Genomic DNA, 144,179 nt, shown 5'->3' with positions numbered 1-144,179 from the left:
CCACTATAAATGCCGGAGGAAACACCACAGAAGCGCTTCAAAGGAGGCTCCCAAGCACTGAGGATGTCACCTAGACAGGGGACGAAACGTTTGCACAAAAATTTCCAGCTCGGCGAACAGAACCACAACAACGAGCACCCGACTTACAAATCTTCACCCAAACTTTGAATAGGATTCTATCTTTCAGATAATAACCCTCCAGAATATTCTCTGCCTCCTTTTCAGAGTGCTAATCCACATAAAGATTTTTAATCATCTTGTCTTGCTGCTGCAAGTCTCTTAGCCTTTCAGGATTAAACACAGCCTGTTCAGGTTTTTCCTGCACTATTACGTCAAACAGGGTATCTGCTAACTAAACCTCGACTCCTTCATTTTTCTCTTTACTTTTCATTTAGTGCTGTGACTTATGATAGTGGGATCTGGTTACCAAACAGTCTGGGAAAATACCAGGATATTTCTGTTTTAATTCCTCAGTTTCTTGGTCTTCCTTGGTCTTCTCCACAACAAGGGGTATCACTCCCACCTTGGATCCTGCTAAATCATTCCCAAAAACAAACTGAAATCCTGGAACTGACACTCTTTCAATCACTCTCACTGTAACATCGCCAGTCTTAAGTTGCCATTCCAACCTGATCTTACATAGAGTCATAGAGTCATAGAGATGTACAGCATGGAAACAGACCCTTCGGTCCAACCCGTCCATGCCAACCAGATATCCCAACCCAATCTAATCCCACCTGCAAGCACCTGGCCCATATCCCTCCAAACCCTTCCTACCCATCCAAATGCCTTTTAAATGTTGCAATTGTACCAGCCTCCACCACTTCCTCTGGCAGCTCATTTCATACACATACTCCCTCTGTGTGAAAATGTTGCCCCATAGGTCTCTTTTATATCTTTCCCCTCTCACCCTAAACCTATGCCCTCTAGTTCTGGACTCCCAGACCCCAGGGAAAAGACTTTGTCTGTTTATCATATCCATGCCCTTCATAATTTTGTAAACCTCTATAAGGTAACGTCTCAGCATTCAACGTTCCAGGGAAAACAGCCTCAGCCTGTTCAGCCTCTCCCTGTAGCTCAAATCCTCCAACCCTGGCAACATCCTTGTAAATCTTTTCTGAACCCTTTCAAGTTTCACAACATCTTTCTGATAGGAAGGAGACCAGAATTGCACGCAATATTCCAACAGTGGCCTAACCAATGTCCTATACAGCCGCAATATGACCTCCCAACTCCTGTACTCAATACTCTGACCAATAAAAGAAAGCATACCAAACGCCTTCTTCACTATCCTATCTAACTGAGACTTCACTTTCAAGAAGCTATGAACCTGCACTCCAAGGTCTCTTTGTTCAGCAACACTCACTAGGACCTTACCACTAAGTGTATAAGTCCTGCTAAGATTTGCTTTCCCAAAATGCAGCACCTCGCATTTATCTGAATTAAACTCCATCTGCCACTTCTCAGCCCATTGGCCCATCTGGTCCAGATTCTGTTGCAATCTGAGGTAACCTTCTTCGCTGTCCACTACACCTCCAATTTTGATGTCATCTGCAAACTCACTAACTGTACCTTTTATTCTCGCATCCAAATCATTTATGTTAATGACAAAAAGTAGAGGGCTCAGCACCGATCCTTGTGCCACTCCACTGGTCACAGGCCTCCAGTCTGAAAAACAACCCTCCACCATCACCCTCTGTCTTCTACCTTTTGAGCCAGTTCTGTATCCAAATGGCTAGTTCTCCCTGTACCCTGTGAGATCTAACCTTGCTAACCAGTCACCCATGGGGAACCTTGTCGAACACCTTACTGAAGTCCATATAGATCACATCTACCATTCTGCCCTCATCAATCCTCTTTGTTACTTCTTCAAAAAACTGAATCAAGCTTGTGAAACACGATTTCCCATGCACAAAGCCATGTTGACTATCCCTAATCAGTCCTTGCCTTTCCAAATACATGTACATCCTGTCCCTCAGGATTCCCTCCAACAACTTGCCCACCACCAATGTCAGGTTCACTGGTTTATAGTTTCCTGACTTGTCCTTAGCACCCTTCTTAAACAGTGGCACCATGTTAGCCAACCTCCAATCTTCCGGCACCTCATCTGTGACTATCGATGATACAAGTATCTCAGCAAGAGGCCCAGCAATCACTTCTCTAGCTTCCTACAGAGTTCTCAGGTACACCTGATTAGGTCTTAGGGAATGCTAAATTTCTGTCTATCTATCCCACAAGTTACCACACTCTTGGGTAACAGATCGGAAAGAGTGCACATTTGCTCATCCTTTACTATCAGCGACTGGTTAGATCCTGAATCTCTCAAAATTATAACTTCTTGTCCTTCTTCCCCTGTTCTTTCTGAGTAAACTTTACCCACAGAGGCAAATTCTTTGTAGAGATCAGGTACTAACTTCATACCCAGCCCCTGCCCAGGCTGTGCACTCTCCTGCAGCTCCTTGGCTCTTCTTGGGGGTCTCCTTTATGACCTTCACTAATGCCACTGGCTTAGCTTCTTTTACCACATCTTTTCCCACAGTGTATTTCTTTAATGATGAGCACGGTGACTTTACATGTCCCACTTTACCACAGTGGAAACACCTGAGGCCTTTCACCTCCTTTCCACCCTCTTGGGCTTCTTTTTATCCTGTGGTAAATTCTTACCAGTGCACTCTACTCTTGGTTTTGTAGTGCAGGATCTCCCCTTCTCCCAACATCACAAAACGAAATTCTGGCTAGAAGCTTGTCTTACACACCAACATGTACTCATTCGCTAATTCTGCTGCGCTTCTCACTTCCTGAACTTCCTGTTCCTCCACGTGAATTCTTACCATCTCTGGATGTGAGCTTTTAAATTCCTCCAGCAGAATAATCTCTCTTAGAGCCTCAAATGTCCTATCTATTTTCAAAGCACACGGAACTCAACGTAAGTCTGACCCTGGTTCTTCCTTTGTGTTTCTGAACCACTTTCTATATGCTTCTGGTACCAATTCATAAGCACTTAAAATAGCCTGTTGAACCCCTTCATAATGTCGTCACCCCGTCACCTCATCTGACAACGCGGCAAATACTTGACTAGCTCTGCCTACCAGTTAAGTCTGAATTAGTATTTCCTATAAATCCTTTCACCACTCCATCTGCCAAGCCAATTGTTCGAATGAAATAAAGAAGGCTTCAATATCTTTCTCATCAAAATGTGGCAGAGTTTTGACATATTTATATAGATCACTACCTTCCATTTTAAACTCCATTCTGTTTACTTGAGTTTGCTGACTAAATTGCAACTTCTCAAGTTCAAATTCTCTCTCTTTTTCTCTTTCTTCTCTCTCTCTTTCTCTCTCCCTTTCTTCTCTCTTTCTTTCTATTTTTCAAACAGTTTGTTTATATGCTGGGGCTTGTCAGTTCTCCCCTCAACTGTGCAATTTTCCCGGTCTTATACCCCCCAAAGCATCTGGATTGTGTCGATGGCTTTTAAGATTGTCAATATACTCAATTCAAACTTGATTGGAGTTTGATATTTTTTGGGGTACAATTTAAACTGAATGGCTGAATTCAAATTTGTTTTTGTCTCCAGGCAACGAGCTAAGTGAATTATTTGAACAAGTTTTACATTGTTACCTTCTTGAGAACACTCGATGCTGTGTACGGTAGTTCTGCTGTTTTTAACTCTCTTAAAGTACACCCACATCTTATTAACACTATTTTGTATTAACTAGAATTGTAATGTTTTAACTTATGTCTTTATTTTTCTACATTTTATCTAAGATTTTGTACTTAAGTATCTTGTACCTAGGATGGTACTGTATATGATGATATTGTAAACATTTCATTGTCCTCCTTTATCCCTGTACTTGAGTATATGTGACAATAAAATCCATTGCAATTCTCATATCAGGACCAAAATTGCACACAGTGCCTCTGGTGCTTCCTCACCAACACCCTGCACAGTTGTAACAAGACTTCTATATTTTTAAGCTATAAGCCCCTAACAACAAAGGCCAAAATTCAACTTGCCTTCTTAATTAGTTGCTATATCTGTGTATTAACATTTTGAGTTTTATTTACAAGAACACCCATTCCCCCCATGCTGCATTTTTCTCAAGTCTCACTCTCCATTTAAATAAAGTATGCCATTTGATTCTTCCTACTAATATGCATGACCTCACTATTTCCCTATATTAAACCTCTCTGACAAAGTTTTAACCAATTCACTCAACCTATTAATACTCACTTGCAAATTCTTATGAAGGCAAGTGGTTAGGAATACAAAGAACCCCCACAGGAATGTAGACAGATAAATGAGTGGGCAAAAAAAAGAAATTGACAGATATACAGTGGGAAAATGTGAGGTCATGTGCTTTGGCAGGAAGAATAAAGGAATTAGCTTTTTTTTTAAATGGAGAAAGACTGCAGAATGTTGCAGCAGAGAGGGATTTGCGAGTTCATGTTCATAAATTGTTAAAAACATAGCAAACAACTTCAGAAGGCATTGGGAAGGCAAATGGAATGTTGGCCTTTATTTCAAAGACAGTGAATATAAAAATACTGACATTTTGTTAAAACTATATAGAGCACTGGTTAGACCACAGCTGGAATAATGTGAACAGTTTTGGGCCTGTTATCTAAGGAAAGCTAAACTAGAAGCAATCCAGGTAAGGTTCATGAGTTTGATCCTCGGTATGTAGGGACTTTCTGATGAGGAGGTGTTGAGTAGGTTGAGACTGTACTAATTGAAGTTTAGAAAATGACAGGCAAACTTCTTGAAACATATTTGATTCTTAGGGGATTTGACAGGGTAGACATGAAATGATTGTTTCCCCTCCTGGTAGAGTCCAGAACCAGATGGTTTAATCTCAAGATAAGGTGTTGCACATATAAGACAGAGAGGAGGACATATTTTGCCTCGGAGGGTAATGAATTGATGGAATTCTTTACCATAGAGGGCTTTTTAAATATACTCAAGGCTGAGATATATAGATTTTTTAATCAGTAAGGGATTTGAGGATTATTGGGAAAACTTAGGAATGTGGAGTTGAGGATTATTAGATCAGCCATGATATCGTTGAATGGTGGAGTGGACTTGATGTGCTCCTCTGTCTTATGGTTCTTTGTTCACACTCTCCTGGAAGAATGTCTTTCAACTTCTCTATAATATTCTCAACCATGGCATCAGGAAGTTGGCATGCCATCTTTACAACTTAATAAACCTTACAACTATTGATAAACCTTATTATTACAGATACATTTTACTTGTACTGAACACATGCCTGAAACATCGATTTCGAAGCTCCTTGGATACTGCCTGAACTGCTGTGCTCTTCCAGCACCACTAATCCAGAATCTGGTTTCCAGCATCTGCAGTCATTGTTTTTACCACACTAAACACACAGTTAAATTCTTAATATTTCACTTCCTGTTCACTCAGGTCCTAAATATCCCTATGTTATTACTGCAACATCAGCTCATACTTTCAACATCTTGCCATGAAGGAAGTATAAATGCCTCAAGTCGAACTCATGGTAGATGTCATTACTGTAATATAAAGCAGCAGCTGTCAGTAGATCAACATTTATCTAAGTGTAGTTACAACACAGTGTCATCAGTAATAAGAAGCAAGAATCATGCACATCACTGGCACAAAATCTTAAAGTGAAGTTGAACAACTGTAGCAGGATGAGAGTGCAATGCTGCAGTAAGGTTAAACTAGAGAGAAAAATAAACAGGAGGATCAAATAAGGTAAGTGAAGGAGGCCATTGCAATCTTGGGTGAGGACTAATGAACCCAGGAAATAAACCAGTAAGTGTGGACCAGACAGAATACTGCAGTAGGTAAAATGTTGGGTAGCCATATCCAAGCAGTTAGTGTGACTAATAGAGTGCAACACAAGTCAACACAAACCATGCTGTTGACATATTGACAAGAGATGGGATCAGTTAAGATTTAACATCCGGCCAGGTAATGAAGGCTTTGATGAGCGTTGTTATTTGACCATGACCACTCCCTGAAGTGCAGAGACAACATTATGCAATTGAAATGAATGCATCTGGCTAGGCAGTGGGAACTGGGAAAGCAGAATAAACCCTAATTACGGGGGAACAAGATTCATCCACTAAGCTTATGTTGCTGTTTGTTAACCAAAGGGGCTTCAATGTGCTTTCAACTACATATCCTTGACCAGAAGGCAGCATCACTGGCACTCATCTTCCAGATGTAGAGTCAAAAGTACTCACTGATTGGAAGTGTACCTACTGCCATTGTCATGGTTATGGCACAAAAGGCTATTTCAACACAACGTGTCACTGCAAAAAGCTTCCATCTCCAAGGCACAGATCCCCACCAGAGCTACATAAATCTGATAGCACACAGGAAGTAGAAGGTTCCCATCTATTGGAAGAGCCTTTTCTAGGAGAGGTAGCTTAAATCGGAGGATTTCTGGAACACAGGCACTCTTTGTAAATGGACTTGAGACCGGGTTTAGGCTCAATAAGTGAGAAGCTGTCTCCTTCCTTTCAGGTGCAGTATAGAGGCTGAGGCTAATGCCAGAGTTCCTCCAATCTTCCATTGTATGGTTCCATGAGCCCAGGGTCATCTCACTGAGGATTGTAGGCCACATGGCTGCAAAAATCTAACATAGCGGACACAAACGTTAACAGACCCTTGAGGTTCCATCAAGTCAACTGTACTGTTTGTTGAGCAGCAAAGTAAGTACAGCCTTATAGTTTCTGTACTCACTGATAGCAAGGAAACCTCAACTGAATCCAGATCACATCATGACACCTCCTAGTGATGACATTTCACACGTGCAGTCATGGATAAATGTCACAGACTGTATGTTGCCCTTCAGGGAACTGATAGATGAAAATACAGAACTGAGAGCTGCCAACTACAATGAGCAGCCAGAGCCGGATACTCTGAACCTTGCTGTGCTGTTCAAGGAAACAGTGAAGTTCACAACCACCAAGGACCAAAAAGAAACTCTGGATTTTCCACAGCTCTTTGAGAAGGGGATGGACAACTGCCAAGAAGTGCCGCAAGTCAATGCAACAACTGTCTCTTCAGGGAGACCACGAATATCATTTATTCATTAATTCATGGTGGGAGGGCATCACTTGCTAGACCAGCATTTATTGCCCATCCCTATTACCCAGGGTCAGGTAAATGTCAACCACTTTGATGTGGGTCTAGAGTTACATGTGAACTGCACCAAGTAAGGACGACAATTTCCTTCTCTAAAGGTCTTTATTTAACCAAATGGATTCTTTCCTGACCTACGAGCTTACTTTTACAATCAGGACCACCGCCCAAGTTCCAAGGACTCCTTCACCCACCTCTAACACACTGCATCCACCTGGACACCCCGTGCTGGCCTATTACCCGCCCTCGATCGCTTCATTTCCAACTGCCACTGAGACATTAACTGCCTCAACCTGTCTACCCCCCTCCCCCACTCCAACCTCTCACCTTCACAATGCACAGCCCTCCACTCCCTCTGCTTCAATCCCAACCTCACCATCAAACCAGCAGGTAAAGGGGGTACAGGGGTAATTTGGTGCACTGATCTCTACACCGCTGAAGCCAGACTCCAACTCGAAGACACCTCCTCCTACCGCTCCCTCGACCATGACCCCACCCCCCATCACCAAACCATCATCTCCCAGACCATACAGAACCTCATCACCTCAGGAGATCTCCCACCCACAGCTTCCAACCTCGTAGTCTGAGTACCGTACACTGCCCGATTCTACCGCCTTCCCAAGATCCACAAGCCTGACCACCCTGGCCAACCCATTGTCTCAGCATGCTCCTGCCCCACTGAACTCATCTCTACCTACCTGGATACTGTCCTATCCCCCCTAGTCCAGGAACTCCCCACATATGTTTGAGACACCACCCACGCTCTCCACCTCCTCCAAGACTTCCGTTTCCCCAGTTCCCAATGCCTCATTTTCACCATGGACATCCAGTCCCTCTACACCTCCATTCGCCATGACCCAGGGCCTCCAAGTCCTCTGTTTCTTCCTCTCCCGACGTACCCAACAGTACCTTTCCACTGACACTCTCATTTGTTTGGCTGAACTGGTCCTCACCCTTAACAATTTCTCCTTCCAATCCTCCCACTTCTTCCAGTCCAAAGGGGTAGCCATGGGCACCTGTATGGGCCCAGCTATATCTGTCTCTTTGTTGGCTACATAGAACAATCCATCTTCTGTAGTTAAACCCGCACCACTCCCCACCTCTTCCTCCGTTACATTGATGACTGCATTGGCACCACCTCGTGATCCTGCGAGGAGGTTGAACAGTTCATCAACTTCACCAACACATTCCACCCTGACCTTAAATTCACCTGGACCATCTCTGACACCTCCGTCCCCTTCCTGGACCTCTCCATCTCCATTAATGATGACTGACTTGACACTGACATTTTTTCCAAACCCACCGACTCCCACAGCTACCTGGATTACACCTCTTTCCACCCTACCTCCTGCAAAAATGCCATCCCATATTCCCAATTCCTCCATCTCCGCTGTATCTGCTCTCAGGAGGACCAGTTCCACCACAGAACACACCAAATGGCCTCCTTCTTTAAAGACTGCAATTTCCCTTCCCATGTGGTTGAAGATGCCCTCCAATGCATCTTATCCACATTCTGCACATCCGCACTCAAACCCCACCCTTCCAACCGCAACAAGGACAGATTCCCCCTGGTCCTCACCTTCCACCCTACCAACCTTCGCATAAGCCATTTCATCCGCCGACATTTCCGCCACCTCCAAAAAGACCCCACCACCAGGGATATATTTCCCTCCCCACCCCTTTCCACTTTCCACAAAGACCGTTCCCTCCGTGACTACCTGGTCAGGTCCACGCCCCCCAACAACCCACCCTCCCATCCTGACACCTTCGCCTGCCACCGCAGGAACTGTAAAACCTGCACCCACACCTCCTCCTTCACCTCCATCCAAGGTCCCAAAGGAGACTTCCACATCCATCAAAGTTTTACCTGCAAATCCACCAATGTCATTTATTGTATCCGTTGCTCCCGATGCGGTCTCCTTTACACTGTGGAGATTGGGCGCCTTCTCGCAACGCGTTTTAGGGAACATCTCCGGGACACGCGCACCAATCAACCACACCGCCCCGTGGCCCAATATTTCAACTCCCCCTCCCACTCTGTCTAAGACATGCAGGTCCTGGGCCTCCTCCACCACCGCTTCCTCACCACCCGACGCCTGGAGGAAGAACGCCTCATCTTCTGCCTTGGAACACTTCAACCCCAGGGCATCAATGTGGACTTCACCAGTTTCCTCATTTCCCCTCCCCCCCACCTTACCCCAGTTCCAACGTTCCAGCTCAGCATCATCCTCATGATCTGTCCTATCTGCCAATCTTCATACCCACCCATCGGTTCCACCCTCCTCTCTGACCTATCACCTTCATTCCCACCTTCATCCACCTATTGTACTCTTGGCTACCTTCTCCCCAGCCCCACCCCCCTCCCATTTATCTCTCCACCCCGGAGGCTCCCTAATGAAGGGCTTTTGCCCGAAACATCAATTTTCCTGCTCCTTGGATGCTGCCTGACCAGCTGTACTTTTCCAGCACGACTCTAATCTAGATTCTGATCTCCTGCATCTGCAGTCCTCACTTTTGTCTAATTGTTTCATAGTCATCACTAGACTCCTAATTCCAAAGATTTATTGAAAACAAATTTCAGCATCCACTATGGCCGAATTCAAACCCATAAATCAGAAATTACCAGAGTGTCTGGATTAATAGGCTAGTGGTAATCACATTAGGCCATCACTTTCCCCTGCATAATGATCCTGTCCATGTGCCAACAACCAATGAGGAACCTTGAAGGACAGCATTCAACTCCTGTCCAGTTACTGATCCAAACACACAATGTGACATAAAATAACTTGACATAAGTAACAACAGAATTTCTGCAAAACCATTGTAGCAGGCAACAGACTACAAGATAGGAGAATATTTTCAACCAGTTTCAAGCAAGGATATTGATGGGATCATGAGTAGACAAAGCCTCAGCCTGCAAAAGAAACTTGCTCCCAAAAACTATAAACAAATTCACATGGAGCAGAAGGATCTGCTAGATCACCAGCAGACACACACCAGAGAATGTGCCAGGCAGAAACAGCCCCTTCAATCTCCAGAGGTGTTTCAATGATTAATTCCCCTGAGAACTGGGTCACAATACCTTGGTTGTCAGATGGGAAGATGGCCCTCAACCAGCTCTTACCAGACAACTGACCCTATAGCTTTACAAACCCAAGGTGGACTGGAAGAAGCTCACTTAGATTTAGCCAAGCAACATTTGATGGAACATGAGAAAAGTTTCATCCTACCAGCAAGAGTAGTTTGTGACTTTCCATCAAGGAGAATGTCCTCAAAGAAACAAGACTGGCCAATATTCATCTTTTGTGTTTAAGAAGGAAGCATATGTACAGAAAGGATTCTCCTCTCTCTGCCCTTCAGGAGGTCAAGAACACATCAATACAGAAGCCTCACTACAACAAATGTGCTAGGAGGGCGAGTAGGATACAGGTTAACAATGATGAGAAAGATGTAAACAGGTTAACAAATTCAAGTGTAGAAATGTAAATGAGGGCAAAATGTAAATACATTAATAATGGGACTGGGTAAACATTCAGGAACCAGATGGGTACTTGGGAAAAGCTGTAGTATGAAGCTGATATTGATAGGTCAGCTGATTATATCACAGGAAGTAACATGGATCATGTGACAGTATGTACACAGACTTGTTCCAACACAGTCTTCTCTGGAGCTAATATAAATAGTTCAACAAACAGTTCTGGTTACCAAGACCTGCTCCAGCTCCACTTCAAAACATATTTACAACAATTATATGCTCTGTTGCAGCAAATTATTACTCATTAATTATGCTGAGGCACAAAATACAGAACAAAAATCGAAATTTAGTAAGGAAGAAATTAAGAGGCTGTACGCCATCGAAAAAGGGGACCCAGTCACGAGGGTGAAATCACTTAAGGCTAACATAGATACCTGTTCTTGTTAATGGGCAAAAAGCCTTGTTAAAGTTAGTTTATTGTTTGATAAACATATGTGCTGGCAGTGAACTGTGAAACTTTAATCAGGGCTATATTGTCAACATAAAACACTGTTTGTCCCATAATCTTTCACTCCTAACCTGAAAAGTGGTGGTTCCTTTCTGAGGTTTGATTCTGTCTATACCTGTTTCTCATTTGTATCACATCCAAACTGCTATGACTGCCGAATGTATGATCAGCAGCTAATCTATCATTGGTACCATCAGAGTTAAATCTAATCTTATCTTTAGTGAACAATGCCTTCTACATTTTTTATTAACCTATTTTTCTAATCAACCTGTTCATTGACATTGAGGAAAGAACAGGTGGGACTTGAACCAGGGCCTTCTGGTCTAGAGTTAGGGGTACTACCACTACTGCACAAGAGAACAATAATGCTTTCTATTGAAGTATACTGAGAGGATAAAACAATGGCCAATTTTCTTCTCAATTTCCCTGGATGACAATTATTATAGCTTTCCTCCTCTCACTCTACAAATCTCATGACCAGAAAGTGTATTCACTAAGTGAGTTCTGGATTAATACAGCTCATGTATCTCCTTTTGACTTGTAATGTTTCAAGTAAATGCAGATCAGTGATGCTTTTGTTGAAACAGATTAAAAGCTAGTGTATTACTAACTATTACTGAAACTTCCCGAGAGAGAGAGAGAGAAAGATAAAGGAAGAAAGAGAAAAAGAAAGAAAGAAAGAAGGTTGTTTTAAGACTCCTTTTTCTCTTTCTTTTTGTCCTCCTTCCTCACTCTTTCTCCAACTGTAGAGGTGTTTTCATCTGGAATGATTCAAGATGGAATTTCTTCTTGTCAGAACTCCTCACCGAGGGTGATTCTCAAAGAAATCTTGAGGTTCTGCAGATTTGCTGCTCATAGCTAGTTCAAAACCAAAGTTGTATGTTAATTTCAAGTAATTAAGGGTTCCAGTAAGGAAATTAGTTAATTAGGCTGAGTAACTTGGAAGTTCTTTTGCTCATTTGCTGTTTTCTGAAGTTACAATTCTTACATCTCCATTGTCTGTTGGCAAACTCCTGGTATTTGGAGAACCTTTTACATATAAAGTTAAAAATCACACAACACCAGGTTATAGTCCAATAGGTTTCATTGGAAGCACACTAGCTTTTGGAGCGACGCTCCTTCATCAGGTGATTGTGGAGAGCACAATTCTAAAGCACAGAATTTATAGCCAAAATTTACAGTGTGATGTAACTGAAATTATACATTGAAAAATACCTTGATTGTCTGTTGAGTCTTTCATCTGTTCGAATACCATGATGATTTCACTTCTTTCACAAAACATCTTCAAAATATCGTCTAGCTAATACCCATTGTTACAGCTAACCTGAGAATGCAACTTTAAAAAAAAAGGTTTTGTGATTTACACATGAAAGAAGTGAAACTATCACAGTATTCGAACAGATGAAAGACTCAACAGACAATCAAGGTATTTTTCAATGTATAATTTCAGTTACATCACACTGTAAATTTTTGCTATAAATTCTGTGCCTTAGAATTGTGTCCTCCACAACCACCTGATGAAGGAGCGGTGCTCCGAAAGCTAGTGTGCTTCCAATTAAACCTGTTGGACTATAACCTGGTGTCGTGTGATTTTTAACTTTGTATACCCCAGCCCAATACCAGCATCTCTAAATCATTTTACATATAAGAGCACTTCTCTTTGCAATCCAATTAAACTTGTGTCTATTTGATCAGATCACTTGCAGCAGCCTTTCTTTTAGTCTTGTGTGTTTTGTTAGAGTTGGATTCATTTTTTTTACGAAAATAATACTGATAACGATTCTGTTGTTCGTGATGATATGGATTTTAACACCTATCTTGTTACTGTTTCAAGAACTATTATAACCCTTTGTCACAATATTATATTGAAACATAATTTTATATATTAGAAGGATTATTTTTAAAATCATTGGAGCCTTTAAAATTTAATTTACTTTCACTGAACCATCTTGTTTGAGAAATCAGATTCACCTATTGGATATGGCAAAATATTTTTATTTGACCTAGTGAATGTTGACAAGTGTTGGAGAGTCTGAGTTTTGAATCTTTTCAGTCAATTTCAATTAAAATTGGTCATTCCACTTACAAAATAAACATACATCTATGACTAATCAATTACTGTCACAAACTGGTAGCCATGTTTTTGCCTTTGTGAAAACATGCAATTGACACTTATTAAACAGGTTTCTACAGAGCGCAGCGGTAATCTTGATAAATTTGATGCAACAGATGTTAGCATGGATTAATGATTAACACTTTAAGACAGATAACATTTAATTTCTGTGAATCTAATTTCCCACAGAGTCCAATTGATAGCATTGCAACGTTTAAATGTGGCAAAACAAAAGACAGCAGATTGTAAAAACAGAATACTGCGGATGTTGGAAATCTGAATGAGAAACAGAATGTTGGAAATAGGTAGCAGCTGTTGCCCGTCCTGCTGATTATTTCTGGTATCTTCTGAGTTGCCCCACGGCCAAAGGGTTTTTAAAATAAACAACTCGCCATCACAGGTGGCATGGTGGTTCAATGGTCAACACTATTGCCTCACAGCGCTGGGCTTAATCCCAGTCTTGGGTGACTGACTGTGTGGAGTTTGCATGTTCTCCCCCGTGACTGCGTGAGTTTCCTTCGGGTGCTCCAGGTCCCTCTCACAATCCAAAGAATTACAGGTTAGCTGGATTGGCCATGCTAAATTGCCCACAGAGTCCTGGGATGTGCAAGTTAGGTGGATTAGCCATGGGAAATGGAGGGTTGCATGAATAGAGTAAGACGGTGGTCTGGATGGGATGATTTTCAATGGGTTGGTGCAGTCTCGATGGGCCAAATGGCCTCTTTCTGCACAGCAGAGGTTCTCTGATTCATCAGAAATAATTATATTTGATAGCTGGAGTCCAAATAAAATTAAACTTTGTCCATTCTCTTCAGGCAGCTGGATGATACATATCCTAAGTGCTGTGCCTCTCCATGGTAGTCAGCCTGGTATTTGCACCATTTTCATGACAGGTCTTGTAACTTGCCGCCAAAATGCAACCTAATCCTTATCGACAGCAAGAGTAGGAAATCTAGCTGGTTGACTGGTTTCAGCTTGCCTTATCACCCATAAACAGAGCAGAGGAAATATTATGAACAAAAGGGGAAAGAAAAGGCAGGTTGGAGAAGGTGGCAAATTTATCGCAGCAGCCATTGCAACAAGAACAACAACTGTGAAGTTAAAAGGCACACAACACCAGGTTAGAGTCCAACAGGTAAATGCTCCCTCATCAGCTAACGAGTGGAGCAGGATCATAAGACACAGACTTTTAGCAAAAGATCACAGCGTCAAGCAATTAAAAGAATATATTGATCAAACCTAGTTTGCTGTGAAGTCTTTCATCTTTTAGAATGGGTTGCAGGTTTTGGTTCATTAATATGTAAATCCCAGAACTTCTCGAGATAACTTAAGGTTTTATAATATATTAAAAAAGCGACATCCCAACTCAGACAATGTAGTAAAGGTATGAGGTTAGAGTCGATCTGTATCCCAATCTTGAGTCAGACTGGTTCTATTTCCAAAGTAGGAATTTATAAAATCTTATATGGATTGACTGCCCACATTGACTGCCTGCAGCTTGTGTGTTTTTTGAGCAAAAATAGCTTTATCTGTAAATACAATTCAGCAAATGCAAACTCACCACATAGACACCTTAAGGTGCTGTAGGAAGCCCTCATATGAACAGGCTATGATGCTCAACTCATCGATCACCAGCTATAATGTGCCACAGTGAGAAACCGTAATGATCTCCTCAGGAGACAGACACAGAATGCAACCGATAGGGTACCCTTTATCGTCCAGAGAAACTATGCCATGTTCTTCGCAGCCTGCAACATATTATCAATGAGGATAAGCACCTCGCCTAAACCTTTCCCACACCTTCACTTCTCACCTTTAAACAACTGACAAACATTAAACAGACCATTGTTCGCAGCAAACAGCCCAGCCTTCAGGACAACATCAACCACAACACCATACAACCCTGTCATGGAAACCACTACAAGAGCAGAGGCTGATAGCCAAGTTTGGTACCCATGAGGATGGCCTCAACCAGGAGCTTGGGTTCATGTCACACTACAGGTGATCCCACTACACAATATAATTTCATACACACACACTTATACATACTCACACATTCATACAGACCCTCTCTCATACACACACTCTCTCAGACACACACATACATACTCCATACTCATATTCATGCACACACTCTCACAGGTTGATACTCCATCACATTCACGCACACGTTCTATCAAGCATGCACACACGCAAACACACACTCTCTAACATACACTCATATGCACACATTCACATGCACATGCTCATACTCTCTCTCTCTACCTCACATGCACACACACATACACTTCTATGAGTGAATTTGCATTTGCAGAATTGTATTTGCAGATGCATTCTATTTTTGCTCAAAAAGCATAATTTGCCAGGCAGTCAATCCATATAATATTTTATAAATTTCTACTTTGGAAATAGAACCAGTCTGTCTCAAGATTGAGATACAGACAGATTCTAACCTTATACCTTTAATTAATTGTCTGAGCTGAGATGTCACCTTTTGTTATAAAATCTTAAGTTATCTCAAGAATGTGACTTAAATGAAGTTCTGGGATTTACATATCAATGAACCAAAACCATTCTAAAAGATGAAAGACATAACAGCAATCTAGGTTTGTTCAATATATTGTGTTAATTGCATGACACTGTGATCTTTTGCTATAAATTCTGTGTCTTATGATCCTGCTCCACAGCTACCTGATGAAGGAGCAGAGCTCTGAAAGCTAGTGCTTCCAAATAAACCTATTGGATTATAACCTGGTGTTGTGTGATTTTTAATTTTGTTCACCTCAGTCCAACACCAGCAGCTCCATATCATTAACTGTGAAAATCTTAACTTCAAAACCGAACAGCATTAAAAATGTATGTCAATCCTGTATCCAGGTTTTCTTCACTGACAGTGAGGATCTCTTTCAAAAATATTGCTCATTCCTGTCATCAGACTCCAACCCACAGTTGTTTTTTTTAGTTATTTCTAATCAATCTGTTCAGAGATGTTAATTATACACCAGCCTCCTGATTCTGAGATAGGGATATTACCACTGCACCACAAGAGCCATCTGATTCACTTTTTTTCCCCTGATACACAAGTGTTATCACACACAACTGAATGGCTTTCTTAGAGCTTGGATTAGTACCTAGGAGTATGATGTTATTGCTATTATTGAGAGACTTGGTTGAGGGAAGAGCAAGATTGGCAACTAATATCTCAGGATATAAATGGATTGAGAGGGAGGTAAAAAGGGTGTAGAAGTTGCATTACTGGTCAGAGAGGATATCACAGCTGTGCCGAAGAAGGATACTATGGAGGAGTCGAGCAGTGAGGCAATAATGGCAGAGCTCAGAAATAGAAAGAGTGCGGTAACAATGTTGGGGCTATACTAGAGGCCTTCCAACAGCGACTTGAGATAGAGGTACAACTATGTAAACAGATTATGAAAAGATGTAGGAGCAACAGGGTGGTGGTGATAGGAGATTTTAGTTTTCCCAACATTGACTGGGATTCACTTAGTGTTAGAGGTTTAGATGGAGATGTGTTGCTGGAAAAGCGCAGCAGGTCAGGCAGCATCTAGGGAACAGGAGAATCGACGTTTCGGGCATTAGCCCTTCTTCTGCAGCATCTGCAGACCTCACTTTCTCCTCAGAGGTTTAGATGGAGCAGAATTTGAAACAAGCATCCAGGTGGGTTTTATGGAGCAATATGTAAATAGCCCAAATGGGGAAGGGTCCATACTAGACCTGGTATTGGGGAATGAGCCCAGCCAGATGGTTGACATTTCAGTGTGAGATTACTTTGGGAATAGTGATCACAATTCCGTAAGTTTTACAATACTCATAGACAAAGACAAGAGTGGTCCTAAGGAAAGAGTGCTAAATTGGGGGAAGGCCAACTATACCAAAATTTGGCAGGAACTGGGGAATGTGGATTGGGAGCAGTTGTTTTGAGGATAAATCCACATTTGATTACGTGGGAGGCTTTTAAAGAGAGGTTGATTAGAATGCAGGACAGATAAGTTCCTGTGAAAATGAGGGTTATAACCGGCAAGATTAGGGAACAATGGATGACAGGTGAAATTGTGAGACGAGCTAAGAGGAAAACGAAAGCAAGCATAAAGTCTAGGCGACTGAAAACAGACAAAGCTCTGGAAGAATATCGGGAAAGTAGGACCAATCTGAAATGAGGAATTAAGAGGGCCAGAAGGAGTCATGAAATATCTTTAGCAAACAGAGTTAAGGAAAATCCCAAGGCTTTTTATCTATACATAAACAGCAAGAGGGTAACTAGAGAAAGAGTTGACCCACTCAAGGATAAAAGAGGAAAGTTATGTGCGGAGTCAGAGAAAATGAATGAGATTCTTAATGAGTACTTTGTGTCAGTATTCACTGAGGAGAGGGACATGACAGATGTTGAGGTTAGGGATAGACGTTTGATTACTCTAGGTCAAGTCAGCATTAGGAGGGAGGAAGTGTTGGGTGTTCTAAAAGGCATAAATTGCACAAGTCCCCAGGTCTGGATGGAATCTATCCCAGGTTACTGAAGGAAGTGAGAGAGGAAATAGCTGTGGCCTTAAGAGATATCTTGCAGCATCCTTGAACACAGGTGAAGTCCCGGAGGACTGGGGAGTTGCTAATGCTGCCTCTTTGTTTAAGAAGGGTAGAAGGGATAATCCAGGTAATTACAGACCAATGAGCTTGACGTCAGTGGTAGGGAAGCTGCTGGAGAAGATACTGAGGGATAGGATCTATTTACATTTGGAAGAAAATGGACTTATAAGGGACAGGCAGCATGGTTTTGTGCGAGGAAGGTCATGTCTTACCAACTTAATAGAATTATTTGAGAAAGTGACAAAGTTGATTGCTGATGGAAGGGCTATAGATGGACTTCAGTAAGGCGTTTGATAAGGTTCCCTTTGGTAGGCTGAAGAAGAAAGTAAAGTTGCATGGGGTCCAGAGTGTACTAAGTAGATGGATAGAGAACTGGCTGGGAAGCAGGAGACAGACAGTAGTAGTGGAGGGGAGTTTCTCAAAATGGAGAACTGTGACCAGTGGTGTCCCACAGGGATCCATGTTGGGACCACTGTTGTTTGTCATATACATAAATGATCTGGAGGAAGGTATAGGTGGTCTGATTAGCAAGTTTGCAGATGACACTAAGATTGGTGGAGTAGCAGATAATGAAGGGAACTGTCAGAGAATACAGCAGAATATAGATAGATTGGAGAGTTGCACAGAGAAATGGCAGATGGAGTTCAATCCAGGCAAATGTAAGGTGATGCATTTTGGAAGATCCAACTGAAGAGTGAACTGTATGGTGAATGGAAAAGTCCTGGGGAAAATTGGTGCACAGAGAGATCTGTGTGTTCAGGTCCATTGTACCCTGAAGGTGGCAATGCAGGTTGATAGAGTGGTCAAGGAGGCATATGGCATGCTGTCCTTCATCGGACAAGTAGAAGAATTGGCAGGTCATGTTACAGTTGTACAGGACTTTGGTTCGGCCACATTTACAATACTGAGAACAGTTCTGGTCACCACATTACCAAAAGGATGTGGATGCTTTGGAGAGGGTGCAGAGGAGGTTCACCAGGATGTTGCCTGGTATTGAGGGTACTAGCTATGAAGAGAGGTTGAGTAGATTAGGATTATTTTCATTAGAAAGACGGAGGTTGAGGGATGATCTGATTGAGGTCTACAAAATCATGCGAGGTATAGACAGGGTGGAGAGCAAAAAGCTTTTTCCCAATTACTAGGGGTCACGAGTTCAAGGTGGGAGGAGAAAAGTTTAAGATGAGTGGAAAGTTCTTTATGCAGTGGGTGGTGGGTGCTTGGAATGTGTTGCCAGTGAAGGTGGTAGAGGTGGGCATGATAGCTTCATTAAAGATGTATCTAGACAGATCCATGAATGGGCAGATAGCAGAGGGATACAGATCCTTCAAAAATAGGCAACAGGTTTAGATAGAGAATCTGGGTCAGTGCAGGCCTGTTCCTGTGCTGTAATTTTCTTTGTTCTTCCCATCACCAAATCCCCCATTGTCCTTTTCATTTATTATCCACCAGCATCACAATCACCTGTATTTCCAATTATTCAAATTACATGTAATTCGCAGGAAGTGCAATCCACTTTTATTAGTTATTTCTAAACAACCTAGTCTGGGATGTTAAAACATACCTCTGGAGCAGATGAGTCTTGAACCCAGGTCATCTAGCCCAGAGGCAGAGATATTACCACTGTACCACAACGCTCATTGATTGAGCCCCTTTTTGCTCTTTTCTTTTTTGTTCTTTATATCCAGAGGTTCTCTTACACACAATTGATTTCCTTCTCCCCATCACAAAATCACCAGGGTATTTTTCAACTATTCACCATCCCCAGTAAATTATCCATGTCTTCCAATTGATTAATTTACAGTAAGGGTAATGCTGCAATTGTACCAGCTCCCTCCACTTCCTCTGGCAGCTCATTCAGTACACATACCAACAAAAGTGCTTCATCAAAAGTGAAGATGTAGGGGAGCAAGGGGGAGTAAATCAAAATGGAAACGGAAAGATAAAAGTATTTTTATTTATTTTGAATTCATTATTTAGCAACTCATCTTATAGATGTTTTTCATTAATTTGCTCAGAAATGATTTGACACAACTCTGGAGTAGATGAGACTTGAACCCAGGCTTCCTGGCCCAGAGCTAAGGACACTACCGTTGTACCAAAAGGGCCCCAGAGAGTTGTTGGTGAGATGAGTTTTTCTGTGTGCTCAAATGTTTGGACTTAATGTGGACTCATATTCTGCTGCCTCAGAGATGTGACTCCTCCTGAGTCACTGACACTCGACTGATCCACTTTTATACATACTTTAAACCAATCTGTTCAGGCATATTGTAACACACTTGTGGATTAGGTGGGATTTGAACTCAGGTCTTGTTGCAACAAGGTAGAGATGCTATCACTGTACCAGAGGACCCATTGATCAATCCACTTTTGTCTGTATTTTTTAAATCAGTCTGTTTAGAGATGTTATTGTACAAAGCAGGGAACAGCATCCATAGCCCAAAGATAAGGACACTACCACTATGTTACTAGGGCTCTAAAGTTAATTCACAGCTAAATAATGGGATTGAAGCAGGGACCTTAACAGTTTCAGTCTAACACTCTTCTAACGGAACTATTTTCAGTCTATCCTCAATCTTCTTTTATTCATACTGTTGGAATGCTGACCCCCATGGGGATAGTAGCACACTGCAATCAAGCATTCAATCCATGGTTCAATCAGTTCAATGACATCACATTTTGAAAACTAGATGGTCAATAAAATTGGAGGTGTAGTAGACAGCGAAGAAGGTTATCTCAGATTACAACAGGATCTTGACCAGATGGGCCAATGGGCTGAGAAGTGGCAGATGGAGTTTAATTCAGATAAATGTGAGGTTCTGCATTTTGGGAAAGCAAATCTTAGCAGGACTTATACACTTAATGGTGAGGCCCTAGGGAGTGTTGCTGAACAAAGAGACCTTGGAGTGCAGGTTCACAGCTCCTTGAAAGTGGAGTCGCAATTAAATAGGATAGTGAAGAAGGCGTTTGGTATGCTTTCCTCTATTGGTCAAAGAATTGAGTACAGGAGTTGGGAGGTCATATTGCGGCTGTACAAGACATTGGTTAGGCCACTGTTGGACTATAGTGTGCAATTCTGGTCTCCTTCCTATCAGAAAGATGTTGTGAAACTTGAAATAGTTCAGAAAAGATTTACAAGGATGTTGCCAGGGTTGGAGGATTTGAGCTATAGGGAGAAGCCGAACAGGCTGGGGCTGTTTTCCCTGGAGCGTTGGAGGCTGAGGGGTGACCTTATAGAGGTTTACAAAATTATGAGGGGCATGGGTTGGATAAATAGACAAAGCCTTTTCCCTGGGGTCAGGGACTAGAGGTCATAAGTTTAGGGTGAGAGGGGAAAGATAAAAAGAGACCTAAGGGGCAACTTTTACATGTATGTGTACTGAATGAGCTGCCAAAGGAAATGGAGGGGGCTGGTACAATTGCAACATTTAAAAGGCATTTGGATGGGTATATGAATAGGAAGGGTTTGGAGGGATATGGGCCGGGTGCTGGTAGGTGGGACTAGATTGGTTTGGGATATCTGGTTGGCATGGATGGGTTGGACCGAAGGGTCTGTTTCCATGCTGTACATCTCTATGACTCTATGACTCTAAAGCTTATCCACAATTTGTATTCTTGCCCCTATAGTCAAAACAGTCTTATAGGAAAATCCAGTGATTATTGGCTGTCAAGTTGTACATATTACAAAACTTCCACAAGGCACTACTTGCTTATATATAATGTCTTTAATCTAAGACAGCATCCCAAGAGGTTTCACAGAAGTGCAAGCAGACAAAATATTAACATTAAATGAAAGAATAATCTTGAAAGAGGAGACAGACAAAAGATTTATTGAGGGAATTTCAGATCTTAGGGTCTATTCAGCAGATGGCACAGTCACCATTTGTGATGAGATCAGTGTGGGATGGATGAGTAAACTGTCGTAATGGAGTTCTGTTGGGCTGAAGGGGTAATGGAGAATGTGATAGGCAAGCCCTTGGAGAGATGTGAGATGTCATCCACCAATGATACCATTGATGTCATCACCATAATGAGTCCATGCATGGCCAATCTCAGCAATGCAGTTGCCATTGATGCTGCTGAATCCCAAATGGACTCAGACATTAGGCCCACCATGCTGACGCAGCCACCGCTGATGCTGTCAAGTCCCACACAGGCCACTGGGCCCAAACACACCTCCCTCTACCACTACCAGGAAGACAAACTTGTCTCTGACATGCTGGAAACCTCTCCACCAATGTCGTGTTTTCCACAAGAAGGTAAGTAAGAAACAGAAAAAGAAAAGAGAAACAAAGAAAAAGTGGCTGAGCTTCCTGTGCTCAGGAACCCGAACGCTGTGCTACTTACTCCATCTCCATGTTGGAGCTAACCAATGGGATTGGCACCTGGGGAACCAAACTCTTTGTGTGGGCTTCTTTTGGCCATATCCGGGTCCCACTGCCTGTTTCTGTAATAGTAATATAAGGGTGGGTGTAATTGATTGCCAAAGGTGTAAAAATGTTTCTCTGAAATGGCACTGCAGGTCTTCTGCTTGTGTTTCACAACCACAGCTGCAAATAGATCTGTACAAGCACACATGCAACACACAATCAATTATTAACAGGCACATATGGCAGATGAGGTCTCAGCATTAAGAAATTTCCTGTTAAGTCTGCTTTTGGAAAAAATAGCCAAGGAACAAATCAATTGCGCAATTAAACTGCAAAGAAAAGTATAGGTTTGGAAAGTATAATGACAGAAATCTCATTAGGCTAGGTGGCAAACCTAAGTGGGTGCTTGCTGAGAATGCTTGTGCCAAACAGATGTGGAGGCTCTTTTCAACATCTGGTCAGAAGTCTTCAAGGTATCTTGGCATGCACGGCATTGGATGACCTGAAATTGACCTCTGCCAACTAATATAAATATGAACCAAATTTGTTATCACTATGCTAGCTAACCTGTATTGGTTGATAGTTTACTCATGTTGTCACATCCCTCCAAGGGCTTGCCTATCACATTCTCGGGTGGCACAGTGGCAGAGTGGGTAGCACTGCTGACTCACAGCACCAGAGACCCGGGTTCAATTCCAGCTTTAGGTGACTGTCTGTGTGGAGTTTGCACGTTCTCCCCGTGTCTGCGTGGGTTTCCTCCGGGTGCTCCGGTTTCCTCCCAAAGTCCAAAATTGTGCAGGTTAGGTGAATTGGTCATGCTAAATTGTCCGTAGTGTTGGGTGAAGGGGTAAATGTAGGGGAATGGGTCTGGGTGGGTAGCTCTTCGGAGGGTCAGTGTGGACTTGTTGGGCCGAAGGGCCTGTTTCCACACTGTAAGTAATCTAATCTAACCTAATTACCCATATAGAACTCCATTACTACAGTTTTCCTCAGGTCCTGGCCTCTCATTCATTCCACACTGATCTCATCACAAATGGTGCTGAAAAATGGTGACTTAGTTTCGAATCAAAGCGCCTTGAAGTTGGCTGACCGTTTTGTGCTGATGTTGGTCTCAATGTCAGGGTAGAAGAGTTGAGAGTGTGTTGCTGGAAAAGCACAGCGGGTCAGGCAGCATCTGATGAACAGGAAAATTGATGTTTAGGGCCAGAGCCCTTCATCAGGAATGAGTCTGGGAGCCTCGGGTGTGGAGAGATAAATGGGATGGGGTGGGGCGGTAGCTGAGATTGCAATAGGTGGATGGAGGTGGGGGTAAAGGTGATAGGTCAGAGAGGAAGGTGGAGCAGATAGGTGGGAAGGAAGATTTACAGGTGGAACAGGTCATGAACACATTGCTGAGCTGGCAGGTGGAATTGGGGTAAGGTGGGGGGAGGGGAAATGAGGAAAGTGGTGAAGTTCACATTGATGCCCTGGGGTTGAAGGGTCCTGAGGCGGAAGATAAGGCGTTCTTCCTCCAGGCATCAGGTGGTGAATGAGTGGCGATGGAGGAGGCTCAGGACCTGCATGTCCTCGACAAAGTGGGAGGGGAAGTTGAAATGTTCGGTGATGGGGTGGTGGGGTTCATTGGTGATTATGTTCCAGTGATGTACTGTAAAGCGCTCTGCGAGAATGCATCCAGTCTCCCCAAAGCTACTCCCTCCTCTCTCTATATGTTGGTGCAGCTATCAGCTATCTCTAGTAGATCTATCCTGCTGGTGTATCTGGAGATACCCAAGGACTCTGATGCTAATGCATCGGACATTTCCAGTATGGTTTGAAAGTCATGTGCATGACCACGTCAGGATATGCTTGACATATCTATTGAATAGTTGACGAAATGTTTGCACAAGCCCTCAGAAATTAGTAAGAAGGGCTTGGTAGGGTCAACAGGGCTGGATTTGCTATTGTCATTTTTCATGCAGTGATCAATAGTGAATTGTACACCTGATTCTCTTTTGTTTCTCAGACTTGGTAGCAGTTTGATACAATTGAATGACTTGGTAGGCCATATCAGAGGGCATTTAAATCAACCACATGACCTCATGCAAACCACAGATAATTTTTCTCCCCCAGGTGACTCAATATCTTTATTTCCCCATTAAAACTACATGACAGCACTAAATTACATGCACTTTACCAACCTTTTAAATTCCCTTCGGATGAAATGAAACTGCAAGGTTTTTCTTTCGTTCCCAAGGGCAATGACCCAATCCTCTTGGAACTTGCAGCTACCTTCCAAATTGAGAGTCCAGGGAAAGAGCCAAGACTGGAGAAAGGATGGCATGAAAGTCTGCCTGCTATTTTGCATGCAGGTCATATGGAAGGAGTAAGGAGTGGTCAATAGCAATCGTCCATGGGCAGGGGACATGCATTGCAGGATATGGGTGGTGAAACAACAGTTGGCCTATCTGAATCTTTCACTATCATGAACCCAAGGAACTTTGTAGGAGTTCCTGACTGATTTATTACTTGTCCAATATGGGTTGGTTGTGATCTTTATGTATTATGTTATCTCTCTGTGCTGCTGTTTTCTTTTTATCTTAAGTGCACTTTGAAATCCCTATTTTTGTTGAATTAGGAGAAATCATTTAAAAATATGATAGATATTTTCTGAGTATTTTATTTGTTATGATACTGTATGCTGCTTGATCTTGAATGTGTATATCACTGGGAATATAAAACATGTAGTTAAAGCCTATAGCCCGTGAGATGTTCATGCTGATTACAAGGCTGGATTATTCTGAGAGGTATTTCCTGACAATGAGCTGAATGAAAGACACAAAAAAGATAAATATTACATGATTAATGTGTAAAACTATTGAGTAAATATGAGGTACAGTTTTCTGATTACCTGACACAACAAAATCTGTTCCTCGTCTTTGTACCATTGATTCATAACTAGCCATGAAAATAAACTGAATGCGTATGTAACCAATTAATTCATTGTGAACCAGCTTATGCAAATACAAAAATAATATCATCTGTCAAACTAGGCTTGAACAATCCTTAGCACTTCCTAATCCAGCACAAATGGTTCAAATATAAAATCAATAATGGTTTGATTTCTAGTCTTTAAGTTGACGTCAATTGCTGTGGGTTTGAAGCTTCAATTAAGAGCTTGATTAATGCTTGAGATGTGGATAAAATAAGTTACTGTGGAAAATGTTTTCTGGGAGTAACTTAACAGGACAAAACAAATGTTACTTGTACTTCATGGTACTGCAAATAAGAAGAGACGCAAATCCAACAAATTCAGCTAAGTAATACATCGGTGGACTTTTTGGATGTATTTCGCAATCTCCTTCAATGCAGTGATCACAAACAATGAAATTTGAGATTTCAGGATTGGAAAATGATTTTCTAGTGATTAATATGTAAAAAAGAAAACAAATAACTATACCAGTTATTGGAAAGCAGCAATCAAAAGTAGTCAGCAACACTGCAACTGGTACAACAGCAACAATAAAGTGAGGTGAAGAATCTGCAACAGCTGTTCAGATCGACATGTTGGTGCTAACATATAGAAACTTTACCAGTAAGTGTACATTTGATTTTTCATAATACTTTGCTTTATAAACATCATTGTAGTTTGAAGGCAGTATAAAATAGAAATATGCAAGCTATTATATTACTTTATCAAAAATAAGTTAACCTATTAAACAGCAAATTTTAACTTTATTTAAACATCAACTCTTTTCATTTCTATTTTCTCAAGTTCTTCCTTTTCTCAATAAAGATTTTTATTTAATTTTAGTTATTATGTTATTAGTGTGATATTTCTAAAATATTCTTTCCTTAATTATTTTGGCTTTTACTATTGCTTTCACCTTTTAAATGTGGAACATCTTTGCAACAATTAACACTTTATTTGCTGGAAATCAGCTGAAAAAGCATTCATGGAAAAATGTAAACTGTGAATCTAATTATGTTCCAAGAAACATTATTTTCTGTTGTAAGGTGAAGTATTAAAACTTAGTGTTTGCAAATAGAACAAAACCAAAAGATGAACAGAGACTGAAAAGTAAACCATTTGGAGAGTAAAAACAACAAAGGGAAGATGCAGGGTATTGCACAATAGCAAACAAAAATAATATCCATCATCAAGAATGATTGTTGTAATGTGAAGTGGCAGCTATGTTGTTTATTCTTAAGAAACTAGTCTACTTTGATAACTGAACATGCGTTCCAAGTGATTCACTTTACTTCCACTCCAAGTGGATTAATTTAGGATAAGATGCTTTGAGGGAATAATGAATCTTGTTATTGTTAGTGGATAACTAGATAAGTAATAAGTTATCAGACAATTAACCTATTACATAGGATTACTTTACAATATTATTTGCAACAGAGAGATGTCATATTTATCAACAACAATGTGAATCCGGTTTCCTTCATTGAACAAATAATATCTTTGCAGGATATAACCTCCAACTCATTGAAATTTCTTTTCTCTTTGGTTATTGCAGTCACATACAGTATATGTGAGTTTAGATTCATTTAGATATTATTAAAGGTTAAGTGACATAATGAGCATTTATGATATGTATTTGAGGGAATATCAAAATCATCTTGTGTAATAACTTCATAAAATTGAACAATAAATAGTGTGAGATAATCTGCAATGGAGCAAGCTGGTGCAAAGGAATGCGAATAATTTCATGTGAATTGAATAAGTGTGCATGTTGCCAACGGATATGTGCTTACATTGAGTAATTAAAAAGTAGTGGACTCACCAAAGTTTTTGTGGAGTTTCCCAACCTTATATAGAATATTGAAAATTAACAGGTCATTAATCATTAGAATTAAAATAAGTTGGAAGACGTTTTGCTATTTTAAGCATACTGTTGCTTCACAGATCAAAGAAATGAATGAGCTTATGAGACAGGTGGTGAATTTCCACTTGTGTAAGTGAAACTGTAAATGTCCCACTTTACTAGTTACATAATCATATATGATAAGCAATGGCCTTGAAATAAGAATGTAGTACTTCTAAGTGTCCTAATATAAAAGTGATACGGAGTTCATTACAGCACTCCACATGGGAAAAATGAAGACCAACAAACTGAGTGAATTGCATTAATCATTTAAGCTGTTGGCTTTGTTGTAGTGGAGGTTCAGGCTAAAATTTTACAAGAACAAGAACATGGCTGAAATTCTGTCAGTAAACAGAATGGACCTTTAAAAAAAAATCATTCAATAATTGGATGCTACTTTCAGAAATCATACAGCAAGCTTTTGTTTCATTGTTACTGCTAGCTAAACAAATTGGCATGGTGGCTCAGTGGTTAGCACTGCAACCTTGCAATGCCAGCAACCCGGGTTCAATTCTAGCCTTGGGCAGCTGTCTGTGTGGAGTTTGCACATTCTCTCTGTGATTTTCCTCCCACAATCCAAAGATGTACAGATCAGGTGGATTGGCCATGCTAAATTGCCTGGAGTGTTAGGTGCATTAATCAGAGGGTGATGGGTCTGGGTGGGCTGCTCTTCAGAGGGCCAGTGTGGACTTGTTGGGCTGAAGGATCTGTTTCTACACTGTATGGAATCTAATCTTGAAAAGAATCCAATCCCAGTTTCCTTGGCTCAGTGTAAATCGAGAAGTGACAGCTTTATTTGTGCAGCAGTTTATACTGACAACAGGAATGGTGAGATATGTTGGGATTTTTAATGCCCAGCTGAACAGACTTGATTTAATATATCTCAAACAGTGGCACTTCTATATTCTATTCTTACTGAAGTGTATGGCAAGATTTTGTCCCTAATTTTCTGCCTGTATTATGCCAAACCTCCAATATAACTGAATATACAGCAAATCAGAGTTTCCCTATTGAATCCAAACTCTCACTTGTTATTTCAAAATGTTCTTGTTGTGGTTGTAAAAATTGCCTACCCATTTTATGGTCAAACATATGGCACTTGTCAAATGTGTCAAATATAGTTGCCATCATTTATGTCATTATGTCTCTGAGCATGATGGATGTCTATTTATCCCTGATGTCCTGCATGTACAATTATTGGACTGACTTTAATATATTTAAAGTTTAGGATTAATATTTTTTTAAAAAATAAGACTATTTTGTGTAAAGCTTCACCAAGAAAACTGGTCCATTCATCATTGCTAGAGTTCCAGAGATGTGTTACAGCCAATCTTTAATTTGCCTTTGAAGGGAGTCCCTTTAGGTGACTAGGAATCCTGCCTAAAATATATTAATGAACCTGACCACACCGAACTATCATAAGTGTCCCTCCTCTTCCAGGAGCATCGGATCACTGCTAAAAGTGAAATGCTCAGCTGATGAAAGAGAGTTTCAATTATTTCAGGATTTCCACAGTACTTCCAACAAAGTTACTGCAAGAAGATTGGAGGGATATTTAATATGTAGATGATGGGGTATATGTAAAACACATGTTCAAAAACAGAAATTAAAACCTTGCCAACTGAGCAACGTTTGAACAGCAGTGCAAACAAACTGAATATGCAAGTGGAAACTTCATATATCTTTCATAATGAGGTGAAAGGAGACTTTTATTCATGTAGAAGATCATAATACAACACCATAATCACTTTTCATATTATTTCAAAACACTTGAATCACATTTGACAAATCCTTGCAGCTGATAACCAATTGAACTTGATGGTATTCATTGCAACAACTCATTTTATATATTTCAAAGATATAATTGCAAAGCACATTGAGATAAAATAATAAATTATAGAAATGTAAAAAGAAACTATATTAAGAACAGCAGCACCTTCCTTTCTAGCTTCACAAACTTTACACTATTTTGATGTAATTAACTTAAAATAGATTTATTCTTGAGGAATCAGTTGTAAATATTTTAAAGGTTAACATATTTTTTAGGGCTTTTCTGAACCAAGAATAAAAAAATGCATAGATCACTGGGTTAAATGCAGAATTTAAATATCCAAACCAAAAAAAGAGATCAAACATAATGCGTGGGGTTGAGTGTTCAATGAAAGGGTCTATGAAATTAGAAGTGAAATATGGAGACCAGCAAATTAAAAATACACCCATCACTATTCCAAGAGTTTTTGCAGCTTTTCTTTCACTTGTCTGGGAACTTATGTTTTTACTGTCTTTGATAGCTTGGGTTTGCCTTGCAATGTCATTAATGGCTCGAGCTTGTTTTGTAGCTACAAAGTAAATCTTCGTATAAATACACAGCATTATAAATCCTGGGAGGTAAAAAGAAATTAGTGAATAAATCACTGAACAGAATTTCCCCATCAGCAGTATACAGCCACCATAACAATAAATTTGTCGGTAATAGAAATCCCTAATTTCAATTAAATTCAGTTCTAAACATATCATGCCAAAACCGACAAATGCTGAAAGAATCCAACTGGTGAAGATCATCATGAGGACAATTTGAAGTGTGATTCTGGTCTTGTATTTCAGCGGGTCACATACTGCATAATATCGATCAATAGAGATAAAGCACAGGTGGAATATTGATGCTGCACAAAGCATAAAATCAAAGCTTGATTGAAGTTTGCAAAACATTTCCCCTAAGTACCAACAGTTTTCTATAGATCTCACCAAACTGTACGGCATAACCATACATCCAAGCAGAAAATCCGCAACTGCCAACGAAAGAATTAGATAATTAGTGGGTGTGTGGAGTTTTTTGAAATGCGAGATTGAAATGATCACCAACATATTACCAACTACTGTCACCAGAATTGCCACCACACCAAACAGATAAAGGGATACTCGGAGGCCATTTGATCGGTTGGCTTTCATGCAAGACTGCTCCGCAAAACTGTAGCAATATTCAACCGTTTCTGTGCTCCTGAGGCTAGAATTCATTTTAGTTTTCTTTCAAGGTGCTTGGTCTTTGTGTTGTTGTTATAGCTTCAAAAACCAGCAAGTCCTTTCCTAAATGTCTTTTCTAATTCCAGAAGATCACTGATTCATCCTTTTCAACAACCTTCATTTCCATCTGCAAACAGAGAATATCAAAGCTTTCAAAAAGGAACAGTTGTTTCAGATTGCAGTTCACATAATTTGAAGAGCTATCCCAACATTTCACAACGTTGTTTTCTTAAGTGTAGGTGTCATTTAGAAGTGTAGAAATTTGTTCTATTTGCGTTATTTTATAGAACATACATTTTGTATCAGTGGATAGTGTCAAGGAATAATTTTGTGCCACATGTTCCTCATGCAAATCTCAGACACTCACCCCACACCACCCCAGTCACTAGCAAATGCATCTAATCAATCAGAAGCAGGCTATTCAGCCCATTGAGTCCCTACTGATCCTCCAAACAGTATCCCACCCAAACCCAGAACCAGCCCCCACCTATCCCTGTAATCCTGCATTTCCCATTGCTAACCCATCTAGCCCACACATCCTTGGATACTATGGGCAATTTAGCATGGCCAATCCACCTAACCTGCAGCCCTTTGGGCTGTGGGAGGAAACTGGAGCACCGGGAAGAAACCCTCGCACACCCGTAGAAAATGTGCAAACTTCGCACAGCCTGACGCTGGAATTGAACCCAGATTACTGGTACTGTAAGGCAGCAGTGCTAACCACTCAGCCACTGTACCATCCTCAAAGACCTGCTTCCAGCTGACTACTAGGTTGTTTTCATCAGGGGAGTAGAATATGATCAGATAAGTGAAACCCAGTGTTCGCACCTTGCCAAGAGCCATTGTCACCTCCTGGTCTTGTGTTTACCACATTCTCAGTCAAAAAGGGGACATTTTTCAAATTTTATATTCATGACTCTGAACTATCCTTTAGAAAAGTTAATAGAATGATACCATTTATTATGAGTAATTGAATGTAAAAGATGGGAGTAGGTGGTGATTATGGATCAGCTCTGCGAGCATTGATGACACAACATCTGGTATTACCGTGCACAGTATCAGTCTAAGGAAAGGCAAACAATTCAAAGAAAATTTATCAAATGAATGGGTGGCTGTGTTGAGTTGATGTGCTGTTCTTTGTGGAAAGTTTGGACAGGTTATGCTTATTCTAAACTAAGCATAAAAAATAAGTGGTCACCGATTTAAAACGAAGATGAGGGGAATTGCTTTTTTCTCAGTGGGCTATGACTCTTCAGAACTCTCTTTCTCAAAAGGTGGCCGAAACAGAGTTGTTGAATACTTTTATTGTTTAAATATTTTTGATCAACAAGTGGATGAAATGTTATCAAGGATGGGTGAGATTGTGGAATAATCAATTATTGAATGGCAGAGCAAGGTTAAGGAGCCAATTGGCATTCCCCTGCTCCTTATTCATATGTCTGTATGTTCATCTGCACCTGTATTAAATTCAAATAAACTATCCATCAGTTTGGAATCCATTGCCTTCATTATAGTTTTATAAATCTCAATCGTCTCTGCTTTAAAGTCTGCATTTAACCTATTAAAACACCCTAGTTGTTTCAATCTATCCTAGGAGCTCTATCATTTAGCATTGTGTATTAGATATTCTCTGGACCAGATCCAATTCCTTGGCTGTATTTTTTCAATTCTCAACAATAAGTCAATTTTACATCCTTATATGCACATTTTTAAAGGCATTCAGAACGTATTTTGAAAAATATAGATACCACAAAGTGGGGGGGGGGGGGGGGGGAAACGCAGTCATCTGGCTAGTAATAACGTAAAAAATGCATGTCTATTGTCAAACAACCCTGAAGGACATTCCATTGAAATTGATGGGATGAAAATTCAATTAGTTCAAATAGCCACAACAGCTTACTGCTCAAATGTTTTTCAAAGGTGTTCCATGTGGCTCAACAGAAAAGGTAGACATGTACTTTATAGTACACAGGAATGCTGTTAACTACAGGAAAATTTCATCAGTAATTTACCTGAGCAGGCTGAAAAGTAGCAAAATGGAATTCAACTTTGAGAAATGTGCATTTGTATTATGTATTGAGGGCAAACAAAACAAGGGAATACACAATAAACAAGTGGATATTGAGAGAAGTAGAGCACATGAGAAACCCTCAGGAGCATGTCCACAGGCCCCTGATTGTGATAGGACCGGTAGGTAAGTTGCTGAAAATGACATATGGGATGCCTTTCTTCAGGAGGTAATGCATTGAATACCAAATGGTGGCACGGTGGCTCAGTGGTTAGCACTGCTGCCTCACAGTAGCAGGGACCTAGGTTCAATTCCAGTCTCGGGCAACTGCCTGTGTGGAGTTTGCACGTTCTCCCTGTGTCTGCATGGGTTTCCTCCCACAATCCAAAGCTGTGCCAGCCAGGTGAATTGGCCATGCTAAATTGTCCTTATTGTTAGGTGCGTTCGTCAGAGGGGGTGGGTTGCACTTCGGAGGGTCGGTTGGGCCAAAGGGTCTGTTTCCACACTATAGGGAATCTAATCTAATCTAAAAAAAAACAGGAATGTACTTCTGGAACAATATAAGGTGCTGGTCAGGACACAGCTGGAATTTGTGTCCAGCTCTTTGTCACCACATTATGGAAAGATAATAGCTCTAGAGAATATTGCCAGGGTGTGAATTTTTCAGGATGAGGAAAGGTTGAATAGAACAAAATTGTTTTTTCTTAGCAGGGAAGGCTAATGGGTAACTTAATCAAGGTCACTTAACTGGAGGCTTGGACAGAGTGGACAGGGAAGACTAGTTTCCCGTAGTAGAGAGGTTAACTACCAGGAAGGACACCTTTACTGACAGAAGGATTAGAGGGGACATGAGGAAAAACCTTTATCATCCAGAGGATTAGGGATAGTTGGAATTCATTGTCCAATTTGGTGATTGAGGTTAAAATCTTCAACTCATGTAAAATGAACCTTGATCTGTGCCTAAATCACTTTAACCTGCAAGACTATGGACCATGTGCTGGCAAGTGGGATTAGAATGGGTGGCTAATTTATTTAGCCCATTGTGTTTGCACTGGCTGAAAGGCCTCCTCTAAGTACTATAACTTTTCTCCTCTTCATTGGTTTGAACATTGACAATTATCTACCACTATGGGGTCAGCAATTAAATGGAATGCAAAAAATAGATCAGATGTACAGTAGGGGTCAGTTTAGTCTATGCCAAGAGGCCTTGGTTTGAGTTGCATCACCTCCAGAGGTGTACAATAATATCTCTGAATGGGTTGATTTAGAAAAGTCCACCCAGTAAATGGCTGTTGTGCAGGGTAGTGCATAATGATGATAGTGAATTGGCAGACTCCACCTGAAATTATTCCCATTTCTAAACTGTCTGTAGATCTGTCAGTTTGATAGTTCAATGTTTAAACTAAAATGACTTTGTGCGCATATATAAGAGAAAGTGATCCTGTTTTGTGTAATTACCAGAAGGCATTAGGGGCTTGATATCTCCTATCGAGTTAAACTGCATCAATTTAACAATTCAGACTAATTATGGTTAATTGCTAGAATGCATGCATTCAGAGTAACAGATAAAAATGCAGAGACATAAGAAATAAGAACGGGAGTAGGCCAATCTGCTCCTTAAACCTGCCCTGCCATTCACCAAGATCAAGGCTGAATGGACCCCAACCTCAACTAAAACGAAGATCTGCAGATGCTGGAGAACTGAAACAAAAACAGTAATTGCTGGTGAAACTCAAGTGGTCTGGCTGCATTTGCGAGAAGAAAGCAGAGTTAACATTTTGAATCTGGCGACCCTTCATCAGAACTAATAGCAGCTAGTAAAAACTGGTGTTTATGCTGAGGATGAACTTGGCAGCGGAGTGGGGAGGGAGGGGGTTGTTGGATAAATGAGGGGTGGGAGGAGAGCTGAATGAATAGAGGAAGATGGAGGCAAAATGAAAGGCACAGATAAATGAGGGGGTTATAGATGGCAGGCCAGCACAATAGAGAAGCTGAATAACTGATAATGATTCAGAACTTCCAGTCGCCTGCCATATCAACTCACCACCATTTCCCTAGCCAGCATTTCTACCACAGAGCTGCTGTGGTTTTCCAGCAAGTCTCAGCACAAGCTCAAAGAACAACATTTCATTTTCTGCTTGGGGGCCTTGCAACTTCTAGGACTCAACATTACTACAATAACTTTAGATCCTGATTCCATCCTTGTCTGTTTTTCCCCCACCCCCACACCTAGTCTTGTTATGATGTAGTAAAGCCAATGCTTTTTCACCCACTCTCGGACCTATTGTGTGGTCTGCCTTCAGCATGGACTACCCTCAGCTCTCATTATCACCTCACATTATCAGCTTTTCTTCTGTCCTGTCTTGGCCTGCCACACATAACCGCTTGTTTAACCACACCTTTCACAATGCTCTCAGTTCCTGATGAAGGGCTCTTGCCCGAAATGTCGATTTTCCTGCTCCTCAGATGCTGCCTGACCTGTGTGCTTTTCTAGCACCACTCTAATCTTGTCTCTGATCTCCAGCATCTGCAATCCTCACTTTTGTTCAACTCCATCTCCACCCATTCACTCTGAAGTTAGGTGATCAGTCGACATAAAAACAGCTAAGAAAATCCAAATTCATTTTTTTTAAACTCATGAGCCATAGGTGATGCGAATTTTATGGATTATTCAATGGTTTTTAATGATGGTGAATACTTCATGCCTCCATTCCATTAAGATCAAAATTCCTACAAAGTCATTTACCATGGAAAATATACAGCTTAGGTCACATAGTCGTGATCACTTTAATTGTAGGTTTAGAAAAATTGAGTGTTCGAACAATTGTTGCTGGAGTGAGCAGCAGAAAGCAGATTGAAGACTAAGTTGGAAAGGCACATTAGAGACATTGCCCATTATATGCCAGACAATACTGGCACATTCACAGTTATTATCAGTAGATCAGCCAAGTGTGTCAACAGGGCACAACTATCCTATAACTACCAAATATACTCGAGTACAAGTCGTTCTCATGTAAAAACCGCCCACATATTTTTGGCTAAATTTTCTGGAATTTTTCATACATCTTGCGTAATGGTCAACCCTAGTTCTTCACAGATAACAGATCAACATTTGTGAGTCAATGTATTATCCTGTACATAAATGTTTTCATGCTATTATGTGTTTTTATGTACAATACATGCCAACATTAGACTTTCTTAAGTTCATTGTCGAATGAGCACTATAAATAGTGTAAGTGGTGTAATACAAAGTTTATCACACCATCATTTCCTTTATGAAATAGACCTGTATGCATTTACTTCACTATAATTACCATGTAGCTGTTGACGATTTCTCATGATTGTATGAGAGTCAAATGTCTGAATTTTTTTATCAGAAATAAAAGCTTAAAATGTTACTTTGAAAAACTAAAACAATAGTAGACGAGAGAAAATGGAAGGGAATGGAAGAATTTGGCACGAAAATTTAAGATGCATCAGGTCAGAGTCAGGTGATAACCTCTCTTTGTGTGTATTCAGCTGAGTTCAGATTCCATGTTGCACTCATGGAATTATTGTAATTCCTTGTAGTTTGTTTTTCTATATTCATTTAGAGATCAATTAGGCTTCTGCTAATGGTAGGTATTTTGGATTGTAGAATTAATTCAGCCCCCCAAAATTTAGTATCCCTGTAATAGTCAACCCCATAAATTTAACTCTAAAACATAGTCCGAAAAATTAAATTTTACGGGAGTATATATGGTGCACATTATAATTTTATCTATTTAATTATAACATTGACTGTGACAAGAGGCAGCATGGTGGCTTAGTGGTTAGCATTTCTGTCTCATAGGAATCCAGGTTCGATTCCAGCTTTGAGCGACTGTCTGTGTGGAGTTTGCATGTTCTCCTTGTGTCTGCATGGGTTTCCTCCGAGTGCTCCAGTTTCCTTCCACTGTCCAAAAATGTGTGGAGTTGGTGGATTGGCCATGTTAAAACATATTGCCCCGTTGTGTCAAGGGATCTGTAAGTTAGGTGGGTAAAAGCAGAGATGGGAGGCTGTTCAGAGGGTCAGGGCAGACTTCCTAGACCGAATGGCCATTTTCTGCACTGTATAGATTCTATAATTCTGTCTGGTATAATGGAATTAAAATTGAGTATAAAACATTCTGTATCTAACTCAATAATTTAAAACTCCAATTCTCTATAAAAGCTGGAGGTTCTATGACTTGTGCATTTTCTCTCTTTCTGATTCACTGAAGCTATTACTTGGGGAGGAGCTTGCTGGGAAATACACTGAGTAAAAGTATTAACATCTTAGTACCTTTTTGTTAATGTACCAAACCCAAGATGAGAGAAAAAAATCAACATTCGAAAGAAGAAAAGTAGTTTAAAAGATCAGAAGACTTTAAACTGTTCACTGATATTTAGCATTTCTGCTGGGAAAGGTAAATTTACGCAAAACATATTCTTACTTATATTAAAATATATACTTAAATTATCTTCAAATAGAACACTTAATCTTAATTTCTTGGTTACTGCCTTTCATCGTGATTCAAGTGATTATAGCAGTGAAAATAAATCTTTCAATTAATCTGAAGTTTCAGCTAGGAAATCAGACATGCAAAATATAAAACTGTTAGGGTTTCATTGTTGCTTCTGATATTATCAGAACAGAGCACTCACCATCAACACCAGCATTTCTGTCTCACACCTTCACTAACACTAATTGCCTCTTAGTGATTTTCACCAGCTATTTATATAGCAAATTTGAATGGTCTCAACAGTTGACCAATTATTATAACTATGATTCTAGCTCCAAGCACAGCTACAGCAGGGATTAAAGATTATCATCTCTGCACTGGGGACATCACTCAGCATCCTGAACTTGATAATAGACAGCATGTTAGGGCCCACTGCTTGTGCACTCTTACCCAGGGGTGATATTTTTTCAGCCTGGAAAATAAACAGAAAAGGTTATTACCATCCCCTCTGGTTTGTCATAAATAAGAGCCATTGCAACAACATTCAACACTTAATGGCAAACATTTTCCAGTTAAGTCTAACCCAACTGTGTGCAATAATATAGGAATTGAAATTATGATATTAGTATCAGATATAATTGGAAACATCAGGATGAATGGTCATCTCTGAGTGATGAAGGATCAAATCAACATTGCCAGAGCAACATATATTCTAGCCAATAGTTAGTATAACCATTTCTGATACAAGAGCTAACAAGAATAGGTACAATCAAAGTCATATTGTTTAGATCTCTATTAAATATTGCCAAACATAAATATTACCTCAACCACCAAATGTCTCAATCCCTCCTACAACCAAACTTACTAAAATCCAGAATTATTTTCAACTTTACCTTATATAGCCTGCTGCCACCAAATTAAGTGCTCTAAATTAAGTACAATAAATTACTGACAAAGGGCTATTTTCCTTATGTTTGAAGATCAGTTAAATGGGGCACAAAAATTGAGACAGCAAACTGCTAATACAGATGTCAAGGTTGGAAGAACTCCAAGACAACAAAAAAATTCCTTCCAAATGGACGAAATGCATCGGAGCTACTAAACGGGAAACGTGGAGCACAAAGGAATCATAAGGTAAGTGTAGAAAAGTATTTTCCTGGGAGATAAAATCTACGTGAAAGGAATAATGGTGCAAATAAATGTTTATTGCGTTTTGGGTTGGTAAAGGTCGATTCTGTGTTACCCTCTGCTTACGAGGATGTGAAACGCTATAAAGACAGAACACAGTCACGGTGCTTTCTGTTTGTATTTAGCTTTCACACTCAAATCTGTCTGCGATATGAATGCTTTCCAAACAAAGACGAACAATTCGTGCACCGCATCAACGACAAAAAGGGTGATTTGGGCTTTAAAGCCTAACATGTGAACCAGAATCCAAAGAATTTGTTCAACACCGAAATGAAAAAGCAAAAAGAAACTTACGGTGGGAGTTGCTGTTTCCTGGATCGGTTATCGCCCAAAACTAATGACCAGTGTTTTGTGAACAATTTATTGTTTGCCTACGAACCCAGAATATGGTTCAAAAATTAAGCAGCTTTCTCACTAACTATCACAAATCCAAGACATTCCGAAACTGTATAAAGCAGAAATAGTTACTGACATTACTAATTATTCAGGTCTCCTCCAGAGCTGCCATCACCAATAATGACCCAGAATCACAATTCAAATTCAATTTATTCAATGATCCCGCCCAATCCTTAGGACTGGAAAATTAATGGTCTGGAGATAAACATGCAAATAGAAATACACTAGTCAACTTCACCAGGAAGTAATAAAAAAGAATTCAGCAGCCTAACAACTGTTGGGCAGCTCGGTGACAGAAGATTGGTCGCGTTTGGTGTGTGGTGAGGTATTGCTATGAAGGGAGCCTCTGTTAAAATGTTCTAAAATCATCGGTAAGTTAATGATGCACTTAAAAGAGCTTTGTCACAGCTTAATGTAGCGTTCCACAATATATTGTGTTGAATTTGTAGGAAATAGGAGTACAAATAAGTTGTGCAATGTTTTGCATAATTCTTTAAATTTGTGTATATACGAAATGCAATCAGTTTTACTATTCTTTCGAACTGTTTTACGTACTTATTAACAATGCTCACAATAGAAATCGAATCAACTGTCCCAAGTCAAAATGGGAAATTCTTAGGGAACATTTCATTACATTATAACTTGCGTAGCCTTTCTTCAAAACTGGTCTACTTGCAACTTATGCGTTGTTTTCCCAGTACATCAACTTTCGTTTAGTGCTCGAAGTTCATTTTTGTTCCGTGAACTGAAGGGAGAAACAAACTAAACTCGGGCAGCGCGGTGGCTCGGTGGTTAGCACTGCTGCCTCACAGCACCAGGTTCGATTCCAGCCTCGGGTGTCTGCCTGTGTGGAGTTAGCACATTGTCCCTGTAGGTTTCCTCCGGGTGCTCAGGTTTCCTCCCTCAGGTGAATTGGCCATGTTAAATTGCCCATTGTGTTAGGTGCATTAGAGAGAGGGAAATGGGTCTGGGTGGGTTGCTCCTCCCAGGGTCAGTGTGGACTTGCTGGGCCAAAGGGCCTGTAGGGAATCTAATCTCATCATATTCGATATTACTATAACGTTCAAGGTTACGGAGTAAGTTCCGGAAAATGCGATTAGAAGAGATAGATGCTTAATAACAGTCATAGACCTAATGTCTGCTGTGAAAGCTCCATGATCTATCACCACTGTCAAATAAAAATCATGGATTGGTGCTTATGAGAAATGAACGCCCTGTTTGGCGCTTTGTCAACCATACACAATTATGAAGAGATATTAACAGTTAAACAACTTAATCCCTCTGAAGTTTGGATTGACGAACATGATGTCTATATTAAAATATCTAATTTGGAAACTGAATTTACAATGACAAGAAATGAAATAGTGGCAATTTGTCAGTGTATTTTTCATTCACATTTGAAATGAGCAAGACTGTCTTTTACTGATTGTTGTTGGTGAGAAAGTGGAACAGTCATGTTGCACGGAGAGAAAAACAGCAATTTTCTGTGCAACAAAGACAGAAATTTCTGGAAAAGCTCAACAGGTCAGTAGCATCTGTGGAGAGAAATCAGAGTTAACATTTTGGATCCACTGACCCTTCCTCAGAAACATTAACTCTGTTTTCTCTCCACAGATGCTGCCAGACCTGCTGAACTTTTCCAGCAATTTCTGTTTTTGTTTCTAATTTCCAGCATCTGCAGTTATTTTCTGTACATTTTTTTTTACATATTTAGAGTCATAGAATCATCAAGATGTAAAGCACAGAAATAGACCCTTCTGTCAAATTCATCCATGTCGACCAGATATCCTAAATTATTCTAGTCCCATTTGCCTGCATTTGGCCCATATCCCTCTAAACTCTTCCTATTTATATACCCATCCAGATGCCTTTTAAATGTTGTAATTGTACCAGCCTCCACCACTTCCCTTGGCAGCTCATTGCAGACATGCACCAGCCTCTGCATGAAAAAATTGCTCCTTAGATCCCTTTGAAATCCTTCCCCTCTCACCTTAAACCTATGCCCTCTAGTTCTGGAATCCCCCACCCAGGGAAAAGACCTTGCCTATTTACTCTATCCATGCCCGTCATGATTTTATAAACCTCTATAAGGTCAGCCCTCAGCCTCCAACACTCCAGTGAAAACAATCCCAACCTCTCCCTATAACTCAAGCCGTCCAACCCTGGCAAAATCCTAGTAAATCTTTTCTGAACTCTTTCAAGTTTCACAACATCTTTCCTATAGGAGGGAGATCAGAATTGCACACAGTATTTCTGTTCTTGTTTTTAATGTACAAAATGCATCTCAACTCAATTGATTGTTTTAACGCAAAATGTAAGCTACAGCTGTTCTTTTAGCAAGGTTCGATTTTTCTTTGTGGTATTTAATTCCTCAGTCCAGTCCAGTTGAGAGAAATAACTATGCTCCCCCCCCCCTCCCACTATCAGTGTCGGCAGTAATGAGTGTTTATGATAGTTGGAAAATCGTATACGCTATGAGTCCAACACCGTGAAAATACCTAGACTGACAAGGTTCACACCAAAGTGCAAAATCCCAATTTTGCATCTAATATTTCAGTTCTTTTGTACAAGTCACATGATTACTGGTATTGAGTTAGGTTTCTCCTTCCTCTCTCTTTAGACTCAGGCTGATTGAAGCTGCCTTGACCAAGAACAAGTAAGCCCATACAAAGCAAGGAATGAACTGAGAGCCTTCTGACCAAAATGATTCAGTTCATCACTGCACTGCAAGATGATTGACTTTTGTGTGAGCTGCATGGACATATAGTGATTAGTTAATGTGCTGTTAGTTTGTATTCAAAGACATATCAGCACTATCTTCAACTGATGTTACATTTATTTTATTGAATTGAAAGCATTTATGTGGCTCCTTCAGTGTAATATTGTCAATCGTTACAGCACTAGAATCATTCATCTAAAGTTTCCATCAATCCTTTATCAAAGATAAAAGGGGAACTCAGTGAAAATTCTAATGTCTCAGATTGTCCAGGTGTTGGATTCTAAGCATGTGAACTAATATAAAGCAAAACGTCACTTGATTCCCCCTATCTCCTCATGGAACTGTAAGATTTTGTGCACTGTTATTGATTATCTGGAGTTCATTAGTCTGTTACGACTACATGCAGACAAGTTGAGCTAAAATTTTACTATTTTTTAAATTCCATTATTTGACTTCACAAAACCCTTTCTCACTTGTGTTTAAAAATTATTTGTCGGCATTTTATTGATTCAATAAACATTAAACTTTATTGAATGAGTGTATTGCTTCAATTACTACTCGTTCAATCCTTTTTTCGATTTCACCCTATTAATTTGTTAGGTTTGTTGTGTTTCCAGTACTGCTTGAACCCATGAGTTCAAGCAATTCTTGCTCTGCCATTGCTTAACATTGTTAAAAAGTAATTGCCCACTAGAAATGGTTCATTGTATGCTATATTAGGAAAATGGGACACACAGGCTGTAACAATGCTGTGTGTGTGTGTGTGTGTGTTGTCCTGAGTTAGCTAATGCTGGGATTAGATTAGATTACTTACAGTGTGGAAACAGGCCCTTTGGGCCAACAAGCCCACACCAACCCACCCAGACCCATTCCCCTACATCTAATACTGCGGGCAATTTAGCATGGCCATTTCACCTAGCCTGCACATCTTTGGACTGTGGGACGAAACCAGAGTACCTGGAGGAAACCCACACAGACACGGGGAGAATGTGCCAACTCCATACAGACAGTTGCCTGAGGCAGGAATTGAACCCGGGTCTCTGGTGCTGTGAGGCAGCAGTGCTAACCACTGTACCACCCACAACTCACTTCAGTACAGCTCTTCTATAAAAAAGGAAAAGTAAAGAATTGGTCCCCTGGTTATTTTGAGATAGAAATATCACAAAGAATTGAGTCAAAATTTGTAATTTTAGAACTGAACAATGTGCCATTGTATACTTAGTTTACAAAACAATCTGCAATATGAGTGCTTTCACAAAAGCATCTGGAGGTTAAGCATAATTTCCAACAGCACAGTGGGATAAAAATGGATTGGGTTTTCCGAAATGTATGTCTTCTAAACCAGGTTAAATTCAGGCAGTGGATTTGAACAAAATGCCAATCTGTTTATTGAACTGTGTTCATATCTCAGCATTCTATATCATGCTGCATCATTCTTCAGTCCTCTTTTGGTGTTTTGTATTTGCTTGTCATTAGCAAGGTAGTTAACTAGCACTAATTTAGTTTGTTTTATCCATTAATTCATGGGATGTGGCTATCGCTGGTTGGTCCAACATATATTGCCCATCTCTATTTACTCAAGAGAATGAACTACGTTTTTGAACTGCTAAAGTCCATTTAGTGGTGGCACTTCCAAACATTGAGGGGGATTGTGGGAAGTTTTCCAGGACTTCAACCCAGTGATACTGAATGAGTAGTGACGTGTTTCTTCAATCGAACTTTTTGTTTGGAGGTATGGGTCTACCTTTATGAGTGTTGCATAGGGCTGAAGATCACAGGGACTAATAAGAGGCTTTACAATGGGCTGTTATGGGAGTAAAACTACGCTGAGTCATTCGAGTCTGCAAAGAGTCAAAATTGTAGGAAATCAGTAACTGCTGTCTCTACCAAATAAGCATGAAACATTCTGGATTGGTCACGTGCATGGATAATTCCAAATAAGGTATAAAGCAGCCTGAGATATCCTTTGTTCAACAGAACTTTGAAGATTAACACTGCAGGAGGTACCCTATGTCAGGAGGAGTGGTGAAAACATCGAGAAGAGTTCCAGCCTGGCCAGCTACCAACTCTCCCGGGTAATAATGTCTGGGGTTAGTTACAAAAACTAGGGTAGTGTAAGACAGTGATTGAGATTTCCATAGTAGTTAAAAACATATGTTATTCATTTATTTTTGTAGTTTTGTAGAGCTCTAAGTGTCTCTGCTGTATCTTCATCTATGAGACTGGCAACGTGGGATTTATGAGGAGTATGGTGTAATGACCAGAGCACTATTCTGTTGACCTTTAGTTGTTTATGGCTGTAAACCAGTTTAATTCATTTCCACTTTAGTGTTTAGTTTTACTCTATTTTGTAAAGTGATGGTTCAGGAACTTATCCGCAGTTTTATTTTAATTTTTTAAACTGCCTGTAGCTACTGTACCTGCTGACCTCCACTAGTGACATGTGGTCAGAAGAAAATTATCCATTTCAAATAACAATCTTGGACAATCAGCTCTCCAGGAATGCAAATGCCAGGAAGATGTCACCTAGAGTGTAATGGTTGGGGGAAAGGTTGTCCTCAACAGAAAGAATCTTAACTGTATTGTTATAAAAAGGAGCTGGCAAATTCTACAAATATGTTCTGATTTTTGGTGAGCAGGCACCACCACCATCTACATCCACCATTTGACAGGCTCACATAATAGTCTCAGTTGTGTATCATTTCTCTTCCATCAAGTTACCATCAAGGAAATTCCCAGCTTGGTGTCCTTCTTTCTACCCGCCCAGTTAAATGGCATCCATATCTGGGGTCAATAGAAGCTCCCTCCCAATCAAAACTGAGGGGCTGTTGCATTATCAGAGCAGCTACTGTTTCAGATATGATGCTAAACATGTCTGCATGGTCAGGTGGCCAAGGATTCATAGTAACAATTTGAAGAAGGGCAACAGTGTTATCCCTCGAGGGGGTCATTCCTGATGAAGGGCTTTTGCCTGAAACATTGAATTTCCTGCTCCTTGGATGCTGCCGGACCTGCTGTGCTTTTCCAGCACCACTCTAATCTAGACTCTGATCTCCAGTATCTGCAGTCCTCACTTTCGCCTACCTGCAGTTATTGTATACTGGAAGCAGTGTTGATTGTGTAAGGTCAATACTTCCATCCCCACCTGGGGAAGAAATCCCACTTTAAAGAGCTGCTGGTTAATCTGATAGCTGGCAGTTCTGTGGTCAAAGCAACAGAGGTTCAAACAGCTGCCATACCTGGCACTGCACATCATCTCAATCAAGACAAGCCTATGGAGTCCAGACTGACAGCCAAGTCCTAGGTATCAGCAGAGTCTGATTAGCAGGACTCAGTGAGGAGAGTGATGGAGGAATGGCAATTTACCTTTGAGAGACCAAGGAGCCAGGGTGTAAAAGGGGTTTTTTGGAAAGTGCCAATGATTCGTACAGCAGACCCCTCAATGGAGTTTCATTCCCTCTTTGTGCTGTGAAGTTACTAGACTTGGACTATGCCTCCACCCTACACAGGTAAAATAACAAAGGGATGGTAATAAGACACATTCATTGGTCTGTCAGTTGGTCACAAGGGAGAACAACAGTTAACATTTTGCAAAAGTGAGGACTGCAGATGCTGGAAATTAGAGTTGAGAGTGTGGTGCTGGAAAAGCACAGCACATCAGGTAGCATCTGAGGAGCAGGAAAATCGACATTTTGGGCAAAGGCCCTTCATCAGGAATGGCTTAACATTCCTGCGTCAACATTTTGCGTCCAGTAAGCCCTCGTCATTCCGATGAAGGGTCACTAAACTTGAAATAAAACAAGATAACTGGTCAAGATCAAAATGCTATTTGCAGAGTGAGCTTGGGGCACATTGACTGCTGGTTCCTTACATTACAATTCTATTTAGATTTTGAAAGAATTTCATTTGCCTTAAGGTACTGTTGTGAAAATCACTAATAGGTTTTTATCTATTTAATAAGTAGATTTCAATCAGCCTGGATAAGTTTGGAGAAAATCAGTAATAGTCAGTCTTCTTCACATATAATACAAAGGAAGTTCCAAACATTAACTCTGTTTCTTTCGTCACAGTTGCTGCCAGCACGGTGGCTCAGTGGTTAACACTGCTGCCTCACAGCACCAGGGGCCCAGCTTCAATCCCTGCCTCAGGCAACTGTCTGTGTGGAGTTTGCACATTCTCCCCATGTCTGTGTGGGTTTCCTCTGGGTGCTCCGGTTTCCTCCCACAATCCAAAGATGTGCAGGTTAGGTGAATTAGCCATGCTAAATTGCCGCAGTGTTAGATGCATTAGTCAGGGGTAAATGTATGGGAATGGGTCTGAGTGGGTTGCTCTTCAGAGGGTCGGTGTGGACTTGTTGGGCTGAAAGGCCTGTTTCCACACTGTAGGGAAATCTAACCTAATCTGCTGAGTTGCTCCAGCACTTTCTTTTTATCAAATATGCTTTTATTTCAGACCCCGTCTAGCAGCTCCTTGGAGCAACTGGTTCGGTCAGTAGTGATGTCACCAAGATATTCGTGCTGATGGACGTTGAAGTTCTCCATCCACTGTACATTCTGCACTCTCACCAACCTCAGTACTTCCTCCAAATGTGATGTTCACCCTAAAGGAGCACTGATTGATCAGTTGATGAGATGGCTCTATGTAATCATTACAGGAGGTTTTCTAGCCTGCATTTGATGTAATGTCATGAGACTTCACAGTGTCTGGAGTCAATGTTGAAAACTTCGGTGATATCTTCCTCCTGACTGTGTATTATCTTGCTGCCATTTCTACTGGATCTGTCCTGCAGTTGGGATAGGATGTACCCAGGATGGTGATGGTAGTCTCTGGGACCTTGACTGAAAAATAAGATTCTATGAGTCTGACTGTGTCAGACTGTTTTTTGACTCGTCTGTGAGACAGATCTTCCAAATTTGGTACTTAACCCCAGATGTTGGTAAGGAGGACTTTACAGGGTCAAAAGGGCTGTATCTGCCACTGTTATTTAAAGGGCCTAGATCAACCCCCATGTGGTCTCTATGGTTTCAATCTTTTTATGAAGCATTCACAGCAATCTTCAGCCAGAAATGACGTGTGGATGATCCATCCATCCACCCAGTGGTCCCTAACATTACAAACACCTGTCTTTAGTTAATTTGATTCACTCCAGGTGATTTCAAGAGCCATTTTGAGATATTGGATACTGCAAAGGCTATGAGCCTTAACAATATTGCAGCAATGGTGCTGAAGACTGGTTCTCCAGAACTTACCACACCCCAAGCCAAGCTTTTCCTAGTATAGTTACAACACTGGCATCCACCTGACAATGTCTATGTTATGTCCTGTACACACAAAACAGAACAATGTGGTCAACTGACTATGTTGAAATGGTCGACACTCCGTGATATTTCAGTTAGACCACAGTGAGAATGTGTATCGGGTATGGAGAAAGTGAGGTCAAGGACCGCAATTTCCCCCCCGACGTGGTCGACGATGCCCTCCACCGCATCTCTTCCACTTCCCGCTCCTCCGCTCTTGAGCCCCGCCCCTCCAACCGCCACCAGGACAGAACCCCACTGGTCCTCACCTACCACCCCACCAATCTCCATCATCCGCCGTCATTTCCGCTACCTCCAAACGGACCCCACCACCAAGGATATATTTCCCTCCCCTCCCCTATCAGTGTTCCGTAAAGACCACTCCCTCCGTGACTCCCTCGTCAGATCCACACCCCCCACCAACCCAACCTCCACTCCCGGCACCTTCCCCTGCAACCGCAGGAGGTGCAAGACTTGCGCCCACACCTCCCCCCTCACCTCCCTCCAAGGCCCCAAAGGAAATTTCCATATCCGCCACAGATTCACCTGCACCTCCACACACATTATCTATTGCATCCTCTGCACCCGATGTGGCCTCCTCTATATTGGGGAGACATGCCGGCTACTTGCGGAGCGTTTCAGAGAACACCTCTGGGACACCCGGACCAACCAACCCAACCACCCTGTGGCTCAACATTTCAATTCCCCCTCCCACTCCACCAAGGATATGCAGGTCTTTGGACTCCTCCATCGTCAGACCACAACAAAACGACGGTTGAAGGAAGAACGCCTCATCTTCCGCCTAGGAACCCTCCAACCACAAAGGATGAACTCGGATTTCACCAGTTTCCTCATTTCCCCTCCCCCCACCCAGTCTCAGTCAAATCCATCGAATTCAGCACCGCCTTCCTAACCTGCAATCTTCTTCCCGACCTCTCCGCCCCCACCCCAGTCTGACCTATCACCCTCACCTTGACCTCTTTCCACCTATCACATTTCCGACGCCCCTCCCCCAAGTCCCTCCTCCCTACCTTTTATCTTAGCCTGCTGGACAAACTTTCCTCATTCCTGAAGAAGGGCTTATACCCGAAACGTCGATTCTCCTGTTCCCTGGATGCTGCCTGACCTGCTGCGCTTTTCCAGCAACACATTTTCAGCTGTGTATCGGGTATGAGCAGGTAGGAAAAGAGCTAAGTTTTGAGTTTTGTGGAACAAGAGGTTCAGCTGAATATGACTTAGATAAGCTAAGAACATGCAGTTAACAATGGGATGCTGGAGGCAAAGGTAATGGATTAACAAGTTGGAAAGGCATTTATTATACAGAGCCATTTTATAATATTGGAAGCATTCAGTATGTAAGATCAGTTTAACAAGGTGAAAAGTATTCATTATGTGAAGCCACTTATTCATTGTGTATCAGCAGATGGCTTAATCTTTAGTATTGACACTTGCTGATTATAATGGTCACCCAATCAATATGTATGTTGCCTTATCTGGATGTTCCTCTCTGTAAAATGACTATATAATTCATTAAGAAACTGCTCTTCCAGAGAAGACCAGGAACGCATATCTCTGTGCACATGGGCAATTGTTCTCTCTCCCTCCAGGGCCCAAAATAAAGATGAAGGGGTAAAACCATACTGTGTCTCTGAGCATTTTGCTTCAACTGAGGTGGGAACGGGATGATAATACTGGTGTAGTTGACAGGATTCAAACAGATAGTTATGATCAGACACTGTCAGTGGCTGCCCAGAACATCAGTGTTTTGAGATGGACGGGCCAACAAGGCAAGGTTTTAAACCTTGGTCCTTCTCAATATTCCTGTGTGCCAGAAACGGTCCCATTGCTTGATCACTCTCTATTCTACGGATTCCTTGAACAGTAATTGGTTCAATTGAGAGACACAGTTTCGCAAGTGTGTTGGCAGGCAGAGGTTCGAGTCCCCTGCGCTGCATTTGTGGGAAGGGGGTGTGATTGAGGTCCAAATCCTCTGCGTGGTACTGGGGTTCAAGTCTCCTGCAGTGGGGGGGGAGGTGTGTGATTGAGGTTCGAGTCGTCTGCGTGGTGCTGGGGTACGAGTCCCCTGGATGGGTATGATTGGGGTTCGAGTCATCTGTGCGGTGCTGGGGTTTGAGTCCCTTGGACGGGTGTGATTGGGGTTCGAGTCCTCTGTGCGGTGCTGGGGTACGGGTCCCCTGGATGAGTGTGATTGGGGTTTGAGTCCTCTGTGATGGATGTGATTGGGGTTCGAGTCCTCTGTGCGGTGCTGGGGTTCGAGTCCCCTGTGATGGATGTGATTGGGGTTCGAGTCCTCTGTGCGGTGCTGGGGTTCAAGTCCCCTGTGATGGATGTGATTGGGGTTCGAGTCCTCTGTGCGGTGCTGGGGTTCGAGTCCTCTGGATGGGTGTGATTGGAGTTTGAGCCCTCTGTGCAGTGCTGGGGTTCGAGTCCCCTAGATGGGTGTGATTGGGGTTCGAGTCCTCTGCATGGTGCTGGGGTTCGAGTCCCCTGCGGTGGATGTGATTGAGGTTCGAGTCATCTGTGTGGTGCTAGGGCTCGGTTCCCTGGATGGGTGTAATTGAGGTTCAAGACCTCTGTGCGGTACTAGGGTTCGAGTCCCCTAGATGGGTATGATTGGGGTTCAAGTCCTCTGCATGGTGCTGGGGTTCAAGTCCCCTATGGTGGGTGTGATTGAGGTTCGAGATGTCTGCGCGCTGCTGGGGTTCTAGTCCCCTGGATGGATGTAATTGGGGTTCGAGTCCTCTGCATGGTACCAGGGTTCGAGTCCCCTGGTTGGGTGTGATTGGGGTTCGAGTCCTCTGCGCGGTACTAGGGTTCGAGTCCCCTGCGATGGATGTGATTGAGGTTCGAGTCGTCTGCGCGGTGCTAGGGTTTGAGTCCCCTGGATAAATGTGATTGAAGTTCAAGTCCTCTGTGCAGTATTAGAGTTCGAGTCCCCTGCGGTGGATGTAATTGAGGTTCGAGTCATCTGCATGGTATAGGGTTTGAGTCCCCTGAGGCGGATGTGATTGGGGTTCGAGTCGTCTGTGCAGTGCTAGGTTTTGAGTCCCCTGGATGGGTGTAATTGAGGTTCAAGTCCTCTGTGCGGTACTAGGGTTTGAGTCCCCTGGGGTGGATGTGATTGAAGTTCCTATCCTCTGTATGGTACTGGTATTAGCATTCCCTGAGGTGGGTAATTGAGGTTTGTGTCCTCTGCGTGGTACTGGGGTTCGAGTCTCCTCGATGGGTGTGATTGAGGTTTGTGTCCTCTGTACAGTACTGGGGTTCCAGTCCCCAGATGAGTAATTGAGGTTTGTGTCCTCTGCATGGTACTGGAGTTCCAGTCCCCTGGGTTGTAGGTGCGATTGAGGTTCAATTCCTCTGCGCGATACTGGTGTTCAAGTCCTCTGGGGTGGGTGTGATTGGGGTACGAGTTTTTTGTGTTCAAGCGCGGTTCGAGTTCTCTGTGTTTAATTGGGGTTCGAGCCCCTGTGAGGAGTAATATAGGAAAAGAGTTAAAGTCCCCTAGTGGTGAAATTTGAGGCTCTGTGAGTCTTTGTTCTGGGGGAAGAGAGTGGGTTTGATTGCAGTGCCATGTGTCTGCTGTGAGGGCTTTCTCTTGTTCTAAGTGTAGTTTCATCAAGAGGGTGCAAAAAAAAATGAAGGCAAGAAACGCTGAAATTAAGGTTGTAATAATACTTGGGTTGAAAAAGGAAAGTTTCAATATCAATTGTGCCATGCTGAGAGTGTTTGGTGTTTAAAATTTTGCTTTGTTAAAATACTGGTTCAGAAAATCCTTTTTAAGTAACTGTTTTGCCTTGTTTCAAGCTCAATGTATTTTGTGGGCTGTGTAATGGGGCAGATTTTGTTTTTACATTGAAATTGTATAACATTACATCGTTTTTAAAATGATCAAACTTGTAACCTTAAAACAAATTGATTGAGTGCTTTGAGCCCCTGATTTGTTTGAAATTCTACAATGCCTGTTTAAAAAAATCCAGTTGGGTCAGTGGTCATGCTTTAGCCAGATGAGTGTATTGTATTAAAATATCTTTGCTGCTGCTGTGCTCTTAATGCAGTGTTCACAAAGAGTGCATTTTGAGTTTGAAGTTTGATTAAGATTTTAGAGAATATTAGAACTTGAGGCTGAGCTGTTTCAGTTCTGTTAATTATTGTTAAGACTTTATTGGCCCCCTTCAAATTGCAATGTCAAAGAATGTCGATCTCTACCAAAGTTGCCATGGTAATTCCAACTGTTTTATTTGGGAAATTTCATTTGGAGAAAATATTTTAAAATATTCTGCATTTGTTTCCCACGAATATTTGAGATTTAAATCTGAACTGAAACTGCCTCTTCAATTGCTAAAGCTCAGCAAACATGTTGTTGTTGTCTTGCTTTTCCAGACTTTTGAAATATTTTTCCTGACAGCTTTCACATTAGCCAAGTATCAATTTGTAAAAGGAAAACAATTTTTGAATAACCCGAATGAGGTACCTGAGGGTTTGATTTTATGACCATTTATTGTTTTTTATAATTGATTGAATTGTTTAGGCAGTACAATTTAGAAGGTTCTGGATTGTATAAAACTTGATAATCTCATAAATAGAGAACAGAGTAACAAACTTCAGAACGACTGAAAATGTTAAAACAGGCAGACAAAATCTAGTGCAGTTAAATATGTGACTGTCTTCATACTGACACCCACCTTGGCAAGGAAGGAATGAGACAGGAAATGCAAAGGTACTTGTAGTAGTTAACATTGTCTCTGGAGTTTCTCCATCCACAGGTAAAGCACGCCTTTGGACCACTGCCCACCCCTCCACAACCTGATCCAATGGATTCAATCATCCCCTCTGTCATGGGCATGAAAAGTGAAGAAGATAACAACAGTGAAGAGGAGGTCAGTACGCTTTTTGTCAGCGGTCTTCCTATGGATATTAAACCACGTGAGCTTTACCTTGTCTTTCAATCATTTAAGGGATATGAAGGTTCGCTGATCAAGCTAACATCACAACAGCCAGTTGGCTTTGTTACATTTAACAGCTGAGCGGGAGCAGAAGCAGCAAAGAAAGCTGCATTCACCTAGCCTGCTGTTGCAGCTGCTGCACTGCATGCTCAGATGCGCTGGTATCCTCTATCTGAAGCATCTCCAGAAAGATGGAAGGCTTGTCAGTTTTGTTAAGTTTAACTGCCCTTATCCAAGAATTCAGGTTTCTCTGAGGAGTGATACAAGAACAGACTGAATGTTGTTTTCAGGTTGGACTTTACTGAAGGAGATTTTGGAGAACTGGCTCATTTCCACTTGACTTGGAGGGGATGGAGTGGTCACTAAGGACTGTGGATTTAAGAACTTTATTGGTGAATTTTTTTCAACATGGGAGGATTTTTCAAACTCTATTTACTGTAACGGATAAGTAATTGTTGTTGTTATAATCATTGACTGCTGCACGTCAATAACTTGCTTAAATACTGGCTGCCAGAGTCTTATGAAAGCTGGTAGTTCCATTGAAATGGTTATCATGAAATTATAAAAGGAGGGAATAAAAAGGTATATTGGGTATGAGCAGGTAGGGAAAGAGTTAAGTTCTGAATTTTGTGAAACAACAGGATCCGCTGAGCATGACTCAGATCAGATAAGAACTTGTAGTTAACAATGGGGTGCTGGAGGGAAGGGTAAATGGGTTAACAAGGTGGAAACGCATTCATTATGTAAAGCCATTTAACAATATTGGAAGCATTCAGTATGTAAAGTCAGTTAACAAGGTGAAAAGTATTCATTATGTAAAGCCAGTTAATCATCGTGTAACAGCAGATGGCTTAATCTTTACAATTGACACTCACTGATTGTAATGGTCATCCAATCAATATGTATGGTGCCTTATCTGGATGCTCCTTCCTGTAAAATGACTATATAATTCATTAAGAAACTGCTTTTCCAGTGAAGACCGGGAATGCATGTCTGTGTGCACATGGACGATCGTTCTCTCTCCCTCCAGGGCCCAGAATAAAGATGAAGGAGGTAAAACCAAACTGTGTCACTGAGTGTTTTGCTTCGACAGGGGTGGGGGGTGGGGGGAATAGAACAACAACAGGATCATGCACCCTGACTGTTAGCTAGCTGGCTGATGAGATTAGACAAGATAATAGGACAGGAATAGCTGATAAAGTAGATAGCTGATTAAATTAGCAAACTAAAATGACATGCCCTAGGGAGTGACCTAGGGAGTGAGAGGAATGGTGAAAATCTGCTGATGATTGCTAGACAGGTGCTTATGAATTAGAGTGAGTCCGGTATTTTTGTGTGTCTACCCGGAACTCCTCCCCTCTGGTAACTGCTTGCAATAAACTGCTTGATTTACTTTAACAAGCCCTTCTGCCTCCGAGTTGTTACCGACTCCATGAAGGTCCATGAAGATTGGCACTGCGAGCAGGGTGTCCCACTTGAGACGACTGTCATGGGATTTGCTAAGAGGGTGAGAACATTATATTTTACCACCCTGTGGGTAGAGTGAGCCCGTGGCAAGAGTCCCTGTAAGCCAGGGCATCCATTTTATAAAACAACTGAACAAACCAGAGTACAGAGGCGGTGTGAGGAATGAATCAGATGGGGTGCTGACAGACTAGCACTAGAGTGAGCTCGAATAAGACCATAAGACAGAGGAGTGGAAATAAGGTCATTCGACCCATTGAGTCCACTTTGCCAGTTAATCATGGCTGATGGGCATTTCGATTCCATTTACCTGCACTCTCCCTGTAGCCCTTAATTCCTTGCGAGATCAAGAATTTATTAATCTTTGCCTTGAAGACACTTAACGTCCCGGCCTCCATTTATTCCATGGCAATGAATTCCACAGGCCCACCACTCTCTGGCTGAAGAAATGTCGCCTGATTTCCATTCTAAATTGACCCCCTCTAATTCTAAGGCTGTGCCCACATGTCCTAGTCTCCCCTTCTAATGGAAACAACTTCCCAGGGTCCACCTTTTCTAAGCCAGGCATTGTCTTGTAAGTTTCTATTAGACCTCTCCTCAACCTTCTAAACTCTAATGAATACAATCCCAAGATCCTCAGCTGTTCATCGTATGTTAGCCTACCATTCCAGGGATCATTCATGTGAATCTCTGCTGGACACACTCCAGTGCCAGTATGTCCTTCCTGAGGTGTGGGGCCAAAGTTGTATTCTAAATGGGGCCTAACTAGAGCTTTATAAAGTCTCAGTAGCACATCGCTGCATTTATATTCCAACCCTCTTGAGATAAATGACAACATTACATTCGCTTTCTTAATCATGGACTCAATCTGCAAGTTAACCTTTACAGAATCCTGGACTAGCACTCCCAGGTCCCTTTGTACTTTGGCTTCATGAATTTTCTCACCGTTTAGAAAATAATCCATGCCTGTATTCCTTTTTTCCAAAGTGCAAGACCTTGCATTTGCTCACATTGAATATCATCAGCCATTTCCTGGACCGCTCTCCTAAACTGGCAAAATCTTTCTGCAGCCTCCCCACCTCCTCAGTACTACCTGCCTGTCCACCTAACTTAGTATCATTGGCAAACTTTGCCAGAATAGGAAGTAGAAGTGCGCTGACTGACATGCACCAGAGTAAGCCCTAATAAAGACTTCTGACAGATAGGCAGGCAGGCAAGGCATTGTTTAAAGAAGAAAAAGAAAAGAGAAAGAGTAATGTATTTTGTGGAATGGACTCCATGAATAGAGTAAATTAAGGAACTCAGACTGTAGGGGCAAACAAGAATAGTCTGAGAATTGTTAACATTTGATAAAGCATAAGTATTTTAATTAAAAGCATTTCATATTGACATCATTCACACTTACATTGCGTGAGTAAGACGTCAGACCTCAGTTACTCAGAAACAGGCAGGTCGTGCCCAGCAAAGCTGTCAAACACCTACACTGAGCCTGAATTAAGAGCCCTCGTGAGCCATGTGATGCCCAGGTGAAATGGGCGTAGAGACCACTGGTTGGACGGAATGAGGGTTTGAGAAGCTGAGGAATTTTAATACTCAACCAAGTTAAGGGTGCAAGTTAAACAATGGCTGCCTCAGATCCTAAAGCCCTTGAAAACTGGGGACCAGAAGGCTCCATTTTACAGAGAGCATTTGAATCAAACAAGAAACCTATTAACAAAATGACAAGAATTGGTTGGGACGGATGTCAATTTGCCGCCAAGAAAAATGACAAGGACAAAGCTCAGAAAGGACTATTTGTCGTAGCAATGTCATACAAACAAAGCCCTGATGGAGCTCACAATAGCCACAGCCCAGAAGGTGACTGAGGCATGGGGAAGACTGTATCCGTCTCCTGAAGCCCCACATGGTGCTTTCTTTTAGAACCCACCACCTTATAGCCCCTGTCCCTCGGCCTCAACCTTCTGTTGCTAATAGCAACCCCAGGTCAGATGATTCTCGAGAATGTGTGGACCAAGGAAGTAAAATAATGAATGAGGGACCCAATGATTGGGACCTCCATACCTAACAAGTCAAATATGAGCATCATGATGATGATGACCATTGGCCAAATGATGAGGGACACACTGGGGGATCTCAATACCATCTTAGACCCATTCGCACCCAACCAACCCAAAGCTCCCATGGAGGACCTACCGCCACAATGGTAGAAATGGTCCTGTCACCAAGGGAGAAAGTTTTAGACACCCTCCCCAAACCTCGACGGAACTCTAAACATGCAGACTTTTGGGAAAAATTGCAAGAGGCTAAGGAAGGTCATGATTTGACATTAGATGACCTTTGAGTCCTAATAAAGGCTAAAGTTCCGCAAGCCATTTGGGCTCAATCGACCCAGCAGTATCAGACCAGGGGCTGGATAACAAACCAACAGGGAACTAATGCACAGAAATTTCCCAACTTCAGAGAACAAATAGAAGGAGTACGAGGAAATCTTCAAAGTGACTGGACCCGTATTTCCCTCATAGTCCAGAAGCCCCTCAAACCCTTCAAAGGTTATGCAAAAAGAAAGTTTTAAAGCTTATTGTGAGTATGGAGGGGTTGATAGGCCAGGCAGGGACAATAATGTATTCCTACAAATGCTTAAGGACGGAGTAGGCAGCCACCTTACAGGCAATCCAGTTGGGACTCCTGATAGGAAACGCATATAATATTACTAATTGGGGCAATGACAGCGGAGACCAAACAGAACAATAGCAAATCTCACTGAGTCAATGTAACAGGGGCAAAGAGATTGGCCCCCACTGATCAACAATACATGGTCTGTGCCACTGGGGCAATCCTGGAGGACCGAGCCACCCTCACTTGTTTTGCATGAAGGGACAAGGGCCATTTTACTATTCGGTGCCTCAACAGAGCATCTAGATATGTCCACCAGTATAGTGCCCCCACAGTGAATGAGTGGGAAGAAGGGTCACTGTGAACAAGTATGCTGGAGACCAGGAGGTCGAACGGCAGGACAAGGGCCAAATCAGAAGCAGAACATTGTGATAGCTAACACACCCTTTTAGCCAGCGCCTGCCCAAGTAGGGAATCAGGGAACCGTTGACAAATATGACATGGAGGCGTTGCAGAAAATCCTCCATCTGCAATGACGGGTAACAGCCCTCAGAGATGATAACAACAATGACAGGGAAAGAATCTACGTTGAAGCGTTGATATGGGCCCGGCAATGTTCGTAGATACTGGAGCCGCTGTCATGGTTACTAATATGCAAGGACTACCCTTCTCGGATAGAACTTGTGGGATATTGGGAGTAGCAGGAATAACAAGAGGACTTGAAACAGACTCAGTTACTGCTCAAATTAAAGATATAGTTGTCACAGCCAGCATCCGATATGTGCAGACCATCGGAGAATCCATCTTGGGGATGGACCTGATGGAACAATTTGGAACAATTTATCACAGTCTGAAGAAGTTACAGATTAGGCCATTTATCTGTGACTAGAATGACTCTAGAATATCTGGTAGAAAATATTCGGCCAGAATGGGAATGGGTCGGCACAATCCATACCACCAGATAGCCCTAAAATGGTCCGCATTACAGGCTCACAGTAAAATAGTTTGTGGAAAAATAGACATGACCCCACTCACAATACCTAGTGAGTACATCCACCCAAGAAACAGTACCCCATAGGTCCACAAGTGGCTAGAACCACTGACAAAATAGTAAAAGACCTGATGGCACAAGGGGTCTTAAAAGAAACCCATTCCACTGCCAATTCGCCGATTTGGCCAGTCTGAAAACCTGGTGGGTCTTACCACCTTACTATTGACTACACAGAATTAAATAAATATGCTGACAGGATAGCTCCGAAAGCAGCAGACCCAAGATCACTTCTGAACAATTGGGACTGAGCATAGATTGTTCATTGTATTGAACATAGCAAATGAGTTTTGGTCCATTCCTCTTGATGAGGAACATTGATACAAATTTGACTTTACGGTAGGAGACCATGGGTATACATGGACCAGACTGCCTCAAGGGTTCCACAATAGCCCGGCAATATTTCACCAACCAGTGGCAGATATCTTTAAGCTGGTTAAAGAATGGTGCACAACTTGCACCAACCTTCAGTATGTAGATAACATACTAATAGCATCTATGAATAACAAGGATCGTGTGACAACAGTATTGCTAGTATTAAGGGGTAGTGAGACAGCAAGACTGAAAATAAACCCTTGAAAAGCCCAAATGGGCCTTACAGAAATCAAATACCTGGGACAAATGATCTCACAAGGGCACAGGCCAATCCCAACAAAAAGGCAAACAGTGATAGCTGAAATGCCTAGACCAGTTACTGTAAAAGGAGTGAGACAGTTACAGAGTCTCCTAAACTACTGCAGAATATTCATAGAAGTTTACAGTCAGATACTAAAACCCATACAAGATTTTACTGTAGGGGACAAGGCCAGCCACAATAAAATATCCTGGGGATCCCAGCAGGAGGCAACATTTATGAAAATCAAGGACAGGCTGACCATAGCCCCTGCTTTGAGCTTGCCAAATTTGAAGGAACCCTTCCAACTGTTTTGCCATGAGGCCAACTGACATCAATCAGTGATAGCCCTCCAAAAGCATGGAGACAAAGTGAGACCATTAGAATATTACTTGGGAAAACTGGACCCTGCAGTCCTGGGACAACACAGTTGTATCTGAGCCACACAATACACTGCATACTTGCACCCAGGGCTTATGCCAAATGGGGAAAGCTAGCCTATAATCCCCACACAATATTGTCCACTATTTGAGGCTGTAAAGCTGAAAGGCATCACTGATGCTGGAAGGGCCAAGTGGGAAGCAGCATTCCTACCGGGATGGCAACAAATAGAAGTGATGAAGGACACAAGACTGAACCCAGCTGCCTATATGGTAACAGAAGGGGCCCATGAATGCCAGGCAAGAATAGAGATGACCAAAATTGCAAACAGATCCAGGAGGAAGTGACATATATAACTTATATGTAGATGGGGTGCGGAAATATGTTGATGGGGAGTCACCCACTGTATGAGCAGTGGTGGATGGCTAAGGCTGGATATTGGCAGGAAGAAGGATAGATGGGGTACACTGAGCACAAGCATCAGAGTTGACAGCCCACACAAGGTACTGGTGCTAGCAAAAGGAAAAGAAGAATAAACATTTATAGGGAAGTAGATACTCGTTTGGGGTAGTGCATGATTTCATGACAGCATGGGCGTGACGGGGATTTGTGACCTCAGCAGGCAACCCAATCCAGCACCAATACCGTATTCAGTCTGTGGTAAAGGTCACTATATTCCCCAAGCAGGCAGCAGTAATAAAAATAAAGACCTACAGGAAGATAACTATCCCAGAACAACTGGCCAATATGTGGGCAGATCAAGCAGCAAAATCTATGCTACTCCAAAACCAAAGCAGCATAAGTGCAGTTAGAAAGGACAACCCCGAAGCTAGCCCATTATGGGTTATATAACAAATACAGATGGGTTACATAACAAATACAGACAGCAGCCTTGTGGATACAGGCAGATGGTAGGCAGGACTAAGACAAAGTGTGGGAAACAAGTAATTGCCCCACAATGTACACAACAGACCTTACTTGATGTATACCACGGCATGGCACATGTTGGTAAGAACAAAATGACCCATTTGATGTCCAAAATATGGTGATGGAAGGGAATGGGAAGAGATATAGTGAAACATTACCAGCGATGCATCTCCTGTGTTAGGACAAAGTTTGGGAAAATTAAAATGGGACACCAACCCTGACTTAAGGGACCATGGGATTTTATGCAATTGGATTTCATTGAACTCTTACCGCAAAGCCAGAATAAACTATATTGCCTAGTCTTGATTGACCAGTTCACCCAGTGGGTGGAGGCTTTTCCCACTCGCGTGTGTATGGCAGAAACTGGAGCCTGAGTCTTGGCGACTGAAATAATCCCGAGATGGGGAGTCCAACAGCAACTAGATTCAGACCAGGAGACCCAATTGACTGGCAAATGCCTCAAGAAGGCATGCAACTATCAGGGATCTCCCAGTGATTTCACATCCCTTACCATCCTCAGAACTCAGGAATATTGGAAGTGACAAATAGAATTTTGAAACAGGCATTGATGAGGGCAGGTCAGGAGGAAGAGGTCAAATGGAACACCACACTCCCTGCTATATTAATGGCATTGAGGGGTCGCCTCATAGACCAACAGGACTGACACAGTTTAAACTGATGACAGGATGCGCTATGAAACTGCAGCAAGACCTGATCCCTGGGGCAGCAGTGATGATAAATGTAAAAGGGCGTATTTGGGAATATGTGACTCCTATGTGCCCACCTACAACAGCTGAAGGATCAAATGACACAAATACAACAGGTTCATGACTAGGAACAGGAAGGCACTTTCACTTTCTCCCATGTTCCCACTGTTAAGTCAAGAGGTAGGGTTGTAGTACAAGGACAATCACCAAAAGGGAGATTGTCACAGAAATGGTATAGACCTTATGAAGTAATAATAACAGGTAATCGCAGAATGTTAGTTATCAAATCTGGCACAGGGAGAATGGCGCCATCCATCTCAATTGAAAATATCTGAAAACTAACAGCACGGTCAAGAACTTGCACATGTGTGTCCCACATTATGTTTCCACAGGTAGTACCTCTTGACCCAGTGGACTCTTGTCGTCAGCTATAACATTGGAGTGCTGGTGATCACCTGGACTGGTGATCACACTATCATGCCTATAGAAGCTTACTCCATGCTCTCACAGGCCTACCAACATAACCGCTTGTATACAGCAGAATACTGAAATAGCTTATACTAGCAACACTGACACCTGCCAAATCAGTGAATAGTGGATAAGGAGGGAAGAAACTATCCAATTTACCTGTGCACAGGGTATTCCACTGTTAACCAGCACAAATTCGGACAGAAAATCCATTATCAAGACTTTCAGAGTGTAACCTCCTTACCCTTGCAAATCAAAGTAACCAGCAACAATATAAAGAACTACAGATCAGAAAAATCAATGGTACTATCGTATAGTCCCAAACCCAAAATGTGGGAGAAACATGCAGTAAACCACAGTGATAGACTGTTCGTACCAATTGTACCTTGACAGCATGCTCTGAAATCATATACCCTACTGTTTATAATGGGAAATATTGCAAATGAGAAGACAGATACTTCTGTACTGATAGAAAGCGGTACCAGATCCAAGTAGGACAACGACTGAAACCACCCATACCTGAACCAACCCCTGCTTGCCCCACCTGTGATGAAATAAACAACCCTATACATTGTGTAATGGCCTTGTCTTAGAAGAAACAGAAACCCAAGTACTTTTAACCCACCAGATAAAGAAGATTCACTTCTTGATCCAGGTCAATGTGATGCTGCCCGCTACTTGGCCAAAAGGACAAATAACTTTTTTTTTTCCTTCTCTGTTAACAGATATTCTCCAACAAAGACCCTTAGTTCAGTTGGACCAAAAAAAGGAGAACTTGCTGAAATGGTAGAAGCTGGTTCACAGTTCATTAACAGAAATGACCATTATGGTGTGAAGAATTTAAGGAAACCATATTCTTTATGTTTAAAATGTAAATGGTATAAACCTAATAAGGTTTCCACACTCACAATGACCTCATATCCTGTACAGCTGCTTCTAATTGGGTAAACAGTGCTCACCATTTCCATTGTCACAGGTCTCACTTACAAAGATACCATTCAAATCATGTGAACTGTGCGGGAATTGCCATTTGGAAGTAAAACAGCTATTTGTATATAATTGAAACAAGATAGTTTGTGATTGGCTCTGAATTTACGACTGACACAAAGCCCAACTATGAGGGCTGTTGTAGAGCAAAGATTATGTACTTAACTCTGGGCCAGAAGAGCAGGGTTCAAATTCTAGCTTCACTAGAAGTGTGTGAAACAACCTGTGGTGAGGTAGGGGAAACCCTAGAATTTGAATCATCACAATCTGGTTACCAATCAGGAATTAACTTTCCAAAAGCAACAGTTGCACTTAGCAGTCTAATGATTTTTCAGAAAATCGCTGCTTTGACACAATAATTGGCCATTAAACCAATCATAGAGAGTTCTCTTACTTAATAGCACAAGTATTCTACCAACAATGTGATCAGGATTGAATATGGTGATCAACCTCTTTGGTCAAGAAAGTGAACTATTAATTATGTGGAGTCTCATCCATAAGTATATGAATTGTTGGCATTCAAAAGAATGGGAAAATTGAAGTATTGACATTTTTATTTTCCCTTTGCAACTCCCCCCCCCCAAGCAGACTTATGTTTTTCTCTTTCAGTCAAATTTTACTCTTTCAATTCAACCTTTCTCTTTAGGTACTTAAATTGCTTCTCATTCATAAAAGTTCCAGTTTCTTCTTACTTCACTGAGCTGTCATCAATTCAAAACTCCTTTTGGAAGTCTAACAGACATTACACACTGGGTCTGGAAAATGCCAACTTCTAGAAAGTTCTGGTACATGTATCCCTTTCAGGTAGCCCCATCACCTTCTGTTGAGGCACATAATTATTAATCAAAGCAAAATACTGCTTATGCTGGAAATCTGAAACACAACAGAAAATAGCACAAATGTTCAACAACTTATCATAATCTCTGCATAAGGAGAAACACTTAATGTTTTAGGTCTGGGAACTTACCTTTTGGCAAAGTTATTCAATGATTCTATATTGTTTTATATTAAACTCTGCATAATGCAACATTTTAAACAGCTAACTGAATTCTGAAATACAGTTGCAATTTTAAATTGTTACATTGATTTAACTGAATATAATATTTATTTGAATAATAATACTGACCCACCTAGAGAGACTCAGTTAAACAATATCATAGCCGACAGATGTACCAGAACTTTTGGACTTTAAGCAGATGTTTCTAGACTCATACACTTTGAAACAAATAGGGGACTATTATCTATATAAATAAATTACAGAACACAACCATTAGTAGCTTTAACACAGAATTGATTGTTAATTTCCTGGTTACGTCAATGAATATGTTTAGTGGGTGTATCATATTTTCATGAACAGGGCCCAAGATAGAATGGGGACTGTACCAGGAAGAATAACAAGAATTTGAGTAAACACATAAGCCAAATACTGTACATGCTAGAAAACTGAAATAAAAATAGAATATGCTATATCTATGGAAGCAGAGATGGATTTTATGGGCTGAAGCAGGGAATATACATTAATATATAGGAATATACAGTACCAAAGTGAGTCCCAAACCCTCATGGGACAATGGCAGGACCATCCAGGCAACTTTGCTGATAGCAGGCAATCAGGAAATTAGCCTAATTTAAAGATGGTGGCCTGCCTTTCAGAAATGGCAATCCAATCAAAAGACAAAATAACACTTTGTAATGTTACATTAATATAAAATCTTCGGGCAGGGTAGTTTATCTTCAAATCTGATAAATTATAAAACCTCAAGCAGAGTCATTGTAAAAACAAAGAATCACAGAATCACTGTGGTTAGAGCACAAAAAAGATTTCATTGATCCAATGGGTTTATGTGAAGTGGAGCTAGCGAAGAACCATATATTTATATTTTTCCATTTCAGGTACTTATAAAATTATAATCTAAATTATGTTATAACCTCCACCTCAATAGTCATCTGCAAAAAACTCTTCATTGTACTGTACAAATTCAAGGTCAGTGTTATACTTTTACATTCAAATATTTATTCTGCTCTTCTAAATAATCACTACATTTGAATTTTCCTCTCATTTGTTTTCCAAACCATCCTCAGGCTTACTGTAACACATTAGAAACGTACCATTTCATATTGGTTTCGTCACATTTAATAATGGATAAAGTGAAACTTATTACTTCATGTTGTCAATTAAAACATCACACCCAGAATACAATAATCATAGAAATAAGAAGTGTATACTAATACAGAAGTATCTATAAATTTATATAGTATGTAACCATTTAATTCAAATTGCGTACAAAAATTGATGAGCATTACATTGAAATACCAGCCATTATATTTATAGCACTAAACACAGTTTTTGTTTATTCACTTACGCCACTTTCTCCTTAATCAACAAATTGTGTTCACAAATGTCACAAAGGGCTGTCTTGCAACCACAATTTTCATAAAATATGCAAAGCAAAAATACTACATGATAAAAATTAAACCATAGATATAAACAAAACACATTCATAAGTGCCCTTTGATCATTTCTAAATATTAATGATATAAAAAGAAACAATGTACATTCTATCTACCATAAAATATTTCCAGTCTTGGAACCAAAACAAATTTACAAAAATCCATTATTTTCCTAATGTTTGAGGTATTATCTAATAGAGGACTAAAAATTACAAATCACGAAAAGACGTTTTTACATTACTTCAAACGATATTTTATTAGAAACATTCACTAATCTTATCATATTAATAATTTCTTACATTGGAACACCTGTAGTTCGAGTATTTAACATAACAATTTCTTTAAAATTAGTTAAATAAACTATTACCAAAGGTGTTTCTTTTTATAAATATTGACCCATATTCCACCCAGCTTGAGTCAGACATTATTTATCCTTTCCCAGGTCAGAGGTTAGGGTTCTTGTAATGAGTAACTTACCTCTTGACTCCCCATAGTCTGTTCACCTTCTACAAGGCACAAGTCAGGAGTGTGATGGAATACTCCCCACTTACCTGGAAGAATGTTCCTCCAACAACAGTCAAGAAACTTGACACCATTGAGGACAAAGTATCCCACTTAATTGATATCACAATCACAAATATTCAGTCCCTGCACCGACACTCAGTTGCAGCAATACGTACCACCTACAAGATGCACTACAGAAATTCATCAATGATTCTTAGACCGCACCTTTTAAAGCTATGACTTACCAGCTAGAAGGATAAGAGCAGCAAATACACAGGAACACCACCTACAAATGCCCCCGCATGATATACATCATCCTGACTTGGAAATATATTGCTATTCCTTCACTGTCAGAACACCAAAATCCGGGAACTCCCTCCCAAATGGCAATGTCAGTGTACCTAAACCAAATGTTCTGCAGCAGTTGAAGAAGGCAGTAAACGCTGGTCTAGCCAGAGGCACTCATCCCGAATGTGAATTAAATAAAATCTATCTTTGGCAATAGAACATATTGATCTCTGTCCTGGGACAGAAGTACTGCTGCAAAGAGTACTGATTTAGTGTGAATCTAGACAGTTCTGTAATCATTGGGATCATAGAAATGGTGTGTGTGTGCAGGGGCTAAGGGTGGGGGGAGGGGGAATGGTGAGTAGGGGAAGTGGTGTGAAAGGGGGAGAATAATTACCTATATTCTGACAAGCGTCTTTTGCAGCAGAAATCAGTACATGGTGACAAAATCTGGCATTTTTTCCCCTTTCCCTCCAAGGTATACCATGATTTATTCTTATTATCAAACCTACTTAGAAGGACTCTGTTCCATGTAAACAGTGTGAACAAGTACAGTCCAGTGCATTGTTTTACTAAGGAAAGCTGCTCTATATTTTTAAGAGAAAATCAAGCAAAATTTCAATAACTGATTACAATCTTATATTGTGGTGAACATTAGATTTGTTATACCCTCAGTAAATATAAATATGAATTGGAAATATATCTGGTATTATGGCAGGGTGGGGTGGGGAAATGGGGGGGGGGGGGAATCACCTGATGAAGGAGCGTCGCTCCGAAAGCTAGTGTGCTTCCAATTAAACCTGTTGGACTATAACCTGGTGTTGTGTGATTTTTAACTTTGTACACCCCAGTCCAACACCGGCATCTCCGAATCATAAATCAAATACTGTCTGTTCATATTCATTGTCACAAGGTTTTACGTATTTTTAACAGCAAAAACAATTTCTTCTTGTATAAATTCTGAAGTTTGTCTCTTATGGTGCAAATGTTTTTTTTCTTCAAATATCTTCATTATCTAAAGAGATGCAGAATCTATGTATAGAGTTCCGGCAGTTAATTCAGAATAGAGAGCTTGGAGATGGTGTATTGTTAATGAAGTGCAGTTGATCACTTATATTGTAGTTTTCTGAAATTGTGAAGCAGAAAACAAGATCAATAAAGTTGAGATCGCAGAGCATCACCGTATTACCCTACATTTACATAATGGTTCAGGTTTTCTAATTACAGCATATGGTTGGGCATCTACAGAAACAACAATTTGTACTTAAGCAACAGCTTTAGATGTAACAATGTTTGAGGACAGGACATTAGCAGTGATGGAAGAAAAGCAAAGAAAGTTGATTGAAGAAGTGCTGGGCCCTCAACTCTTCACAATTCTTATACATGATTTGGATGAAGGGACTGTAGGTTTGGTAGCTAAATTTTATGACAATGTAAAGAAAGACAGTTGTGACATGGCCATAAGCAGCTCACAAAGACATAGGTGAAGTAAATAGGCAAAGATCTGGCAAATGAACTACAATGTGGGAAGATGTGAAATTGTCCATTTTGGCACAAAGAATGAAAAATACTATCTAAATGGTAAGAGGTTGCAGAGGTCTGTGATACAGAGAGATTTGGGTGTCCTAGTGCATGAACTGGAGAAAGTTAGTATGCAGCTACAGCAAGTAATCAGGAAAGCTTATTAAATATACATAATGAATGGCAGGTAATGAGGGAGTACTGAGGAACCTTGGTGTACAAATCCATAGGTTACTGAAGATATCAGCACAGGTAGACAGAGTGGTGAAAGTGACATATGGGATGCTTGCCTTCAATAGCTGGGGCATAAAATATAGGAGCAAGGAAGTATTGTTACAACTTTACACAACATTGATTAGGCCACAAATGGAATCCTGTGGGCAGTTCTGGATGCCACACTATTGAACTACATAATTGCACTGGAGAGGATACAGAGGAGATTCACCAGGATGTTGCCTGGAATGAAAAGTTTTAATTATGAGGAGAGTCTGGATAGGCTGGGTTTGTTTTCCTTGGAACAGAGGAGGTTGATGGAGGGATCTGATTGAGATATACAAACTTATGACTGGCATAGACAAAGTAGTTTCTGAGAATTTCTTCTCAAACCAAATATGTTTAAGACCAGAGGGCATAAATATAAAGTGAATTGCAAGTGGTTTAGAGGCGATCTGAGTAAAATCAATTTTTACCCAGAGGGTGGTAGAAAAATGGAATGTGATGCCTTAGAGGATGGTGGAGATAGGTACTCGGGTAGTTTTAAAGAAGCATTACAATGAGCAGCTAAAATGCCAGGGTATGGATCAAGTGCAGGTGAATGAGATTAAAGTAGTCTGGTGTTTATTGGTCAGTACAGACACGGCAGGTTGAAAGACCTGTTTTTATGCTGTGTGGCTCTATACATGTTTAGTTTTATCATGAGCGGCAATGAATGCAAGAGTAAGGAGGTTATCCTTCAGTTAGACACGCCCTTGATGAGACTGTACCTGGAGTACTGTATACATACAGTACTGATCACAGAATGATGACAATGCCTTTCAGGCAGTTCAGAAATGATTTACTGGACTTTTACCTGGAACAGGTGAATTACCTTTTGAGGAAAAGCTAGACAGGCTAGACCTGTACATTCTGGAGTTTAGAAAAGTTAGCATTGCCTTAAAGTATATAAGATCCTGAGGGGTCTTGACCAGCTGGATGTGGAAAGGATGTGTTCTTTTGTGGAAAAATCTAGAGCTACGGATCATAGATTAAACATATGGAAGAGTCCATTTAAGGCAAGTTGAGGAAACATTTTTGTTTTTTAGTGAGTTGAGGATATTTGAAAATCTCTTCCTCAAAAGGCAGAGGATGCAGAATTTTAAAATATGTTTAAAGCCGAGGTAATAATATTCTTGATTACCAGGAGGATGAAAGACTACTGGGGGTATTGAAGGATGTAAAGTTGAGGTTAAAATCAGATCAGCCACAATCTCCTTGAATGGTGGAGCAGGCTCGAAGGGCTGAGTGGCCTATCTGTTCATATGTTCATGTAAGACATCTTACTTTTCACCCCAAGATCATTCACTTTTTAAGTCTAATTCTTAGGAGCTCAGACCTATCCTCGGCACCAGAAACCGCCTCACTTCCCTCATTTAAACCCTTTTGTTAAGCCCTGTCATACTTTGGATGTACTTTGATCCATTTTCCAGAATGTCCTATGCTTCGGATTCTGGCTGTGGTACCCACAGTGGCTACTGCTCAAACCAGACACTGTTGGAACTGTACTGCAGCGAGCACGCTGTTTGCCTGGGAGCTCTCTAAAGGAGCTTTCTTTTCCAATGGGGAATAAAACTCCCCCTTATCCATTTCATGGCTTCCTTGCATTAAACTGCTAATATGCAGCCAGCACTAAAGAAGATGTGTATCACACCACCTTCTTGAATAGCAGTGCAGGAAACGCTGTCATCTGAAAAATCCAGCCTTTGCTGTCTTCAGGATTCTTTTATCTTAATATTATCTTAAGACCTTCATCATTAGAATATAATTTTGCATTTACTTGACTCAAGTCCTTAACGTTTAAAATTGTATTTTATTTTACATGTCCGACGATGTCATGCTGACTGGTAGTTTCAGCATATTACCAGCATTTTTAAAATGTATGGATGCAGCAACATTTTCTGATTCATTCAATAAATATGTAAGGTGCACCATCTGTTCATCTCTTTTCCCCAGTTTGACCCAGCAGCTAGAAAGGAGTAGGTTATTTACTCACTCAGATCTTCATCATTTCTGATTTTGCAAACAAACTGGCTGAAATGAGGCAGAAGCCCTACTTAATCGCTGCAAAGTGATTTACTGTCACATCCATAATACTGATGGCCGACTGTGTTTGGCAAGTGAAACAAGGATGTGAAAGCAGCTCTTCAACTATGGGCAGAAACACTTATGAAGACAGAGACACTCCTGAAAGCCAGGAGTCTGAATTTTCCTTTGCAATGGTCAGAAGAAGTAGGTGTGCAACAGACTTGTGATCATTACCCTCTAATCCTTCTTGATCATAGGAACTCCCAGAAGACAGCTCTGATAACCAAGCTTGCATCTACTTAACATCAAGGGCAGCTTCTAGCAGACACTCATTCAGGAAATAAGTGAGTGTTTTAAATAAGGCTTGGCCATTCAAATCTACCAGGCTTTCCTCTGGTGCATGGGGGCAGAGAATGAACTCAAATGCAGTTTCCCACTAGAAATGCTGTGGCAATTAAAATTCAGGTCCAATTTGATCACAGAACAAAACTCTTCCCTTCAGTCATAGCCAATAAATTACAGTTAATATGATAAAATATTTTTGGAATAACTTTTATCATGGAACTGGGTCTACTTTTGTTTAATTTCATTGCTATACTCACTCTTTCTAGAACGAAATGAATGATGAGGTGTTGAGGAAGGCTTTGCACCAGACGAACTTGATGGTAACTGAAAAATAAAAAATTATCAGTATGAATATATGCAGCAGTCTTTGCTTAATCACTTCTAATTTTTATTCCTGTTCTCCCATTTCTCTGTAGTGTTCTGATCAAGATCAGTGCTCACTGGGAGCATATCTCACAAAATAACCAGTATGCAGCCTGGGGGTGGCACTGTGAGTCAAGAGTGTGGGCTGGAAAAGCACAGCAGGTCGGGAAGCACCTGAGGAGCAAGAGAATCAATGTTTTGGGCATAAGCCCTTCATCAGGAATGAGGCTTGTGGGTCGGGGCCTAGAGATAAATAGGATGGGGAGGGTGGGGTTGTGGGGAGGTAGCTGGGAAAGCGGTAGGTGAATGAAGGAAGGGAAAAGGTGATAGATCAGAGGGGGGAGTGAAGGACAGGTCCGTAGGGCAGTGCCAGATTGGAGGCTTGGGGCTGGGATAATTTTGGGTGGGAAATGAGGAAGCTAGTGAATTCCACATTTATCCCGTGTGGTTGCAGGGTCCCAAGGCGGAATATAAGGCGTTCCTCCTCCATGCATCAGGTTATAACAGCTTGGTGGTGGAGGAGACCCAGGAGCGGCATGTCCTTGACGGAGTGGGAGGGGGAGTTGAAGTGTTCAGCCACGGGGCGGTTGGGTTGGTGGGTGTGGGTGTCCCAGAGATGTTCTCTGAAATGATCCACAAGAAGACGTTCTGTCTCGCGAATGTAGAGGAGACCACACCGGATGCAATGGATGCAGTAGATGACATTGGGAGAGGTACAGGTGACAGATGTGGAAGGATCGTTGACGGAAGTGGGGGGAGTGGTGTGGGTGGCAGGGAAAGGTTCCAGGAGTGGGGTGTGGGCTGGTGGGGTATGTGGACCTGACAAGGGAGTCGGTCTTTTTGGAACTCTGATAGGGGTGGGGAGGGAAGTATATCTATGGTGATGGGATCCATTTGGAGGTGGCGGAAGTGGCGGAGGATGATGCCTTGTATGTGGAGGTTCGGGGGTGGAAGGTGAGGACTAGGGGGTTCTGTCCTTCTTGCATTGGGAGGGGTGGTGTTCAAGGGCGGTGGTATGTGAAGTGGCGGAGATGCGCTGGAGGACATTGTCAACCATGTGGGAAGGGCAGTTGTGATTGTGGAAGAACGAGGCCATCTGGGATTTTCTGAGGTGGAATTGGTCTGAGGCGGAGACAGAGGAATTGGGAATAAGGGATGGTGCTTTTAAAGGAGGTAGGGTGGGAGGAGGTGTAGTCTAGGAGGTGGCACTGTAACTCAGGGGTTAGCACTGCTGCCTCATAGTGCCAGTGATCACGTTTAATTCCAACCTCTGGTGACTCTATGATATCCACAAATGTGGAACAGTGAGTGGACGGACAGGATAATTTATTGTGGAGAACAAAGAAATTATAGGGAAACTAAGCAGTTACTTTAAAAAGCACAGAGTGATCGGTATCTCACTGGTTAGCACTGCTGCCTCACTGCCCCAGGGACCTGGGTTCGATTCCAGCCTTGGGCAACTGTTTGTGTGGAGTTTGCACATTCTCCCTGTGTCTGCGTGGGTTTCCTCCCACAATCCAAAGATGTGCAGGTTAGGTGAATTGGCCATGCTAAATTGCCAAGTCAGGGGTAAATATAGGGTAGGGGAATGGGTCTGGGTGGGTTACTCTTCAGAGGGTTGGTGTGGACTTGTTGGGCCAAAGGGCCTGATTCTATAAAGTAGGGAATCTAAACTAATCTTTTCTCTTTCTGATGCTAATGCGAGATGTCATTCTTATTTTTCATAACCTCACCTTAGCTATGGAAGAAAATCCTCCCATTGAAATCTTCTTCAGCATGGCTTCTCGTACCTAAGTTAACAGCAAAGGAAGGCATACCATGAGGTGAAGTGAAAACAGAAATATCACAAAACTGGTGGAAATGGCATCTGTGGCTCACCTTATTATCCATGAATGTCCCGAAGACCAAAATGAAGAATCCCTAAAAAAAGATAATTCTGAAGCAGTTAACCAATAGATATTTTAATTAATTGCAAACACTTTTTTGTAATAATTACATTAACAATTATTATTTGTCAACAGTTTATTCAGATTAAAATAGAAGCTAAAAGCAGAGGTTTCTTTTAAACAATATGCTTATCAGAGCAAATTTCTGGTCTGAAGAACAATGTTAAATGTGTTGCGTGGCTGCTTTTAAACCAACATACTGATGAATCCAATTCTGTTACCTTTAACTGCAGAAGGTTGTTAAGATGCTTTTCTTTTCTTTTTGTGATTTCAGACTTTTTGTGGCCTTATCCCATTCTGTAACTTGCACTGCAATCTTTCTATACCTTCTATTCTGCCCTGTTACGTATTAGTAATTATAATCACTGATGCCGAAAGAATTATCTCCTGAAAGCTTTCCTAGCAACATTTCCTTGATTTAGCAGGAGGTGGGTATGGAGAATGGATAAGGTGTGAAATTTGTAATGTGGTCTGAAATCAAAGGGAAGAGAGTGAAAACTGCATGAAAGGAATCCAGAAATGGCAAGAGGAGAATTAGGTTCTGGAAGATGTGGGAAGGGTCTCTTGAGATTGCATAGAGAAGAGCAACAAAGATCAACAATGGAGAGCAGGCACCAGTGTCACAGTGTGTTGGGGGAGGGGGTTGCAGATATCATGCAGTGGTGTCAAGGGGAAAGGGGACTGGAGTTGGGTGGAGAAAACTGCAGAGATCACAAGGGAAAGGATCAAACAGACTGAGGTTTGAAAATCACACAGAGGAAGCAGGAGATTGAATGGAGGAAGGTCCAGAGGATACAAGAAAGATGGGAGCTGTATATCACAGGGAGTGAGATTCTGAATATGAAGGGACAGCATTCAAAGGGGAGTCCAGAATTAGTGAAAAGAGAACTGGATTTGGGGAGGTGGAGAGTCTCTAAAGATCACAAGGAAAAGGGATGGATTGGAGAATGTAGTATTGGTGTTGTCACTGGACTAGCAACCCAGATTTTGCTCTTAGCATTCATCTTAAAATCCCGGAGATGAAATCTTAATTGAAGTCTCATTCTGACCATGAAACCATTGTTGATTATTGTATAAACGCACCTGGTTCACTAATTTCTGATAGGGAAGGGGTAACTGTCGTCCATTCCTGGTCTGGCCTACAGCAATGTGGTTGACCTCTGAAAGCCACTCAGTTGTACCAAACTCATGAATATACTTAAAAGGAATGAAACCAAACAGATCACTTGCCATCAACTGTGGAAATGACAGTGACAGATTCAGCCCTATTAGCCCTACGTGTTTCTTCTTACCAACATATGTAGTTTGTGCTAAAACTTGAAAAGCCATTTCACAGATTAGTCAATCAATCGCCTGACATCATCATACTCACAGATTCATATAATGCCCCAAAAACCATCACCACTATCCCTAGCTATGTCCTGTCCCATTGGCAGGAGAGACCAATCAGCAGTGGTAACATAGTGGTACAACAGGAAGTATGGATTTGCCATGGGAGTTCTGAACTTTGATCTTTGAACCTATGAAGTCACATGGCATCAGGTCAAAGAAGGGCAAGGAAACCTCCAGTTGATCACCATATACCATCAGCCATCAGCTGATGAATCTATACAGTTTTATCTTGAACACCACTCTACGGGTGGTAATGGTGCAGAATATACTCTGGTAAGGGGACCTCAATATCGATCAGCAATAATGACTTGGCAACACCATTACTGACCGAGCTGGTTAAGTGTTAAAATATATAGCTGCTGGACTGGGGTTGTGGCAGAGAATTAACACGAGGGAAAAAATATACTTGCCCTCATCATCACCAATCTGTCTACTACAGCTGCATCTGTCCATCACAGTGTCAGTAAGACTGACCACCATACAGCCCTTGTGGAGACAAGGTTTTGCCTACACATTGAAGATACTCTCCATCATGTTATTAGACATTATCAACTTGCCAAATCGAACAGATTTAGAACAGCTCAAGAATGGGCATTTGTGAGGAGCCATGGGCCATTGGCAGTCACAAAACTGCACTCCATTACAATGTGTAACCTCATGGCCTGGCATATCCCGATTTTACTACTGCCAGCAAGCTAATCAGTAAAGGGTGCAGGCAATCATACCAGGAGCAGCTTACCTAGAAATGAGGTGTTAACCTGGTGAAGCTACACTACAGGAAGCTGTGCATGTCAAGCAGCATGAATAGCAGATCATTGACCGGAATAAATAATTCATCAATCAATAGATCAGACCCAAGCTCTGCAGTCTGCCATATTTAGTCGTGAACGGCGGTGGACAATTAAACAATTCAAGGATGAAGAAGGTTCTATAATTTTCCCCACTGTCAAAACTGGGATAGCTCAATACGTCAGGGCAAAAGATAAGGCTGAAGCATTTGCAACAATTTTCAGCAAGAACTACCAAGTGGATGATCCATCCTGGCCTCCTTCAGATATTTCCAGTGTCACAGTTGTCAGTCTTCAGTCTATCCAATTTATTTCACATGATATTAAGTAATAGCTGAAGGCACTGGATACAGCAAAGGCTACAGGTCCTGACAACATTCTAGACGTAGTACTGAACATGCATGCTCCAGAACCTGCTCCAACACTAGCTAAGCTTTTCTAGTACAGCTACTACACTAACCTCTATTGAATGATATGTACAATTGCCCAGGTTTGTCCCATACAAAAAAATGCAAAATTAGAATAAATCCAGACCAGCCAATTACTGCCCCATGAGGCCACTCTTGACCAATGGGAAGAGGTAGAAAGTTTCATCAACAATGCTATCAAACAACACTTCTATAGCAATGACCTGTTCACTGATGCTCATTTTTGGTTCTTCCAAGGCTACTCAGCTTCTGACCTCATTACTAACTTAGTTCAAACATGGACAGTGAGGTAAATTCCAGAAATAAAGTGAGAGCCACATTTCTTGATATTAAGTCCACATTTGACCAAGTGTAGCTTCAAGGACTCATGGCAACACTGGATCAATGACAGTCAGGAGGAAATCTCTGTATTTTGAGACACATTTCATACAAAGGAAGATGGTTGCAGTGTTGGAGGTCAGTCACCTCAGCTCCAGGACTGCAGGAATTCCTCAGGGTAGTATCATAAGCCCAACCATATTCAGTTACCTTATTCATGACCTTCCCTTCATCATAAGGTTAGAAGTGAGGACAGTCGCTGATGATTGCTAAATATTCAGTATTATCCATGACTCCTCAATATTGAACCAGTCCATGTCAAAATGCAACAAGATCTGATCACATCCAGTTTAGGGCTGACAGGTGACAAGTGCAAGACATTGACCATCTCCAATAAAAGAAAATCGAACAATTGCCTCTTCACATTTATTGGCATAGTCATTCCCCCACTATCAACATCTTGGTGGTTACTAATGACTAGAAGCAACTGGACTAATCATGTAAATACATTTGAGCAAGTCAAAGACTTGAAATCTTGCAGCGAAATCTCCCCATCAAACAGAGTAACATAGTGTCATGATACAGTATGATTAATAAGGGGTTAATTCTTGACAAAGCAAGTTAAAATATGTTATTACACCTGATGAGAAGCTCTACTATTCACACAGATCTGGTACAACGTTTTGGAAGGAAGTCAGTGTTCAAATGCCAAACAAATTAACTTCAATGATCCAAGAAGGCAGGCCACTCACCATCAGTTTCTCACGAGCCACTAGGGATAGGTAACAAACGGCTTAGTCAATGATACCCACTTCCAAATGCATGAATAAAAAATAGTGAGACACTGGGGATAAGAGTGGGATGGGGTAACCTGAAGATAGTAAGGAGTAGGCAGTCTGGGTATAGTCAGTTGTGGGTCTGGAGATAATAAGAAGGAGGGACTCTGCAGATACTTAGGAGGAAAGATGCTAAGGACAGTGAGAAGGATGAAGTCTGGAGATGCAAAAACACCTTTGTGATCCTTCATACTCCAAGAATGGAAGGTGACAGTTAATCAAACATGCCTGTTACCTAAGATACAAGGCAAGTTTCCATGTATTTTACCTATGGGAAAGCTCCACATTGATCACATGTTGAAGTGATTACTGAGATCTCATCAGATCTATGAGTGCATGTAAATCTGATAAGTGAGGGAACTTGGTACCTCAGAACAGTGGGAGGCTGAAACCGAATGAGGAAAAGCTGCTGGTGGGTATTTTTACAATTATAAGCAGTTATAAAATATTGGGTCTGATGGATGGTTGACTCCTTGAGAGCTCCTGAGTGCAGATCTAGGTTTCCTATTTCTTATAATCGTTCTACACTCTTTAACTTAATAGCATGCTTTTAAAAATTACTATAGCCAAGGACCAATACCGATCCAAACTAGAGACCCAGACAGATACCAAGCGACTATGGCAAGGACTGAATGACATCACAGGTTCATAAAAAGAAACATTTCAAGATAGCAGATGATGACATATCTCTCCCAGATCATCTCAACACCTTCTATGCTCACATTGAGCAGAATTTCAGTGGAGAGGTAACACCTATTCCGACAAGTCCTAACGAATCTATCCAACAGTCACTGCGTCAGAGGTCAGATCAGTTTTCCTTCATGTGAATCCAAGGAAAGCAATAGGATCAGATGGAGTACCAGGCCATGCACTCAGAGCATGTGCAGATCACCTGGTAGAGGTCTTCTCAGACATCTTCAACCTTTCCCTGCAGCATGCCACTGTCCTTGTCTGTTTCAAGAGGGCCAACATCATCCCTGCGCCTAACAAGACTCATGCAGCATGTCTCGATGACTACCGGCCAGTGGGCCTAACTTCAGTGGTCATGAAGTGCTTTGAAAGGCTGGTCATGGCATTAATCAACTCCAGCATCCTCACTACTCTTGACCCACTCTAATTTGCCTATCGGATCACGTTAGATGTTATATCACTTGCCCTTCACTCCTCCCTAGAACATCTTGACACCAAGAACAGCTACATAAGAATCCTACTCATTGACTACAGTTCAGCCTTCAACATTATTATCCCCTCGAGACTGATTACTAAACTTAGTGATCTTGGACTAAGCCCCACTCTCTGCAACTGGATCCTCAGTTTCCTGACCCACAGGCTACAATCAGTGAAGATTGGGGGCAATATTTCATCCTCACTAACACTCAACACTGGAGCCCCCACAGGAGTGCGAACTCAGCCCCCTACTGTACTCACTGTATACCCATGACTGCATTGCCATATACCAGTCTGTTGCCATTTACAAGTTCGCTGATGACATCTCAGATGGCAATGAAAAAGACTACAGGAGGTGGAAGACCTGGAAAAATGGTGCACTGAGAACAACATAGCTCTCAAATCCAGCAAAACCAAGGAACTCATTGTTGACTTTCGGTGGGATGTTACTCATGCCCCTCTACACATTAACAGCACAGAGGTGGAAGGAGTGGAGAGTGTCAAGCTCCTGGGAGTGGTCATCCACAACAAGCTTTCTTGAACTCTTCATGTGGACGCACTGGTTACAAAGGCCCAACAACGTCTCTTCTTTCTCAGGCAGCTGAGGAAATTTGGCATGATGGCGAATGCCCTTGCCAACTTTTATAGGTGCGCCATCGAGGGCATTCTGTCTGGATGTATCACTACCCGGTATGGCAACTGTACCATTCAAGATGGGAGACGGTTCCAGAGAGTGGTGAACTTGGCCCGGACAATCACAAAGGTCAACCTCCCATCTACAGAATCCATCTACAAGGCCCGCTGTCAAGCAAAGGCCGTCAGTATTCTTAAAGACCCATCCCACCCTGGCAATGTTTTGCTACAACCCCTACCATTGGGGAGAAGTACAGAAGCCTGAACACACGCACCAGCTGGTTTCGTAACAGTTTCTACCCTACTGCTGTTAGAATACTGAATGGACTCACAAACTCTTAACATTCGCCTGTACCTGTGTTTTTGTTTTTGCCGCTGTTTACCTATTATTTACATATCTTTGCTATTTAACTCTGTGGTCTGTCTGCATTGCTCACAACACAAAGCATTTCACTGTGCCTCGGTACACGTGACAATGAATTAAATTCAATTCAATACAATTCTCTTGCACTGCAGTAGTAGTGACCCTGTCTTGCACCAGAAGGTCTGGATTCAAGTTTTATCTACTCCAGAGGGGTGTATTAACATCTCTCTACAGGTTGATTTGAAATATCTTAAAAGAGGGTCTGATGGGGAACAATTTCTGAGACATGAGAGGTTTAGATTAGATTAGATTACTTACAGTGTGGAAACAGGCCCTTCGGCCCAACAAGTCCACATCGCCCCGCCGAAGCGCAATCCACCCATACCCCTACATTTACCCCTTACCTAACACTACAGGCAATTTAACATGGCCAATTTACCTGACCTGCACATCTTTGGACTGTGGGAGGAAACCGGAGCACCCAGAGGAAACCCATGCAGACACGGGGAGAACGTGCAAACTCCACACAGTCAGTCGCCTGAGGCAGGAATTGAACCCGGGTCTCTGGCGCTGCGAGGCAGCAGTGCTAACCACTATGCCACCGTGCCGCCCACTTAGTATCCCAGAATTTCAGAATACTGGTCAGTAGAGTGCAAGATAATAAACATTTTGCTGTGGTGGTAAGTTTATTAGGAAATAATGAGGAGGAGAGGATCTGAAGGTGACAGGCAGGAGGGGTTCAAAGGAAGCACTTTGTTTCTCCTTTCCCACAAGTCGTGCTGATGACTATCCCATCCTCTGTATCTGTTTTTAGCAGTTGATTTCCTGAGCCCAAAATTCCCAAAAGCTACTCAAATCCAAGATAGCACATTCACCATTATATTATAATTATTGAACCAGTTGTCTGCAGCAACTTAGTTGTTTGACTCTTAGCCCCATTTGGTTAAATCAGACATAGGTGCATTCATCAATGTCCTTTATGCAGCATGGAAGTTTTACTCAGTAAACAAAGACTTCCTCTGATCTAACTGTGATAAAATTATGCACACCAAAAGATCAAGATTTTATCACCCATAACACACAAACCAAATCTTCCCAGGTTTTATAAATGCAGTCTCGTATTAAAAGTTTAAAAAATGCAGCCTCAAAAGAGATCTATGGAAGATTAGAATAAAGCTTTTGCCCATTTTGCAATAATTACACTTTAAACATTAATTTATAAGCACTTAGAGTTGTTCTCACAATGCGAAAGATGCTGTACAGTTAAATCTCATATCAAATAGTGATACTCCAGCTCATCTATTGATCATCGAGAATAATTGTCAAGAAAACTAACATTTCTGCTATGCTCGCTGAATTGGGCTGAGTTGATGCTAGACTTTTCTTATTTCCAGATTTGTATGTTAAGTGGTAACACAAGAATTTATAAACCTATGTAAGTTTCTTTTGTTGATTAATGCTTTATATGATATTATGGGCTGATCTTATACTGGACTTTGCTTTCATTCAGTTAGCTATAAAATTACATCTTAAGGAATGACACAGAAAGTAATGAACCTATGGAGCATGTTTAGTTGTTGAATGTTGCTTAATCTGAATTCCTGTGCACAAATGAGTTAACCAAACAGCTGGAAGTCAAAAGTTATAAAACATAATTGACACATACCTGAAAAGCATTGAGAATTGTAAATATATAATGGAAAGCAACAGGGGAACCTTGTTGAAAGGTTGGTATTCCAAATGCCCAGGTGAGTCCAAGGATTGGGGTTAGCACAGCAACACTTCTCACGATCCGTTTGAACATTTCTCTCTCCTGATTATTGGCTCTGGATCTATCCCCAATTGTTGGTCGCAGCAACTTAAAAATGACTATAAACAAAATGATGACATTGATTGCGATTATAACCAATGCAGGTATAACAAATGCAAGCAGAGGGTATTCGGTCTCCCAGCCGAGCCAGCAGGCACCTTCTCTGGTGTAACTGTTTCTTGGAAAGGTAACTCCGATTGTGATGATCGAGATTATCAATGGAGGCAGGTAACCAACGGCAAATGATATTCCCATCATAACTGATCTGCTGAGATCATGGAAAGGGAATAGTAAACGATAGGCAAGCAGCAGGCCCAGGGTTAACATCCAGAAGAATAAGGCAAGATAGAAAAAATGAATGAAGAAAGTAGCAGCTGTGCAAGCCCGTGTTCCTGGTTCTACAGCTGAAGCCACAATGAACCATACGTCAGCGACCAGCAGATTTACTGCAATATTCAGAATTCCAACATGGCGAATGTATGAGGTTTTATTTTTGGTCACATGCTTCCACACTATGGCTTCTATAATAATAGTGATTAGTAAACTTCCGATTGAGATGGCAACTCCGATACTGGTGATATAATTCAAAGCAGGGCTGTCTTTGGTATCAGGGGACATTAAAATTGAAAAGGATGTGAAATGGTCACAGTGACATGTTATATTTTCTTCGTTGATTTCAGACTTACAGCCAGTATCATTCCATGCACCCCTGCCTGTAAAATCCCAAAAGCCACACACTGCAGTGTTGAAATCTAGTGTGCGATTTCTTGGTGAGAAGGTCATCTTGACGTTAATAGGTTTACTAATGTTTAATGTCAGGACGAGACTATTAATCAAAAAATTTCCATCAAAAGTTGTGGTATTGGGTAAAATATCAATCCATACTGGATACGCAACAATAATGACTGTGGCATTTGGCTTATCTTTAAACTCGTCTGAGGAAATGAATACATTCGCACTTAAATTGGAATATTCTGCAGAGATATTATGAAAGGTTTCATCAATAAACCGTCTGCGATTTCTATAGGCTTTGAAGACAAGGTTTATTTCTGTCTTGATAAATGTGTCATTCTGCATTCTGAAGTGTATATTAAAATTTTCCACTGACTTTAATAATTGGGAACTAGCGCTGTGGCCATTTACAGCTGTAATATTCCTCCAAGCTTCTATTGATTGAGAAGAGAGAACTTCGCTTACTGTTTTCAAGAAATGCTGAAAATTCAAAAAAAGTGTTATTAATTAAATATCCAATTTCACAATCACAGAAAATCAATTTATTTTTGGCCTCAGAAAATGGATGAAAGGTTCACACTTGAACCTATGAACAGACAAAACTGGCGTGCAGAGAAGGAGCAGTTGTTCCATGCAATTTTATGCCTCTCAAATAAAGCCAAAAAAACCCAACAGAACCAATAAAGTCAAAACTGGACAGCTTCGCTTTGAACCTTCCATGCTTCATCTTCTTCAACTCCACTTTCCTACATCATCCCTGTATTCTGTAATTTCCTTAACACCCAAAATGGTATGAAATTCTACCTTGAACATACTCAATGACTAAGCCTCCATAGCTGTGTGGGATGGAGAATCTTTCTTTATGTGGTGAAGCATAAGCTGTATTGAGTTTTCGAAAGGGCTTCTCCCCACAAGATCTATTACTGCATCTTACCCCGTTAATGACTGACTCTGCCCCTGTGGAGCTCCTCACATCTGATTTCAGTCCCACATGTTGTTCCAGGATCAACTCACTACTTTCCAGGTATCTGCTGGAAGACCAGCATCCCTACTATCCACACCACAGTAAACGGACTACTATACAATTGAACAAGCAATGGCACTCCAAAGCCTCCTTAATGGCAATGGCAATGAAACCAAAACTATGGGCATGGTGACACCATGATTCTCCAATAGAGACATGGAGGTCCTAGTGGACAGGTCTCCTCTTTCCTGGAATTGGCAGAGGAGGCCATGTCATCGCATCCTGGCAGTGGTTTCTGAGGTAATCACCTGGATCAGTCCCATCTCCCCAACATGGGGAAACAGCCAGTGGTGAGACAAAAAGGTCAATGATCTTCCACACTCCGTCAGGGTAAATGCCACAATCTTTTCTCTGCTACCTCATGTTCACTCTCTCCGTTACCTTTTTATTCCACTCCATCTTGTTCCTAACTCAATCTCTTGCCCTTGTGCCCTACTCAACCATTCCGGCCATCTCACGAACCTTCCTCCACCTGCATTAGGACTAACAGATATGCCATCCATTTTTACTTCATTCAACCCTTCCTTTTCTCTTATTTCAGGAGAAGAGAGCTCACAAGAGAGCACAAAGAGCAAGGACAGATGGTGGAGGGCCTGACATCAGGTTCTTCACCTCCTATGAGGAGAAAATCTTGCCCCTTGCAGGAGAGGGCGGAGATCAATCCTGCGGGGATGCTGAGACATCCACGACTTGTCATCAGCGTGATTTGGACAAATTGAGTTTGTGGACAAATATATGGCAGATGAAGCATAATGTGGATAAATGTAAGGTTATCCAGTTTGTGAGTAAAAGCAAGAAGGTGGATTATCTGAGAAAGGAGCAGGGATGACTTGTAGCAATTGCACAGGCCTTTGGCAGGACTACGCCTGGAATATTGTGTGCAGTTTTGGTCTCATTATCTTAAGAAGGACATTCTGGCTCTGGGGGAACAAAGATTCACCAGACTGATTGCTGGGATGGCAGGATTGACAGCTGAAGAGAAACTGGACTGGTTAGTACTTTATTCACTAGAGCTTACACGAACAAGTGGAGTTGGAGGTGAGGAATCTCACAGAAACTTATAAAATTCTAACAGAACTAGACATGGTATGCTCAGGAAGGATATTCCCATTGAGTGAAGAATCCAGGCCAGGAATCTAAGGATGCATGGTGAGCAATTTACGGCTGAGAGGAGGAGAAATGTCTTCACCCAAAGAGTGAAAAGTGAAGCTGTGGAATTATTGACTATAGCAAGTTATGGTTGAAGCCATAACATAGAATGTTTTTAGAAGGAGTTAGATATAATCCTCAGGTTTAAAGGGATCAAAGGGTAGGGGTCGAAAGCAGGAGCAGGGTGCCAAGTTTATCACCAGTTATGATCATACCGAATGGCACAGCAGGCCCAAATAGTGAAATAGCCCACTCCTAATCCTAGTCTCGATGGCTCTATGTAACTGAGTAAGCAGCATTCATTATTCCACAGTAACTCTCATATTATCCCATTGACAGTGTCATTCAATGCTCACTATATCTAACCGAAAACTACAATGTCTTTTTTCACTTTATGTCTTGCAGATACCAGCAGGATGTCCACGGTGGGAAAATGATGACCTATATGCATGTTGCCCTTCAGCTCTGAGTTGAATACATTATTTCAACTTGGTTAGGATATCAATGTTAAAAGAGATTATAGCACAGAAGCCTTTAGTCTGTGGTGAATATTTTATTTCTGCCTGTTGTCCTTAACTGAGTAATATCGCAATGTGCTTTTCGTTTTCTGTTTCATGTCATATACATTGGGACATTTGAGATATGCAGGAACTTGAAGAGATTTTAAGAGATATAAAAGCTTTTCTCGGGAGTTCAGTGTTCTTCATTTTTCCAGTGGCAGTTGGTGTGGGAGGAGCAACAGCAAAGACCAGAGGACTGACAGGAAGGTAAATTTTAAAAGATACAAAAGCGGAGTGTACACTGAGCAGGAGCGGACATGGGACTGCTAAGTAAGTGAGGCTTTATATTTGGGTAGGGGGTGGAAAGGGAACCGGCAGGCAGTGCAGGGAACCCCATGGCCATTCCCCTCAACAACAAGTGTACTGTTTAGGATATTATTGGGGAGGGTGATGACTTACCAGGGGTAAGCAATGGGGCACAGGTCTCTGGAGCAGATTCTGTCCCTGTTGCTCATAATTGGAAGAGGAGCAGAGCATTAGTCATTGGGGACTCCATAGTTAGAGGGACAGACAGGAGGTTCTGTGGAAACGAGAGAGACTCACGGTTGGTGTGTTGCCTCCCAGGTGCCAGGGTTCGTGGTGTCTCAGATCATGTTTTTGGGATCATTGAGGGGAAGGGGGAGGAGCACCAAGTTGTATTCCACATAGGCACAATGACATAGGTAGGAAAAGAGATGGGGATTTAAAGCAGAAATTCAGGGAGCTCGGGTGGAAGCTTCAAGCTAGAATGAACAGAGTTGTTGTCTCTGGTTTGTTGCCCGTGCCAGGTGCTAACGAGGTGAGGAATAGGGAGAGAGAGGAGTTGAACACATGGCTGCAGGGATGTTGCAGGAGGGAGAGTTTTGGATTCCTGGATAATTGGGGCTCTTTCTGGGGTAGGTGGGACCTCTACAAACAGGATGGTCTTCATCTGAACCAGCGGGGTACCAATATCCTGGGGGGAAATTTGCTAATGCTGTTTGGGTGGGTTTAAACTAATTCAGCAGGGGGATGGGAACTAAATTATAGTTCAAGCATACGGGAGATTGAGAGTAATGAAGTCGGAACTAAGATTTCAAGATCGTAAAAAAGCACCAGCAAGCAAGAGGTTGATTTGAAGTGTGTCTACTTCAATGCCAAGAGCATCCAGAATAAGGTGGGTGAACTTGCAGCATGGGTTGATACCTGGGATTTCGATCTTGTGGCCATTTCAGAGACATGGGTAGAGCAGGGACAGAAATGGTTATTGCAGGTTCAACGATTTAGATGTTTCAGGAATAACAGAGATAATGGTAAAAGATGGGGTGGTATGGCACTGTTAGTCAGGGACAGTATTACGTTTGCAGAAAGAACATTTGAGAACTCATCTACTGAGGTAATATGGGCTGAGTTTAGAAACAGGAAAGGAGAGGTTACCCTGTTGTGAGTTTTCTGTAGGCCACCAAATAGATCCAGAAATGTGGAGGATAGGAGAGCAAAGATGATCCTTGATAGAAGCGAGAGTGACAGGGTAGTTATTATGGGGGATTTTAACTTTCCAAATATTGACTGGGAATACTATAGTTCAACTATTTTATATGGGTCAGTTTTTGTCAAATGCGTGCAGGAGGGTTTCCTGACACAGTATGTAGACAGGCCAACAAGGGAGGAGGTCACATTAGATTTGGTACTGGGTAATGAACTCAGTCAGGTGTTATATTTGGAGGTAGGTGAGCACTTTGGTGATAGTGACCATAATCTCGTAATGTTTACTTTTGCGATTGAAAGGAATAGGTATATACCACAGGGCAAAAGATATAGCTGGGGGAAAGGCAATTATGATGTGATTAGGCAAGATTTAGGATACATAGGATGGGGAACGAAACTGCAGGGGATGAACACACTTGAAATGTGGAGCTTATTCAAGGATCAGCTACTGCATTTCCTTATACGTATGTACCTGTCAGGTAGGGAGGAAGTTATCAAGAGCAGGAACCATGGTTTACTAAGGAAGCTGAATTTCTTGTTAAGAGGAAGAAGGCGGCTTATGTTAGGATGAGATGTGATGGCTCAGTCAGGGTGCTTGAGAGTTACCAGTTAGCCAGGAAAGAGTTAGAGAGAGAGCTAGGAATAGCCAGGAGAGGATATGAGAAGTTGTTGGTGGATAGGATCAAGGAAAACCCTCAGGCTTTCTCTAGATATATCAGAAATAAAAGAATGACTTGAGTAAGCGTAGGCCCAATCAGGCATTGTAGTAGGACGTTGTGTGTAGAGTCAGAGTCAGAGTGGAAGTGCTAAATGAATATTTTTCATTCGTATTCACAAAGACAATGTAGTCGAGGAGAATACTGGGATACAGGCTGCTAGACTAGATGGGATTGAGTTGCATTAGAAGGAGGTATTAGCAATTCTGGAAAGTAAAAATAGATAAGTCCCCTTGGCCGGATGGGATTTCTCCTAGGATTCTCTGGGAAGCCCTGGAGGAGATTGCAGAGCCTTTGGCTTTGATCTTTATGTCCTCATTGTCAACAGGAATAGTGCCAGAGGACTGGAGATTAGCAAATGTTACTCCCTTGTTCAAGAAGGGGAGTAGGAACAATCTTGAAAATTATAGATCTTGGAGTTTTACTGCAGTTGTGGATAAAGTGTTAGAAAGGGTTATAAGAGATAGGATTTATAATTATCTAGAAAGGAAAAAGTTGATTGGGATAGTCAGCACAATTTTGTGAAGGGTAGGTCATGCCTCACAAACCTTATTGAGTTGTTTGAGAAGGTGTCCAAACTGGTGAATTAGGGTAAAGCAGTTGATGTGGTGTATATGAATTTCAGTAAGGTGTTTGATAAGGTGCCCCACGCTAGGCTATTGCACAAAATACGGAGGCGTGGGATTGAGGGTGATTTAGCGGTTTGGGCCAGAAATTGGCTCACTGGAAGAAGACAGAGGGTAATGGTTAATGGGAAATATTCATCCTGGAGTTCAGTTACTAGTGAGATACTGCAAGGATCTGTTTTGGGTCCACTGTTGCTTGTCATTTTTATAAATGACCTGGATGAGGGCATAAAAGGTTGGGTTAGTAAATTTGCAGATGACACTAAGGTTGGTAGAGTTGTGGGTAGTGAGAAGGATGTTGTAGGTTACAGAGAGACATAGACAAGCTGCAGAGCTGGGCTGAGAGGTGGCAAATGGAGTTTAATGCGGAAACATGTGAGGTGATTCACTTTGGAAACAACTGGGCTAATGGTAAGATTTTTGGTAGTCTAGATGAGCAGAGAGATCTCAGTGTCCAGGTACATAGATCCTTGAAAGTTGTCACCCAGGTTGATAGGCATACGGTGTGTTAGCTTTTATTGGTAGAGGGGTTGTGTTTCAGAACTATGAGATTATGTTGCAGCTGTACAAAACTCTGGTGCAGCCATATTTGGAGTACTGCATACAGTTCTGTTCACCGCATTATAGGAATGATGTGAAAGCTTTTGAAAGGGTTCAGAGGAGATTTACTAGGATGTTGCCTGGCATGGAGGGAGGTCTTATGAGGAGAGCCTAAGGGATTTGAGGCTGTTTTCATTAGAGAGAAGGTTGAGAGGTGACTTAATTGAAACATATAAGATAATCAGAGGGTTAGATAGGGCGGACAGTGAGAGCCTTTTTCCTCAGATGGCAATGGCTAGCATGAGGGGACATAGCTTTAAATTCAGGGGTGATAGATATAGGACAGATGTCAGAGGTAGTTTATTTACTCAGAGAGTAGCAGACGCGTGGAACCCACTGCCTGCAACAGTAGTAGACTCACCAACTCTAAGGGCATTTATATGGTCATTGGATAGGCGTGTGGATGAGAATGGTTAGATGGGCTTTAGATTGGTTCCACAGGTCAGCACAACATCAAGGGCTGAAGGGTCTGTACTGTGCTGTAATGTTCTATGTTCTATGAACTCATGCACAAGTTAGGTGCACTGCAGCAACTCATCACCAACTCCTTGAATTGCAGGCCAGCAACTGCCGCACTTGGAAATGCTAGTTTTCCCAGATAGGCTTCAATTCTTACATGATAATCCTTGGAGTATAGAAAGGCCTCACAAGAATAGCTGTGAGGTATTTCATGTGCGAGTGTTTGGGCAGCCTGCAATTCATATACAATAATCTTACAACTAAAGGAAGACCTTGAAAGACAATGTTGTGAAGGGTCCAGCTAGCGAAGAAGTCTCATGAAACAGTGTATCCTCACCATCGCAACCAGGAGGAAGTCTATCCCCCATAGACAAATGCCTCATATACATGGCCAGGTTTGTGTAGATGAATTTTTCTTGCTTTTGACTGATAAGATTGTACTTATGAATTTAAAGCCACAGCAAGCTATGGTTAATGAGTATTTATGTCATACTCATCAATACAAAACAATTGCAAAAATCACATTTGGATAAGGCTGACCTGGCTAAAACTTCCATCTAGTTTAATAGATAAACTTGAACCAACTAACAAGATTATGAATTTTAGCTTTCCTTTAAGTTCCTCCTCCCCTCCTGGCAGATCTGGAAGATTCCACTCAATTATTTCATGGACAACATAGCTCATCAATTTAGCTGAAAACTAAGCTTCAATTAACTGTTTGTTGATTTTGTTACTGATACTGAGCCCAACATGATCAATTAAAGCTCAAATCATTTAATTATTATCTTATATGATTACCCAATTTTTGATCTCCCCAACAGGTTCTCTATATTTACAGTATATTTTGTTATTTGAAATAGCTTAATGAGGTCAGCTCTCAGCCTACTCTAAAGAAAGAAGTACCAATTGGGTCAATTTTTCCTGTCATCATGCAATGTACGAATATTGCAGCCCAATTCTCTGCTAGCTACTTTCTGTATCAGGTCCAAAGTCTTTTCCCTGGTTCTACATTGTATAATAGATTAGATTAGATTGCTTACAGTGTGGAAACAGGCCCTTCGGCCCAACAAGTCCACACCGACTCGCCGAAGCGTAACCCACCCATTCCCCTACATTTACCCCTTTACCTAACACTACGGGCAATTTAGCGTGGCCAATTCACCTGACCTGCACATCTTTGGACTGTGGGAGGAAACCAGAGCACCCGGAGGAAACCCACGCAGACAATGTGCAAACTCCACACAGTCAGTCGCCTGAGTCGGGAATTGAACCCAGGCCTCTGGCGCTGTGAGGCAGCAGTGCTAACCACTGTGCCACCGTGCCGCCTATAGAATACATGACAACTTGAGAACCTGCCATCATGGTTTAGGAAGATGCTTCAAATTTGCCAGGATTAACGTTGCTGAGATTGAAATGTTCCTGACTGAACTGGATCTTACGTACTCAGATGTTCTTAGTTTAATCATTCTGGAGAACAAAATTCCGTTACAGCAATATAGATCATTTTTAGATCTTATAGTTAATTTTCAAACAAACTGTGTGAAGGTTTTGAAGAGAAGCTCGAATCTGCAGTGATGGATGTTGGCAAGCCAAAGAAAACTCATTTTCAATCAAAGTTGCACATTGAAAATTGAAACTCCATTGCATTACTAAAATGTGTCTTCACAGCCTCTCTTCATTGTGAATCAAAAGGAAAAGACATTCCTCTCACTCTATGTATTACAAGTCAAAATATGTAACAATTACATTTTCATACAAAAAAGGGCACAATGACTAAAAGTGCTACATTAAGTCCAAGATCTTTTTTGGAAGATTCTGATTCTTACCGTCATGTCTGTTTCCGTAACATTGACACCTAGATTTGAAATACTTGTCAATATGTCAACCACAGCTTGGATATTTCCAGCAGTGTTTACGTTGACCTCAGTAACAGCAATGGATAAATTCCGAAGAAGACTGGAAAAAATGTCTTCTAAATTTGAGCCTTTTGTCACCTAAGAAGTAAAAGTAAAAGTAAATGTGAGCACACAGCAACTTGACAGACTGGAAAAAACAAACAGGTAAATATTTCACATAGTCATTGTGTAACATGATGTTACCTGTTCACCCTCCATTCCCATTCTACCAATCATCAAATAAATTATTAGATTGGCAAAAAGAGAAAAACCTTTTGAACACCCCAAGTCAATTTCGAGGAAAATGTCAGGGAAATTCCTTTCTGACCTGCAAATGCCATTGAAAAAGTGAGGGGAACTCAGTGACTTTGTATCATCCAGTATTCAGTTTCTCTTTTATGTGCTGTAATATCAGGCAAAGGAAAGAGTTCAGCCTTCAAATACCACAATAAATCTACATTCACGCTACATGCAGACAACTTGCTCCAAAGACCGAAACCTTTTGCAAAAGGAAAGAAAAGCCCTGAGATTTGATTTCATTTTACTTTGATTTGAGGATGTGCCTGGATTTGAACAGTCATAGACTAGTAACTCATTATTCTAATTATTCCATTCAATCTCCCTGAAATATATACTTCTTGTATAAAGACAACAGTATAAAAGTCAAAAAACAAAGTAAACACTTTAGCTAAACTGTGAAGTAGAAATATTTGTAATGTTCAAGAAAATTCCATTACTATCACATATCATAATATAAATCTGGACATAATATTGTTGACAAGACCATGATAAAAGCATTGTATAAGGGCTAGTTTACTGATCTTTAGTTTTCATCAGATCATTCAATTTCAATACTCTATTTGTTCGTTTTAAGGATTTGCTGCATCATGCTCACTTATGACAATGCATATTCTTATCATACTTAGAACACACAATATACATCTGCTTTGTATTAGTGTCATATAATGCAAACATTGTATTTATTGGAACTTAGTATCACCTGTCAAATACTATTCACTTCACTATTGCATCTGATCTGATTACGTTGTTCTTTTCTTAACATTCATGCTGTTAACGTTTACATATGTCTTTGTCCCGTTCTCAAAATGGTGACAAGTTTCCCAAAGCCTTTACCCTAATTACTAAATTAGTTTAAAATTAACAGGAATAACACCAATCCTTGCAGTAGTCAACTTGTAACAAGTCTTCACCTGGATCAATTAAAGTCTTCACCATTAATAAGAAACTTCTGCAAAAAAAACGTAACCAAATGTTTAATCAACCCAAATCAACCCACATGTCAATTCCACAGGATGTTGTCTCTGTTTTTCAGTTTTACCTTCTCTTTCATTTTGTATTACTCTCTCTCTTCCAATTTTTGTTCCCTCCCTCTCTTTCTGTCTTGTCTCTGCTATCCTTCCCTATGTGTATATAGAACATAGAACATAGAACATTACAGTGCAGTACAGGCCCTTCGGCCCTCGATGTTGCGCCAACCTGTCATACCAATCTGAAGCCCATCTGACCTACACTATTCCATGTACGTCCATATGGTTGTCCAATGACGACTTAAATATACTTAAAGTTGGCGAATCTACTAATGTTGCAGGCAAAACATTCGATACCCTTACTACTCTTTGAGTAAAGAAACTACCTCTGACATCTGTCCTATATCTATCTCCCCTCAATTTAAAGATATGCCCCCTTGTGCTCTCCGTCACCATTCTTGGAAAAAGGCTCTCCCTGCCCCGTGGCTGAACACTTTAACTCCCCCTCTCACTCTGCCAAGGACATGCAGGTCCTTGGCCTCCTCCATCGCCAGACCATGGCAACACGACGCCTGGAGGAAGAGCGCCTCATCTTCTGCCTATGAACCCTCCAACCACAAGGGATGAATGCAGATTTCTCCAGCTTCCTCATTTCCCCTCCCCCCACCTTATCTCAGTCCCAACCCTCGGACTGAGCACCGCCTTCTTGACCTGCAATCTTCTTCCTGACCTCTCCGCCCCCACCCCCTCTCTGGCCTATCACCCTCACCTTAACCTCCTTCAACCTATTGCATTCCCACGCCCCTCCCCCAATTCCCTCCTCCCTACCTTTTATCTTAGCCTGCTTGGCACACCTTTCTCATTCCTGAAGAAGGGCTTATGCCCGAAACGTCGATTCTCCTGCTCCTTGGATGCTGCCTGACCTGCTGCGCTTTTCCAGCAACACATTTTTCAGCTCTCCCTGTCCACCCTATCTAACCGTCTGATTATCTTATATGTCTCTATTAAGTCACCTCTCAACCTTCTTCTCTCTAACGAAAATAGCCTCAAGTCCCTCAGCTTTTCCTAGTAAGACCTTCCCTCCATACCAGGCAACATCCTAGTAAATCTCCTCTGCACCCTTTCCAAAGCTTCCACATCCTTCTTAGAATGACTAGGGTAGGAATAGGTCCAGTCAAGGATAGTAGTGGGAAGTTGCGTGTGGAGGCTGAAGAGATTGGGGAGGCACTGAATGAATACTTTTCGTCAGTATTCAATCAGGAACAGGATATTGTTGTCAATGTGAGTACTGAGTCACAATTAAGTAGAATGGATGGCTTTGAGGTATGTAGAGAAGAGGTGTTGGAAATTCTGGAAAGGGTGAAAATAGATAAGTCCCCTGGGCCTGATGGCATTTATCCTAGGATTCTCTGGGAAGCAAGGGAGGAGATTGCAGAGCCATTGGCCTTGATTTTTATGTCATCATTGTCTACAGGAGTAGTGCCAGAAGATTGGAGGCTAGCAAATGTGGTTCCCTTGTTCAAGAAGGGGAGTAGGGATAACCCTAGTAACTATAGGCCGGTGAGTCTCACTTCTGTTGTGGGCAAAATCTTAGAGAGAATTGTAAGGGATAGGATTTATGAACATCTGGATAGGAATAATGTGATCAAGGATAGTCAGCATGGTTTTGTGAAGGGCAGGTCGTGCCTCACAAACCTTATTGAATTCTTTGAGAAGGTGACTAAGGAGGTGGACGAGGGGAAAGCAGTAGATGTGGTGTATATGGATTTTAGTAAGGCGTTTGATAAGGTTCCCCATGGTAGACTACTGCAAAAAATATGGAGGTATGGCATTGAGGGTGAGTTGGAGGTTTGGATTAGGAGTTGGCTGGAAGAAGACAGAAGGTAGTAGTTGATGGCAAAGGTTCATCTTGGAGTGCCATCACTAGCGGTGTTCCGCAAGGATCTGTTTTGGGACCATTGCTGTTTGTCATTTTTATAAATGACCTGGAGGAGGGGTTAGAAGGTTGGGTGAGCAAGTTTGCAGATGATACAAAAGTCGGAGGAGTTGTAGACAGTGAGGAAGGATGTGGCAGGTTACAGCGAGATATAGATAAGCTGCAGAACTGGGCAGAAAGGTGGCAAATGGAGTTCAATGTAGCTAAGTGTGAGGTGATTCACTTTGGTAAGAGTAATAAAAAGATGGGGTACTGGGCTAACGGTCGGATACTTGGTAGTGTGGATGAGCAGAGGGATCTTGGTGTCCATGTACACAAATCTTTGAAAGTTGCCACCCAGGTAAATAGTGCGGTGAAGAAGGCATATGGCGTACTGGCTTTTATTGGTAGAGGAATTGAGTTCCGGAGTTCTGAGGTCATGTTGCAGTTGTATAAGACTCTGGTGCGGCCGCATCTGGAGTATTGTGTGCAGTTTTGGTCGCCATACTATAGGAAGGATGTGGAGGCACTGGAACGGGTGCAGAGGAGGTTTACCAGGATGTTGCCTGGTATGGTAGAAAGATCGTATGAGGAAAGGCTGAGGCACTTGGGGTTGTTTTCATTGGAGAAAAGAAGGTTTAGGCGTGACTTGATAGAGGTGTATAAGATGATTAGGGGTTTAGATAGGGTCGACAGTGAGAATCTTTTTCCACGTATGGAGTCAGCTATTACATGGGGGCATAGCTTTAAATTAAGGGGGGGTAGGTATAGGACAGATGTTAGGGGTAGGTTCTTTACTCAGCGAATCGTGAGTTCATGGAATGCCCTGCCAATAGCAGTGGTGGACTCTCCCTCATTATGGGCATTTAAGCGGGCATTGGATAGGCATATGGAGGATAATGGGCTAGTGTAGGTTAGGTGGGCTTGGATCGGCGCAACATCGAGGGCCGAAGGGCCTGTACTGCGCTGTACTCTTCTATGTTCTATGTTCTATGTTCTAATGTGGTGACCAGAACTGTACACAATACCCCAAGTGCGGCCACACTAGAGTTTTGTACAGCTGTAGCTTAACCTCATGTTCCGGAACTCGATCCCTCTATTAATAAAAGCTAAAACACTGTATGCCTTCTAAACAACCCTGTCAACCTGGGTGGCAACTTTCAAGGATCTGTGTACCGAGATCTCTCTGCTCATCTACAGTACCAAGAGTCTTACCATTAGCCTAGTACTTTGCATTCCGGTTACTCCGACCAAAATGAATTACCTCACACTTGTCTGCATTAAACTCCATTTGCCACCTCTCAGTCCAGCTCTGCAGCTTATCTATGTCTCTCTGTAACCTACAAAATCCTTCGTCACTATCCACAACTCCACCAACCTTAGTGTCGTCTGCAAATTTACTAACCCACCCTTCTACGCCCTCATCCAGGTCGTTTATAAAATGACGAACAGCAGTGGACCCAAGTCTGACCCCTGCGGTACACCACTGGTAACTGGACTCCAGGATGAACATTTCCCATCAACCACCACCCTCTGTCTTCTTTCAGCAAGCCAATTACTGATCCAAACTGCTATATCTCCCACAATCCCATTACTCCGCATTTTGTATAATAGCCTATCGAATGCCTTGCTGAAATCCATATACACCACATCAACCACATCAACCTGTTTGGTCACCTTCTCAAAAAACTCAATAAGGTTTGTGAGGCACGACCTACCCTTCACAAAACCGTGCTGACTATCCCTAATCAAATTATTCTTTTCTAGATGATTATAAATCCTACCTCTTATAACCTTTTCCAACATTTTACCAACAATTGAAGTAAGGCTCACTGGTCTATAATTACCAGGATTGTCTCTACTCCCCTTCATGAACAGGGGAAACCACATTTGCTATCCTCCAGTCTTCTGGCACTATTCCTGTAGACAATGACGATTTAAAGATCAATGCCAAAGGCTCGGCAATCTCCTCCCTGGCTTCCCAGAGGATCCTAGGATAAATCCCATCTGGCCCAGGGGACTTATCTATTTTCACACTCTGCAGGATTTCTAATACCTCTTCCTTGTGAACTTCAATCCCACCTAGTCTAGTAGGCTGTATCTCAGTAATCTCCTCGACAACATTGTCGTTTTCTAGAGTGAATACTGTTGAAAATATTCATTTAGTGTTTCCCCTATCTCCTCTGACTCCACACACAACTTCCCACTACTATCCTTGATTGGTCCTAATCTTACTCTCGTCATTCTTTTATTCCTTAAATACCTATAGAAAGCCTTAGGGTTTACCCTGCTCCTATCTGCCAACAACTTCTCATGTCTCCTCCTGGCTCTTCTGAGCTCTCTCTTTAGGTCTTTCCTGGCTACCTGTAACCCTCAAGCACCCTAACTGAGCCTTCACATCTCATCCTAACATAAGCCTTCTTCTTCCTCTTGACCAGAGATTCCACTTCCTTCATAAACCACGGCTCCCGCGCTCTACAGCTTCCTCCCTGCCTGACAGGTACATACTTATCTAGGACACATAGTAGCTTTTCCTTGAATAAGCTCCACATTTCTAATGTGCCTATCCCCTGCAGTTTCCTTCCCCATCCTATGCATCCTAAATCTTGCCTAATCGCATCGTAATTGCCTTTCCCCCAGCTGTAACTCTTGCCCAGTGGTATACACCTATCCCTTTCTATCAATAAAGTAAACATAACAGAATTGTGATCGCTATCACCAAAGTGCTCACCTACTTCCAAGTCTAACACCTGGCCAGGCTCATTACCCAGTACCAAATCTAATGTGGCTTCGCCCCTTGTTGGCCTGTCTACATACTGTGTCAGGCAGCCCTCCTGCACACACTGGACAAAAACTGACCCATCTACAGTATTCGTAGTATAGTGTTCCCAGTCAATATTTGGAAAGTTGAAGTCCCCCATGGCAACTATCCTGTCTCTCTCACTCCTATCGAGAATCATCTTTGCTCTCCTTTCTTCTACACCTCTGGAACTATTCGGAGGCCTATAGAAAACTCCCAACAGGGTGACCTCTCCTTTCCTGTTTCTAACCTCAGCCCATACTACCTCAGTTGACGAGTTCCCAAACATCCTTTCCGCAACTATAATACTGTCCTTAACCAACAATGCCACACCTCCCCCTCTTTTACCATCTTCTCTGTTCTTACTGAAACATCTAAATCCTGGAACCTGCAATAACCATTCCTGTCTATCCATATCTCCGAAATGGCCACAGTATCGAAGTCCCAGGTACCAACCCAGGCTGCAAGTTCACCCACCTTATTCTGGATGCTCCTGGCATTGAAGTAGACACACTTCAAACCAACTTCTTGCTTGCTGGTGCCATCTTGCATCCCTGAAACTTGATTTTGGACCTCCCTACTCTCAACCTTTTCTATACTCAAACTACAAGTTTGGTTCCCATCCCCCTGCTGGATTAGTTTAAACCCACCCCAATAGCCTTAACGAATCTCCCCCCCAGGGTATTGGTACCCCTTGGGTTTAGATAAAGACCATCCTGCTTGTAGAGGTCCCAGAAAGAGTCCCAATTATCCAAGAATCCAAAACCCTCCATCCTGCACCATCCCTGTAGCCACATGTTGAATTCCTCTCTCTTCCTATTCCTTGCCTCACTAGCACGTGGCAAGGTCAACAAACCAGAGACAACAACTCTGTTCATCCTAGCTCTAAGCTTCCATCCTAGCTCCCTGAATTTCTGCCTTAAATCCCCATCTCTTTTCCTACCTATGTCGTTGGTGCCTATGTGGACCACGACTTGGGGCTGCTCCGCCTTCCCCTTAAGGATCCCAAAAACATGATCAGAGACATCACGAACCCTGGCACCAGGGAGGTAACACACAACCGTGAGTCTCTCCCGTCCCCACAGAACCTCCTATCTGTTCCCCTAACTATGGAGTCCCCAATGACTACTGCTCTGCTCCTCTTCCCCTTTCCCTTCTGAGCAGCAGGGACAGACTCTGTGCCAGAGTCCTGTGCCCCACTGCTTTCCCATGGTAAGTCCCCCCCCCCCCCCCTCCACCCCCCTAACAGTATCCAAAACGGTATACTTATTGTTGAGGGGGGTGGCCACAGGGGATCCCTGCACTGCCTGCCGGTTCCCTTTCCGTCCCCTGACTGGAACCGATTTGCCTTTTTCTTGTACCTTAGGAGTGACTACCTCCCTGTAACTCCTCTCAATAACCCCCTCTGCCTCCCGAATGATCAGAAGTTCATCCAGCTCCAGCTCCAGTTCCCTAACACGGTTTCGAGGAGCTGGATGAATATCATATTCTTCTCTGTTCAGTTTGTGTTTCTAACCTCCTCCACTGATTTATATTTTTAGTTTCTTCACTCCCTAGTCTGTGTTCCTATTTCTTTCCCTCTCAAGTTTATGATCTTCTCTCTCTCCTCACTTCCTAGTTGTGCTGATTTCTATCTACCCTAGTGCAAGTTTCTCGCTTTCTCCCTTTAATTGGTGGTTCACTCTCTCCCCTACCATTTGCTTTTTCTCTCTTCCTCCCTCATTGCTCTTTCAGGACACAGGATATCAAAATTTTTTCATTATCCCCAGTGCAATGATGAAGCTGCATTCCAAATAATGGCAGGAACAGCAAGACTTGGATGATGTGGGTTAGTTCCAAGCCATGAGCTGTTGGACTGTGTATGAGTGAATCAGAAATACAAGGACCATTTTGGTCCAGTCATTAGCACCAGCATGTAAAGAGGCCATCACTGTGGGCTTCACTCAAAGTGGGACTGTTGGTAACCCTGTCTAAACAGGATGGTATACATAACATAGTGTTCTTCTTTCACTTGGTGAAACAGCTTTCAGGGCAAGAAAGTGTTGTGGTGCAGTTTGTAGACAGTACAGAGTTTTTCAGTGGGGGAGGGTTACAGGTACTGAAATCAATGACTGGCATGCAAGGAAACTATTGTTTTACTAGACAGAGTTGAGCTTCTTCATCTATTTCTTGACTTGTGTCTTTCAGATGCTTTGATAGCTCAGGTGATGAATCTGGTATCACAAAGGACCGTTCACTTTGATGATCAGGTGGACACAATATTAATTCAGCTGAAGCAGTTAAACCTGAGATTAATCTAGGGAATTTTCATAGCATTGTAATTGTCCTGGTCTTAAAGATCAAAGGAATTTATTTGACCTCTATTTTTTGTCAATAATTATGGTCTAATCTTGACCAAGTCTGAATGTTTAATTTTCTTCTTGCTGGAAGTCCCTTGGGATCAAAGATAACTTGCTTTCAATCTAGTTTAATGGATTCTGAGATGAATGATACATTGAAAAGACAATCTTCAGAATCTGCATTGTGGGTTGCAGCTAGTGCTTGGAGGATTGAATAGCTGTATTGTTGGGGGATTTGTGTGCTCTCTCTGATGTCTTGACTTACCTTATGAGTGTGTCTGATGAAGTCTCTCTATTTGGTGCTTTCACCATAAATTCTCTCCATTTTGGTCTGTCACAAACCTAGGATTCTCATAAGTCAATGGGAATCTTTGGCTTCTTCAGGGATGTGTTGAAGTAATCTCTGAAAGATTTCCATTTTCCCCCATGCTTTAAATGAATGCCAATTATACCAATTGCATTTGCAGCCTGGTGATGGTCAAAGAAACAACATGTCTGGCCAAGCACAGCAGGTATTGAGTTAATTATTATCTCAATGCTAGGCATGTTAGATTGGGAAAGGATCAACTTTCTTGTCACTAGATTTGGAAAAGATTGTCCAAAGGCACTGCTAATGGTACTTCGCCAATGGTTTGAGATGCTAAGTATTAGATACTTTAACTTCAGTGTCTGTGTGAATTCAGGTCTACCAAACAAGTATAAATTCTCATCTGTAGGTTTAAACTAGCTAGAAGCATTCTTAAACTAAAACATATTTTATCATAACAGCACTTACTTTAATTTCTACCCTGTAATTCATACCTCAAGAATTTTGTAGATTTCTTCAGATATACAAAAATCTAGTTTATACATTCCATTCTTTCCACATCTAATTTTCATGATTCCTGTCTTATTTTCACAGGGGACTTCCACGCAGGTATTGTAATTTGTTATGCCATAAGTTTCGTGAAAGCACGGTATTTCATCATCTGTTTAAACAAAGCAATATTCAGTTTTTTTTCCAAAAGCTACACAATTTAGTTCTTACTGTTCCTTTAAACTATTCTGTACTCATCTATTCTGCACATACTTGATTATTGAGCTACAAATATATGACACAGCATAAAATATGTTCGGAAGTAATGGCGAAATGACATTTATTTCTGTCAATGGGTATTATATAAACATCAAATTGTTTAATTGTAACAGGGATGTATTGAAATGAATGAAGGATAAAAAAGTGAGAAAATGAAAGCAATTCCATCTTACAATAATCAGTAGATGAATCCAGTAATTAACACAAACAGGGATTGTTTTTAAAAACTGGAAGTACTGCAGATGCTGCAAATCAAAAACAAAAACAAAAATTGCTGGAAAAGATCAGCAGGTCTTGCAGTAGCTGTGGAGAGAAATCAGAGTTAATGTTTTGGTTCCAGTGACTCTTCCTCAGAACCCCCACAGGGACAATGTTTAAGACTGGGACTGATTTTAATATAAGGAACATAAATCAGTGGTGCATGTAGTTATCAAGCTTCCTAACAATAGCTACACATTAGGACAAGGTATAAATGACAAGGTAATGGGGGCTTCTAAAAAAGGCATTGAAATAACTTAAGGCAATTTTAAACTTCATTTAGATTGGGGATGAATTAAAATTGGTTAATTGAGTCTTGAGCTATATTATATTTGGGTGAATTTGTTTAAATACTATGTTCTTGGACCGATCAAACTATTTTAGATCCAGTAATGTGCAATGTAGGAATAGGATTAATTAGGACCACAGCATAAGAGAACTTTACATTCACTTTGAAAGTGAAAATTTAGGTCTGAAACCAGTTTGTTACACATAAAAATAAAGCTATTAAAACAACTGGCTAAAGTCAGCTGGAAATAGAAAAAGATATTATGGCAGACAAGCAGTGCTTGACATTTGAAGAGGTGCTTCATAACTCTCAAGAAAGCTATTGTTTAGTGAGAAAGAAAAACTTCAAGACAAGGATGTACCATTCCTAGGTAAGCACAGAAGTTAATTTTTGGGAGCATTCTAGAAACCAATGACAAATGGCTTCAAAATAGGGAGAAATTAAATTAAACAGGCAAGAAATATAAAAACTGACAACAAGTGCTGATATAACGATAGAAAAAGACAGTAGATCAGATGTCCTGCATCATACAGCCTTAAAAGAAGTGGCTGCAGAATTAATAGTATGTCAGTTATAATCTTGCAAAGCTTCATCGATCCTGGAAAGGATGCAGCAGATTAGAAAACAGCACAAAAGAGAAAATCAGAAAGCAGAAATGATAGACAAGTTAGCCAACATCAATCATTGGGAAAATGCTTGAATCCATCATTGTAGAAATGGTAGTAGGGTATGAATTTTGGTTTCATGAAAGGAAAATCATCTTTCATTAATTCATTAGTTTTTTTAAGGATATAAAAATCATCACAGATAGAGAGGAGGCAGTAGCACTAATGTATTTGGCGTGGTATATAAAATGTTTCCACACAAAACAAAAGTGAATGATGTTGGAGGTTATGCAGAGAGGATTGACTAACTGGAAAAGAGAGTTAGAATAAGAGTTATTTTTCGGCTGATAAACCAGCATGGATTGATTGCCACTAAAATCGATGCTGGGGCCTTAACTATTTACAATCTGTATTAATGACTTTGATGAAGGGACAGAGTGCACAGTAATGGATTAACTGCTGATACAAAATAGCTGGGAAATCAAGTTGACAGGAGGATTCAAAGGGCTGGATTTACAAATGTGAACTTGAGTAGCATGGTGTGAATATGATTTAAAAATCACAATCTTGATGTTGCCTCAGGATTCCAACATCTCCAGGAATTTAGAGAGGCAAAAATTGATTAGTGATAGTCAGGAAAATTGTGTCTCACAAACTTGGCTGGGTATTTTGAGGAAGTTACCAAGATTGAGAGCAGAGCAGTAGACGGTGTTTAGATTAGATTCCATTCAGTGTGAAAATAGGCCCATCGGCCCAACAAGTCCACACCAACCCTCCAAAGAACAACCCACCCAGAACCATTCCCCTAACTAATGCACCTAACACTACTGGCAATTTAGCATGGCCAATTCACCTAACTTGCACATCTTTGGACTGTGGGAGGAAACCCACGCAGACACGGGGAGAATGTGCAAACTCCACACAGACAGTTGCCTGAGGCAGAGAATTGAACCCAGGTCCCTGGCGCTATGAGGCAGCAGTGCTAACCACTGAGCCACCGTGCTGTACTCAGACTTTAGTAAAGCCTTCAAGAAGGTTCCGCAATATCTAAACACTGAACAACAATACTGTTTTATTTTCTTCATTATGTATGTTCATAAACTGCGCAATATAGCAATATAACATTATATTTCTTATTTTAAAACACTACATTTAGTATTAATGTAGTATTGCTGTTTTCTTTCAAATATAGTTTTAAAGTTAGTTAAATGACATTGCTTCTCTACACTGCTTACTGGGGGTCTTCTCATCTTTTTGTGGTCAATAAAGTGGTTTCTCACCTTCAATAGTTAAAATTGAGACTTTCCCACATTCTATGACAATACAAAATTTCTTACTTTTTATTGTGGACAAATTTAAGGACTTCCTGCCATTCACAACCCAATACATAATATACATAACCCTCCACAACTTTCCAAATTCAGCTTTGTAGCTGCTGGCTTAATTTCAATTATGATTTTGATGGGACAATTAAACAATAATGTTTCCATCTGCTTATAGACTCAGAAGTCTTGCAACTATCTTCTTCTGTAAGATTGTCTTCTTCATCTTTAAGTTGCCCTTTTGTCACATTAGATCTGCCCCTTGATGTTCTGATACTGTAGAATCTGTATAAACTATGACCCTGGATGTTACTATTATGGCTATACTTCATGGTGTACACTCACTAGGACAGTGATGCTCATAAATGGCAAGTATTCTTTTCTTAATGTCTACCTTTTCAAACCTGGCCCTTTGCACCACTGATTTAAAATTTCTTTCCCCTTATCTAACAAGGATGTTTCAACATTACTCCTTAAGCTCCAAAACATTTGCTTTCCAGCTGAACCTCAAATTGGAACTGTCCCTACAGATCTGTCTTCTCTAAGGACACACAATGACTGTGTTACAAGTTATGAAATTATTACAGAGGATACACATGCTTTTGATGTTTTAACAACGTCTGACAATTAATTGTAATTTGTAACTTATTTGACTTAATTTTCTCGATCATTATTCTCCTAACATTTCTAGATAGCAGGAGTTTGATTTATAAATTCAACATGCAATGAAACCCAATGACTCAAACTACACTGCATCCTAAATAATTGAATTACTTAAAAATATTTATGACTACATAAATTGCCAAAAGTGCTTTAATACCCAACAATACAAATACAAACACCTTATTTAGTTAAGCAGTAAGTACTCCATTTTGACACATATATAACTTTCAACTTTCAATGGCAAAATTATTTTACTATTCAAGAGACTACTTACCCTGTAACCACTCTATTGTGTAATTTGGAGAAAAAGCATTTCTCACATTTTCTCTAACTTTCTCGATATTTTTAGTTAAAGGCTCTTCAGAGATGACTTGATGGAGTACAATTACACTTCCATTGCTAAATTATTGGAGACAAGAAAAGGGAATTAAGTAATCAACTGAAGATGTAATGAAGGCACATATTAATAGAAAGTGGTTCCTATATCTTGTACAGTTTGAAATCGCTCAAAAATAAAGGCTGTATTCTCCTCCATAATCTTCAAATGTGAAATTGGAGACTGACCAGACTGAATCTTCTACCAAAGTGTCAATGGCTAGGATATCAGACCACGGAGTGAAGTTATGGGCCCTGGTACTTCTTTTTCTGGGCCTTTTACATTGCCCTTCCCCCTTCTCAATCCTTAACATAACTTTGAAAGGCAAGCAAACGATATGTCCACAAGGTCTACATGAAGACAGATTAGACAGGATTGCATGGGTTCAGAAAAAAAATGAGATTGGCACATTAATCTGTCCATTGGCATGGCATTAATAATGGCAACAATCATATTGACCAACGTATATGACACATGAACCTCATCAACCTAAACAATGAGATAACTTCTCCTTTCCATTTCTCTCTGGGTCATGGTATAAGATTAAGATGGATATTTTCCATGTTCAACACATGGGGTCATTATTGATTAGAAACTGAACTGTAACAGTCATATAAATATTGTGGTCATTGGCTGGGAAATTTTACAATGAGTAATACATCTCCAGACTCCCCAAAGCCTATCCACTATCTACAAGGCACGAGTCAGGAGTGTGATTGAATACTGTCCACTTACTTCAATGTGTGCAATTCTAACAACACTTCAATGTGTGCAATTCTAACAAGTTTGATGCCATCAGGACACAGTAACCTGTTTGATTGGCATCCCATCCACTATGTACTCCCTCCACATGTGTACACAAATAGCACAACACCTTCCAAGTATCTGACCTTGAAAAACAAGACTAGCAGATGGATGTGCAAGTTTGCCTCCATGATACACATTAACCTAATTTGGAACTATATTGCTGTTCCTTCATTGTCACTGGATCAAAGTCCAGGAATTATCTTCCCGAAAGCACTCCTGCCGTGCCTTCCCCACACGGACTATAATGGCAAGTAATGCTGCCCTAACCAGCATTGTTCATATCCAAGGAAATTTCTTTTTAAAAAAACACCCTCTACTGAGAACTGCTAAATTAGAATCTAATACTACCTGTTTCCATGTTGATTTCCAGTAAACTATACTTTACCACAAGTGACAGAATGCAGCCATCTCAGGCATCGGTCACTGACCCTCCCTGTGATTGACAGAGTTTTTTGACTTGCACATTCATGAATTGAGAAGCCAAAAACATTGTCAAAAGTTTGAGCCCTTGATATTTTACAAAATTGGCAACTTCAAAATTGTCATATTTCTCAAATTGCAGAGCAGACATTTGGGATCTTAACAATAGCAATAAAAACATATCATCAAGAATCAAAAATAAAATACAAATGTTTTTATTCATTCATGTGTGCAGCTTCCAGACTCTACTCTATAACTTTGATGTTATATCTTAAAATAAAATGTATCTTATTAAAATTTATTACTTACGTGAATCCTAGAATGTTCACTGTTGCATCACGTTGTACATTTCTGTAGGCTGTTTGCAGCTGCAGAAATGCATAGAAGTTGATTTGAAAAATAACATCAAAAAATACATAAAATGTACATGGGAATTTGGTTATATTACAAAGGAATGCATATAAAAAACACTTTCATATCTATACTCAACAATATGATGACATATTTTGCTATGGCAAGCTGTCTAATATCTGCAATTCAATAGGTTTATCTTTGCATGTTTATTATTTTAAATATTTTACATGCCAAGTTGCAGACAGTTAATTTGATTTACTAACCCTTCAAACAAGGAAACCAAGCATCTGCAATTGAAAAGGAAATAAAAGTTCATGTTCTTAAAATCTTCACCAACAACTAATATCTGACATAATAAGACTCCACTTTTTTTTATTTATTCATGCGATGAGGACATCACTGACTATGGCCTGTCCCACGTGCCCAGGGGGCAGCTAAGGGTCATCCACATTCCTGTGACAGATCAGGTATGGACAGCAGTTTCCCTCCCTAAAGACATGAATGAAACAGGACTTTTTTTCCCTGACAATTGACAATGGATTCATAGACATCATTAGGCTCCTAATTCCACATGTTTATTGAATTCAAATTCCACCATTTGCCACAGAAGGATTTGAACCTGGGTCCCCAGAACATTAATTGGGTTACTGGATTAACATTCTAGCAATAACACTATTAGGTCATCACCTCCCCTTTGTAACACTTCATTTTCATTGCCAGAGAGGTTGATTATTCATAATTAACATGTATCATATTGTTAAAATAGTAATTAGGCTTAAGTAGACAATTCTTAATTGTCTGTGATGTGATTAGTTGGCATTTCAATTGGACCTTCACTCTACTCAATGAATATCAATATTCAAATGGTGAAATGCCGTATTTTGAAAAGCAACAGAAGAACTCAGATAGCCACCTTTGGACATTTGAGCTTAAACACCCACTGTTCCTATGTGAAGAAGTTATTTAAATGTCACTAGCATTGCTTCTATTGCGATAGTAAATTATGATTCAGTAATTCACTATTAATAGCACCCACGCTTTTCATGATTCAATGACATCACAGTTTTGTTGCATTTCAATAAGATTTAGCATTTTAAATCTGCCTATCATATTCAATGAAATTTCATAAAGTTTATAACTTCTCTGATCTTGAAATACAGTATCATTACTGGGCTCTTGAGAATCAACCAATGAACACACCTTGAACTGATTTCAGACTTAGGTCAGTTTGGTTGATAAACACATGTCATCCTCAGGAAAGTATTGGCCAAGAAGAGCTGCTGAGATATTGCCTAAAGCCTAGGAGAAGCTTACCAAATACAGGTTGTTCTGCTATAAAGAGTGTTTATTGATGTGAAACTGCTGTGACACAATTGACGAATTGGAGGCACTGTTTCTAAAACATGAACTTTTAAAACGTGTGTTACATCACTGACATTTTAAGCACTGTTTCTAAAGTGCAAGTTTTGTGTAATGCGGGGTTATAGAAGAACTAACTGTATTTCTTTTGAAATTACATTGACATCAAAATTGTTAAATGGCAATTTGTTTTGTATACACAGGACATTTGTATCATTGACAAAGCCAGTATCTATTACCTAATTGTTGCTGAGAAGTTATTTTTGAAAACAATTTGGTGGTTGACTGAGCAACTTTGCAAGGCAGTTAAGAGTCAACAATGTCAATGGCGGATAAGTTGTTGGAGGAATTCTGAGAGACAAGATTTCGATGCATTTGGAAAGACAAGGATTAATTAGGAGGATAGTCAGCATGGCTTTGTATGTAAGAAATTTGATTGAGTTTTTTGAAGAGGTAACCAAGAAGACAGATGAAGGCAGTGCAGTAAATGTTGTCTACATGAGCTTTAGCTAAGCTTTCAACAAGGTTCTGCATTGTAGACTTGTTAGTAAGGTTAAATCACATGTGATTGAGGGAGAGCTAGGCAACCGAATATAGATGAGGCAATGGCCTAGTGGTATTATCACTTGACTAGCAATTTACAGAGCAAAGTAATGGGGCATCTGGGTTCAAATCCCATCATGGCGGAAGTTGAATTAAATTTTGGGGTGGCATGGTGGCTCAGTGGTTAGCACTGCAGCCTCACAGCACCAGGGATGCAGGTTTGTTTCCAGCCTCGGATGACTGTGTGGAGTTTGCTCATTCTCTCCGTGTCTGCATGGGTTTCCTCCGGGTGCTCCGGTTTCCTCCCACAGTCCAAAGATATGCAGGTCAGGTGGATTGGTCATGTTAAATTGCTCACAGTGTTAGGTGCATTAGTCAGAAGGAAATGGGTCTGGGTGGGTTACTCTTCGGAGGGTCGGTATGGACTTGTTGGGCCGAAGGGCCTGTTTCCACACTGTAGGGAATCTAATCTAATCTAAAAGTTAGCTTGATCATAGGAGCCAGAGGATGGTGGTAGAGGGTTGTTGTTCAGACAGGAGGCCTATGACCAGCAGTGTGCCATAAGGATCACGTTCTTCATTTATGTATATGATTTGTATCAGAACATAGGAGGCATGGTTAGTAAGTTTGCAAATTACAGCCAAATTAGTGATATAGTAGAATGCTACCTAAGAGTACAACACGACCTTGATCAACTGGGCCAAGGAATGGCAGATGGAGTTTAATTCCATTAAATGCAAGTTAATACATTTTGCTAAGACAAACAAGGGAAGGATTGACATAGTTAATGGTAGGGCCTTGGAGAATGCTGTCAAACAGAGAGATCAAGGAGTGCAGGTACAGAGTTCTTTGGCGTCACCGGTAGACAACATGGTGAAGAAGCTGTTTGGTACACTTGCCTTTATTGGTCAAAACACTGAGAATAGTTGGAATGTCGTGTTGTGGGTGTACAAGACATTGGTGAGGCCCCATTTGGAGTACCGCATACAGTTCTGGTTGCACTCCTATAGGAAGGATATTGTTAAACTGGAAAAGGTGCAGAAAAGATTCAGAGGGCTGTTACTATGACTGGAAGGTTTGAGTTATAAGCAGAGGCTTGGTAGGCTGGAGAGTAGGAGATTGAGGAGTGACCTTATAGAGGTTTATGAAATCATAACAGGCATTGTTAAGGTTAATAGCCAAGGTCTTTTCCCAAGGTAGGGAAGTCCAAAATTAGACAACATAGATTTAAAGTGAGAGAGGAAAGATTTAAAAGGAATCTGTGGGCAATATTTTAAAAACTGAGTGTGGTTTGTTTATGGAACAAGCTACCAGAAGAAGTGACAGAGGCTGGGACAATTGTAACATTTCTAAAAAACATTTGGGCAGGTAGGAAAGTTTTAGAGGGACATAGGTTTGGAGTCAAATGTCAACTGGTTGAGTGAGTGCATTGATTTTCAACATTAAAGCATATTAGAGAACCAGAATTTTTCAGATTATATTCCCTACAGTGTGGAAACAGGCCCTTCGGCCCAACTAAACCACTCCGACCTTCCGAAGAGTAACCCACCCCCCTCTGATTAATGTACCTAACAACTATGGACAATTTAGCATAGCCAATTCTAAGACCTGCACATCTTTGGAATGTGGGAGGAAACCAGAGCACCCAGAGGAGACCCATGCAGACACAGGGAGAATGTGCAAACTCTACACAGACAGTTGCCCAAGGCTAGAATCAAACCTACGACACTGGCGCTGTGCCCATGCCACCCAAGATGGCACCTCATTGTTTCATGGTTACCCTTGTTGATACAATTGTTTTATTCCAGATTCTTATTTAATTAATTGAATTTAAATTTTCCAACTGTCGCAGTGCAGTTTACTTGTTCTGTAAAAAAAGAACTTTGGTAATGCACCCCAATGAGCCAATGAAAACTTTCACTAAATAATCAAAAGAGCACAGCCACAGGAGGAATCATTGCAAGAAAACTTCACTACCAATTATGAAGAAAATTAGCTCTGGATTGTAACATATTCTCTCTTATGATTCAATTATCCATTATATTCATAACCTAATCAAAACAGGAAAGATATGATGGGTAAATAAAACAACAAAGACTTGGGTGGTTTGTATGCTTAAACCAAAAGATGCAGAACATTTAATGTGAACCTTCCAAAGTAGCACGTCAGGCTCACTGGTATTGTTAAAATACACAGTACATTCTTTTATTTAAATATTATTTTAAAATCACTGTAAGTCTATATTAAGTTGCCATATACTAGAAATTTGTGGTAACATTTTTCCTGGTAATATTTAAAATGGGAGCCACATTGAAAATGTTACAATGGGAAAATAATATAAAAGTTGTTACTGGCACAATTAGTGAATTAATGATCTGATTACCTCAAAATACACTGTTGCAAAACGTTCCAGTTACCCTAGTGTTCAAGATTAGATACTAAACCAAACTTTACTTCTCTCAGAAAGATGAGATAGTGTACCACGACAGGACTACATTTTTTCCTATTTGATAAGCTTTTGAATTTGTTTTAAGATCGACATTAATAATATCATTTCAAGATACCAGCAGTGTCTTCAACTAGATTTTCTGTTATTCATTCCTGAAAGGTAATGTTACCCATCTTTATAGAATTGTTGAAAAAAATACTTTTTAAATTTGTAATGTGATTCATTCAGTTACATACCAACCCCTGGAATGTTCTTGAGTGACTTTTAAACAAGGTTGAGGAGGCCTGGCTTAGTTCATCTGTGAAGGTCAGGTTGAAGATTCTGAACGCAAAGTTTTTTCCTTACACAAAAATACAAGTGTTAATTATAAATAAATGCTATTGCTTGCTTTAAGGCACTTTGTTTTACTAACATATTATAGTCACACTATAATCCAATATCTCTCAAATAATTGAGAAAATTGTTTTCAGAAGAATTAAACATAAGACTGAGACTTTCATAGATGAACAAATATTTAATAATATGTATATGAAACAAAAAGAATCAGGCTAATTTCTAATAACTGCTTAGTGTGAAATCAGGGTAATTTGCACCCAGCTATTGGGAATGCCCATAGATTTCCAAGCAGATGACTGTTGTACTTTTGCAAATCTGGTTGAGCAATATTGGAATGTCATATTGATTCAATTATTGGGTGATTACAGAACACTGAATGTCAAAGGGATTTAGGTGTACTGTACATGAATCACAAATATCAATATTCAGTCACTGCAAGTGATCAGAAAGGAAAATGGAATGTAATCTTATATTGAAAGGAGAATGGAATATAATAATAATAGGGGTGTTTTGTTACTTTGCCAAATAGATGCCACTATGTTTAGACTACTAAGTACTATTTTGATTGCCTCATTTAAGGATTTAAAAATAGTTCAGAGAAGATTCACTCAACAAGGTTACTATTCTACAAGAAGCTGAACTGGATTAACTATGTAAATACTGTAGCTACAAAAGAAGGTAAGAGGCCAGCATTTCTATGCTGAACAACGTCCTCCTGTAATTCTGTGGCAAGTAACAGATTGTGATAATTCTGTCACAATCAACAAGTGTAATTTATTGTTAGTAAAAGGAAAAACATTGTTTAACATACTTAAGTTACTTTGCAAGGTCGTTGTTGCTGCTGCTGTTGTTGCTGCTGCTGTTGGTGTTGTAGATGTGGACACAGTGCTTGGTGTGGGGGTTGTCACCACGTACGTGGGCTCGCAGTATGTCTCTTCTATTGGTTCACCTCTGATGCAGTCACACCTCTGACCCTCTGTGACATTCTCACAGCAGGACTTGTATTTACTACAAAATGTTGAGTTCCAAGTAAATCCATTCTCACACATGCACTGAGTTTCATTGTTCATAATCTGACAAACTGGTGAAGAGCAAAATGTAATTAAAGCATTTCCAATAATCTGTGATAGAGTTATGAGTTTATGTAGTGCCACTTCAAATGTGCTACAACAGATTATATTGATTCCATGGTCACAGAAAGTAGTTCCCCTCAAGAACATTGAAGAAACCATGACGATAGCATTGTGCGGTGCTCCTTTGCCCCAAAGAAATGGCGTTGTTTCAACATATTTCTGCTCCATGGTTTACATGTATAGAGGAAACTATTTTCCTCTACTTGATAATGGAACATACATTTAATAAAGCTAACAAATTAATGATCAACTTTACGTAAGTTCTATCTAACTCAAAATTCATGGAAAAATAAACTTAGTTTTACTAAATATTATATGTCTAACAAAATGGAAATAGAATAATTATTTGCCCAAATTTATGCTTAAAATTAGTTGTTTCATTATTGCTTTCACTGCATGGAGTGAACAAGCAAAAATATGTATTAATTTACTAACTTTTATTTATAGTGCTGCTTTATATAATAGAAATGGATATACAGGATTCCCATTTAATGCAGATAATGAACATTGACCTAGATTCTGTGGTTGTAATGACCTTAAAACGTTTAGCTTTTACCATTGTTACACAACCAGAAATTAGGAATAGGCAATTTAGCTCATCAATTTTGTTCCATCATTCAGCTACATAGCTGATTTGTAGATAAATTCTTTGTAGCACCATTGCTAAGGATATTTAATATTTTCAGAGACCAAAGTTCAATTAATCTCTAATTTACAATTAACAATTAATCAATTGTCATTTGCAGAACAGTATTCTAACCTCTAGTTCTAATTTTTCAAATGTGCCTTCTTGTCTAGTTTTCAACACTGAAAACAGCTACCATCTATCCATTCAATGATTGTTCTTTTCTCAATTTGCTGAGAACTTCAATCAATTTACTCCTTAACATTCTAAATTCCACAAACATGGACATTAGTTTGTGCAAACTCTCTTGTTAAAATAGTTTTTAGAATAGCAGTGGGCAGTCTGGTAAATCCATACTGTAGTCTCTCATTTAATAAATGCAGTGCCCCAAACTGCACACAGCGTAGTCTAAACAGAGTTTTGTATACATGAAAGATGACTTGATCTGTATTCTTGTCACTACTTGTAAAGGCCAGAATTGTGTTAGCCTTCTCACAATAGCTTGATGAGCTGTGTATCAGGATCTCTGCAGCTCTTTCAGTGTGCACTAGTTTTACCTTTTCATCATTTAGAAAATACCTTGTTTAATGCATTTTACTGTCAGCCATGACTCAGCTGGTCACTGTTGTGCCTCTGAATCAGGGAATATAGACTTATGTTTCACACTAGGAAACGAGCCTCCCAAAAAAAAATCAAGATTTCTATTTGAGTGGAGAGTAGAGGGGGTTCTGTGCTGCATTTTGCATGACCAATTATCACAAGGCTCCTTTTACTCTCTGAGGTGGAAGTGAAAAACAAAACACTATTATGAAGAAAAGCAGGGGAGTTATTCCCACTACCCTAGTCAATATTTACTTTTCAATCAACATGCAAACCAATTATTGATTCAGGCACGGACAAAACAGTTGAATTCCAGATGTGGTGTGGGAGTGACTGCCCTTGATACCGTGGCACAATTTGACTGAGTGTGGCTCTTGCAAAGTCAATGTCTATACACAGAGGAACCTCGATTATCCGAATGACATGGGCGATAATATTTTGTTGGATAATCGAATGCTTGGATAATCGAATACCGGATAACACCATTTAGCCAAGCATTGGGACCTTGTGATCATCCGGATAATCTGAAATTCAGATAATCGAATGCTGAATAATCAAGGTTGTTCTGTAATAGCCTATATGCCTTAGGAGGAGGAGGAAGTGATTTAAACCCTTGAATCTTCTCCATCCTTTGATCATAATTGTTCTGATTTTGACTTCTACTTTGCAGTCTACTTTGACTTTGTTGAAAATCAAGAGTGTATCCAACTCAGCCTTAAAAATATTTATTGACCCTGCACCTATGCAGCATCATAAGGATTTCTTTTTCTTTTCGCCATTACACCCGTTGGAAGATTAATGAGAGTGATCAAAGGTGCCCTGGCTCCTACATTTGTACCAGAGCTCAAGTCCTTCATTGTGCTGGTGAATTATTGAGGATAATTCATACATAACCTGGCCTCCATCCTGACGCACTTACATTTGCCATTGAAAAAGTGTCAACCTTAGAACTGGTCTTGTAGTCAAGACATAGCCTTTAGGGAAGTAAAGAGGTGGGTAGCATCATCTAAGGTGTTGGCACACTCCATCCCAAGCGAGATGTTGTGCTGACGAATAAATTTGATGCTTCCCTGTATGGTATCAGGGTATGGTGGCTCACTGATGGTCCAACAGAGAGGAGCATCTGATAGCTTATGCTTCCTGGACTTTGGCAGATGACGAATGAAGATACACTCAGGTAGAGAAGGAAGATTTGGCTGTCATGTCTGGTTTGAGGATGTTCCAGCAATACCTTTATGTATGTAAATTTGTAATAGTAATGGACCACAAACATCCGTCAGGTCTTTTTAAAGTGGACAGGGCATTGCCACCCATAGCTTCAGGTTGAAGTCAGCAGTGACTCTTTTCCTGAATGTGTACAAGTACAAATTGGAACAATGTCCAAGAGGCCAAGTGGTAAATGTGGATGCCTTAATCCAGATCCCACTGGCAGATACACCATTAGGGGTGGGGTCCCACTGGAAGACTCTGTTCTAGGTTTAAACTGTCTGGATACCCTTCCGGTCACTGCTGACAATATCAGACTGTGGACACAAAAAGATGCCATCATAGCAAAACTAAAGCACCTGATGCTGATGGGGGAAACAAAATGGCCATCACAACCAAAAGGCCTATCACAGACTTGAAACCTTTCTGGAGCTGGTTAGACTAGATCACTATAGAGGATGACATTTTATTATGGGGAGCAAGATTGATTGTCCAAAGTAGAGTTTCCTGCCAGATACTGGCTGAACTCTACCAGGGTCATCTTAGGGTTTCCAAAATGAAGATGCTGGTGAGAAGTTATGTCCGGTAGTAAGTACTGGATGCTGATAGCCACATTGTTGGGGCAGTGCCCAAAGTGCCAATTACCGCCATCAGCTCCCCCAACATTTATGGGAATGGTCAAGTAAACACTGGACTCGGTTATACATCAACTATTCCAGTCCTTTCATAGGCTGCATGTTTTTAGTGATTGTGGACGCCCATTCAAAGTAGTTGGATGTGCGTAGAATTTATTTGTCAAACACAAGGATTATGATTGATAAGTTGCGAGCATCTTTTGCAATACATCGACTCGTGGAGGTGCTGGTCACAGACAACAGGCCATCATTTGAGTTATTTCCGGAAGTCAAATGGTAATCAACATGTAGGGACAGCTCCGTACCATCCATCATCCATTGGTCTGGCAGAAACAGCAGTCTAAATTTTGAAGGCAGTCTTAAAGAAACACCCTACAGCTTCATTTGATATCAAACTGTCCTGTTTGATTGTCGGATCACTCCTCACTCAACTAAAGGAACAGCTCCAGCAGAGTTGTTGATGGGGAGAAGACTCTACGCCAAGTTAAATGTTCCCCTACTTTGAGGACTGGGGGTTTGAGGGTAGGGGCGTGGTCAACATGAGGTACATGACGTACACAGATTGAGTGAATGAGGTGGTCCTGAACATGTATGTGGACCACATGAAAGCTGCTACCTCGCAAACAAGGCAGGAGCAAAACATACCCAGCTCCTCATAACATCCAGCAAGACTATCAGAACCCATGAATTTTTCCCATCTACCTAGCATCAAAGAGGACGAGATGGATACGGCAGATGTCGCAGTCTGAAGAAGATGAATTTTGGCCAATATGCTCCAGGTGCGAGAGGCAGACTACAGACCAGCGTGAGAGGAGCTAGATCTGATGTGAAACTGCCCCAGGAGAAGCTACAGGAAAAACAACGGTCCTATGTCCCAGGACCTAGAGGGCGAGGGATATAGTGATCGGACCAATGTCAGCCAGGTAGATCTCACTGACTATGAGTTCCCTGATTTAGGCTGTTAATCTGGTCCAGTTAGGGAGCTGTGGCTGACAAATATAAACAGGAGTGTCAAAGGTCCTGCTCACTCTAGGAACTAGCTGGGTCAGTGTCATGTACTATAAATAAAGTTTGACTTGGTGACGGGATGCCGGCCTATGTAATTTATAAAATCTCAAGTTTGCATAAATATTAATCTGAAAATGTGTTGCTGGAAAAGCGCAGCAGGTCAGGTAGCATCCAAGGAACAGGAGAATCGACGTTTCGGGCATAAGCCCTTCTTCAGGCCTGAAGAAGGGCTTATGCCCGAAACGTCGATTCTCCTGTTCCTTGGATGCTGCCTGACCTGCTGCGCTTTTCCAGCAACACATTTTCAGCTCTGATCTCCAGCATCTGCAGCCCTCACTTTCTCCCCATAAATATTAATCTGTTTGGGTCACTGTGTAGACCAGATCGTAAAATAATGTCTGATTTCATATTATGTCCATATATCATGCATTGTGTGAACAGCTTGCTGCAGCCTGTGGAAGCACGGGGAACAAGGCAATGCATTCTGCTGACATCATTCTCCTTCATGGTTAAACATCCCTTTTATTTCCCTGGCCTCTGTGTCCAAAATGATAATGCAAATGAAGTGGTCAGTGATGTCTGGGCCAGTAAGGTATACAGCACAGAGGAAGCCAATATATTAGGATCGCAAGGAATGAGGGAGCCCGTAAGTCTGTGTATATAGTACTGGTCATCATACTTATAGAGGTATGTTAATACTCTGGAAGTGGTTCAGAGAGGGTTTAGCAGACTGATCCTGAAATGAGCCGATTGCCACATGAGGAGAGGCAGGACAGATTTAAACTGCTTCCTTTGGAGTTCAGGAAGACAGAAGTGACTTAGATGGAACATATAAGATCCTGAGGGGATTTGACAAGGTAGGTGCAGAAAGGATGGTTCCACTTATTGGAGAATGTAAAACTAGGGGTCATAGTTTAAAAATAAGTGGCTTCCCATTTTAGGCAGATGAGGAAAATCAATTTTCAGTGTTGAGTGTCTTTGGAATGCCCTTCCTCAAAAGGCAGTGGATACAGAATCTTTAAATATTTTTACGACAGAGGTTAGATTCTTGATTACCAAGGGGATAAAAGATTATCAAGGATAAACAGGCATATAGAGTTGGGGTGAAAATCTGATCAGTCATGATCTTATTGAATAGTGGAACAGGCTCAAAGGGCTAAGTGGCCTATTCTTTGTCCCTGTTCATATGAAAACTAATGAAATCAAAGAATTATGAAGGTAGTTGGGAAATAACGTTAAGGTAGATGACAGCGATTATCTAACTGAATCGTGGAGCAGGCTCAAGGGCCTATTCCTAAACTTATGTTCATGCATTTCTCCTTTAAGCGGTGAACCAGCTCTAAGATCTACAAGCCCCAAGCTACAAGCTAAATCACTTGGCACTCAAAAACATGTTTATTACTATTTGTACATTACCACATTGTAATGAGTTGACAGCACAAAGTTCATGCCATCTTTACGTCAGAAGGAATGGATGAGGTTTAATTATATATCAAAACCTCTACATGCTTTCTGAGCACAAAATTTGATTGCCTGAAAGTATTATGTGATTCCACTTTATGGGAATTGTCAGGAGCAAGGGACTCCTATGTCATGAGTATCTGCTAATAGTACCTCTTCATCTGAATGAGGAGAACATGAGGTCAGGTAGATCATTAGTTGCTGTTGCCCAAAAGAGTGTTTGGAGGAACAGACTGACAAGATGACCCATTTTCTTCTGTGTGTATAGGAGGAAGTGGTTCAGAGAGGGTTTAGCAGACTAATCCTTTGGAGGCTTCACTCAGTCCCTGAGCCATGCTGAAACCTGTTACCACATATCAGCTGTGGCACTCCATATCTTCAATGGAAGTGGGCAAAGAAGCCCAGTCTTTGAGGAAAATTGAATCTAATCAGCACTTGAGTGCTCAGCTTATCTTGTCTGGTTCTGCAGAATGCTCAGTAGTGGCACAGATGCAATTTATCAGTGGCTTCTGATATACAGGCAGACAACAATCAGTGGGACTAAATGTCAGTTGCTGTGTACAATGTGCTGCCTTTTTCAACCAATACCAAGATGATCTTCCACCCTACCTGTCTGGCCCCAGCACATTAAATGTATTATAATCAGACAAAACTGTGTGGAAAAGCCAGGCTTTCACATGGACATTTCTTAAGCGCTCCATCATTGAATGCTCCTTCTCACCTTTTGGTCAATATAGTCTTCATAATCTTTAAATGTAACATCACAGATTAAAAACATAAATGCTAAAAATACTCAGCATGTCTGGCAGCAACTGTAGTGAGAGAAACAGTTAATATTTCCAGTCTCTGAACCTTGATCAGAACAAAATAACTTTGAAAATATGACAGTAACTATTACTTTACCCACTAACCATTGCCTGCATTAGGTTTGAGCCAGTGAAAGGGGGACAATGGGGAAAAATTGCAAAAGGGATGGTCTGTGATAGTAGGAAGACAATGAGGTTAAATGATCATGGGCTTTGTGGCTAAGTTCAAAGGGCGTGATAACGGACAAGAAAGGAGAGACGTGTTAGATAAAGTGTGAATGACAGGATCCCAAATCACTGTCTCCTGCAAGCAAAGGAAGTGAGAGAACCCAACCAGCAACTAAGGGGAAGCAAAATGGTTATGATCAAAAATGTGAAACTCCATACTGAGTCCAAACTGCTGTAAATTGCTTGTTAAAAAGATAATCTGCTGTTCCTGATGCTTCAGTTGAGGTTTTTTGGAAAACTGTAGCAGGCCAAGGACTGAGGTCAGACTTGAGCAAAGGTAGAGAGTTGAAATGATAGATAGCATACGTAAATTTCTGTTTAAACTTGAATAGTTTGGAGCCTTGGGTAGTCAGATGGGAGAGATAAAGGAGCAGTTGTTGCATCTTCTGCTTTTGCATAGTAAAGTACTGAAAGAAATGAAGGAACAATTTGAGGTGATTGAGGAGTGGACGAAGATATTATGGGAGGAACACCTTGGAACCATCTCTACAACTTAAGACTCCACTTGCCAACCAATCAGCAATCTACTCTCATGCAGTGCAAATGTTAGTTTTCCCCTTCAGTTGGTATGCTTGCAAAAAAAAATGGCATAATGTATTTTTTGATAATTCTCAGATTCTGTGTATCAGTTAGCTCAGTTGCTGAACAGTTGGTTTGCCATGCAGAATGATGCCAAGAGCAAGGGTTCAATTCCTGCATCAGCTTTGTTTTCCCTGAAGAATCCTCTCTCTGATGGGAGAGCAGCCCTATGATCCTCTGGGACTATAACAACTTGGCATTTACTACCAGACAACTTTCTGCAACAATAAAAATGTCATGTGAGAAACAGCAACTTTTTGTACTAAATAAAATTTTGCCATATTGCAGTTAACTAGAGGTATATTTTAACATTACATAACATACGCTATTTTTACAATTGCCTTATATTGTATAAGAGTTTTGATAGATTCCAAGTACTCACCTGTTGTTGGGATGATGTTGTGAATATTAATTGTGCTGAATTCAAATTGCAAATTAATGGGATACACTGTATGTTCCAATAAATATTTCAGATCACTATCACTAATTTCAGCTTCTGTTTTCTCTAGTACAATGTCCAGCTTGTATCCCAATTGTTGATAAACTGTGAAATACAACAAACAGATATAATTAGTTTGATGCCAAAAAAAACCTAATAGCTCGATTTACCCATAAACAGCTAAATTTGATTAATAATTTTGAATCATCATGCCCAAAATGTCAGTTGGAACGAAGTTGATAACACCCATGAAAACTGGATATATTTAAACAGGGAACAAACAAAAAGATCATAAACGAGTCAAGCAGACTCATGAAAGGGAATTTGTATCTGACTAATTTTTTTATGAGTTTTTTGAGCAAGTTGCAACCAGAGTGGATGGAGGGGAACAGTAGATCTGTTGTATTTGGAATTCTAGAAGGTATTCATCAAGGTACCAATAAAAGGTTAAGTTATAAGAGCCCATGGTGTTGGAGGTAACATATTGGCATGGGCAGAGAATTGGCTAATGAGCAGGAAGCAGCAAGAGGGTATAAAGGGGATCTTTTTCAGGTTGGCGACCTATGACCAGTGGTGCTCCACAGGGATCAGTGCTGAAAGCACAACTGTTTACAACCTATATTAATGACTTGGAGAAAGGAAGCCAACGTACTCTCGCTACATTAGGTAGAAACGTAGGTTGCAAGGATACAAACAACTTACAGAGAGATACTAGTTAAGTCTGTGGGCAAAACATTGGCAAATGGGGTTTAATGTGGTAAAGCACAAAGCTGTTCATTTTGGACAGGAGAAAAAAGAACAGAATATATTTTAAATGGGAATAAAACTGTAGAAAGTTGCATTGCAAAGGAACTTGGACTCAGCAAGTCTGGTTGCAGCTGTGGAGAGAAAGCAAAGTTAATGTTTCAGGTCCGGCGATCCTTCTTCAGAACATTTGTATGCTAGCTGTGTACTAGCTTTCTGTATTTCATGCACAAATATTCTCAAGTCCTTTCTTACTTATGCATCACACAGAAAGGTAGCACACAGGTGCAGCAAGTAACCAGCAAGTGTCATGGAATGTTGGCCCTTATTTCAAGGGGTTTGGAGAAGAAGAGGAGGGAAGTTTTACTGCAACTGTACAAGATGCTGGTGAGACTATATCTGGAGTTCTGTGAGAAGTTTTGAAGAAAAAATGTTATTTCAGTGGAGGCAGTTCAGTGAAGTTTCACAGGGTGATCACCAATATTGTCTTAAGAACAAAATTAAACAGGTTGGGAAACTACTAATTAGATTTTAGGAAAATGAGAGTGATCTCATTTAAACATGTAGGATTCTTGAAAGGTTTGACAGGGTAAATATTGAGAGGCTATTTCATCTCATGGGAGAGTCTAGGATTAGAGGGCATAGTCTCAGAAGAGAGAAAGTGAGGACTGCAGATGCTGAACATCAGAGTTGAAAAGTGTGGCACTGGAAAAGCACAGCAGGTCAGGCAGCATTCGAGGAGCAGGAGAGTCGACGTTTCATGCATTCGCCCTTCATCAGGAATGTGGGGAGGCGTGGGTGGGGTGGTGCTGAGAGATAAATAGGGTGGGGGAAAGGTAGCTGGGAAGGCAATAGGTACATGCAGGTTGAGGGGTGATGGTGATAGGTCGGAGGGGAGGGTGGAGGGGATAGGTGGGTCAGAAGAATGGACAGGTAGGAGAGTTCAAGAGGGTGGTGCTTAGTTGGAGGGCTGGAACTGGAATGAGGTGGGAGGAGGAGACATTGATGCCATGTGGTTGGAGGGTCCCAAGGCAGAAGATGAGGTGTTCTTTCTCCAGGCGTCGGATGGCTTGGATTTGTCGGTGGAGGAGGACCAGGACTTGCATGTCCTTGGCAGAGTGGGAGGGGGAGTAGAAGTGGCCGGCCACAGAGTGGTGGGGTTGTTTGGTGTGTGTGTCCCAGAGATGTTCCCTGAAATGTTCGAGAGTTGTGTCCTGGATCCTGAATGCAGAGGAGACCACATCGAGAGCAACGGACACAGTAGATGAGGTGTTTGAATGTGGAGGAAAATTTCTGCTGAATGTGAAAGGATCCTTTAGGGCCTGGAGCAGAGGTGACAGGGGGAGGTGTGGGCACAGGTTTTACAACTGTTGCAGTGGCAAGGGATGGTGCTGGGAGTGGAGGGTAGTTTTGTGGGGGTGTGGGCCTAATGAGGGAGTCGCAGAGGGAATGGTCTCTGTGGAGTGCTGAGAAATACATCTTTGGTGGTGGGGTCTGATTGAAGGTGGGGGAAATGGTGGAGAATAATGCCCTGTATCTGGAGATGAATGGGGTGAAAGGTGAGGACCGGGGTGGGGGGGGGGGGGGGGGGGGAGGTTCTATCCTTGTTGCGTTTGGAGGGGTGGGGTTCAAAGGTGAAAGTGTGGGAAGTGGAGGAGATGCACTGGAGCCTCCTCTCTGACCTATACCTTCATCTACCTATTACATTCCCAGCCATGTTTCCAAGAGTCCCACACCCTCCCATTTATTTCTCAGCTCCCTTAGGCCTCCCTCCACATTCCTGAAGAAGAACTTATGATCGAAATGTTAACTCTCTTGCTCCTCGGATACTGCCTGACTGGCTGTGCTTATCCAGCACCACACGTTTTGACCCCATCTACTGTGCCCGTTGCTCTCGATGTGATCTCCACTACATTGGGAAGAGAGGGTGCCAACTCATAGAATGTTTCAGGGAACATCTCTGGGACACACACAACAAACAACCCCATCGCCCAGTGGCCAACTACTTCAACTCCGCTTCCCACTCTACCAAGGACATGCAAGTCCTGGGCCTCCTCCACTACCAAATCCAAGCTACCTGACACCTGGAGGAAGAACGCCTCATCTTCTGCCTTGGGATCCTCCAACCACACGGCATCAACGTCGACTTCACCAGTTTCCTCACCTCTCCTTCCCCACCTCATCCCAGATCCAACCCTCCAATTTAGCACTGCCTTCTTGACCTGTCCAGCTTCCTTCCTATCTATCCGCTCCACCCTCCCCTTCGACCTGTCACCATCACCCCACACCTGTATGTACCCATCGCTTTCCCAGCGAACTTCCTCCCCCCTCCCCCCCAATTCCTGATGAAGGGCTTATACCCGAAACATTGACTCTCCTGCTCCTCAGATGCTGCCTGACCTGCTGTGCTTTTCCAACACCACACTTTTCGACCACAATCTTAGAAGAACCAGTTTTAGAGTGAGATGAGGAATTTCTTCTCTCAGAGAGGGTTCAGAAGGAATTTCTTTAGAACTCCTTGCCACAGAGAGCAGTCAGGGTAGAGTCCTTGTGTATACTTCAGACTCAGATAGATAAATACTTGGTCAGTAGAGGAATCTAGGGTTTTGGAGAAGGGACAGAAAAGTGAGTGTGAGAATTGTTGGATCAGCCATCATCTAATTTTTTGGCGGAGCAGGTTTGAGGGGCTGAACTGTCTACTCCTGTTCCTACTTCTTATGGTATCATTGGTCCTTCTTGCTGAAAACTCACTGTGCTCTTTAACACTTTCTCAAAGTTGGCCATATCGACACTGATCTCTCATGTAAATAATTTCACCAGTTTAAATCCTGATGTAAAGCACAGGTTTAAAGGTAAAGCATAGACAAGTATGCAGGAGACTGCTTCCTGCTGAGAGAGGGTGGGTAGTCAGCCTCTCGTCATCTCTTCCTTTTAAGTTTCTATTTGAAGTTTCCCTGACACTAAGCAGGCATGACATCCATTGGTCAACACAGGACTCTATGAAACAGTCACTGAATGTACACCAACAGTCATCTTTTGGCTGTCTCAGACCTCTTTAACAAAAAACGTTAGCATTAAACCTTCAATTTGTCCATAAGGAATTGTGATTTTGATCTGTCATCATATCATAGGAGAAATGAAAGTAGGAAAATCAGCTGTAACTCACTCACTTTATTCATGCAGCTACGTGATGTTTGTTACCTTGGAAGTAGAATACAAGGAGTCACATTCCATTGTGCAAAACTGAGTGTGAGAATTGTTGGATCAGCCATCATCTAATTTTTTGGCGGAGCAGGTTTGAGGGGCTGAACTGTCTACTCCTGTTCCTACTTCTTATGGTATCATTGGTCCTTCTTGCTGAAAACTCACTGTGCTCTTTAACACTTTCTCAAAGTTGGCCATATCGACACTGATCTCTCATGTAAATAATTTCACCAGTTTAACTCTGAGTCTTAAACCATAATGGGAGACTTTGTTCCTCCAACTAATAATGGGATGCAGCATTGCATTTCACCCTTCCATTAATTTAACCTAACACTGGGATAATGTCATTCAAAGAGCTGGCTAGTTTTACGCCAGTTTTGCACAATGGAATGTGACTCCTTGTATTCTACTTCCAAGGTAACAAACATCACGTAGCTGCATGAATAAAGTGAGTGAGTTACAGCTGATTTTCCTACTTTCATTTCTCCTATGATATGATGACAGATCAAAATCACAATTCCTTATGGACAAATTGAAGGTTTAATGCTAACGTTTTTTGTTAAAGAGGTCTGAGACAGCCAAAAGATGACTGTTGGTGTACATTCAGTGACTGTTTCATAGAGTCCTGTGTTGACCAATGGATGTCATGCCTGCTTAGTGTCAGGGAAACTTCAAATAGAAACTTAAAAGGAAGAGATGACGAGAGGCTGACTACCCACCCTCTCTCAGCAGGAAGCAGTCTCCTGCATACTTGTCTATGCTTTACCTTTAAACCTGTGCTTTACATCAGGATTTTTAAAAAAGCTACAACCCCTGAACTGTGTGCTTAGTTGTCTAATAAACTAGTGTGCTGTGAAGTGTGTGCTGGACTGGTATATGAAAATAGGCTGGATCAGTCGGGGCTATATTCATTGGAATTTAGAAGAATGGGTTGGCGGGGAGGGGAGGAATTTTCTATAAAATTCTAACAGGATTGGAGGAGTTAAACACAGAAAGGATGTTCCAAATGACCAGGGATCCACAGCCAGGGTCACAGTCTAAATTAACCACTTAGGAATGAGACAAGGGGAAATTTCTTCAGAGAATTGATTCTGTGGAATTCTCTGCCACTAAAATCAGTCGAGGCCAAAGAATTGAATGTTTTCAAAAACAAGACAGATATAGTTTTTAGGGCTAAGAGGATCAAAGGGGGTGGAGAGGGGGAGTGGGAACACGATACTGAGTAGGATGATTGGCCATGATCATATTGATTAGTGGAGCAGGATTAAAGGGCCTACTCCTGCTCTTACTTTTTATACTTCTTTTTTACTGCACTTATCCATATTCACTATAAATCTTTATGAATTCTAGTCACTATCAACAAAATCCTCCTCGTTTCCTAAAATTAAATTCAGCATGCTCCCTCTCTTGTAGTGCTTTCTCATTGCTGGTTTACAAAGCTCTCCTAAGTATATTTTAAGAAGGTTGCCTCCTCTATGACTTTCGCACTTTATTTATCCCAGTTAATATTGGGATGTTGAAATCCCCAATTATAACACTGTCATTTTTATACCTCTGAAACTTGCCGACATATCTATCGTTCTATCTCTCTCTGACTGGCTGGGGGTCTATCGAACAACCCAGCAAAATGATTCCCCCTTTTTGTTTTTTTAAGTTCTATCCATATGGCCTCAGTTGAGGATGTGCTTAAGAGACCATTTCTCTTTACTGCAATAAGTGACTCCCCGATCAAGTTGTGTTACACCCTCTCCTCTTTTACACCTCTCTATCTCGCTATATTCTACACTTCAGAATATAGAGTTGTCAATCCTGCCCTTCCCTCATTCATATCTTCATTATAGCAATGTCATCACATCCTCAAGTGTTAATCAAAACTCCCAACTCATCTGCCTTACTCACAAGACTCTTTGCAGTAAAAGAAATGCCACCCAGCCTTGCCATGCTCCCTTGTCCTTCTAGAGTCCCACTCCCGACTGTGACTCCACTTCTGTCTCATCCCCCTAATTAATTAGTTTAAACACCTACCAACTACATTGACAACCCCTCCTTTCCAATAATGATATTGGTCCCATCCTGGTCATTTGCAATCCTTCAGACTTGTACAAGTCCTATCATCCCAAGAAATGAATCCTTTTGATCTAGGAATTGAAAGCCCTCCCTCATGCATCAACTCTTCTGCATTGCATTTATCTGTCCTATCCAGCTAACCAATGGCACCAGAACTAATGCAGAAATTACATCATTTGAAGTCCTGCTGCTTAACCTGCTTGCCTAGCTCTGCATGCATAGCTCTGGAAGCTTGTGGATGTGCAGTCAATTGGAGTGCCTGGTATCAGCAGGTACTGTGTTCAATAATAAGCACAGATGCAGCCTCATTGCTCTCATACAGCAGTACTGCTTCCCAAATATTTCGTGACATGCACTGGTTGAAAAACCACAGTCCGAGAGAAGCCACTCACCATCCTGGAGTCATGTCTGAAGCCATAGGAATGTCTGTCTGCACCCCTCACTACTGAATCTCTGACCAATCTGGCTGTCCCTCTCTTTCTGTTCAGCAAACCAGGCTTTGGCTGCATTCCCTGCAGGAACTGTGACACTCTCACCATTTTCCAACATTGCATCTCACTCAAGAGGAGATATTCCCTCTGGGGCATTCTAGACTACCTGGTTTCCACCCTTCTTCTGACTGACAGTCACCAATTTCCTCTCTGCCTTTCTGTTAAATTGACTATTTCTAAAACATAAAATCATTTGTTCTGGGAGTATGTTTCCACTGAAAAGGGATCCTCTTTAAATTAATGTTGCTATGCCTAACTGAGGGTGTGGGGATCCAGTTCATCTTTTCTCACCTGGAACTTAATCATTTGTACGATCTAGTCTGGAACCATAAATTGGGGAATCAGAACAGGTAACAATTGTGTCCTGTGGGATTTATATTCAGCCCTATTACATAAGTCACAACTTACTACTTGAATAACATGGACTCTTGTTTTCCATCTATCACGTATCCACTTGATTCTTGACAAAGAATTGATATTTGATTATAACCCAGAGCATTACGATTTCCTTTATATTTGCATGTCACTTTGACTGGAAGTGGAGATATTTAGATGGTTGGTGGCACCATGGTAATGCTAACTTCTTAACGTCTGACTCTGACCCTGACTGCAGCTGCTAGGATCTGCACCTTGCTGAAATTGAGTGGTCTTTCCCTAAAGACTCATGAAAAGAACTTCCTGGCAATTTGTGGCACCTATTTATTATTTCAATAGCCTCATTGCAGGCCCATTTCTGGAACAACTTATTGCCTTATTCAAAAACTTGGTCTGGATTTAATTGGTGTTTTTGTAGGACACCTACAAAAATGAATCTAGGATTGATTTCTAATATGAAGGTTTTTTGCATAATTTCTGGGGCTAAATTCCTCAATTTTCCCCAAACTTGTCTTTTGTGCAAATGTTCGTCATTCAAACAGTGACAACTTACTAAGCTGTTCACAAGCATGACTTGAAATCATCTTTAAAAGTGATTCACAATGTTCTCTGATCCTTAATTAAAAGGTAAAGAAAAACATCAGCTTAGCCTCACCTTCTGTATTACGTATTCAATTGGAAAGGAAAAAAAATGCAAACTACCCTGTTGAAGGACATGCGATCGATAATCCAAAAGAAGGAGCAATACCACAGTAACCATCAATCCTTACAATATATCATTCAGTCAACTCAAGGAATTCCTTCTCAAAAGTACTTTCCCCTCATCAGCTCTTTGCTAAGACATTCATAAAACCCACTAATCTTTAATTACCTAACTGATTTTTGGTTTCCCTACAATATGTCTCTTAAGTTCTTTGGATCTCATTTTTTACATTAAAGATGCTAAACAGCAGCAGGTTGTTGCAGAGTGGTTAGCTGCAATATGTTCAATAACTATTGACTATATAAGCAAAGTACTGAGTAAAATCATCAAGTAGAATCCCTACAGTGCAGAAAGAGCCCATTTGGCCCTTTGAGCCTGCATCATGTTCCGAAGAGCATCCCTCCTCAAAGCCAGTCCCCTATCCTCTCCCCATAGCTCCATATTTAACATGGTCAATCCACTTAAACTGTACTGTGGGGAGAAACCAGAGCGCCCAGAGAAACCCACTCAGCTGGAGAGAACATACAAAAATCACACAGACAGTTACTGAAGGCTGGAAGTAAACCAGGGTCCTTAGCCCTATGAGGCAGTGGTGCTAACCGCTGAGATACTATGCAACTCTAATGATCGATTAAAATTATTATTATTAATAATATTACTATTCCATTATTATTTTTGTTGGAATCTCCCATTTTAAGTGGAGTCACTATATTGCTGTTTGATCACCCCATTATATCGGCTCCTGTTAGACACCCATTCTTCTTCCACTTCCACTGTGTTTAGGTTTCTCGTTTCTCACCAGGTCATTTCAATGCCTTCTTGATTACTTCCCTTGAAACTCCCACAAATTTCACTGACCCCCTGACATGCTAGTTCCTGATTTTAGCTTTTCATATTCCTCTACACGTTCATCTCACTATTTACATATCATTAGTATTCAGACACTGGTCCTCTTTTCTTGGCATTGCACAAGTTTCGGCATGACACAGTAAGACCCTGTGGTTTCAACAATATCACTTCCAGTTACTCTGATCAGAGCTTATACCTTACTTAATTTCCATCTCCAAACTTCTATCTTTTGCCACCACTTTCTCCAAGTACTCAAAACTAATCACTTTCTCCAACTCTTCACACATAATCTATACATCATCTCTCTGATCCTCTTCATAAGCTCAAACTGACAGTCCATTATTGTGGGTTTCTATACTACTGAACTTCATATCCATGTTGTCCATGTGAGTTTTTCTCCAGATATTGTTCTTGTCCTTCCATAGTCTCATCATCACCATTATATAGTTCAATGTCAACTATAAATCTCATTAATCATGGCACTTCCATTTCACTTGTCCATGAGAACATGTATAACCATCAGGAAAGGTCTCAGTGCTGATCCTTAAAGTTATCCAGTTGTTTTAGTATGATTAACAGATAAGCCAACAGAGGTGCAGCTGAACAGGACTTCTACCTTCTCTAGTCACTGAGCTCATCCCAAATTATTTCTAGCAACTGTGAAAATACAACATAGGCACCTGCCCTGGTGAGATGAAAAGAATAACCTTCCTACAGCAGTGATATATAAGGCACAAGAAAATTGCTTTCTATTTTGCATATATCATATTTCCAGCAATATTGGAATCATCTGAAGTTTAACAAGCTGTAACAGAGAAATGCTCAACTTATTACTGCCTCTATAGTTTCTCAGAATGAATGCTATGTGCTGTAATGTCAAGACTTTTGTCCAGACTCCATGAAGTGATTTGCATGATCTGCTCCTGAATGATACTGCAGTCTGACTGAGTGCAATACACATTCTTTATAAATGACGGCATTTTAACAATAATTTCTCCAAATTAAAAGATTTCTGTGCAAGATTAACAACAAATGTGTGTCAGTCTTCCTAATACATTGAAATCCAATATTCAGAACCATAGAATCCCCACAGTGCAGGAGCAGGCCATTTGGCCCACACTGACCTTCCAAAGAACATCTCACCCAAATACAGCCTCCTTCCCCTCCCCATCCCCACCATTTGCCACAGCTAATCTACCTAGCCTGCATATCCCTGGATACTATGGACAATTTATCATGGCCAATCCACCTAACCTGCACATTTTGTGGGCTCTGGTAGGATACCTGAGCACTCAGAGGAAACTCACACAGACACGGGGAGAGTGTGCAAAACTCAACACAGACAATCACCCTCAGATAGAATTGCACCTGAGTCGCTGGCGCTGTGAGGCAGCAGTGCTAACCACTGAGCCATCATGCCATTATCCCCAATCATGTGAAACTTTCCTCTTGAGTAGTAAAATTGTAAAAATGTTGCTATTTAAAGCAAATGTATCAATTTTAAAACAAATAATTTAATCAATAAAGTAAACCTTTAGGATATAATTTCTCTCACCATTCTCTTTAGGAACCCTCCAAAGGGAATTGTAAAATAATAACAAGTGCTAATCTCTATCAATTCAAACCACTTCATGAGATGCCAAGAAATAACACTGGACACTTCAAAAGGTATGAGGCCCGACAACATTCTAGAAATAATGCTGAGGGCTTGAGCTCCAGAACTAGCTATGGCCCTAGCTGAGCTGTTCTGAAACAACTGAGGTAATGGCATCTGCCTGGCAATGTCCACTAAAAGCTGGACAAATCTAACCCAGTCACCTTCAGCCACATCAGTTTAACTCGTGACCATAATCAAATTGAAGGAAAGGGTTCATATGTCATTTAATCAGCCATAACCTGCTCAGCTTGGGTTCTGCAAGGGCTTCTCAGTTCATGACCTCATTGCAGCTTTGTTCCGATTATGGACAAAACTGTAGAGATTTGAGGGTGACTGTTCTTGACATCAAGCCAGCACTTGACTAAGTTTAGTATCAATGTGCCCTTGCTAAACCAAAGTCAACAAGAGACTCTCTACTGGCTGAAGTCATGCCTAGCACAAAGAAGGACAATGTGGATATTAGAGGCCAATCATCTCAGTTTCTGGACACCACTGCAGGCATTTCTCAGGGTAATGTCCTAGGCCCAACCATCGTCAGCTGCTTCATCAATGAACTTCCTCCCATCCTAAGTTCAGAAGTGGAAAAGTTTGATGATTATACAATATCCAGCACCAATCACAACTTCATACATACTCAAGAAGTCCATGACCATTTGCAGCAAGATCTTGGATGCAGTTAGGCTTGAGTTCATAAATAGCAATTAACCATTGTGCCACAAAAATGCCTGGCAATGACCAAGTCTAAGACAGATGCCCTCGACCCTCAGTGTTATTACCATTATTGAACCCTCATAATCAACATCCTGCAGGACTGAATTGATCAAAACTGAACTGGACTAGTCACATAAATAGCTAGAAGATCAGGTAAAAGGCTAGGAAGTTTGGACATGAATGACTTCCCTTGTGACTCACAATAGTTAGCTCTGATGGTTGGATGGTTGTTTTCCAACAACGTGGCACCACCAGTGAGGCTTTAATATCTGTACCAGCTTAGGTAACCATGAATATCCCACTTTCCCAGAGTGTCCTCTTGTCTAATGCGTGTTGATTATTGGATTAGACTCATAAGTCATCTCTCTCTCATGAGAGAGCATCCCTATGGTCTTTTAGGACTATGGTAACATTATCTTCACCACAGTCTTCAAGACACAAGTTGCCACTCCAAAAACACTCAAGAAGCTCAAAACTGTCTAAGATAATGCAAATCGCTTGATTAGCACCCACCTTACTATCTTTAACACTCACTCTTTCTTTGGTCAAGGCATAACAGCAGCTGGGTGTACCAAGTCCTAGATTCAGTGCAGCAACTCATCAGGCTCCTTCCACAGCACCTTTTAAATTTGTGGCCTCTCCCACACAGAATGACAACAGCAACAGATATATGATAACACCATCACTTGCAAGTGACCCTCCTGGGACAACAACCTAAGTGGGACTATACTGCCAATGTCTCACTGTCACTGGGTCAAAATTCTGGTACTCCCTTTCCGGTAGCATTGTGATCATCTTTTCCACATAGGGTCATAGCGCCATACAGCATGTAAAATGGTTCTTCAGCCCAACTTGTCCATGCCAACCAGGTTTCCTGAACTGAACTAGTCCCATTTCCTGCGTTTGGCCCATATCCTTCTAAACTTTTCCTATCCATGTATCTGTCCAAAAGCACTTTTAATTTTGTAATTGTACACGCCTTTACCACTTCCTCTGGCAGCTCGTTCTCTACATGCACCACCTTCTGGGAGAAAACGTTTCCCTCAGGTCCCTTCTAAATGTTTCTTCTCGCACCTTAAACCTACGTCCGCTAGTTCTTGTCTACCCTTCCCTAGGGAGGTCTGCACTGGTTCAAAAACGTGGCTTACCATTTTCTCAAGCACAATTAGGTACGGGCAATAAATGTTTCTCTAATTAATGGTGCCCACATTCAACATATTAAAAAAGATGAATGAAGGAACAGATAAAGAAACAAATAAATTAATAATTAATTTCTTACCATTGCGAAGAAAATTATTATTACTATCTTCTTTTAAGGAAGGATCGTCTGCCTAAATTAAAACATGAGGTTATTTTATTGCACAGTTCAATATAAATTCACAAATTCACAAGAAGTCCCTTCAAGGAGGTGGCGAAGTAGTGGTGGTGCCAATGGATCAGTAATTCAGAAGGCCACTGATGGAATGGCAATTTATTTCCAAGTCAGAGTGTTGAGTGACTTGGAGGGGAACGTGTAGCTGAGAGTGTTCCCAGGTATCTGCTGCCCTTGTCCTTCGAGCTGGAAGTGGTCATGGATTTGGGACTGTACTATCTAAGGAATCTATTTCAGGAACACTAAGCAATCACTGCTGTTACAGCAGCTTCCCTAACCATAAGATATGGGAGCAGAAGTAGGCCATTTAGCTAAATTTTTTCTCAACCCCATTCTCCTGTCTTCTCCATGTAACTTTTGATCCCCTTGCTAATCAAGAACCATCCTTAATGTTTTGTCAATGCATATGACAAATTTCAACAAATAATCAAAGGCGCATTTCACTTAATAAAAACATATCACACTTAGCAATGATTAGTTTTGGTTGGAAGAAGTTCAGTCATGTCTGTGTAAGAGCAAAGTTTAAAATATGTCACAAAGCTAGGAATTTATTCGTTTTTTTTTCTCAGTTATAAGAGTTTGTTGAAGCGAGCTACTCACCAGAAAGGAAGAATTTGAACTATGTGACCTACAATCAAATTCTGCCCGTTGACTGATGAGCAACAGCAGCAGGCTGGGTAATACAATCTGATATTGAAGCATCACTGCTAATGTCTACAACCATAGAAATATGGATCAAACTGGAAAAAAAAAGAAGAAATGTGATTAGAAAACAGTAGTATTGTCACCAAAGCAAAGTATGGCAGCTGCTGGAAATATTCAAGATATCACCTTCTCCACAGTTTTGAAGAAAGGTCGTGAAACAGAAAGGTTTACTCTTTTCTTTGCCTCAAAGATCACAGAATCCTTGTAGAAGGGAAAGTGGCAATTGGATCCATTGAGACTAGACCGACCCTCCGAAGGGCATCCCATCCAGACCTATGTCTCAATTCTTCTGCACAGTTTCTGATCTCCTTCCTCGTGTACTTTTCAATTTCTACCCGTTTATATTTTGTCTTAATTAATGTGAAAAAAATTCTTAAACACAAGATGGTTGATCCTTCTAGAGCTCCTCAGTGCTGACATAGAAATGAACTATGGTCGTTTTCCAAAATCAGGTACAAAAATACAAGACTTCATTTTTATGCCTCCAGAGGGCAGCATTGTTGAAAACTTTAACCCAAAGCTCCTACTGTACTGCCACCTAGTGAGCAATCATACTGTGAGTGGAAATCCAAATACAGTATATCACTGCTCAGCTTCAGCTCTTTGTCATATTCACACACTTATACAAAAGCTAAACGCTGCTGAATTTCTAATAAAGGCAGAAAGGTTTGGCAATATTCAGCAGATCAGTCAACATCAAACCTCTGAGCATTTTCTCTCTTTCCCTTCCCGCTTTTATTGGCCTTAATTCTGAACTGTTAAATCTTTGGTTCTTCATCTGAACTGGAAGTCAATGTGAAATATGAATGCTGTTTCCCTTTCCACAAATGCTGCCTGACAGCACCATTGTTAATTGGTGTTCTTCAATGAGATGCCATCACAGAAACATGGGTCTGTCTGATCATTTTGGCACTTAAAAGTATAATATAGACACAATGAAAGAAATGGCAGCCATGATGTCGAGATACCAGTGTTGGACTGGAATAGACTAAGTCACACGACACCAGGTTTATTTGAAATTACAAGCTTTCGAAGTGCTGCTCCTTTGTTGGGTGAAAATTTAGGCAACATTCAGCAAGTCAGTCAACATTGATCCTCCTACCATTTTCATGGATTAGGGAGGATGCTATCTAAATATAGCCAATTAACAGCAATGTGTTATCATGTTGCACATCACTGTCTCAAACCTTCCAATAGGAAGATGGTCATTGCTGAACTATAACTATTGGGATCACAAAGAAGTTTCGATCTAGCTAACTTTGTGGGAATTCCACCTGATGTTGAAACTTCGGAGACATTGAACTGTTACCCAGGAAAAATTAGAGGAATTAAAGCATTCTCGAACTCATTGGTGGCTATTAAACTGAATCCTTGGCCCACCAAGACCTTCCCTTCAACAACCCACAGACAATTAACTCTAACCCTTCTTCCTTTGGTCCTGACCCTCATCCCCATCCATCCCATATACCAGTCACACCCCTAGACCCAGCAATCCCAGACCCCTAGACCCAGTACTTCCTCCAATCCCTATCTGAACCAGGCACGCTACCTTTGCAGGACTCAATCTGTGCCTCCTGAATTTCCACCAATGAACTCCAAACAACAGCCATTCAATGAATAACTTTGGTTCATTTATAAGAAGAAGTATCAAAAATCAGTCAAAACTAAAAGAGAGAGTACAACAGGGGACATTCATGATATCACAGATTGTAGTTTGAACAGAAAAAGAGTAAAAGGGTTTTAGCTAAAAAGCAAGCAGCCACTATGAACAGAGAGTGGGTTAAGTATCCCATATCAGCAACAGTGCAAAGCAGCAGAGCTCTGAGCAGGCATCAATCAAGAGAATGGAATCTGTTTTGCCACTTCCAAATTATTCCTGCAGCAGGTACACATGTGAGTTGACTGGAGAAGACACTTTGCCAGGTGTCATGTTCAGGTTATAACTTTGCTTTTTTTCAGTCAATACCTATATGGATGATATGTTGACCAGAGAAGGTGGTTGTTATTTCATCTTCCTTTGACAGAAGACCTGGAAATCTTTGTCATAAATGCCATTGCCTGAAAAACTCTATTCATTGAATCTTATATAAAATAACTCTATATAGGCTGGGATCCCACCACCAAGTCACCTTTTATTTACGTGTGCATAATCCTTGACACTGGGACAGCTTCCTCAGAGCCAGCTCTCAGAGTGAACAGGATGTCTGACACTTCTATTTGCATCTGTCAGCCAGGGCTCCATGATTGGAACAGGTTAACAGGCTCATGATAGATGGTATGGAGCTATCCTTATATGTTGAATGCTATTGGATGTTAGGAAATACTTGAATTCCCTGCTGGTAAATGATGGCTCATTATCTGTGACCAACACTTCTGGAAGCCTGTGTATTGTCTAAATACTCACAGCTTTTCTATTGCCATCCCTGTGTTTGTGAATTTAATTTAAACACATCCAACCATTTAGTCATCCACAATGACTAAGAACATTGAGCCCATGAAAGGACCGACATAGCTGACATGTAACCGAGTCCAAGGTGTACCCAGGTGTTCCCATGAATGTACATTTTGTACTTGTTGGTGCTCTGGGCACTGCCCCACCAATGCAGATGTCTGCATCCAGTCCTGGCCACCAGACATAACTTGCTGCTAACATCTTCATTTTGGACACCCCTGGTGGAGTTCAGCGAGTGTCTGCAGTGACCTTTGTTCAGGACAATCATTCTTGTCCCCCATAATATGCCGTTCTCTATCTACTGATGTGGTCTTACGAGGTCCAGAAAGATTTCAATTCTGGTTGTGATGGCCCTCCTGTTTCTCCCATCACCACCAGCTGTTTTAGTTTTGCTAGGACTGGACTTTTGCGTGTCCACAGTCTGATATTGTCAGTGGTGACCAGAAGGATGCCCAGCAAGTTTAAATGCAGAATGGAGTCTTCTCGTGGCAGAACCAAAGTAATGTATCTGCCAGGGGGAGGCAGCTCAAGGCATCCATGCTTGTTACTTGGCCTCCCTGACGGTGTTCCAATTTGTAATGGTTTCCACTTAGAATGAGGGCCCACTGCTGAATTCAAACTGAAGCTAAGGGTGGCCTTTGTTCTCTTTGAGTAGACCTAGCAGGGGTCCCTGGTCTGTTACTATTACAAATTTATATCTATAAAGGAAGTAGTGGAACTTTCTCACACCAAAGATGATCACCAAATCTTCCTTCTCCATCTGGGTGTATGTGTGCTCTGCATCAGAGAAAGTCCAAGAAGCATATGCAATCAGGCATTCCTCTCCATTGGGCCATCTGTGTGCAACATTGCCCCGATACCAAATGTGGAAGTATCACTTGTTAGCACTAGATCTCATTTGGGATCATAGTGTGACAGCACCTTAGAGGATGATAGCTGCTCCCTCACTTCCCTAAAAGCCATGCCTTAGGGAAGACGAGTCATCTTAACCTCGTCAAAAATCCCAACACGAATTCCCCTGGTTCTCAAATTGCCGAGTAAAACTGACAGCATCTCAGAATTAGAGTCTTGCATTCATAAAATTCCTTAAGAAAATCCATCAATGTTTGAAAGGTTTTAGCATCTGGTGACTCAGGAAACATTAGGGTCCTAATAACCAAAAAGCTGACGGACCACAAGCTGCCAGGAGAATTATTTGTTGCCTCCTGTCTGTCCCAATATGACTTGCCCAGAAAAGATAGTGCATTCTTTCCACATATTGGGCCCAGTCTTCGATGGCAAGATTGAACAAGTCAAGCTTCCCAAACAATGCATGATGCCAGAAATGCTTACGTCAATTCAAAGACGACTATTGCAAATGAATTTCTTCAGGCGGGATTTTTTTTCTCTCATTGCCATTGAAATAATTGCACAGAGGCCGGTCTCCTGCCACCAAGTCACCCTTTATTTACATATGGAGAGTCCGTGGCACTGTTCCAGCTTCTTCAAAGCCAGCATTCAGAGTGAACAGAACCTCTGACAGTCCTGCTCAAACGTGCCAGCCAGATCTCCCTGAAAGGGGCTGTTAACCTGTTCCAATCAGAAAACTTATATTCTATGAGGTCCACCTGGCTGACCTCATTACAGACGCTACATTATATTTTTCAAATTAACCAATGACCAGGGAACTCCCTTCATTCATGCTTCAGTTACATTGTGGATTGGGAGACAATTGTGGATGCAGCAATGAATTAACTCAGTCCACACAGTCCTCAGATGAGACATTGTCAAATATTGTATGCTTGTTACAAACCCTCCTGTTTAATTTAAACCAGTAACACAGCAAATATACTAAATTAAAACTTGATTGAAGCTTGGTATTTTTTGCTTTATAATTTAAACTGGTTGGCGTAATTCAGATTTGTTTCTGTCTCCAGGCAACCAGCTTCATTAGCTGCTGGACTAAAAGGTTACATTGTATCTTGTTCAGAACAGTTGGTGCTGTCAGGTAGTTCTACTAGCTTTTAACTTTCTTAAAGGTATAGTACACCCACATCTTCAGAACATCTTCCCCCTTAAAAGAAAACGAACCAACATAATGAAAAGATGGTTTCTTTTTTTTCGATTATTTAAATACATTACATTAACATACCAATAACTTTAATCTAAAGTTCACCCTAACTTCTTCCCATAAAACATTAAATAAATACAAATCTCATCTAAACTTTATCAGTTGAATCCGCGATAACACATCTGCGATTACATTCTTAAAAGACTGTAACATAAGACTCCAACAAAACAGTCTCATTCTTGCCTTTAAAGCATCCTACGAATGTAAGTGGGTTGTGATCCATGCACACAACCGTCTCCAACACATTGTTCGTGACATACATGTTAAAATGTTGCAAGGCCAGTACCAAACTCAATAGTTCCTTTTCGACTGTGGAGTATTTCCTCTGGTGGATGTTGAGCTTCTTCGAAAAATAACCAACTTCAATCCCTTCCTCATCTTCCTGTAGGAGTACTGCTCTATCTCCTATGTCTCTAGCAACACTGGCGACTTTAAAAGGTTTTGAAAATATTGGTGTCGCTAAAATTGGTGTGGTGGTTCACATTGATTTCAAATGGTCAAATGCCTCCTGGCATGGTTCTGTCCACCGAAATCTTGTGTTCTTCTTCAGCAATTTGGTTAACGGTGCCACTACACTACAAAGAATCGAAGCACCTCTTTCTTCGAGATTGGCCGTGGAAATTCCTCGATGGCCTTCGTCTTTCCATTCCGTGGGGTCAACCTTACATGATCGATGTTATGTCCCAAGAATGTCACCTCCGCTTTCTCAAATTCAGTTTCATTTAAGTTTATTACCAGTTTTGCGTCTCGTAGTCAAAGAGATCTGCAACTGTACCATGCGATCTTTCCAGGACTTATTAAAGATTACTACATCGTCCAAAAAGACTGCACAGTTTGTTAGCCCAGCCACAATTCTGTTTGCGAATCTTTGGAATGTGGCCGGTGCATTCTTCATTCCAAAGGGCATCACTTAAATCTAATATAGCCCATTTGGAGTTACAAACGCAGAAATTTTTTTCACCGACTCTGATAAAGGTATCTGCCAGTAACTACGCATTAAGTCCAACTTGGTGATGTAACTGGCTTGTCCAACTTTCGCGATACAGTCCTCCAATGTAGGAATTGGGTATGAGTCCGGTTTTGTAACGGCGTTGACCTTCTGATAATCCATGCAGAATCGTTGAGTCCCAGCCAGTTTGGGAACTAAGACGATCGGCGAACTCCACTCACTCTGGCTTGAGTCGATGATGTCCTCGTCGAGCATGGCCTCCACATCCATCTGGACCTGTTGGCTTTGAAAGGATTAAGCCAATAGGGGTGTTGTTTTATTGGAACAGTACTTCCCTACGTCTACTTGATGTACAATAGCATTAGTCCTCCCCATCTGATTCTTGCATATGTGCTTATTCTGCAGTAACAAATCTTTCAACTGCGTTCTATGCTCCTGAGACAGATGGCTTACTAACCTATCCCATTCCTCAAGAACTTCATTTTTTAATCTGTTTTGAGGCACCTCAAAATCCAAATCATTTGGATTTGATTCCTCAATCTGCAAGGCAGTAACTAACACCTGTTTCTCCAGTTCTTTCCCTCTAGTATAATATGGTTTCAATATGTTCACATGACATGTCCAATATCTTTTATTTCTATCTGGCATCTTTACTAGATAATTCATCTGACTCAACTTTTCTCAATTTGATAGGGACCACTAAACCTGGCCATCCCCTCTGGAAAGTCCGAGTCTCAAAGTTTTTATCTGCTGCCTGCTTAATTCTATACTGGGCCTCTTTAGGTACTGTTTAGCTATTTCACCTATTCAATTTAATCTCGCCCTCACCTCCAATACATAATCTAAGTGTGAGCTCTCCGACACTGGTCCTGTCAATTTTTCTTCAATTAATTTCAAAGGACCTCTCACTTCATGCCTGAATAGTAACTCGAAGGGAGTGAACTGAGTAGATTTGTTTGGGAAATTTCTAATGGCAAACAATACGAATGGGATACCTTTATCCGAATCATTTGGGCAATCCTGACAGTATGTTCTCAACATGCCACCTTTCTAAAGCTTCATGGGATTTACGATGGTACACACTGGAATAAAAGTGCTGTATACCTAAGCTATCCATAACCTCCTTAAACTGCCTAGCAGTAAAATCTGACCCTTGGGCCAACTGAATCTCTCTTACTTTGTGAAGAAATCTACTAATTCCTCTATTACCCTTTTTTGCCTTGATATTCTGCAATGGAATTGCATCCGGAAATCTGGTAGACACATCTATTATGGTTAACAAGTACCGGTTCCCACTTTTAATTCTCGGGAGGGGACCTACACAATCAATTATAACCCGTGTAAAAGGTTCTTCAAATGCGGGAATTGGCAACAAAGGTGCTGGTTTTATTACCGCCTGTGGCCTACCTACCATTTGGCATGTATGACATGTTTGGCAAAAGTTAACCACATCCTTGTGCATTCCAGGCCAATGAAAATGTTTTTGTACCTTAGCCTGTGTCTTTCATACCCTGAGGTGGCTTCCTACAGATAGTTCATGTGTAACCCATAACACCTTCTGTCTGTATGCTACGGGCAACTTTGGCCCATTTCTCCTCTGCATTAACCTGCCATGGTCTCCATTTCCATCTTAGAATTCTACCTTTAAGATAATAACCCTCCAGAATATTCTCTGCCTCCTTTTCGGAGTACGCAACCACATATATATATTTTATCATATTGTCTTGCTGTTGCATCACCCTTAGCCTTTCAGGACTAAACACTTCTGTCTGACCCTCTCCTGTTCAGGCTTTTCCTGCACCATTATGTCAAACAGGGTATCTGCTAATTGAACTTCAATTCCTTCATCTTTTTCTTTCCTTTTCACTTTGTGCTGTGACTTATGATAGTGGGATCTGGTTACCACACAGTCTGGGAAAGTACCAGGACATTTCTGTTTTAACTCCTCAGTTTCTTGGTCTTCCTTGAGCTTCTCCACAAAAAGGGATGTCACTCCCACAACAAGGGGTATCACTCCCACCTTGGATCCTGCCAAATCATTCCCAAGAACAAACTGAATTCCTGGAACTGACACTCTATCAATCACTCCCATTGTAACATCCCCAGTCTTTAGTTGGCACTCCACCCTAACCTTACATAGGGGATTGCTAAATTTCTGTCCATCAATCTCCCAAATTACCATACTCTCAGGTAACAGATCGGAAAGAGTGCTTATTCGCTCATCTCTTACTATCAGCGACTGGTTAGTTCCTGTATCTCTCAAAATTATAACTTCTTATCCTTCTCCCCCTGTTCTTTCTGAGTAACCTTTACCCACAGAGGAGAATTCTTTGTAGAGATCAGGTACTAACTCCATACCCAGCCCCTGCCTAGGCTGTGCACTCTCCTGCAGCTCCACAGCTCTTCTTGGGGTCTTCTGTACTACTTTCACTAATGCCACAGCTTAGTTTCTTTTACCACATCTTTTCCCACAGTGTCTTTATTTAATGACCAGCACTATGACTTTACATGTCCCACTTTACTACAGTGGAAACACCTGAGGCCTTTCACCTCCTTCCCACCCTCTTGGGCTTCTTTTTTATCCTGTGATAAATTCTTACCAGCGGTCTCTACTCTTGGTTTCATAGTGTAGGATCTCCCCTTCTCCCAACTTCTATCCCTCTCAAATTCTGGTTGGAAGCTTGTCTTATGCACAAACATATTACATTACAGTGTGGAAACAGGCCCTTCGGCCCAACAAGTCCACACCGACCCGCCGAAGCGAAACCCACCCATACCCCTACATTTACCCCTTGCCTAACACTACGGGCAATTTAGTATGGCCAATTCACCTGACCCTGCACATCTTTGGACTGTGGGAGGAAACCGGAGCACCCGGAGGAAACCCACGCAGACACGGGGAGAACATGCAAACTCCACACAGTCAGTCGCCTGAGGCGGGAATTGAACCCGGGTCTCTGGCGCTGTGAGGCAGCAGTGCTAACCACTGTGCCACCGTGCCGCCCACCAATGGGTTCAATTCCCGCCTCAGGCGACTGACTGTGTGGAGTTTGCACATTCTCCCCGTGTCTGCGTGGGTTTCCTCCGGGTGCTCCGGTTTCCTCCCACAATCCAAAAAATGTGCAGGTTAGGTGAATTGGCCATGCCAAGTTGCCGGTAGTGTTAGGTGAAGGGATAAATGTAGGGGAATGGGTCTGGGTGGGTTACGCTTCGGCGGGTCGGTGTGGACTTGTTGGGCCGAAGGGCCTGTTTCCACACTGTAAGTAATCTAAACATATCTTCATCTGCTAATTTTGCTGCCCTTCTCACTTCTTGAACTTTCTGTTCTCCACGTGAATTCTTACCATCTCTGGAAATGAGTTTTTAAACTTCTTCAGCAGAATAATCTCTCATAGAGCCTCAAATGTCCTATCGATTTTCAAAGCATACATCCATCTATCAAAATGACTACATTTAAATCTTTCGAACTCAACATAAGTTTGACCCTGGTTTCTGACCTGTTGTCTATGTGCTTCTGGTACCAATTCATAAGTACTTAAAATAGCCTGTTTAACCTCATCACAATCTCTTGACCCCTCATCTGACAGTGCGGCAAGTACCTCACCAGCTCTGCCTACCAGTTTAGTCTGAATTAGCATTACCCAAAAATCCTCAGATCACTCCATCTGCCTAGCCATTTTTTCAAATGAAATAAACAAAGCTTCAACATCTTTCTCATCAAAATGTGACAGAGTTTTGACATATTTATGTATGTCACCAATTTCTCTTTTCATTTCCCTCTTACTAACTTGACCGCTGATTAAGTCACAACTTCTCAAGTTCAAATTCTCTCTCTCTTCTCTCTCTCTTTCTCTGTCCCTTTCTTCTCTCTCTTTGCTCAGCTAAGAACCTCCTCTCTCTCTTTTTCCTCTCTCTCTTCTCTATTTCTTTCTCTTTCTCTCTCCCTCTCTTCTCTCTCTTTCTCTCCCCCCTTTCCTCTCTTTCACTCTTTGTTTATCTTCTAACTCCATTTTCCTTAATTGTAATTTAAGTTTTTCTACCTCTACTGCACTTGTCTGTTTCTTTGATGTGCCTGAGTGTTTGAGTAACTCCCTTACAATTTCAGCTTTACTTTTGTCCTTGTTTAAACTCAAATCTAACTTTGTGGCTAATTCTAAAAGTATGGCCTTTTTCTTTCCTTTTAAACATTCCTGGCAAATTTGAGAATCATCTTCAAATCCCAGAACTTCTTTAGCAGTTTTAAGAGCCATTTCTCTCACTTTTAATTTAATCAACCACAGGTCAACAAAATTAAACAAATTGCCTCACCTATGTTTTATTTAAAGAAAAGTATATTCCTGTCAGGGTGAAAGGGAAGGCTGGATGACTAAAGAAATTGAGGGTTTGGTTAAGAAAAAGAAGGAAGCATATGTCAGGTACAGACAGGATAGATTGAGTGAATCCTTAGAAGAGTATAAAGAAAGTAGGAGTATACTTAAGAGGGAAATCAGGAGGGTAAAACAGGGACATGACATAGCTTTGGCAAATAGAATTAAGGAGAATCCAAAGGGGTTTTACAAATATATTAAGAACAAAAGGGTAACTAGGGAGAGAATAGGGCCCCTCAAAGATCAGCAAGGCGGCCTTTGTGTGGAGCCACAGAAAATGGGGGAGATACTAAATGATTATTTTGCATCAGTATTTACTGTGGAAAAGGATATGGAAGATATAGATTGTAGGGAAATGGTGACATCTTGCAAAATGTCCAGATTACAGAAGAGGAAGTGCTGGATGTCTTGAAACGGTTAAAGGTGGATAAATCCCCAGGACCTGATCAGGTGTACCCGAGCACTCTGTGGGAAGCTAGAGAAGTGATTGCTGAGCCTTTGGTGAGGTATTTGTAACATTGATAGTCACAGGAGAAGTGCCAGAAGACTGGAGGTTGGCAAACGTGATGCTACTGTTTAAGAAAGGTGGTAAGGACAAGCCAGGGAACTATAGACCAGTGAGCCTGACTTCGGTGGTGGGCAAGTTGTTGGAGGGAATCCTGAGGGACAGGATGTACATGTATTTGGAAAGGCAAGGACTGATTTGGGATAGTCAACATGGCATTGTGCATGGGAAATCATGTCTCACAAACTTGATTGAGCTTTTTGATGAAGTAACAAAGAAGATTGATGAGGGCAGAGCAGTAGATGTGATCTATATGGACTTCAGTAAGGCGTTCGACAAGGTTCCCCATGGGAGACTGATGGCTCAAAGGTAGAAGACAGAGGGTGGTGGTGGAGGGTTGTTTTTCAGACTGGAGGCCTGTGACCAGTGGAGTACCACAAGGATCGGTGCTGAGCCCTCTATCTTTTGTCATTTACATAAATGATTTGGATGCGAGCATAAGAGGTACAGTTAGTAAGTTTGCAGATGACATCAAAATTGGATGTGTAGTGGACAGCAAAGAAGGTTACCTTAGATTACAACAGGATCTTGACCAGATGGGCCATTGGGTTGAGATGTGGCAGATGGAGTTTAATTCAGATAAATGCGAGGTGCTGCATTTTGGGAAAGTAAATCTTAGCAGGACTTATACACTTAATGGTAAGGTCCTGGAGAGTGTTGCTGAACAAAGAGACCTTGGAGTGCAGGTTCATAGCTCCTTGAAAGTGGAGTCACAGGCAGATAGGATAGTGAAGAAGGCATTTGTTATGCTTTCTTTTATTGGTCAGAGTATTGAGTACAGGAATTGGGAGGTCATGTTGTAGCTATACAGGACATTGGTTAGGCCACTGTTGGAATATTGCGTGCAATTCTGGTCTCCTTCCTATCGGAAAGATGTTGTGAAACTTGAAAGGGTTCAGAAAAGATTTAAAAGGATGTTACCAGGGTTGGAGGATCTGAGCTACAGGGAGAGGTTGAACAGGCTGGGGCTGTTTTCCCTGGAGCGTCGGAGGCTGAGGGGTGACCTTATAGAGGTTTACAAAATTATGAGGGGCATGGATAGGATAAATAGGCAAAGTCTTTTCCCTGGGGTCGGGGAGTTCAGAACTAGAGGGCATAGGTTTAGGGTGAGAGGGGAAAGATATAAAAGAGACCTAAGGGGCAACCTTTTCACGCAGAGGGTGGTACATGTATGGAATGAGCTGCTAGAGGATGTGGTGGAGGCTGGTACAATTGCAACATTTAAGAGGCATTTGGATGGGTATATGAATAGGAAGGGTTTGGAGGGATATGGGCCGGGTGCTGGCAGGTGGGACTAGATTAGGTTGGGATATCTGGTCGGCATGGACAGGTTGGACCGAAGGGTCTGTTTCCATGCTGTACATCTCTATGACTCTATGACTCTAATCTGAGTGGTTTGTGTGTGGAATGAACTTCCTGATGTGGGCACAATGATAATGTTTAAAAGACATTTGGGTAAGTCCATGAATAGGATATCTTTCCGATAGGAAGGAGAGTGGAATTGCACGCAATATTCCAACAGTGGCCTAACCAATGTCCTGTACAGCCGCAACATGACCTCCCAAATCCTGTACTCAATACTCTAACCAATAAAGGAAAGCATACCAAACGCCTTCTTCACTATCCTATCTACCTTCGACTCCACTTTCAAGGAGCTATGAACCTGCACTCCAAGGTCTCTTTGTTCAGCAACACTCCCTAGGACCTTACCATTAAGCATATAAGTCCTGCTAAAATTTGCTTTCCCAAAATGCAGCACTTTGCATTTATCTGAATTAAACTCCATCTGCCACTTCTCAGCCCATTGGCCCATCTGGTCCGGATCCTGTTGTAATCTAAGGTAACCTTCTTTGCTGTTCACTACACCTCCAATTTTGGTGTCATCTGCAAACTTACTAACTGTACCTCTTATGATTAAAGCTCATCGTTTAAGTAGAGTAAATTGTTCCTGAAGACAGCAACGCAGAATTTAGAGAAGCATTTCCTAAATTATTTTCAGGATGAGTAAGCTGAAAAATCATTAACATATTACAGTAAAGTCAAATGTATTGCCTATTTGCCTTTTTACTCCAAGGGAGATATATACCTACTCGTGCGAAAAGTGAAATAATGCAGTAAAAGGGGTAATTTCATCAATTACAGTCTTACTAACAAGTGCTCAGATGTGGGCACTGTTTCTAAACAAACTGAAATATCAGGATTTGTGTGTACCTAATGCAATTTAACTCTGTTACACAAGGGAAATATATCCAATGTCATTAGTTGATAATAGCTTAGCAAAATTGGCAAATAGAACACTGCTCTCTTAATTAGATGCGAACAGTGGATTTTGGCAAGTATTCTTAGACAAGGAGTCAAGATTATTAACTCATTTTATGATATATTTTTAATTGACTCATTTGGAATAGCATCGACAACTCAAAACATTCTCGAGAACAATATCCAACAAAGAAAGGGTAGTATGCATATGGATAAGCCCGGAATACATGATTCAAAGAAAGAGAATGATGGTCGTAGAATTCAATACATTCCGAAAACACCACAGTAATGCCCGAGCTTCAATGTTCTGATCCATTGGACTCTAGCTTCATAGCTATTTAGGTAAAACTCCTGCAAAATCAGTTACGATGGATTGAACACTGCCCTCAGGATTCATATGTGTCTTCTCCACCAGTCCCGGCTTTCTCTAATCTATAATGGCAAGTATTCCAGGGGACGATATTTAAAATGCTACCAAAACACACTGAAGTTTTTCTTGAAGTACTGTAACATTGTCATTCTTCTCTGAGAAGAGATTGCTATAAGCCATTCAAAATGTTCAAAACTACATCATACTCTAAGTCCAGATGGCTTAATAATGATACAAGGCAGTGGCAGAGAAGGAAAGAAAAGGAAAAAATCTTGGTCATTGGAGCCCACTGCTTCAAGCAATATATTTCCCCATGTGCTCCAAGATCTATGGGTCAAAAATTAGTCTGTTCAGTCACATAAGAATCCAAGGCAGAAACTCACAACCCTGAGTGGGTGACATCTGTAACTCAAGGCAACAATGGTGATTTGCTGTGTTTGTGACTAGTTTTCAAATAGCATGCAGCAATTAGCTGGGTATCACAGAGACCAGTGCTAAGACCCCAGTTATTCACAATATATATTAATCATTTACATCAGGGAGCTAAGATAATATTTAATGCTAATATAAATAATTTAATATCTCCAAGTTTACAAATGACACAAAGTCAGGTGGGGAAGTGAGTTGGGAGAATGTAGAGATTCATTCAGTATGATTGCAACAAGCTGAGTGAGTGGGCAAATGCATGGCAGATGCAGTTTAATGTGGATCAATATAAGGTTATTCACTTTGGGAGCAAAAACAGAAAGGTGGATTATTATCTGAATAGTTATAAATTGAGGGAGGAGAATGTGCACTGAGACTTGGGTGTACTTGTACACCAGCAACTGAGGGTAAGCATGGGTTTCTGTTCATTTGAAAGAGAGTAATGACTGTTTAATATTTTAAATAAGCATATTTCAAAACTTTAATGATGGTTTGCAGCTAAATAATTCAGCTCTTTAAATGCTGACTGACCTGCTGGACATTTAGCAGGACTAATGTGACAGTTCTACCTTTTGATTTTTCCTCCAGCATTTCAACTATTTCCAGCTATTTTTATCAATGCTGTACATTTGTATAACCTTTAATTACTAAAAAGGCTCAAGGAAATTTAGAGAATGTCATCGGGCAAGCACATTTGTTCTGAGACTCTTGGTTAATAAGAACCTCAGATCCTGACTCTGTTGATGCACAATTTTACAGGAAAATCTGCAATATGCAAAGGGGAACTGTCAAGACCTGAGTCACATTGCAGATTTTAGCTGGCTATGACTCAGACTAATCACTAAATCTGCCATCTTTACCTGGTCTGGCCCACATGTGACTCCAGACCAACAGCAATGTACTTGACTCTTTACTTCTCTCTCAACCAGCCATTCAGTTCATGGGTGATTAGGTATGGGCAACAAATCCAGGACCTTACCCATAATCCACATTCAATGAACATTATTTTAAACTCCAAAACAGTTTACAGCTCCATACATTCCTACTCCTACAGATACAAAAACTCAATTTTCCAAAGTTTTGGCACACAAAGTGCCAACTATTTCTTTGTAACATTAAAACACCGAATTTCAAGTATTCCATCAATGTCAGTCAATTTAGCCGTTTTCAACATAATGACAAATTGGAGTTGTACTGCAAATCCTGTGAAACCCCAGCACTTTTGTCACAGAGCATCAGTACCAATCTAAATTTACGCCGCTACCTTTAGATCCATACACTCCTGAATTCGCTCAACAGCAATATAAAAGTCAGAATCGAACTGCAATAATAGTTAGGGGACTTTAGAGTCATAGAAATGTACAGCACGGAAACAGAGCCTTCGGTCCAACACGTCCATGTCGACCAGATATCCCAACCTAATCTAGGGACTTTAACATTGATATCATTGTCACAAATTCTTCTAATATTTCCTGATATAAAGAGCTTGACTATTTCGAAGAGGGAGAACGACCTCTTGTTGGGTGAGTGGTAAACTTGTTTATAAACAACCAGGTTACGATCTCATTGACTATCACGCACAAAGGAGATCTTCCACCTCTCACAATGTCAATCTGGAAATGTATTTAAGTTCTAATGTATGTTTTCTTCAAAGACTGATGTTTACCAACACTTCTCATTCCGAAACGAACAGTCTTTCTTACCTTTGATTTTCCTCCGAGAGAAAGGCTGATTCGGTTTATATCAAAGCTGTTCTTGCCCAGTGTGAGGATCGCTGGCAAGTTTTGAGTCCAGTCCAATCGGGTAATGTACTTCCTCCTCTGTTCCAGAGTCACTGAGAGTGACTTCAGGCAGATCGAGGCATCGCCCACTAGCCCCAGGTTAAAACTGCGGGATCCCTGAACCAGAAACCGCCGACGCAGTACAGTGGAGGGGGGCGGGGGGTGGGGAGCAGCTATATCCCGGAGAGATATGTAAAACCTTAAACTCATGCCTAATTTCCTTCTCTAATTTAAAACATTGAAGACGTTAACTTGTGCTTTCAGCAGTCCTTTTTCTTGTACGGACGGTACAGCTGGTACCAGTTCAATCAAATGCTGAGAAATTTAGTCGGATTCAGAGTTAGACTTCGCTTTGCATCAATTTCAACAACGTCTTCAAGGAATTTTATGTGGAGAGAAGAAAGTATGAACTCAATAAAATGATAATTCTAATATTTTATAAAACAGTAGGGGTAATATGCAGAAGGAAGTCTTTCCCAATGTGTGTATAATCTGTTGAAGTTAACTAAAAACTCGTATTTTTTTCATATTATTCTTGGAGGTCACCAGATTCATTTCTTTTGTTGTTATGTATCCAGAGTCCTCCTACCACAACTGGGCATCTTTCCTACCACCAAATCACCATGCTGTTTTTTTTTGTTTTTAACTATTAACTGCCACCAGGAAACCAATTTCATTTTTTTCAGTTCAAGTGGCAATGATGAGTGACTTAGCATCAACTCTAGAAAATTGTGATCACCTTTGATTTATTAATTGATGATGATTTGATTAATAAATACAGTTTCAACAAAGGAAGTTGAGCAGTGCAAATAGGGCAGAAATAAGACCATTGTGACCTGGAATGGCTGTTTGAGAGTAATGTCATTACATTAATTAACGTTTCCAGGAAATTAAAAGGCAGGGCATGCCAGTGGCAGAAGCAATATTTAATTAAAACAGGAGAAACAACTTGACCTTTGTGGTTTCATGCACCTAATTGACATATCCCTGAACACTATGGGCAATTTAGCAGGGCCAATTCACCGAACCTATTTTACAAGGTTGTGATCATTTCCTAGTGTAAGCATAAGAGTTCTGTTGGTGCTGCTTTTGGTCTGTAGTATTCATCATTGTCTTGATAATACCATAGATGGTGACCAAGTACAGGTTCCTGCATGCCATAGCCCTGC

The 144,179-nt window shown here is 41.2% G+C and overlaps 2 protein-coding genes across 2 annotated transcripts; both read right to left on the bottom strand.

Moving 5' to 3' along the window:
- Positions 1-28,735: 28,735 nt before the first annotated feature.
- Positions 28,736-37,005, bottom strand: LOC122548643 (trace amine-associated receptor 1-like). Its single transcript, XM_087976009.1, has 2 exons — positions 36,742-37,005; positions 28,736-30,195 (listed from the first exon to the last, which is right to left on the bottom strand). The coding sequence occupies exon 2, from the start codon at positions 30,060-30,062 to the stop codon at positions 29,031-29,033; it is 1,032 nt and encodes a 343-aa protein (XP_087832135.1). The 5' UTR covers positions 30,063-30,195; positions 36,742-37,005; the 3' UTR covers positions 28,736-29,030.
- Positions 37,006-62,350: 25,345 nt separating this feature from the next.
- On the bottom strand, positions 62,351-143,018 carry LOC122548642 (adhesion G protein-coupled receptor F2-like). Its single transcript, XM_043687476.2, has 15 exons — positions 142,933-143,018; positions 127,627-127,766; positions 126,934-126,985; positions 114,797-114,958; positions 106,945-107,214; positions 106,034-106,137; positions 101,402-101,460; positions 99,764-99,888; positions 96,079-96,245; positions 86,887-87,054; positions 77,605-78,960; positions 69,945-69,986; positions 69,800-69,856; positions 67,961-68,027; positions 62,351-64,683 (listed from the first exon to the last, which is right to left on the bottom strand). Exons 2-15 carry the CDS (start codon positions 127,726-127,728, stop codon positions 64,616-64,618), a joined length of 2,799 nt encoding a protein of 932 aa, XP_043543411.2. The 5' UTR covers positions 127,729-127,766; positions 142,933-143,018; the 3' UTR covers positions 62,351-64,615.
- Positions 143,019-144,179: the final 1,161 nt, after the last annotated feature.

This window comes from Chiloscyllium plagiosum, unplaced genomic scaffold (assembly GCF_037043375.1).
Source record: "Chiloscyllium plagiosum isolate Xiang-an unplaced genomic scaffold, Cpla_swu_hap1 HiC_scaffold_3, whole genome shotgun sequence".
Classification (NCBI taxonomy): domain Eukaryota; kingdom Metazoa; phylum Chordata; class Chondrichthyes; order Orectolobiformes; family Hemiscylliidae; genus Chiloscyllium; species Chiloscyllium plagiosum.
Note: the sequence above shows the minus strand (reverse complement) of the source record. Positions and strands in the feature narration are given on the sequence as shown.

Bases quoted from the DNA above. Each gene is read 5' to 3' on its own strand.
- LOC122548643 (XM_087976009.1), bottom strand. From the start codon at position 30,062: ATGAATTCTAGCCTCAGGAGCACAGAAACGGTTGAATATTGCTACAGT.
- LOC122548642 (XM_043687476.2), bottom strand. From the start codon at position 127,728: ATGCTTCAATATCAGATTGTATTACCCAGCCTGCTGCTGTTGCTCATC. The intron at 87,055-96,078 runs GTATGAATTACA...TTTACTTCTTAG, and splicing joins AAATCTACAAAATTCTTGAG to GTGACAAAAGGCTCAAATTT. The intron at 64,684-67,960 runs GTGAGTATAGCA...TCACAATTTCAG, and splicing joins TTCATTTCGTTCTAGAAAGA to AAAACTACAATATAAGTGAT.